Source organism: Anopheles stephensi, chromosome 2 (assembly GCF_013141755.1).
Source record: "Anopheles stephensi strain Indian chromosome 2, UCI_ANSTEP_V1.0, whole genome shotgun sequence".
In the NCBI taxonomy this organism is placed as follows: Eukaryota; Metazoa; Arthropoda; class Insecta; order Diptera; family Culicidae; genus Anopheles; species Anopheles stephensi.
This window is the reverse complement of record NC_050202.1, coordinates 85,413,911-85,558,089: the sequence shown is the minus strand read 5'-3', so window position 1 is coordinate 85,558,089 and position 144,179 is coordinate 85,413,911. Positions and strand designations below refer to the sequence as shown.

The following is a 144,179-nucleotide window of genomic DNA, read 5'->3' as shown; positions in this document are numbered from 1 at the left end:
TGTGTATACATTCAGAAAAATTAATAAAACTGAGACGATGACGAAAGAATTTTACAGAATGTCGTTTGAAGTAAATTTTAGTACAACATGTTTTAAAAGTGAACTCTTGAGAGCATTCGATCTGATGCTATAAACACAATTCTTGATCGGGTCCTGCTGTCAAACAGCGTCTACTAAGACTACCAGTTTAGTAACTTCTCCTGATTCCACGCTATACATCGCAAATAAATACTCCAAACAATCTCTATATATATATTCAAGAGCCCACATCAACGCGCTTAGTGTCATCCTGGCCTAATCGACCATAGAACGGTCTATTTCACCACAATCGCGTTTCAGGTGTGTATGAGCGAGCAATGAATAAAACATATGGGAGCATTATCACTAGCCACAGAAACACGCGCACCGATGTACTACCGTGGCAGGAGGGCTTAGGCTGTAGCAGTTGCGAACGAGATCGGAGAACGGAGAAGAAAATCCTTCAACCGGAGCGCCCGGCATCGGTTCGTGGCACACCAGAGCGTATCGATTGTAATTCAAATTTAAAACTAATCCTCTTTTTGTGGCGATCGTCCTTTACGGTTGACGCCTGCGGAAACGCGGAGAAGCCGGCACGCCTGCATTGCTTTCACTCCGACCGACCGCACCCGGAACCGACGCTTCGACGCACCAGGATTAACCAGGATGTTGGTTTATGAAGTGCAAAATAAATTGCAATACGCACACGGGGTATTGTAGCGAAATGAAAGCGAAATCCTGATGCTGAACGCTGGGAAAGCTTTCGGCAGTATGAGAAAGGGGTAAACGGCACCAATCGTGGGAAAACTGTTGCGAATGGAAAAGCGCAAGAAGTACCACCAGCTGCATTACGAAACCGGGGCAGTTCCGTTACATGCTGACGTAGGGATGCGCTAAGGAATCGCTCACTCGGTAAGAAATCCGTTGGTTGTTACGGGGTTGAACTTCTACCGGGCGCAGGTAGAAAGGACGAAGACGTTACGTCGTCCCAAGCGCACCCAAAACGAAAACTTTGTAATTATGTGCCGCGTTTTGTTTCCTTCCGTTTTTCTCGCACCTTTTTTTTCTGTTGGTTCAAGTAATGTCCCGCTGGCCGGGATGTTGTAAGGAACTCATCCTCCAGTATGGGCTATCGATGGTATCATGGCGTCATCATAATTCACTTCCTTTTGTGCTTCAATCTACGGTGCCGGAGTACCTGAAACATCCGACCTGTGGATCCATTTTTCATGGGAAAATTGTTAACCCTTCGACAGCGTGAAGATCAACCCTTCGAACGGCGGAAACGATGACGTATGTTTCTTCCAACGTCCTTACTGCCCTAACTGTCAGGAATTGTACTTCGAACACTCGAATTCGATGGTGAGCACCGATAGTACGATCCGATCGCAGTCTCCGATCAGTTCGAAGTGGATGTCCCGTTGCGGGGAGGACCTTGCACAATCAAAACCGGGCATCATCAAACACTTGATTCGATGTGTGATGCCTCAATTCGATGGGAAAGATGGGCTCGTTGGATTAACTGCCCGAAGTCAACAGGCACTCGGTGGATTCACACCGATATGCGATCCGTTGCGGTCTCGGCACCCCGGGAGATGGTGCTGACTGAAGGCCGATCGGGAAAACGGACCATCAAATTAATCTTTCACATGTCGATGATGGCAAGCACCCCTCGATCATGAGAACAATAAAAAGAAAAAAACTGGTCGAAAAAGCACGTTTTTTCCCTCGAAAAATAAATTCCCGTACGAAGCTCAATGGCTAATAAAAATAGCAAACAGCAAGACCGGATCGATGGTTTGGGTGCGAACAAAAAAAAGCGCACCAACTTAATCGGATGTTTTGTCTGCAGTTAGTGTAAATATTGTTGCGTTTGTAATTGCCTTCCACTTCAGTCCCTCGGGAGTTTTTTTTTGTTGGGTTAAATTTCCACAAGCATCGCCAGAAGATCGTTCGAAGTTTTTGTTGGCTGTCGAAAGTCGAACCCTAACACGAGTTGCGTTAGTGAAAGGAAAATTTAGGGTGAAAAGTAGATTTTTTCCACCAAAAACGATACGATTGTGTGATGTCGGTAACGGTTAATGAATGAGCCTGTTTCGAAAAGGGTGTCACTGTTTGACCTTTTATTGGGTAGAGTTCGCAACGGGTGAATGGGTGTAATGAGTTGTTCGGGTAGAATTTGTCACAGGATGCTGTTGTTTGGATGCTTTGGACGCGAGTAAGTCAAAGTAATTAATAGGAATTATCCATTGGTTTTAATATCTTTATTGTACAAACATCTCCACATGACTTGATCTACTCCAGGAGAGCTTCGAATATTTGAAAATATTTAAAAACAAAATTGAATGCCTTGAACACAATATCCTGAAGCTCTAGGTCCTCAAAGCCACATAATAATTTTACCTTTCCGTTAATAATACTCAGTACACGATGCGCCTGGATAAACAGCTCTCCGATTGGACCTCGCTAAATCCGCAGCAACAAACTTCAAAGCAAAGCTCTGCGCCTTCTAAACATTAGGCTTGCATCTTTTTCTACCGATATCACACATCACGATACGCGCGCGAAAGGGCAACTGATACTCGGCCCAATCCCCGGATATATTAGCCACAGTCCCGCAGCACCGGCTCGATCGGGTGAAGGAAACCGACCATGAACCATAGGATATTGGAAATTACGATTCTGCGCCACCGAAGCTGGCGGTGGTGGTGGCGGCGGCGGCAAGCCTCATCGATAGGGGGATCAATGGAGTTTTTCTCTCTCTCTTCTTGGCGGCGCTTGGGAATCACATTAACTGGCAGAACTGTGCCGTACCACACACGTTCAACGGAGCGGCGTTTTTTTTCTTCTACGCCGAGTCCGGTTTCAAGCATTACCTCGATGTGGGTTCCCTCGAGATGAAGAAAATAACAAACTACACGGGAAGATTCTGGTCGCGCAAAATCTCGACCAACCACTCGTCTGTGCCGTGCGAGGGTGGGAGAACCCTACAGAAGGACGCGGAAGTATGGCCGTTCTGAAGGTACGGGAAAAGCCGCCAGGAGAATGGAACGAAAATGAGAAAATAGAAGCAAGCAAAAGGAGATGATTCGCCAAGGATAATAAAAATAAATCCCACGTACTTATCTTTTGATATATATTTATACATTCACTGTCCATTCCGGGGACGCATCACGTCGCGCGGGCCTGTTCCGTCTTTTTTTTTTGTGCTGCTGTCTATGTGTGTGGAAGCTGGCAGTCTTCCGACGATGATTACGAGGGCGAATCTTTTGGCCGCGGAAAAGAAGCTAGGGCGACTGGACACGGAGCGAGTGGTACTGGCTGGACCCGAGCCAACGGGTGCAACGGGTGGGTAAATCCCAATGTTATAAGCAACATAAAAAGAGACCCGAATGCCAATTCCAATCAAACGAATATATCCTTTCGGTCGCTTCGGTACCCCGTGCGGGCGAGCGTGTGTGTCGGTGCTTCGAGCTGGCCGCAAGACGCTACCTATCGCTGGAAGGATATTGGCTTCCAATATACACACACACACACACACACACACACACACACACACACACACACACACACACACATGTCCTGCTCTTTTTAGTTGGCCCTGTTTGTGTCTGCGGTGACGACAGACTGTCCTAGGCAACGCAGGGAACTACAATTCCGATCCCCCAAAGTACGAGAAGAAAGGAAAAAAACGGGATGATACGAAATGAGGAAGGGACAGGGAGGAGGAGGAGGAGGAGGGAAGCGGGAATGGTTTTGGAGTCGTCGGCGGACATCCCTTGTGTCATTGGAAAATAGCGAACGAAAAACGAGTACAAAGCTTATAACGTTCTTAGAAGTTGCCATCGTTTCCTAAATCCCTTGCAAATCCTTGCTTTTCTCGACATTCTTGGTGCGGAGACCGGACCCGGAGACCAGGTGAGGTTGGTTGGTTGGTTGTCCTGGTTGCCGTTTGTTGCCGGCACACCACTACAAAACCCTCTCCAATGGCTACTGCGTCTTTCCGGGCGGTATGTATCGCCAGCTCGAAATTCCCAAACTCGTCTTCGCGCCGACTTCGATTAGCGATCGATGAAAACGTGTGCTCGACAATGTGGTCTTTCAACCTTATGAGCTGCTCCTCAAGCAGAGCATTGTTTATCTTGGATGGTTGGATGCTTGTCGCTAGTCGGTTTCGTGTGTGCATGGATGAGAATATCGCGTATCGTGTGGCCATTTTTGGTGTGCGAGTCCGGTCGGGTTAAAGGGGTTATTAGCTGGAGGATGCAAATGTGTAGCAAAACAAGGTAAGTGGTGAACCTGGCTGACAGAGCGATAGAGAGGGAGAATGTTGGTAGACTGGTGGCATTTTCTTTTATTAAGCTTCGTTTGTTTTTCTACTGTTTCGATCGTTTCAAGAAATCATATCTCACTGTAAAGAGATTATCTTTGCTACAAAAAGAGAACTCAAGGACATGGATACTCTTTTAATAACTGATGTATTCTAAATTATTCTGATATTATTTTGATTGTCTAGATTTTCTGAGAAATTCTCACAATTTCTGAACGTTTATCAACATTTTCTATAAGTCTAGTAAAACTCCTGCAAAATATATTCATTTACGCAAAATAAATCTTTCATCTTGTACTCACATCTCTAAAGAATTCATCTTCAACGGCCATTTCGTTTGCTCCAGTAAAAATGTGTTGTCCGCGGGATTGCAAACCCCCCGAAACATGGCCGTCAGGAACAACGGAAACATGGTAACAAGAAATACCATCATAAATAAAACTCATGAAAAGTTCTGAAATCATATTGCAGCTTCTCCTGGCCAACGGACGAAAAGGAACCGAACATCCCCCGACCTTACGAGTACCGCATGTCACCACATGTACCATGTATTTCCCCCGGGGACTCGTAAGCTATGCATAGAAACGTGTCCCGCGTACCATATTGGAGGCACCCGGGGAAGGGAAACGCGTAACCGCGCACGTGGGCCGGAATTGGAATTCGATTTGCTAGCCAATGGTGGTATCCCATCCCCACCGAGTCACCACCAGGTCCACACATGTATTTGCTTTTATGGACCCAGTTCGAGAGACAGAGAGAGAGAGAGAGAGAGAGAGAGAGAGAGAGAGAGAGCGAGCGAGAGAGGTCGATCCCGATCCCAAGATACCGTGGCAATTCGATTCGTTCGATCACTTCTTTGTCGCCGGTTTCGTTACGGTTTTATGACAAATCGAGCAGGGATTTGGGCAACCCGCTCAGCTCAACAGTCCCCTCGACCACGCGGAGCTTTGAAGAAGGAATACCCTTTTTTGTTGGTGCCCATTTGGGTCAGTTCAGTTTGCCCGGCTAATCCTTTGCACGCGCGTCACCAAGCAGTGTCCTTAGATTGAGATTTTTTTTGAGAGCAAACATCTCGAGTCGAATTGATGTGTGTGCACCAGTACGGACATGAGACTGGGTAATCCTGGAGGAAATTAAATTTCCTAAACCCCTTTCGGGACGTTGAGTGAGTCTCGTTTTATTTAGCGAACCGCAATGCAAATTTGGTCATCACCAAGGGCTTCCGACAGCGATCCGTACATCCCTTGAGCACACTGAGGTTGAAGATGAGGATATAGGCAATCTCCAAGCCGAAATACTCGTGTTGGGCAGATCTTTTGCCTTCCGTTTTTGCGTCACAAGCAATCAAATACGGAGAACCAACCCCGAAACATCAAGCGTCCGTTGTTGTTTGCCAATAGCTGGACGACTTCGTTGATAAATAACACCAATATGACACAAAATTATGATGACGATCAACCCTCTCGCTTAGCGGCAGGCAATTTTCAAGATGTGTTCCTCCCTAGTTTTTTTTATATTTCTTCTTCGGCCGAGATTGGAGCGAAAAGAGGGTTCGGCAGTTGTTCGCTCGAGGAATTTATGGAAATAAAAAAATCCTGAAACTCAATATTGACCATATGTGTCACCAATAGCGTTATGTGCCGTTTTCCCATACCGTTTATTGCAGTTTGTGGCTTGAAATGTTCTTTTTTCTCTCTACAGCTCTGTTGTGTGGTGTGTTGTAAAACTCCTTTTTCATGCTCTGAGAACCGCCATTATGATGTACAATGAGTCCGTTTTCCGTTCGCGGTCCTCCTGCTGTAACTGACCGTTGTAGGAAGGGTGTAACGAGGCTGGACGACAACCAACCAAAACGCGTCGCTGGTCGGCAACCACCACCCCGTTTGAAGGTGAAAAATAAATGGACGGGAAAAACTACCCTTCCCAATGGCCGGGTAAGGGTGGAAAACAAATGCTGCAGAAGGTTGAAATAAATACGAAACGCACCGGTCTGTTCGATATCGACAAACAATGCCACTGGGAAGCTGGCTGGATGAGTGCAGCGCGAATCGGGTCGGGTGTGGCCATTCGGCGCGTAAAATTTGTTGCCTTGGTGGAGGAGAGGTTTTTTTTCTGGTGTATTTTCCACCACATCCGAGTATCCGAGTAGAGTACCACATCCGTGTAAGGGTTTCGATACGTGGCTTTGTTGTTTGTTATCAAAATGGCCGACATCAATAGGATGATGATGTATGTTTGCTGATGCCATTGTAATGGGCCACATTATTACGAACGGATTGTGCGCGATTATGAAGCAACTGACGCTGTAAATAAAGTCAAGGAAGTCAGAAAAGGTAGGCCAAGGTTTCTTGGCACTTTCTGGCAAAGAATGAGAAGCAGAATCTCAATCTCATCTTCATCTCATCTCAAACAAAAATACTTACTCAGAAACTAATCTACTAGCTCTCGAGTGTGCCTCCCTAGAGATTTTATCTTAAAATCTGAAACAAGTCTAAATATCTTCTTCTTAATTGGCTGTACATCTTCAAGAGGTCTTGGCCTGCCATTTCTGGTTCTCCGTGACTTGGTTTTACCATTATCAGGATAATCAGTCCTGTGAACGATGAGGCGATCTGGATAGGATTTGATCCCGGATACAGCCGTGTGAAGAACGGTACCACCATTGCCTCGGCCATCGTACCGCCTGAATTTAATAATGATTTATTTATTAATGTGGTATTTGCATGGTAGTATATGTTTTTCTTAAAAGTATGCTTCAAACGATGCATCTCCATCCAGCTGTTCTTCAAAAGCTAGGAGATTGAAAATAAATGTTATTGATGAAAACTGTCTTTAATAAATTTGATGGGCTTATTATGCCAATTGAAGAACACATTTAATATTTAGCTTCTACTATAATACTAAAGAGACTTGACCTAAAGGCGAAAAATAATTATAAATAAGTTGAAATTACTTACAAATCTTTTTTACTTCAATTTATTCTCACCGCAGCAATACGGCCAGGCCGTTCTTCATGAATAAAAAAAAAAAAAAATTATTCTCACCGTTGAACAATTTGAAACTCACTGTTACTGAAGTACATCCGCTTCCTCCGGATGCCTTCAAAGAAATAGTTTGACTTTATTCCTCAAATCCTACTCCGGTCCTTATCGGCCTGGCGAGACCTCACATGCGTAATCCTTAATTTCGCACCACTTCAACCCTTTTTTTTTGGTTGCGTGAAACGCGTACGTGCAAAAGCTTGAATATCTATGCTCAAACATAAATCAATGCATTTGGGAGCCGGCTTTTAAACCCCTTCACTGTGGATGCGTCAAGGGAGGGAAAAAAAAAGATCTGAAATATCATCAAACTCAGGTATAAAATTTGCGAGGCAAAATGAACTGTTGTGAAAAAACACACGAATGGAAACAGGAGACAGAGAGAGAGAGAGAGAGAGAGAGAGAGAGAGAGAGAAAGAGAAGGACATTCATCCGGCAAAAGGATAAGTTTCAACAAATGTAACGTAACGGTTAGAATGGACTAATAAATAAAAATTTTACACTTCTCATATGCGCCCTGTTTGGCACGTAGGAATCGCTGCTTCGGTCATTCCGGAGCTACTGCAAATGTTGGGAAAGTATGGTCGAAAGAAAAAAAAAAACTCCCAACACAAAACAGACACATCAGGCCGAGAGTGGTGTACGGGAATCGATATACAATTCCTATCGAAATCGAAACACACCGTTACAAAACCATGACAAGTCATTTTTCCTGCCGAGCGGAGAGAGAGCGATCGACAAACCCCGGGTAAGCAACCCGGGGTGGAACCCGAGGGGTGTTTGAGTTTTAAAATCGTGACAATGTTTCGCAGCGACACTCCATAAAGGACACCCAACAACGAAACAAAACAAAAAAAAGGATCTGCAAGACAAGACTTTGGTAAAAACGGCGACTCAGTGGCGGGAAGGACGGAATCGCACGGATTACCTTACCGCGTGCACTCCGGTAGCTGGTCGTCGCCGGCCAGAGTTTAGCACCCCGGGGTGAACATATTAACCCCTTTCGCTGTCAATATTTCCAATCGAACTTGGTGGCCCCTCGACCCTTGCTCTACCCTTTACCCCTTCTCACAGTAAAACTTGTGACGCTGTAGTTTAGTTTTGCTCCCGTAGATCCCAGGCAGCCGTGTCTCAGTTTAAAGTTCACGGCTCATCCGCGCACACCAGAAGGCCACCGGGGACGTTGTTGCGTGCGAATGGGACGGAATTGACGCCGACGGTAGCAGTTCGATGCAGAGGCAACAACAGCAACCTTAAAAAAGGGTTCAATTATTGATTAATGTCATTCCGTGACAGGGAATAATCGAGCTTGCTGGTTGTGGCCGAATGGGCCGAAAAAAAAGACACAGTCACAGGAAGAAGACAGCAGTGAGAGAAAGGCAAAGCGAAGCACAGTTTCACAAACATAACGCACCACCGAAAAAGGGGGAAAAACAGGCGCAATTGGAAGAAAGATCGGTGGGAAAACCGGTGGGGTGTTTTATTTTGAATCGAGTTAGTATTTATGGCTTTTTCTTGAGCAGGATTTTCTTTTGTTGGTCGTTGCCGCTCGCAAGAAACTAGGAATAGGTAAAAATGGGAGTTTGTTTTGTGTGAGTTCTAAGTTCCCCCAAATTTTCTCTCCCGCTTTTGTACCGAGGCACTGTCCGAAGGCTTCGTGATCGAAACAATTTTCCACCGTCGGGCCCATATGTGTCCATCCGGATGGTGCTGGACTGGTCGGCAAGCTTTCCTCCGTCAGTAATTCATCCAATATTCGGCGAAGGAAGAATATGCTAATTTTATGTTCTTTCATAAATTCTCATGCATAACAATCGAAGGAAATTGAAACATATTCCAGCCTCCGGGCACATGTTAAGCGAAGGCGAGGATGGGCAGAAAAACCTTTGAGGTTGTGAGGGTGAGCAAGAAAAAAAAAATTTTCCCATTCAACGCCCCTTGCAAGAAAAAAAAAAATCCCGGAATGGACCGTACAGAATGGAAAGCGTCCATTCCATCGTCCAGACGATATGTTCCATGGTGGCGAATATGGGCTCCGATGGTCCCCATGTGTTGAAATCACGATGCAAATGGCTATTTCTACTCGCTCTCTCTCTCTTTCTCTCACGTCCTGTTCCTCGTTGGCCACTTGGAGCTTCTTGGCCCTAGCAGCTACAACAACAAACGAATTTTCCTTCCCCGTTCTTTCCCATTTCGGTGGTTTTTCCTTTCCCTTCGAAAGGCATGGGGCCTCGCACGGTGGCAAGAGAATAGAATTTGTGCTTTGTTATGTTTCCCCCCTCCGAACACGCTGGTTTTTCCGTTTGCACTGAGGGGGGGAGGAGTGTTGGTGGGCGGGAGGGATGGAGGAGTTTTGCGTTTAGTTTCGGGAAATTGGACACAGTTGTGTTTCTTCGTTCAGCCATTCGCCCCAGCGTCCAACCCACGCCATAGTTCCTTGTTGCTTGGGGAACACATTTGTCCTGCTCGTGTTCGGACCGTCCGTTTTTTGTTGTTGTTCGGTTCGGGTTGGGTTGGGGCGGACAGCCATGAAGCGTCTTACTGGGCGAGCAGTAAGACGACCGCACAAAAATAAACATACACACACACACACGCGAGGAAGGGGGGAAACTGGGGAGGTTTTCTGGGGGGATGGTATGCCATTATCATCATCCGTGAGTATGTTGCCTTTTTGTGCTCATCCTCATCGGACGGACGGACGTCCTTCGGCACACGGGGAGTTGGGGTTGGCCTGGGTCTTATCCAACCCACACGTAACACGGACGAGCGAACGTTGAGTTGCCCGAGCCGAACCGAAATCGTTATGTTTCGTTATTTATTCAGTAGTGAAACGAAAACATATGCGGTGAATTAAGGGAACACAACCCCTAGTGCGCACGTATGTGTGTGTGTGTGTGTGTGTGGTGAGGTCTTGTGTGCGAGCTGGCGTGCATAGGTATGGCCACATGTGTCCATCGTCAATTTTGCTCGTCGTGGGGGCGTTTGAAAGCTTTCGGTGGGTTCTCTCCAGTCCTCTTCACCGCTCAGGACGATGAGTCGCAAGCTTTGATGATTTCAAAACCTCCCGTAGAACAACTAGCTGACCGAGTAGAGGGAGACAGAGAGGGAGAGGGAAAGGTAGGAAAATGGGTGGAAAATCTAATTGTGACGAGCGTTCTACGGGTAGTAAATCATTTGAATTCGGCTGGAGTTGTTTGAATAATTCATGCAACCCGAAAATAAATGTTCCCAAAATGTTCTCGGTTTTCGCATCGACCGGTGGAACATTTTCACGCTGAGTATAGAAAATTGAGCTACAACAATATTGGGGAAAAGCTGTCCTACAGAAACTAGAATGATGATCAGCTGACAGCATTCAATCATATTTACGCCTGTCGGTTAGGCAATGCGCATTACACATTATCGATTTGCATGTACGATGCTCACGTGTTGTGACTAATTGAATAGAGAGGTTTAAAGTAAAAATAAAATTGAATTTTGTTTCTTGGACAAATTTCACTACTATCAACGGCAATCATTTCTTTTGTCGGATAAAACGTTTCTGCATTGGCCAGCCTCATAACTCATGTCACCAGCACGCCGATGACTCCAGCATCAACAACCCCTTCACGGCGCACGGTTGGGCTGATTGGGTGGATTGGCTGGCCCAAGCAATGTCCTCTGTCCCGGCGGTCCCGGTGAGTATAGGAACTTTTTGCATACTTTCTCATCCCAGCGCACAGTACCACTACCAGCAGCAGCAGCAGCAGCAGCAGCAATAAGCGAAATTTATGAGTACGGATGTTTGGTCCATTTACGACGAACAAACGCAGTTACATGCACCCGTACAGCAAGCAGCCCAGTGAGGGAAACTCGAAGCGAGCAACAACCAAGACGGAAAAACCTTTCGGACGGCCCGAATCGGACGGCCAATAAATAACAATAACCGTGCTGCCAATTTCACTCGTTGGCCAAGTTTTTCCAACGCTCGCGCTCGCCCCACGTGCAAACCCAATGAGCCATACTGCTTCGTGTTTTGTTTGGTGATGGAGCGGGTGTTTTTTCTTCGCACGGTGTCGTTGGCCCATAGTGAGTGGCCATTTTTACGATTCTGTTCGTACAGCCAGAGTCACTCATTGTGGAAGAGGACTATTTTTCCGCCCCTTCCGGGGGTATGGCGACCGAGCTCGACAACAAAAAGGAAAGGAAAAGTTTGTGACTGTGTGTGTTGGGAAAATTTGCCAATAACGAGACGAACGAGCGGTGCAAGCTAGAAAAACCATCGCATCACAGCCCAAATAATAAGCAATAGTTCAAAAAGGAACAACTTTCGTACGCCGTGATGGTCAGGGCGAGCTGGCGAAGAAGAATACTGGCGTGCGTCATTTTTTTCTGTATCCCTCCCGATCCGGGCGGCTCGATGGCTACCGGAAACCGTTTGCTGGTCTCCATTTTCGGTTATTTTTAGTTTATTTGTCGATTTCCGGACAATAAATAACCTTTCGCATTGGTTTTGGGTGCGCAGCAGGCAAACAAAAAAAAACTTTCCTTTTCGTACGTCCTTGTGCGTTGGTGGCACAAACATGTCGGCTGGCCGTCATTTCCGGAAAAGAAACTGCCATGGAAGTCATGGAAGGGAATTACTTTCTCGTGACCTCTTGCGTGTAGGGAGGTTCAGAATGTAAGAAAATACACTGGGAAAAGATCGTGTAAAGTTAAGAAACTGAATGCAGAGGGGAGAACGGTCCATTATTGGCAGTTTGGAGATGGACTACCAGGAGGTTCCAGAGTAGAAGACTGTCTGCTTTCACATATGTGTGACAACTTTTTTCATGTCGCTAATTTCCTGTTACAGCATGCGGAACCACAGGACCATGCAATTACTTCCGATCGAACGGCGTGGCGTACGGTCGAGCGACTTCATCTTCTATCGGAGGGTGTGTATGATGACGAGGGAGGAGTCCTAATAGAATAATAGAATATTACGTGGAAGGCGAAGACAAATTCACACAGCGGTTCCGAATTTGAAAGAGCAGCATTTTACTATTATTAGCGTAAAACTAAACGAAGATTTTAGCCGTTGTGGATAACAACCACTGTAAAGCGGGAAACCCTGTAAGTGAGTAACAACACTGACAGCATTTAACCGATTGAAAGCATGGGCAGATACTATTAGGAGTTCAAGCTGCTAGGTTGAATTCTTATCATATCAAAAAATAATAACCATACTGTCACACTATCAATTTTCTCTTATATTTTCTGTTTGTCTTTTAATACAAATTTTTCCTTACAAAGGGTCTAGTGGTCTAGAAAGGTCCTGCCATTCGTTGAGCAATTTTATACCGAATTTAACTCATAATCCTACCCGCAGACAGACGCAACCCTTTCCGGCGGGAAGCAGGAAAGACAAATATGTCTAGCGGAAGCGTCGACAATTACTGTATACGTGTGCAATTTCGTGCCTCTCGGACGTCCTTCCGACCGATACTGATGCGATCGACTTTTGTCTGATTTTGCAGCATTCGGTCGCTTTCCAATACACACCAAAGCCAAACCCATCAGCCGCTTCATTTACCCGTGACAATTTTTCCACAAAAAAAAAAACAGATACCCATTAAGCCCCCTTGTGTTCGGCGGAAAATTCGCCAGCAAGAGTGACTTCCTTTTTGTTGTAACCCTTTTGTGTGTTAAAGGGAAGATTTTGCTTCCTTTTTTTCGGGATAATAATTTGCCACATTGAAAACAGATACACACACACCGAGCAGGAGGAAGAGTTCCGTGATTTCGATGTTTGATGATGTAGTGGAAAATGGTCCTTCTGTCGATATATCCGAGATCTAGATTTTCGCGCCTGGGATGGGTTGGGATGGCGTTTTTTTTTTTGGTCGGCCATTCCAGACAGCGGCAGGGCTAACGAAGGGTCCCAAGCGCCTGGAACGCGACAGATAAAGAGAGGAAGGAATCGGGAAAATTATGTAATTTATAGCTTATCCATGTAAGCCAGCTCGACCGGCACACGGAAATGCATCGATCCTTTAAAAAACAGGGGTACGAAAAGGGACCTGCACGGAGACACGGATCAATGGTCGTCTGGCTATTGACACATGAGTTATGAAAGGGTTGCTTTGGCAGCGAGTCCAGCCAACTGACGGGACGACCGGCAGGCAGGAGCATTAGCCGAGATTGGCTCGTAGAAAACAAAGGGGAATTTAAGGTTTTAAAATAAAAGTTTTCGAAAAACGAGTACATCACAGATGAATTTCATTTCGGATCTCGGAAGGGATGTACACCAGCGGATTGGAAAAGTGCACCAGTACCGCAGAGCACTGGGCACGATTAATCTAGCTAAGAGCATAAAAAGTTCGCTTTTCTGCAGCCCTTAGACCGAGTCGTAAATCCTTCGACAGTTTAGAGAGACTGTCCAATGGTAAAAGTCGCCATGTGTGTGTGTGTGCGTGATTGCAAAGAGCATACGCATAAACCGAGCAGCAAAGATGTAAATTCATTCAATTTCAATTTATCAATTTCGATCCATTTGTACGGGGTACCAGCCCACACATATTCAATCAGCATGATGGAGTGTCCTGCGGACATGTGGGAACGTGGGAAGTGTAAAAATGTAAAACAGCACTAAAAAAAAGGAGTCGGCAAAGGATCAACTGTCTGCTGGTTCAGACCAAACGAGATAACGATGGTCACTGGATGCTTACCGAGCCTTGTTTGCGATGCCGACCAGCGGATGGACGAAGATCATCTTGGTCGGGAACGGCCAAAAACAGGGGGAGAAAAGTAAAAAGTATTGAGTTTCATTTTTAACATTGAACTTCTTCTCCGCATGCACAACGGTGTCTGGGGAATTGAAAACCATAAGTCTTACTGCGTTGAGAATCCTTGCTGCCTGTAGGGGTAAGTTTTGTTGTTGGGATGACGCTTGTGCCGGAGGACCGCGTTATCGTAGAGGAGATAGATTTTTGAGGTTATGTACAACAAATGAGAATGGTTTTCTTTTACTCCTTGTATAATGACTAAGAACTAGATTCTTATCAGCATGAAGGTCCTTAAAACTAGAGCGATTGTATCCTCCCAAGAAGAGAAGGACGCCCTTCTTAACGCTCCAAAGTTGAAGCCTTTCGGACATCAGTCCTCAGTCATTGATCCCAGCATCCCGGACATAAAAGTTGCTCCCATCCCTTACCCATCTCGAAGGAGCGGTCACAGCTGCCGTGGAGGAGATAAAATTCCACCATATAAAAACATCGTTCCCGGGCAAATGGGGTCGATAATGCTACCCAGGAGAGCAGTTTGACACTCGTTTTGCAGAATAAATGTACCACGTTGGACACGGTTCGTGTCCTTCTTCCGACGGCCGTAAAACTCCTTCGCCCAGCAACGGGTGGTTGTGGTGTGTGTGTGGACCTGCCCTTAAGAATAGCGAACTGGACTGGAGTGCGTGGCCGCACTCTTGGGCAGCAAGATGGTTGGCGATGTAGACATAAATTTTATATGAGCGCCACCACACTGGACACCGAAACCCTTTTCATTTGCCGCTGTCGTTTTCAATTTTCCCGCCACTGAAACACATCCCGAGGCTGAGGTCCATTAAAAATGCTCTCACCGGGAAGGAAGCACGCGCTTTTTGGGCCATTTCGAAGCGGCCGGATCAAGCGTTTGGTCCTTGCGAGAGTGCGAGAACGCGCAATTAAATCGGTTTCGAGCTTGACAGTTGGTTAAGGACGGCAATAGGCCGTCAGGCGAATGATTAATGGCTGGCCGCCCTCGGCGACCACAGACTGACTGACTGGCCGGAAAAATGTAGCGCAACAAAACCAAATGTCGATTGCTAATCGTGCCGTCCTAATTGCGTGGTCCGCCTCTATCGTGTGCGTCCATAAATCAAATCACAATTTGATGTAAAATTGCTCTAAATGTTGAACTCGCAAAATCAGGGCATTGGGATGATTGATATTGATGATAGGTCAGCAGCGAGGGAAGTGTTTCAAGAACTTGTGTGTGTTATTAATTTTTTTTGTTTTCAAAGTTCCTGGAGATTAGATTTTAGTGTAATTTAATCCTTTTTTCTTTGATGGGTAAGAGATGCACAGTTTGATGAGATTAGTTTTTCTGTGGCGATCGTCTGCATCGGATACACTTCCCAAATTTTATTGATAGTAGAGGGTAAATCGAATAAATTAGCAGTTTTTCAAGTGCGAGCGCCGTTGGTCCGTTGCCATAAATCATTCAAAATCAAGCTGATTCGGGCGAGATTTCCATTATGCAGAGCAAAGTTTTAGAAAGGAGACCCTGAGCGATTCTTATTAAATCGTAGTGCTCCGCAGCTAATCTCACAGAGTAGAACGACGCGCCTTGGACATGGACGGTTGAAGAAAGAAGCAAATATGACACAACACTCACACATGACACAGCTAAGACGACACACGCTGGTGATGGCTCAGCTGTGCTGGCGACGGTCGTCGTACGGACGGCTCGTATCCCCTGATAAGGATGATGTATGCCACCGTCATACAATAAACTTAATTTATTGAATATAATACGGACGAGCAGGACACTGGCACTGGATGCGCAAGGACGACGAGGACGCCGACGAGCACTTGCCGAGTGGCCACGGCCGAAAGAAGAAATCTGCTGCATAACCAAATGAGACACATACATAATGTGACTATTCTCCACATACACACACACACGGGCATACGAGAGGCAGATGACAGTGAAGAGCATAAAAAAACGAAGAGGCAAAATAATAAATAAAACCGGAGGCTCGAAGTCTGACAACTACACGACCGAATGGTCGCCATCGTCCAACGATTCGTTTGCAGCGAGCGAGAAGAAAAAAAAGACACCCATTTCCATTCTAGTTTTTCCTGAGGTTTCTTTTTTCCATGCTCTCTCTTTCTCCCCCCACCCACCCACACATACACACACATTGTGTCAGGAAAATGGATGGGAATTGAAATGGAAACTCGATGTTGCGAAGGCGAATTGGGGGAGAAGGAAAGGCCGGGAAAGAACGGAAGAAGGAAAAAGAAATCCAGATACGAAATGAAAAAAGATAACATTCGTTTCATCAAAATTCAAAACCATTTTCCATACATCATCGCCGGATGGGCCCACGCCGGCCGATGGCAACCAGCATTCGCGTGTGATGTGGTTCCGTTCGCACATAAATCCTCCCGGCTCCGGCGACTCATCTCCGTGCATGCCGGAACCACCAACGGTTTGGCTGTGTGGCCGCTGTCCTTTCTGGGTGAGTTTTATTTTTGGGGTTCCGTGTCCCCGGTGCCCCGGTGCGGTTTTTCTGTAACATGTCAGTGTCATCTTCTTTTGCGCTCGGTGTGGACATTGGGGATATGGGGAGACAGGGAGTAGCGAGGTAACAGTATTTACGATTTGTGTTTCCACTTTGGGGTCGAGAAAGGAGTTTTAGTTAGCCTTTCGCTGTGTGTGTGTGTGTGGAGTTCCGGAAACGCGCACCGGTGTTTTTGGACAAAGCCCACTAGATTGGAGGCCTCGGTATGGAGGTCCTTTTTTTCCTTTCGACCATTTTGTCTTGTATTTTTTTCTACTCTGTACGTAAAAATGGTTCACCATGGTAACATGACGCAGCATGCCTAGGTTCTTGGTTGGGAGTTGGAGTAACCGCAAATGCAAAACGATGACGGTCGCATATTCTGAGAATCGGGGCGTTCGCGTGGCCGCTACTAGGGCACGAGTTATCGATAGGCCTCATTCGCGTACCTACATACCAAGCAGAGAAAGGGTTTTTTTTGGAGATACTCTGAGCATAATACTATTTTATTTGCAGTATTTATAGTGTAAACTTCCCAGAAACAGGAATGCCTTCAGAAATTGAGCATACATCCCTCATGTGAATACTTCCCAAGTACAACGCCCTTCCAGTCCGGTCCGAAAATGGAAAAAGGACAAAAATACAAACGGATGAAGCTCGTTTCACTATTCATCCGTTTCCTTCCGCTAAATTAACGCATTCCTGTAAGCCGAAGATAATTCAGTGACTATTCATGTTTGCCCTACCACACCTACGTACGGCCGTTTACGTGCTCCCCATGCCGGATGGTCGCCTTTTAGACCATCCCTTTTCCCCCCGAATGGACCAATATGATTCGGGCACGGTTGTGTCCTGCACCGGGACAGATATTCGAATCCTTGCCTACCTCGTTCGATTTCCACCCTTCAGAGGACATTGATGCTTTGTGCACCGTCATCGTTATCGTTTTGAAGGGCCCTGTTTGTGTGTGTGTGTGAGTGTCTTTTTTTACTTCCTTAAGCCCTTCACAGTACATGGGTGAGGGCCAGTTCCGAGCTCCGGTTCCGTTCATGTGGAAAGTTTCCAAACATTTATTTTTAATAAACTGTGACAGCGAGCAATGACGCAGCAGAGGAATGTGACACGTTTCAGGCAAGGGACATAGGGCGTTATGTAAACCTGCTCCGTAATCTATATGTGAGGAGCGTTTTTTTTTTTTCAATTTTTAAACCAAATACAGTTTGTAAGTACATTTTTAGTAATTGTTTAGCACAAGTGGCCCGGCATAGACAAAATTGCGCAAGCGAAAGGTCCCCAAGTTCCGTGGAACTAACCGCAAAACTTTAACTCAATTTCATTGCGTCAACAAACTTTTTCACCAAAGATTTTCACCGATTTCCCGAAGGTCCATTTCGGCCAATCAATCGAAAGTATATCTCTGCACGCCAAAAGTTCTACAGCGGGGTGCACATAAACGTTCCCGGTGCCAGCATCCGGCTCCAGGACACTGATGATGTATCGAGGCGAGCGGATTAATTTTGCTGGAAGGAAAATTAATTGATTGAAAAACTCCCGACGGTCTTTGGGCAGGGAAGGTACCAATATATATTCACAACAGACCACCAAGAACAGAACGGGATTGAAATGGTCGGACGCGGACAAGGACTGTGGAGGACGCACGAAGGCGAGCCAAAGTTGGACTGCGAGTGATTTGGAAGGGAAATTTTGGTTGAGGAGGACGTCGTCGACGAAACAAAACAAACTTTTCACAATTTCCATCCGTTTGCTGACTCGGTTTGTTGGGTTTTGGGGGGGGCGTGCAGGTCTCTGAAGTATTGCCGATCCTTGAACCGCACTCCAGTACTAGTTTGCTGGAGGAGAAGGACAGTTCTTGGGTAAAAGTTGTGTCACCCATTTCCGGTCCTATCCTGGACCGAGAACCCCCGCTGCAGGCATCTTTGCAGCGAAGATCTTGCGCCACATCTCGAGCTGACCGAAGTGGACGGGAAGTTTTTGGGAAGTGGGTGCTGGAAAGAAAAAGATGAACCCTTTTTCGGCAAAGTAAATATCCTATACGGTACCGATGTTTGGCCGAGGGACATCCCATCTTGGGGCGGGTTATAGTTTTAAGAGGCGACGAAGTACGTCGTCCTAACGGTTGTGAATTTTTGTGAACTAATTTTTGGGTTCAGTTTTTGAGGCAGGATATTAAGGAAGGAAGTGGCGATGGGTATAAAAAAGGACACACTCTTATCCGCTGTTCGGCCGGAAAGAGTCGTCCTTTTTGCGGTGCCAAAAGCCCGGTCGTTATAACCAGATAGGGTGGCCCCTGCTTAATGTAAATGGGGATAGCATTGTCGTTTGCTTGTCTTGAAAAAACAAACAATCTATCGAGCATCGGGCGGGCCAGAAACGAGCGCACGCCACTTGCGCTGTATGCGGCGCCACCCAAGCGCCTGATGTGCTGTGGCGGATGATGGTCTGCACTTAAAAATTACTCGAAAATGAAAGACAACAGAGTGGCTGGTGGTGGTGATGGTGGACACGTTCAGCTGTGACCGTGGCACATATGCGACCCAGGCATTAGGCCTTTAGACGAGCTGGGGCCAGACCACCATAATCCTCGTCCATCGCAGGCAACAATGGTGGTTCCGGGCGCAGGACGACGGTCTCGGACCAATTTCATAATATAACCATTACACGGGTCGGCGGAACGTTGTCGTATCCGTGTCACACATGCCCGGATGGTCGTGTGAGTGTGTCTCTTCTGCAGCGATGGTTTTTTTTACCCATTGTGCTTCATATTTTTATTACACTCACCCTCTGTAAGGGTAGAAGAAGGAGAAGACTCAAGCAAGCAAAAAACACAACACAACACTCGTCCAGTAGCATGAAATACGGGGACAAGTTATCCGGTGTGCGGAAAAACCGATGAAAAACTCAAATACCGGCGAGGGTTGAGAGAAGTTTGTGAGGACATACAGGGAAGCAAAAAACAACAACAACAACACACACACCCAACAGTGTTCGGCGGCTGTGGGAAAGAGTGAACCAAACCAGCAACGGGAAGCACTCCAGCCATCCATCCATCTCGCTTTGGCCAGCTTTTTGTGAGGGTGAACCCAACCACTAGGAGGAGTGGAGAGTGAAAGAGAGTAGGAGTGGACACATTCCTACCGAGGGTGAGTTTATGTGCCTGTGTGTGTGCGTGAGTGTGTCCTTTTCTCTTATTCCACACCCCTTATGTGTGTGCTGTCCATTATGAATTTCCACAGCGCTCTACCTACGGAAGGACCTGGGTGTTTTTTTCTTCTTTCCGTTCCGTGTGTTCACTGTTTTTCCGCATTGTTACGGTTTGACCGGTGCGGGATGGCCTGTGGGTGGATGGACACGAGGAGGACCACGGTTTGTTGGTATGGGTGTGTCCATGGCTACGTACACTGGATTGGATGTAATGGCGGACACGTTTGGATTCCTGCCCAGTGTCCAGGGATTTGTCGGTGAAATGCGCCTGTGTGTGGTGAGTGAAATGGACGGCCTGTTTTTTCTCCGTGTGCTGGTCGTTCGATATCGATGCTCACACATACACAGGGAGGCTGAGTGTTTACGGCTGGGTGGAATCCGCTTCAGGACTTTTGCTCCGAGTTTATGGATGCATTTCCATAGGTGGATGAATTTAAATGTTAAAGAATTGAAATGTTTATATTCTTTCGCTTTAATTTTCACTTTCATTTAGTATGGTTGTTTTGTTATACAATATTAAAGTTTTTCTAATTATTTTAAATAATTATAAATCTATTTTTTTATCGAACCATTTTATGAATAAAAATTTGAATGTCTTTAGCTTCTGCGTCATTGTGTATTACTTCCCTCGTGTAAATAAATTAAATTAGTATCATTTTCTGTGTTTTCTTTTCCGTTTTCTCACGCTTGTTAAAATACGGACGACCGACTGACCGGCTGCTCATTTGGATCAACGAACCTCAACCAATATTGAACCGCAAGAAAGAAAAACAGGCACCCAAATACAGACAAAAAAAAAAAACCCCTAACCAACGTCCACCCGGATGCAAATCACCCCACAAAGTAATCGGTTGTGAAGATAACGTCCCAAAACTCCCTTATATTGAGGATAGAGGACACACACACGCACAGAAAAAAAACCCCTGGGGTAACTGACACAGCAACGAGAAAAAAAGGCGAAACACATTATCCAAAATTGACCGTCATGACGGCAGCTTTCGTTGACACCCACAGAAGTGTCACCGTGTCCCGCATGCAAAGCAGCCGCCAGCACGTGCCTATCGAATTGGTCTTCCTGCGCGGGGTGGTTAAGAGATAGCAGAACGTCGTTTTTTTTGCTTTCTCTCCGTTTGCTTCTTCTTTAACGCACTTTCACCCCACAGTGTTGAGGGAAGTAAGAAAAAAACTTTATTAAATTTAAAAGCCAGCAGCTCGATCAAAGGGCTTCGGCGTCAACCTGTTTTTTTTTGGCTGTTCTTGGTTGATTAGCGACCATATGCGATCAATCGAATGTGGCCATCAATCGTGTTGCTGCTAGGGTAGTGTAGATTGAGTTCATTTCGCTACTGAGAGTATTCGAGATTCATGTGAAATTGTTGTACTTGAAGAAGCAATTGATGCACTCCAGTTGTTTTATTTGACTCATACACCTTGTTTTGAAAATAACAAAGTCGTATTGATGTCTAAAAATAGAAACAAGCTGTAAGTGAAGATAAAAACCCTAGAAAAGACATACGCATTGCATACCTTTACGCTATGTGCTGTGCTTGGTCCATAAGCTGAGACAGGTACTAATGCTTGACTAACTATCAAACCCGTTTGTTAGAAGTATTGATTATTTCCTGTAGTATGTAGAGATATTGTTGGAACTTGGTAGTTGCCACAGCAATATTTCACCTGGGAGAAGTTTAAGGTCTTCTACTGGGACGCAAGTTCCATCCACACATCCTCAAACATGTACATATTGCTGTTTGATTTGGTTTTCACGTCCAAGAGATAGACGGAACACCTCCAAACCACGTCACGTACTCGCCGGTGCAAGGGTAGCAAGCTTCTCTACAGACCACTTGAAGATGATTCTTCTCCCTGCCAAGGATTTCCCCCGGCGGCGTGTGCGGCGACTACGGGCGACGGACGCGCTTGCTGAAGTACAATCCATCGTCCACTCAGGTTGTAAGTGAAGGTGAACGGCAGGAATCTCGGAAATCTCAGCAAGAACGGCACCATTCAGGATGAAGTTTTCCATTTTCCTGGTTGATTGTCGGCCGAGCGTGCGGGAGAGTGCTACGTTAGCAGGAAACCGATTCTTCCCTCGTTCCCCGTTTCGAGGCGGTCCGCAAAAGTGTAGCGAAGTGTGACCGGCAGTTGTGACTGGGTGGGACGAAAAAGGACCGGCAAATAAATTTGTAAGTCCATGCAAATAAAATTGGTCCGTCAGTGGTGAGGCCTGGCCTGGAAATAGTTCGCGATACTGGCGATGGCGTGCGTGAGTGCCGAGCGGGCTTGATTGTACGGTGCGACTCGATTGACTTGAAGCATGTCGTATTGGATTTTTATTACATCTACTGGTCTCGGAACTGGTGGCGGCACGATGGACGTATTCCGGTGGGCGTGAACGTCGTTCGATTGATCTTTCGGTCACTCGGTGCCGGCATCAACTTTCCAATCATTCAATTAAGGACCAACCTGACGCGTTCCCGCGGCAAGAGCACTCCCTGGGCTGGCACTGTGTGTATGCAGAAAATGGAAACGGAAAACACAACTCCATTATCGGTATCATTCAATACTTTGCAAATAATCCGCTCCTCCTTTTTGGTGGTGGTGTCCTGTGAAGCCAACGAGCACACGCACGTGCAACCCGCAACCACACCACAATCCACCAGCAAACCGGCACGACCCTGGTAGTATGGCATTTTCCATTAGACCAGTTTTTGCGATGGACTTTCAGCAGCATGGAGCAAAAAAAAAAAAAAAGAAACGAGAACCGGGAGGACACATTCCGGTAATGGAGGACGAACTGTTCGCGACATTCATCAAACAGTGTGCTTTCCGTAGTGGCTGGTGGAGTTTTTAGTTTTCGGCATTCGGCAACCCACTGTTTCCATTTTCCACGAAGGCTTGCCTCGACCGAATGTGCCAAATGTTCGACCATTCGCAGGCCCTCGGAACGGTCTCGTCGTTGGGCGGCGGCGGCGGCGGTCGGATGTTTGTTTACCTTTTGCCCTACGGTATGTGTCATGTAGATGGCAGAGTTGACAATGGACCAAAATGGCTACCGGGTTGGGGGGATGGGACAAAAAGAAAGCACACCGAGCAAAGCGGCACCGACGCATCAAATATTTGTACATTTTTCCGCTACTTTGCGGTCGGTTTCTCGTTCCCTGGTGTCGGTGAAATGGGGGAAAAGAAGTTGGGGGAGGAACTCGTTCGATTGTGTCCTGTAGTCCTTTGTCGGAGGGTATACGTGTATATTTTGATGCTACCCATTTTTGGCCCATGTTTGCGTCACATTTGCTTTCAATTCCAGGATCGGGAACCGGGCTGGACGAAATTTGATAATGCAAAAGAATGGAATTATTCACGTGTTTCCAGTAAAAACGGTTGTTTTGTTGGTGGGGTAGCGGGGAGTGGTGCCATGCGATAGACAGGATGGCCACCAGAATTCGGGCACGGCGTATGTTTATATTATGGATGTGTTGTAGGGCTTGCCGCTTACATGAGTTATGTGGCAAATGGGTTCTATTTCCGGGTTGTTCCAAGCGCAAAAAATGGGAAGTAAAAATGGCGTTTTAGGCAGGAACAGTAAGACCAAAAGAAGGTGATCCGGTTTTCCACGAAAATTACAAACATTCAAAGCAAAAAAATTAAAAGGAAGACGCTGTGGCCGCCTGCTTAAAATATCGTACAATCGAGGTGTAATGCGAGCTGCATATCTTTAGGCGCTTGTGGAGTAAGCAATTTCACACGAATTTAACTGATCGCCTTCTTCGTATTTAAATCGAAGAATTAATTTAGCAATCCACCCGAAATATTATTAAAAAATCCAGCCATCTTAAAGATTCGCACTTGACCTTCTTCTCAAGCGCCACCAATTAGATGCTTAATGTGCTAAAAATATTGATCGACAAAGAGGACCGGTTGGTCTTTAAAAACAAAAGCACAAAAAGCAAGGGAAAATAACCAAACCCCGCACAATCTACTTCCGCGAAACAAAAGCCAGCAAGCGTAAAAATTTAAGCATGTTTTAATTATTTCCCTTGCTTTAAAGACGTTGGAAATCAGGGGGAGTAAAACAGAAAAATGCCAACGGAACGGAATTGTCCCAGCACGAGCCAGCCGTGCGGGCAGGTCTGTCTCGCGTTGAAGTAGATAGAATAATGCGTTTTTTCCTTCTGCTGTCCTGCCCGTCATCCTCCATACTCCTTCTTCTGCCGCTGCTTTTTTGTTTCGTCGTGTACGGCGCAGTCCCAAAAAACACACCCCTCGGCACTGGCCCATTTTCGGAACCGGTGTCTGGCGTGGCGCGAGCGTATCGATTTTTATCCTCATTACCCTACACCGTCGGCGCTTTCACTCTGCGGCAGGAGAGCAAGACCGTCTCAACAGACGCACACAGCTTCTTCATTCACGGTTCGGCTCAAACAGTTGCTGCTGGTGGTGGTGTTTTTTTAAACTTCTCCATTCGCCGTTTTATAGGACGCGCGAAGGACGAAGCTGGAAAGCTCCCAGGAGACCGGGTGACAGGCAAAGCGAAAGAAAAACCAAGTGAAAAAGTTTTCCTCTAAAAAGAAAGAAAGAAAGATCGAAAAAAAAGACTGGCGCTGTCAAGTAAAGCGTTTCACTTTTATTTTTAAATTTGCCCGATGCGTCCCATTTTCTTCGGTCCTTCGGGCCGCACGGACGACCAGTGTCGGATGGTGCGAAAAATGGCGCGAAGTGAGAACAAAACATCCGACACGGTTACGCTCCGGTTCGCGGCCTCGCGCTGTACAACTTCATCAGCTGATGGCTGCTGCAATCATAAATTAAAATACATAAATACGTAGTAGTGTAAAAGGGAACGGCAAAAAGCCAGGCACGTCAGGCCCTCCCAGGCCCGCCCATCCCCATCGTGGCTCAATTTCTCGGAAGTGGAAACGATAAGGAAGGAAAAAGGTGAATAAAAAAAAATCGCGAAGCACGTCGTCGTCGTTCGCTTTCATCTCGCTGGTTTTTCCGCGGGTTTTTCTTGCTGCGTCGTCGCATTTTCACTTCCTGCTGTGGGACGGCTGGGCTGGGCTGGAAGGTCGGGTACTTTATGACCGGCACCAGTTCAAGGACGCACGGCGACGACGACGACGGGTCGCTGTGCTTTCACTCGCGGGCTTTTATGCATTGTTTACATCATTTGCATAGCGAAAGTGCGACTTGTGGTCGCACGACCGTCCGTGGCCGTGGTCCGTGGCGTGAAAAAAGAAAAGGACCAACCACCTCTCGGGAACGCGCCTGGAAGTTTGTTTTTTTTTTTCGTTGGGTTGCTTGTATCCGTTTGTAAAGTTTAGCTTTTTTGTTGTCGTTTGGTAGGTGGCGAAGAATTGCGCGCGACGAGAAGGTTTGGTCATAGTAAACCGTGGTGGGCAACGGCACACGGTGAGCAAAAAATCGTAAAATAAACGGTTTGCTTTGATGGCGAGTCGCGCTTGAAAGAGGACTTTAAAGCTCGCCGTCTTCGTTCATTGAGGCGATTTTTAGGGGATTTTTGGAGAAGGCTTACGGAGAGGAGGGAACGATATTTGCAAGGTGTTTGTTGAATTTAAATGTTCTCCTCATTTGTTGGTGGTGTTTTCCAAGGACAACTCGGATCGATATTAATTAATTACAGAGCAAAAATCGTTTGGTTTACATACTTTGCTAAATATACATCGTTAAAACTCACCCAATAGTTATCTAAAACATATCTCACATTCCAGGACGAAACTATCCGATTCATCCAAACGGCACTTTTCCACTACCCAACCACCGCACAACACACACACAACACAATCAACGCACACGCACTCCCTTCCAGTAACGTTGTCCCTTTGCGCTAACACGGTAGCGTTCGAGGGTTTGGGAAAATAAAATGAAGGATTTGTTCCCCTCTTCCAAAACGGACACTGGTGGCTGGCAGCAGGCAGCATAATTCTCATGTTCTCGGGTGGGGAAATTAGGGGAATTAGGATTTAGAGTTTTCTCCTTTGCTAATGGGCTAAATCCTATTGGAATCGTACGCGCGCCAAACGATATACGGTGTTGGGCATTGGTACTACCGAACAGGTTGGTTATTAGAAAATTAGAATTGGGATGAGAATTGGACAACAGGAATGGTGTGTTTTCCATTAAAATTTGGAGATAGTGGCTCTTAATTTGACTGTTAAATTAAGAATCGATTTGAAGTACAATTTGTAACGCCAGCTTCAGAGACTTATGAGAGGAAACAGTTATTTTTCTAAATAATTTAAATCTAAATAATTAATACTCTTGCATGTTGAATTATACTTTGCCCTACATAGTCGAATGTATTAAATGTGTGACAAGTAATGTTTGTTATAGAAATATTTATGTTTAGTACATAAATATGAGGCTGAGGTGATTGGGGCACCGGTCTTCACGACGCAGGATAGAGCGTCAAATCCCACCCAGACCTTCGCATTCCCGTTATCAGGACTATTTAACTATGGGTAAAATAAAGTCACAGGAAAGCCAGAAATGGTTGGCCGAGGCCTTTCGAGATTGTAGTACCAAAGGAAACGAAGAAAATATTTTTAAGTACGAAATACGAAGCTGCAAAATTAATGAAAGTCTTGAAATAAAATTTAAAATTAATTATGTGTTTTGTTATAATTGTTTTAGTTAAGTACACCTTACGCTGATTTGCTGTCATGCCATTAGAAGCAATGAAAGAAATTAAAATAAATAAAGGAAAAAAATAATTAATAGATTCCGCCTAAAGTTAGGCAAGCGATGCCATTTAAGGATTTGATCCCTCACGACGACTGCAAGCAGAAATTAGCATCGGTTAGTGTTAGTGTAAGATAGTAAAAGATGATTTAAAGTAAATTGGAAGAACTCTCCCACTTTTTTGACTCTACAACTACAAAAGATTGATTTTGGTCGCAGTCGGAGTCTTACATGGGAAGCGAAGATCCTGACAGGATTCGATACACGGACCTGTGAGAAAACTGTTATCACTTCCGCGGCCGCCAACCTGCTCCAAATTAAAAGTATAAGCGGCTTTACATTGGGCGTATTTTCGTATAAAACATATTTGTAAGTTTGATCTTAGCAATAGCCCTTTTTAAAGTTATTCAATGTGATCTCTTAACCTAAAAGGGAGTTAAAATTAAATAAATATGAATATTTTTTTACATTTTCGCATGCCCCGAACCGCTTTTCATTATTCACAATTGTATGTGTTCCGAAAAACTGCAAAACTACTTCACGAGTGCAATCTTCACGGTCCAATGCATCGCTAAGAACGTTCGCGCACGAAACCTCCCCCCTAAAGACAATGCACCAGAAGTTACAGCAAACAAAAGTACATTTGATCAAAAGTGTGTAATTTTGCTTTGATTTTTGCGCAGCCGAGTTTCGCTGGCGGAAGTTCAAACGCAAACGCAACCCGGTTCGCGGCAACTGATTGATGTTCCGCTGAGCGTGTTTTCGATTGATGTGCTCGAAAGTTTGAAAACGGTTGAAATTCTGTGTGTTTCCTCGCACAGTATTAAGCTCTTGAAACTATTGCTTCCGAACGCAACCACGCAGCCAGCGTGCTCATATGAGCGAGAACTGTTTAAAGGACTGTTTCCGTGCGTCCTGCTTGCCTTCCTGGCTGCAGGCTTCTCCCCTTTCGCCATCCGTGCAGTCTTTGTGAAGGGTTAATGTACATGATTTAAAGTCTCGTGATCAGGTGCTTTATTATGATTTTAATTTCACCTTACCCGAGCCTCCCTCGGCTGGAGCGCCAACATGCGCCACAAAACAATACCCCATGGTGAACATGCCGGCGAGATGGCCGGCCATAGTCGAGATTTCCGGCGCAGTCTCGCAGCGCAACCCGAAGCATAAATCATTTTTAATGTTCGGTCGCCACCCTTTCGGACTGTGGCGCCGACTCCCGGTACGAGCGGTGGTGGTGGCCAACAGTGCCAATGGCGTACGGATTTACCAATCCCTGCTGCTAGACAATGCCCGGCACCACAACCGCAAGGACTGTGCCACTTATCAAAAATGTCGTCCGGAAATGACATCCCCGAACCATGGGTGGGCATCACGATGGCGGACAGTCGCGTTGCTGTGGGGAGTGAGCGATTAGTTCGTGCCCGACTCCGGCTACGCGATATCGTTACGCGAGGATAGCGCCTTCTTCAAGATGTCGATGGCGAAGGAAATTGGCCAAGGCCAAGGGTACCGTGGACGACTACATGGCTCGCCGAAAGGATTTGTTTTGAATAAATTATGCTCTCGAGAGGGGAGAACGAGCGAGCAGGCCAAATTAATCCCCGAATTCTGGGAAGCGAAAAGAATGCACCTCACTCACCTTATCCAGGCGGGTGTTTGGAAAGGATTCGAATGTCCCGGTTGAAATCAAATAGCGGTCCTCCGAGTCTCGCCTAAACCCCCCCTCTGAACGGAACGTCAAGCGGCGCCATTCGCTTCCGGTTAGATTTGTTGTTTGTATTGTTTTAGATTCTCACTCCAGGCCCGGGGTTTCCCGTTTAATTCTTGCGAAGACCTTAACTCTGGAATGCATTCATCCCATGCGTTTTGCGTGTGAGTGTGTGAGGATGTTTTGTGTGAATGTTAGGGGAGTCCTTTTTTGCTCCCCCGTGAAGCCAATGTACAGTACAGCTCAAGACGGGCGAAGTGAAGTCTTCTGTCCGATGAATCCCTGTTCGTGAGCGGAATGGAAAGAGTTTAAGAGCTCCGTGTGTGTGTGTGGAAAGGGTATGTAATATATGAACCTGCTTTTGTTCGGAACATGGTCGTTAGAAGCGGAAAGGATCATGGAAAAGAATTTCCTGTATGGGTCCTGTGCGTTTGGTGGAGTTGTTTTAAAACTTACTCGTGTTCTTACGCGCAATGAGCATGAGATTAAAAATGATTCAGATATTAGAATTTTAAACTGTATGCATTTATAGTTGATAAGTATTTGTTTTACAGAGGATACATTGGAGCAATAATTTCTTTTAATAAACAATAACCTTGTTTCTACATAAATAAACAATTATGATAATCCAGTCAGATATGTCATGAATTACCATTAACTGAAGTATGAAGATCATTGTTTTCTTCTCATCGTTGGTACACTTACCACACGCTGCTACTCACCAGGTAATCCGATACACGAAGTACAGGTGAGTGAGCTATGCCCTCTTTGCTCTGTTGCTTTCTTGGAGTTAAAATACCTCCACCGGGCACAGTTCACTGTAGAACCTCGGTTGCATTCATGCCGAGTGGGACAATGTGAGCGAAACTATATTGGAAAATTTTTCCTCCTCATTCATACATTCATTCGTTTGTTCGGATGAAAAGAATGAGCCAATAATGGTAGTATTAAAAACGAGCTCCCCCACCTTCTCTATCGCTTTGTTCCGGTGATGCTTGAAAGATATTAAGTGAAGCTGAAGGTAGGTGAGATCTATGTACAGTGAAAGCATAAAGTTTATTGCGAGCTTCATATTTTGCGCTTGTTTAGAGCAATACAGGAATTTTAAAAACGGAGGTACAACGACATAGGAAACTTTAATATCTCTGAGGGGCTAAAGACCTCAAATCGTAAAACTATGCATTGCTAGAGGACTCAAATATTAAAAGGTCTCGGCCAGCCTCTTGTGGGTTTCCGTGTCTTAGTTTTACTCGTAGCAAGATAGTCAGCCTTGCACGTACGGCGAGCCAGTCTGGAAGGGATTTGAACCCAGGTTCTGACGTGTGAAGACCGGCACCGTTATTGCCTCCGTCATCGGACCTCCCCATATTCAATAGAAATTAAACGAGGGACTGTTTGAACAGTGAATTCTTTGCAAGAGTTCTGTTGAACTTTTTCACAAGGCATCTGGGACAAAAATCTATCTTCCGTCTCTCCCAACTAGGTGACATCAACGCAAACAATCCTAAAAGTAGGCAAAAGATTATTAGAGAACATCGGCTTTGTCTAATAATTTGAGTTCTGATCATTATCTTAATAAAATTAATTCGTGAAGAGTTCAAAGTTGTGTTAGTGTTTTATCAGCTGAGGTCACAATATGGAGCTAGACGGATTCTTTTTGAACTCACTGTACGCTAAAGAAGAAAAGAGCTTGTATTGTGCCGACAACAGAATAGTTTTCTGCTTCTTGAGGCTTATAACCTGATTTTTTTTAGTGTATGTTCAAGCGGTACAATAAGGAAGGAATTTCTTACATGTCTAATAGTTATGTCCAAAACTAAAGTTCACGTAGTGTTGCGTTCCAAATTTTTCCTCTCCCATAACGCCAATCACACAAGTTTTCCCGTGTTGCGACCTTCGGGACCACCGGCCAGACCCAGAGGCCATTGCGCCATAAATCAGCCGGTCCATTAAAAATCTGTCTACAAATTGAATTCGGTCCCATTCATCCGGTTGCCAGCCCGGAAGAGAGAAGCACACAAAATCATGCTCGGCATCTACCGATCGACTACTGCCCGAGGTCCTTTCGCACTGGTCAAAGCTACCTGCGGTCCGGTCAACCCTTGTTCCCTATGCACAACGATAGAACAAAAAAAACAAATCCCTACATCACACAGTCTCGACCAATCGCGTCCGGCGATGGTGAAAATATGCAAATTAGCTCCCGGCAAAGGGTCATCCAAAACTGTCTCAAATATTGTCGCTGGGAAGTTTTAATCTATTATTTATACGCGACAACCCAACGGCGGTGCCGGGCGCTCGCCCCGTTCACGGCCACCCGATGCCGGATGCCAGGACTGCTGCTGGCGGCCGTGCTTCATCATCAGGTACAGGAAAAGGCTCTTAGGCACGCTCGTACATTTTTGTGCGGAAATCCAAAACCCCTGCTCGGAACCGACCGTCGTTTTTGCCCCTTGGACGCGGAAGAGGTATGACGTAGCACACTTCCGACACACAAACATACCATACACAACCGTACCATACAACTAGCACACGCGAAAGGGGTCGAAGGGTTTAATTAAACCCCCTTTTCGGTCCATTTGCCGGTCAGTGTGTGTATGTATGTGTGTGTGTGTGTGGTGGCAACCCTTTCCCACCGGGTCGTTCGGTTCATGGTGCTGTGCGCCAGGGTTGTTTTGCTTTGGTCGGCACTCATTTTATTTCCATCCAGGAACGCTTCCGGTAGCGGGCAGTTTTAACCGTTCGCTGTCCACGCTGCCGAAGGACATTGAAGGCGCTGTACAAAATGTCGTCGCCGCACGGTACAGGGAGGCGGAAAACCGTTTTGTACATGCGCTTTAGTGCACACGTATGGCTCTCTCTGTGTGTGTATGTCGATATAACGGTAGGAGTGTATGGATTGCATGGTGTCGTCGTTGTCGTCCGGTCCGGTTTTGTGGCACGGTGTAATGCGAGAATGGTAGCCGTGCAGTGGGCTAAAATTGAATTTGAGTTTGATTGAAATTGCCAAAGGCGAGACCAATTAACACGGCCGACAGTCGTGCATAAGATGCATAGGAAGCGCGAGCCTTGTCCAAGGGGAAATTAGTGGAATAAGTTTCCCAAAGGAGGGGGGGATCGTAACACTTGGACGATTTTAATATGCTCATTGCTGCTAATCAAACAAAGAAATGAGAGGAATTTGGATTTTTTTTATGAATTTGTGATTTATTACGTTGGCCAACTGATAGTCGTAGCGTGTTTAATTGCATGCTAAATTAGTTAGCCGATAGGAAGGTCGTCATTACTTTCTTATTATTCTAAGTGATCATTCTCTCGAAGGTATAATACGCCTGCTAGTATGCAATTCTCATGTTCACTGTCAGAAAGGGAGATGAAGAAATTTAGTTTACATTGCATATCCTCAGGCGCAAACAGAGCAATTCCGTACTCGAGAATAATATTTGAAATAGACGGACTTTGCCTTAACTTTATCTAGTACAGTTACATGAAATTAGATAAGCTCCAAATGTAGTTCTTCTCTCCTTCCTCGCATTACATATATAGCCTCTACTTCGCCGTACATAATCCTTTCGCCACATATTTGCGCATCATTTTTCAACCCGCAGTACATTAACGCCATCTCACTTGACGCCCTCAAACATGCTGGCCGCAATCAAATCCGACCGACCAGTCCGACCATGGCCGCTTCCAGAGATCTAACGAATTTTCGGGTCCAAAATTTACTTCATAAAATATTGAAACTCAGTCTCGGATTGCCCGGCTCGCCCTGGTCACCGAACGCCTGGCTCACTAATTCTGCTCTAACCTCTTCGAGCAGCAAAACCCCTATTCCAGCAAGAAATAAGAAGAAAAGGATCGTCCGAGCAAGAATGGCCACCCCGTGCTTACCATTCGCACAGGGCGAAAAACCCATCCAACCGAATCGGACCGAAAACCATCGGGAGTCCATTTTGGGTGGTGGTTTGGTTACGTTCGGCAAGCTACCTTGCAATTCTAGCTCACTCCCCTCGACCTCCCGGCTAGAATGTGCTTCTTACACCACGGGAATGGATTGGAGGTAACCGGAGTCTCGAAGGCAAAACTTTTCATCTTGGTTTCGTCGGAAACCGCACCCAGCGGACAAGGTTTCCACTCGACGGCGCTTGGCTAGAAGTTTCTCCTTTCGTGTGCTGGTGCGTTTGCAGACGGGGTGTTCGCACGGAGCGCAGCAGAAAGAGTTACGATGGACCATGGACCACAGACCGATGGAATGGGGGCATGGGAAGGGTCCTTGGTCGGCAGCAGTTTTGTGAAAATATATAGTTTTAGTGTGCTACTTTTTGCTTAACTTTCTAATACAACCAACCTCCCCGTCGAACCGGAACCGGGAGGATTGGCACTGGTCGACAAGCGAAACGTTCGTATCCGGTTGCCGGGAACCGTGTATCTGGACGTGCCCGGACTGGCGAGCATAGAAGAAGTCACGTCAGCCAGTGGCCGCTCGTAGCCATCGATTCCTGGTACAATGTAAGGACTCAACATGTTTGCTTTTTAGGAGTTTCGGTGTTTTTAGTGTCATTCGGGAGATCGTTTATTGAAATCGTTTTCATTTGAGGTAGCCTGAATGCTTCTTATTTTTACACTAAAAAGAAGTTATTTGCTGCTGGTACATGAATGACTACGAGCGAGGCATTTCTTTCCCTGATGGGAAGTAATGTTCGAAGCCTCAACCTACCTCCGGTGTATGTGATGTTTATTTTATCTCCTGCTCGATGTGTAACCAACTCTGGAAAAAGGAGGGAACACTTCATCAGGAAAGTTTCATACCACCGGATGGTTTCTTGTTAAGTTTTTAGCCTCTTTTAAGGCAAAACCGGACCACACACACACACTCGCATGCCCACTACCCGTAGGAAGGAAGTCAGCCGAGTTCGGTATCAACTTTTGATGGTCGATGGGCGAAAGTTTGCGCGCAGAGGTTTGCCCCATCCGTAAAGGCCGTTCATTGTTCACAAATCAGGCAGTCCGCGGGTTGTAGCGTTTTGTAACATTACCACAATGTATGTGCAGCAGGGCAAACTTTTAACTTCTTGCAACGAACTACTCTCTGCTCTCCGTTGGTGGTATCGTCTTTTACAAGCAGCCGAAACAAGCCACGAGCCACGAGGTGCAGGCAAGGACCACCGTGATTGGCAAGCAAAACTTGTCCGGTAAAGCGGCACACATGCAGTAGAAGGAGCACAAAAACTAATAAACCGGATCTACAATGTCCAGTGTGTCATCGGGTGACCATCGCGTACACGGTGGAGGGTTATGACAGGCGAAACACGTTTCTTAAGCAGTTTATTAGCGTGTCCGGCAAGAAAGGAAGGATTAAGTCGAAGTTTTCTTTCGGGGATTTTTTACGGAACGTGAGGTGGAAATCGTCTAGGAGGGCCAAGGGTTAATGGAAGTGTCTGTACTTTGCGGTCTGTTTACAAGGAATTGTCCAGCGTGCGATGACAGTCGTGTGGAAAGCGGATGATATATGGCTAAAAATGGGTTATGGTGTGTGAGGAGAAGTTTTGGCATAAGCACACGTGTTCCGTTTACCCGAGTGACCTTACAGGGGCCACATGGGACACATGAAAAGAGTGTGAGTTGCCTTGAATATTTCATCGCAGTGTATATTTTGAGGTTGAGATCGATTTAAAAAGGGCACAGATATAGCAATGATCGAACATCATTTCTACTTCAGGTTCTATTCTAACTGGCAATTTCGTAGTACAGCTTGTTAGAGTAGGACAAATTGCCTACATTAAGGCGCAAACATACATCTGATCGTTTGGCAAGCGAAATTCTGGTTCATCACTTCACACTTTGAGGACTTGTGATAAGAAATTGACAAGACTCACAACAATCAACCAATGGCGAGGGCAGATTACCACCGACGAGAATTTAGAGGGCCTTACATTATCCTAAACTGCTGTAACTAGATTCCGACCTATTTGAAGTATTTGGAACTATATTGAAACGATCTCAATTTCTTATGAGCAATACTAGACAAATACTAGCCCAAAGCTAGTCCATTCCCAATTAGGCATTGAGGACCGATTGGACACACTAATTGGATTCGTTTGCCAGCCAGATTGCCAACCGGCGCTAGAGATGCAATGAAGCAAGTGGCTTTTGTGGCCAACAACGAACATAAAATTACGTCCAAATAAACCAAACAGATATGGATCGGAATAAATTGATGAGCAAGGGGCTGCAAACAAACAGAAAAAAACCTGCTCCGAAACGACAACCTAAAACCAGAATATTGAAGGAAGAAGCAAAAAAAAAAAGCGAGAAGCTCCATCCACCATTATTCGACGACAATGCTGACGAGTACGGACGACGACTCCGTGCAATAGCCCTAGACTCTGGCGGTTGCACAATGAGGCTACTAAATAACGGCTGAGTTCCTGCGAAAGGATCCCGAATGCATTCAACCACTGGATATCGACTGGATCCTGAGACTGAGACGAGAAGTTCCACCTTTTCCACCAGGGCTGGGCCGGCAACCGTACATTGTTGACTGAGAGGGGGGGTTTTGCACCGGTTACCGGATCTTGCAAAAGATTTTGCGACCTGGCTCGTGAAGACAGGTGGGGCCGGCGCTCTGGCGTTACCATTTATGTTGTTATTTTTGGTTCATTTTTCTCGCACAAATTCAGCAGTCGTTGCAACCGGTGGAATCCGCCACCGAATCACCTCGTTCGGGGCACTGGGAACGGAAACTGATTTGGATAGAAGCTCGGACGGAGGACGCTCGAGTAGCACGAGTCAGCAACAGTGGGTAACAACAATAACTAGCGCCAGTAAGGACAGAGATCCCGTGGCTACGAACCGTCGCACGGAAGAAGTTCCGAGCCAGCGTGAAGATGCCGGGTCGTCCTCGTCGACGTCGTCCAGCGAGACATTCTCCGGACGGAAACGGGTGTGTGGTGTGTAGAGTGAGTGTGTGTGTGCACATACAATGGTGAGGAAAAGTTCGGAAAAAGATGATGACTATGAGATGTCGTCAGCGCGTTTTCCAGCACCGGCATGTCGTGCCGCCATGCGCCTCGCCTCGTGTTCAATTGAAAAGAGCCTCCCGCTCCAAGTGATGGCGACAACAATGATGATGATAAGTTCGTCGACGGTTTTCCTTTTCCACACCGGGTGTCCTGGTCACGCGCCCGGTGTACATTCTCTCGCACTGTCTCCTTTTCCCACTCTCGCTCTCTCTCTCTCTCTCCCTTTTGCACGTGTGCCGAGTAGAGGGAAAGGTTTTACATTCCGGTCGAAAGGACAGCGCGCGTCCGCGGTACAAGTCGCGCTTCCAAACCAATCCAATCCCATTCCGATCTGATCCGTCGAACCACCGTAGTAGCTACACTGCCGAGATGCACACGGGGCATCTCCGGCATGTATTCGACGTTAATAATATGTTTTATTTGTAAATTTGTATACCTTCATTTGGTTGTAGTTTCGAGTTGGTGGAGGAGTTTCGTCTCGGAACGCAGGACGATGGGATAACCCCATTCGGTAGGAATTTGTTATTATAATAGAGCACCCGAGCCGAGGCCGAGGCGGTGCTCGAGTACTCGAGGGTTGCTCGAGTTCCTATTCGATCGAGAGCATATCATAAGTCGCAGAGTTGGACAGATTTTGTGCATACTTTGTGCAGTTTATTGCATTTTAAATTCACTAGTTCGGGTGAAGATGAGGAATGGGGGCGGAGATTGTGGTGAGGTGCGGTCAGTGCATAGGGAATCTTGTAACCTGCACTGCACTGGAGCTTTCAATTTAGAATTGCCCGTGAAGCAAAATGTCTGATTCTTTCAATGAGCCAAAGCCAGGAGTGTAGTCATTGCAGACCTTACGGGGGAGGCGGACTTGGCATGTGAACAATACATCCAGAATTTAAAAAGAAATGTCGCGCTATGAGGATGTCACTTGAAGTCACAAAAGAGGGCTTTTTTAAGTCAAAGTAAACAAGCAAGCTTTTGGATACTGTTTAGTACTGGGGATTGATTTCTTAATAATTATACTTAGCAATCTGACATTGTGAGTCTTAGTTTCACATCTAAGTAGGCCTAGTAACAGTCTCGATTGAGCCTACAAGTGAGGAGTATAAACAAGCTAAGTCTGTCTCTTCATCTGTCTTATTTGTTTGAGAAGAAAAATTATTTGAAAAAAGGTTGTAAAACCTACCGATCATAATGAACTTCAAAGGCTCTGATCCACATTAGAAAGTTGATTGTTCATTAAATTGATGCTTAACGAATCATTCACTTAAAAAATTATAAAACTTTTTTTTCAAACTCTCCTCTTCTCCAACTATAAATCCTACTCGACCGGCTAGCAGGAAGTTGTGGCTGAAGTGTATAAGCTTCCAGCATAAGTTTCCAAAGTATTCTTCCTCAAATCTTGCCCCAATCTTTTGCCCAAAACCGCATCGTTTCAGAGGCATCCTTCGGGTTCGGATGTGAATGTGAGGAAGCTGGGAAAGCTCCAGCCCTAACATGCTATGAAGCAAACCCGCCCCGCCGGAGGTCGGAAGCCGTTTCACAATTTCTAGAAGGATGATTGTTCGATTTCGCTTGAAAGACATTATCCAGCACAAATTGCTGTAAACATGTTCAACAGTGGTTCTTAATTAATTGGAAGCAGATGGTGACTGGGAACGCGCATGGCATGGACGGTGCCGACGGGATGGGTAATTCTGTGGCTGACGACGGTGAGGAGTTTCGAACGCCCGATCGTATGTACCATGTTCCTGAATTTGCATTAAATCTTCACCTCGTCAGCATATGTGTGAATCGGTGGCAAGTTTTCCCACTACCCAATCCCGGGCTTCCGTGACCTTCGGTAAGGTTTGTGTCGGTGAGGAGATTCATTTTGTATTCCAACCCGGCATCCTGGCAGCTTCTTTTGTATCTCATCCAATCGGGAGGAGATGAAAAGAACAGGCTTTGGGTTGGAACTCCCACACGCACACACACACACGCATACCAACTGGTGCTAAAGACTCCATTAGCCATAGACAATACGTCAGCCACGGCAGGTACACGCATCGGGTGCAACGGCGAAAAAAGCGCTCCATATCCACAGGTGAGTTTCATCCGTGAGATGAGATGCAATGAGCTCATGGTGCGCGTTTCTGTGAAGGCTTTCACCTAATGAATTAGTGTTTATATCCTTCCACGCCGAAAAAAAGCGGCCGCCATAAAACCAACCGAGCCAAAGGCCTTCAAAAGAAGGCTCTTCTTCGACGGTATGAAAAGACACTTCTTCCTGTCTCTGGCTCGGTTCGCTGCTTGCCTGCGCCACAGAATCCGTTGCCCATTTGTTGCATACGGTTATGGGTTTTTTTTTCATCTTCTCGCCACACCCAGGCTGCATCCGAAGCTGGTAGGAAAAAACTCATTTATTATGAGGCAAGTAACCGACCGGGGGTCCCTGGAGCCGTTCGGAACTGGGCATAGGCAGAGGCAAAACCACAAACGCGAAACCCGGCGATGAATAAAAAATGCCATACACATGTGACCCACGGTGCCCCCGTGTGCGGTTTGCTTTTATCATCGCACCAACGTTCATCATTGCTAATTAAAGTCAGCCGACCGACGTGCAGGGGAAAAAAGGGTGGCCCGAGGTGTGGCCACCGTACGGAAGGACCTATTTGAATGCGGCGCGCGCTTAAAAGAATTCTGCTCCTTCCATCAGCACCGCCATCGCGCATTGGCGCATTTTGCGGAGGTGAACCAATAACTTTCCTTCTGCGCGAAGTCCTGTGTAAGGGTCCAACAAAGGAGATGTGGCTAGGAAACTGCAGCCTACGTGCACAATAACCACACACACACACGGTTGCACGCACGCACGAGGAGTCCAAATGTTCAGGGGACCGTGAAGCATAAAACAAGAGCATCCTTGAGCATCGGGAAAACATTCATTAGCCAATAGGGAAAGTGCCTTTCTAGCAGGGATAAGCCAACCGCCAGTGCACAGGTACGGGGTCACCGGTGCGGGGGGACACATGGGGAGAGGCGACTGGGACTTTGACTGGGTTTTGGTGAGATTGACATGTGTGGAGGATATAGAAATATAGAGCTAGGAAAAAAAAGAGGGGCCCAGAAAAAGGAACGGCCTATTCAAAACTACGCTAACAATGGCACTCGGTGGAAAACAATGACCATTCATCATAAGTTTTAGAGGACGTCGCCGTTCGGTATTGTTTTTTTTTGCGAGTCTTTTCCATCCAGATCAAAGCCGGGCACGGAAATGGGTGGAAGATGATGGAAATTTTCCAAAAGTGTGGGTTAGTTAGGGATGGTTGCTGATAGATAGATGATGGAAAAATGAGATGAATTCTTTATTTAACTTAATTGTTTCTTATTTTATTTGTACATTATGGGGGAAATCTTTAGCTGAAGTAATTCTTTCCGAAGAAATCATATAAAATACATTGCAAATTAATCGAGGAAGATCTGGCTAGTACGGACTGTGCTAGAGAGTGAGTAAAGCAAAGTATTTTTCCATGTTCCCAATTAGTAAATTTAGTACTACTGATGAGTGTTGTTCCTTTGGGCTTTTTTGGAAATGCCTGATTTTTGGACGACAATCTTCCAATATTAGGTACATTATTCTTCTCAAGACAATCTCTAGAGGTCTTGACTTACCATTACTGGCTCCCTAGTGTTTAAAACGTCGCTTGAAAGACAGTCCTTCGAGGGGACAGTGAGACGATCCGGGTGGGATTTGATACTCGGTGCTGGCGTGTGAAGACCCTCAGAATGGTTAACATAATATGGTGTTAAGTGTTGTCTCAAGCTCGTAAGTGAATACATAACAATTAACGACTATTTCTGTCTTCGGTAGCGTATGAATGGCTCATTTACCTTTAAGGGATATGGACTTCTTGTTCTTCCTTGGCACTACAACCTTGAAAAGTATCGGCCTGCCATTTCTGGCTTTCTGTGACTTGATTTTACAAAGTAGTCAGCCCAGCATACGGCGTGGCGGTCTGGATGGAATTTGAACCCCGGTCCTGCCGTGTGAAGACTGGCACCGCTGTCGCTGGACACACCTAATAATATCCAAGCATTAAGGCAATGCGCTTAAAAAAGCTTTATTTGAACCAGCTGAACAAAGCCCTTCTTACCTTTACTGTAGTCATTAGAACGTAATTTTACCCATTAATACTTTATTCATGTATTCTTTCTCATTAAAAAAAACCTAGACCGGGTAAATCAAATGATGTAAAACCCGTTACCGGGAAATAGCTAAATAAAAGCTACTTACTCCCAAACATTACCATTCGAGGAAAACAGAACACGGTTCCACCGAGCAAGGGCTCCATGATGTTTGCCGGCATGACCTTCGCCATGTCGGGTTGCATGTTGCACAAATTGAGTACCGGGCGAAATGCTTAACATGCATGCAATTTGAATGTTCCGTTCGAAAATTTCTCCGAAATCCGCATTCGAACGACGTGTTCGATTTTGCGACAAAATGTGTCCGCTTCCGCAATGGCCCCTTCCGCGTTGCCCCCCTGGACGTTCCGATACGTCGATAATCGAAATTGTATGCCCCGGGCTGGGCGGTAGCTTTCATTACTGTCGGGTTGGGTTGGGAAAATTGAATCGTCAGCCCGGCACATGTAATTTTTAATTTCCTCCCGCATCCGGGCAGGTTTCCAGGTTTCCATGCCCCGGGTGCATGCAACTCCGATGCAATGGCGTTGCAGCGCGTGTCGCGCGTGGATGTGAGGTGAAGCGAGGAGCAATTAAAGCACGAACCGCACCTACCCAAAACCACGGCTGGAAATTGTGTGGAAATCGACATTTGCGAATGGTGCATCCCACGCCACGGCTCTGGCGTACGATGGAAAAGCGCAATTGGCGGTTCGTTCCGGTTTTGGGCTGGGCCACAGGGCCCCCGGGGAGTTGTTTCCTGGACAGTCCAGAGAGTAATTAAAATTCGCATGAGTCAGTCTATCGCAAATCCTTGTCAGTTAGTGTGAGCTAAGCAGTTGGAAAGGCTTTATAGGATTTATTTAAGAATAAAGAATTGTTTAAAATAATTTGAAATGAGTTTAATCACCGAGTTTTGGATGTTTCTATCAACGCTTCCTAATTACGACGCCCAATTGTCATATACTGGCGGCTGGTGGCCATCATCAAATCGCACTCAACCCCTTCAGACACATAAACACGCGCATAATACACACACCGTGCTGCATCCGTGCCAGACCACTCACGTCGCACCGAGTGTCGAGGCCTGTGAAAGCATAAATCAAAACACTCCGTCCTTAGTTAACCCCTTTTTGCGCTTACATTCGAAACGACGCCCAAAACGCGCCATTGTTCGTCCATGCGCGCGATCCAGCGCGACGGCTAATGGGTGGCGATTTTCGGTGTTCGGCCAGACCGGAGGCCCGACCGATTTGATTGTGCACAATCCACCCCATTTGCGAATCTGGCCAGACGCGACATTTTCCTGCCCGGTTTTTCGCAATTCCAGTTCCGGTGGGTGTGAAAGGAATTATGGCACGAATGGCGACAGCGGGTTGTGTGGAGTTTGTGTGTGTGTGTGTACGGGTAAATGTGAAAGGACATCGGGCAACTCGGCCCCTGTACGGTGGGTTGGAGGTTGAAGAATAGATTTCATACACAGTAGTGAGTGGTGGATAATGACAATTACTCCTTTTCATTGCTTTTAATAAAAGGAGGATCCAGTTCACTCATTCTTCTAGTTTTTCTCCAATTTTAGCTTGAAGTACTTTATACATTTCTAACATTATGAAAACAAATTTAATATTAAGTATTCGAGTATAATTTATTCAATACACTTCAATACATGTTCGCTTCTGCCATCCCAAAACTGTCATATCATCCGAGCCTTTTTTGGCCCTCGTTGGGCCAATTTATTTCCCTCGAAAAACGAAGGAAAATTCAGTTTCCCAACACACGTGCTACCACAGTTCGCATATCGTATATTTGCGGCACATGTGTGATGTTCGAGCTCTCCGATAACACACAACATTTCCGGATAGACAAAAGGTCAGAACCGGCGCGAGGGTCGATTAAATTTTTAACCTTCCCCGTTGTATTGATATGGGTTGTGGACAGTTTTACATCTCCGTAAGGTCGGGAGACCCTTTTTTTCGTTAGTGCTCGACCAACCGGCAAATGGATGGACGCACGGACGGACGGACCAGCGAGATTCCGATCAACCCGTATCCCATCTCACTTCTGGTGTCGTTTCGACACGGTCACGACGAAACTCATCACGATAAGGAGGGAACGCGCGCCACACACGCCATTGCTCCGTTTCGCCGACGTATGGCCGACCTTTCGATCGAAACCTTTCAGGGTTAGTGTATTTCCACGTGAGTGCTGGAAAACCATTTTGAGCCGTGTTGGAATCGAGTTTCGTTGACAGTGGTTGCTGTGGCCCGTATGCTTTTACAGTTAATTTATTGAAGTGTTGTGCCGCTGTGCGAAAATCAAGCGCTTTATTGCACTTGAAGAAAATTGCTGTCCGATTATCGGTTAGATTAGATGATTAAGGGCACTTCTTGTTGTTGTAAGTATTGCTGAAGTGTATTGTTGGGATAGAAAATTCATCTTAAACTAATTGATTGAACGACGATTGAACGAATTTTAAATTATTATCGTCACATTGCATGACTTTGTGCACGATAGTACTGCAAATTGCATACCTTCAGGCTAAATGATAATAGAGATGAAAGAGAAGCTTCTAGCAGTCTTATCGACAAACGTTGACCATATACACTGAAATATGGTCTTCCCTTATAGAAACAATCCAACTAGAATTCCCGATATCAATCTATCTTTCTATAATACCTTGTCTGTTCATATGTTAGAACCATTTTCAAACCCAACTAATAAGCGATCAAAAAATTCTGTCGTTCAAGCTGCATGATAAGCAATGCATGGTTGCATACCTTCCGGCTGAATAATGAATGAGATTGGAAATAAATAAATGTTGTAAGTATTTAGTAAAGTATTTTAGAGAGAGGAATGAGACGGAATCGAGAGAAAAATAAGAAAGAAAGAGATAAATGAGAAAAAATCGAGAGAGAATCTAGAGAGAAAAGGAAGAGAAATTAGAGAAAGTCGAGAGGAAAATGAGAAAATTTTTAAAAGAAATAAAAAGTGAGAAATTAGCAACAGAGAAATGAGAGAGAAACGATAAAAAAACGACCGCAAATTGAGTGAGAATCGAGATAGAAATGAGCGAGAATCGAGAGAAAAATAACAGACAATCTAGTCAAAATCTAGAAAGAAATGAGAAAGAATTGAGAGAAAAATGGCAGACAATCTAGTCAAAATCTAGAGAGAAATGAGAAAGAATTGAGAGAAAAATGGCAGATAATCAAGAGAGAAATGAGAGAGAATCGCGAGAAAAAATACAGACAATCAAGAGAGAAATAGAGCAATAAGACAGAATCAAGTGAGAATTGAGAAAAACAATAGAGAATAATAGAGAAAACTCTCTCTCATTTCTCTCTCGATTCTTTCTCGTTTCTCTCTTTTTTCACTTACGATTCTCTTTTCATTTCTTTCTCGATTATCTTAAAATTTTCTTCCATGTTTCTTTCATTTCTTTCATTTCTCTCTCGATTTTTTGTCATTTTTCTCTCGATTCTCTCTCATTTCTCTCTCGATTATTTCTCACTCATCGCTCGATACCCTCTTATTTCTCTCTCGATTATTTCTAACTTTTCTCTCTTTTTTCTCTCGATTTTATCTCATTTCTCCCTCAATTTTTTCTCAATTCCCTCTCGGTTTTTTGTTACTTTCTTTCGATTCTCTCTTATATCATTCTTGATTCTTTCTCGGTTTTCTGTAATTCTTTCTCATTTGCCTCTCGATTCTCTCTCATTTTTCTCTCATTTTTTTCTCATTTCTCTTTCAATCTGCTTTCAGTTTTTGGTCTCAACTTCTCTAATTTCTATCAAAACAGATAAAAATAATTAAACCTTTGTGAATTACAACGGTTTTTTGTTAAATTAAACTTACGTTCAGATCTAAGTCAAGCCAACCGGATTTTATCTTCGTTATGCTATTTAGAGATTCAGGATGCCAAATTACAGGCCCTTTACGACGGCTCTTGGGCAGAGTAAACTCTACAGTTACGGCACGACGCAATTTTATCACTTCCAAAAAGAGTATTAAAATATTTGTTCAGCGAATTTCAAAAATACTGTTTCATTTTAATACATTCGTTGATAATTTTCGGCTTTCAAAATAGCAAATTTTCCGAATTTTAAGGCAATTTTTAACTTTCTAACTGATATTTTATCCAAAGACTTAGAAGTTTGTGTATTTGTAGCCTTATAAATGTAATTACTCGTCCAGAACTTCCTTAGCACTAATACGACAATCAAAATTATGGGAATCGTACCGATCGTGACCATTTGCTTCGCAAACATTGTTCTCCCAAGAACTTTGTTGCTTCAAGTTGCTACCGCTCGAAACTTCGTCTTCGTTCTATTCTTTTACACAAACCCGGATCGTCCAATGGACACATTCTTCACACACACTCACACCCATACACATATAAGCGAGTGCGGCCATGTAAGTTCTGTTGGGCCATCCCCATCCCCAGTAGTCGGAGTTTGTGTTCCGTAAGAAAATATCTTAATGAGTTATTTTCCTCTCCGTTCAGCCCGATGGTCTGCACTGGTCCACCCTGCTGGGTGGGGTCTATGGGCCGGGTCTAATTCATATCCCCCCGAGAATCGCCCAACCATTCAACCGTACAGCCCAATTCGCCTACATCAAGCCGTAGAGTGAGCTTTTGCCGATGAAAAACCGCTCCACACCGGATGATCTTTGGCCGAGCATGGGGCCGATTCTTATCGGGAGCGGACGGTGGACGGGCAAAGGGGCTGTACAAAAACTAACCTCAATCTTTGCCGTTTTTGGTTCGTCCACGGCACGGCCACCACATGCACAGGGACTGGCCGGGTAGCCGGCATCCAATCGTCGCGTTCATGCGAACTAAAACTGCGCTCAACTCGAAAGGCAAACTTTTCTTCCCGGCCAGGGAAAAACGTGGAGCGCGCTTTTGCTAACTTTTCGCTCCCTGGTGGAGGTTGGGGCCGGGACGGGTGGCCACTGTGGCAGTTTCGGGGAATATCGAACGGAACTGTAACTTTTGCCGTGTCTCCCACACTTGCGATTCTGGCCGGTGCCTTTTGGCACCATTTTGAACGGTGTCCCTTTCGAAATGGTAGCGCGCTTGTCCGATCGCCCCCATGGTCGTGGTAGGGACAGTCCACCAAGATCCACCCATCAACCCAGCAAAGCAACCACCACCGTACGACCGGTTGGACGCTCGGAACGGACGCTTTTAAATATACATGAATATTACATCCCACCGTCCCAACCGGGCCCGGGCGTGTTTTGTGGGTTGGGAGGAATTCTTCTTTTCCCAGTTTACCCTCCCGTTTCAACCGGCGGTCCACCCACCCGGCCCGGCACCCGGTTGAAGTACATAAGCGGCAAGCGTCCAGAGCGGCGGGCCGGCCAGAAGAAAACTGAACCCTTTTTGTCTAAACCTTTCGACCCTTTTTCGCCCGCCGCATGCCCGATACTGGGACGCATTCTTCGGACGCCATTCCGCAGTTTCCAGCCAGGCAACGGTCAGGCTATCTGATTTCCCTATTGCCTTCCCATTTGCACAGGACGCTCGTTCGACTTTTGTCGTCCAGTGTGGTGTGGGGATGGGTTGCGGGGATGGGGTGCGGGGATGGGTTGGCCATCCTCACGGGAACCATTCCGGTGGTTTTTGTGTGTTTCCGTGGCCGGGTTTTTGTGTAGCAAACCGTGTATGGCGCAGCTGCCGAACCGTTCGCTTCGTACGGACACCTTCCTGTCCTACCACCGCCACCAACTATTCTCCTCTTGTCCGGGTCCATTTCTACCCGTCCGGTGAATAATCTGCAGATAAATATGGCGACCGAGCCCGTGCTGAGAAATGGTATCCTTTTTGGTGGCCTCTGCCAACTAATAGTGGTAGGGCTCGGCTGGTGCTCGGTGAGCATATCGAGATGGACGTGTGAGTGTGTGTATGTGTGTAGAATAAACACACACATACATGCTGCCGAGAACTACTGGGTGGCATTGAAGGATTCGCAGAAGGAAGTAAGGAGTTGGATGCTCTGGGTCGAGGGTAAAATTCTTCACAATCCTTCCTGCTGGTGGACCTACTGGAGGGTGGCCAGAATGTTTGCTGAATGTTTCATGATTTGAATGCTGTTAATGTTACTACTCCCCGTTTTTCGCATGTTGGGAAAAAGTAACACAAGAAGAATTTTAAAACCACCCGTCCAGCAGCCGTTGGTCACGCACTCATAAATAAGTGATGTGTGTAATTTAATTTATTTATTATTTTGCACGCTTTTTTTAGAGAAAATAGATTTTACGAAGACTGGGTGAAGAAATTTGTAAAGGTTAGAAAATAGTTTTATGTGCAAACTGGGTGAATGTGCTTAAAAACTGAGTAATTTATTGTTATTGTCACGGGTAATGTGAGTTTGAAAATAGCCTGTAGTGAGGATTGCATACTTTAAGGTAGCTTTCTGAACGCACGACAACAGGTATGCAATTTGCTGGACATCGCCTCCTTCGACCAACTAAGGTAAAGGATTTTATTAATATTTCAAACAACAAAATGGCCTCCATACACGCTTTTCACCTTCATAAATTCGTACATGTACAATATTCGAACATTCTACCCACTTTACTACTACTAAACGCACTTCTTCCATGCATCCAAGACTAAGTCCCTAATAGCGTTGCGATTCGTTCCGAATGGGCTTTGCTGCAATGGGACGGAAAAATCCCTGCATCCTTTTAAGCGGAAAACTGTCCCCCAGCGAGGGCTTCGGCAAAGCGGTGCAAATGCAAAATGGGAAAAAAGGGGGATGCATTGGCCAACGTCGTTGCACACCATCCATCGAGGAATAGGTCCTTCCCCCTGCTGGATGCATAATTCAAAGCCTCTCAACCACCTGCCTCACACACACACACACATTCACCCACCCACTGGGTCGGACGGTTGATGAGTGCCCGGTTTCGACAGGCGGTCTGCGACAGGGTTGACACAAAACCCGTACCACCACCGATGGGGAGCTGCAGCAAAAGGAAGAAGAAAAAAAGTAAAAAGAGAAGAGTTCCGCTTTTCGGACGTCTCGCGTTCGGAGATATGGTCCGCCTGCAGGACATGCGACACTTGATATGATGCTGGTGAAGGACCCTTGTACACGAGACCGTCGCTGGAAATGCAGGGGTGCCAAGCAGCCTTAAATTATGTGCATGTCCATTCGTGCTGGAAACTTAGACTGAACACACACACACACACACACACACACAAGCAACTAAAGATGACGATGGAGCTGGTGATGCTGAGGACAGCGGATCGAGATTGAAGCCATCGGTTGAACGCATTTTGTTTCAAAAATTCTTCAGACGAGCTTGCCTAGAATCGTGCTTGGGTATTAAATATAAAATAATTAAACTAAAATAATCTGTTAAATGTAAAGAAGAAGGACCTTTCAGGACCCGACGTGCTTGTCCAGTCCGGTTGTTATGTACATCCAGCTCGGCAAAGCCCTCAGAAGCAAGGCTTCACTAGAGGACAGCAAGTTGGAAGGTGCTTTTAAGAAAATTTACCCTTTCGCGAAGTCGACTGCATGTCCAATGGCACCGGAGCACCCGGCATGCTCGTCTGGCCAGAGATATATCTCGCCATGTACGTGTGTATGTGCCCGCCGTTCCATCGATGCGTGCCTTCTCGGAAGCAATTTGAACTGGTGCTGCAGAATTGTGCTTCGTTGCAGAAGTCCTTTCGATCCGGTTGCCCGTGACATCGTTGTGGCGAGAGTAAGGTTTAGCTCACACACACAGCCACCACTCGATTTCCCATCTCCCGACTGGCCACCCGAATGGCACCGGACTGGATGCACCGAGAGAAGCGCCATGATCGTCATGAGTGCAATCATAATTGAACAGATGGGGACGTCCAACAAATTGAATTCATTCGTTGCGTCCCGGTTTTTCTCGTCCGTCCGTCGACCGAATGTTAGCTTTGATCACCCGAGCGCACACTGTCCCCCACATATGTGTGACCGTTTGCGAACCAGGAGTGTGTGTGTGTGTGTCCTGTACGTCCTGTGGCTTTAGTCCGGAACGTCCGGGAGTATTCAGGTCGTTTCGCGTTTTCGAAAGCAGAAATTCGAAGCAAAATTGTGTGTTTCGGGAAGTCGGTTCGTCGTCCGAGTACCGTCTCTCGTGTTCATTATTTGACCCTGCTCGTCAAGCGACATCATTATCCAGGGTTGTGCTCGGTGCACGGTGCACATGATGCTAACGGCAGCATCGGATTTGATGCCGTTTGGTTGGAAAAAGCGAGCTCGGGGTTATTGCCGTCGGTGGAGTGGGTACCGTTCGGCAGTATGACCAACCCGGAACCGGAAGGGTCAAATTGGAGCACAAAATAGGGATCGGATGGTTGATTGGTGTGTTGAAAAAGAAATTCGTAGGAAATATAAGGATGGAAAAGGTATTATTTACGGAGACCAAACAAAAGGAGTTGCAATAGAAGTAGTGAAACATGAATTGCATACATTTCGGCGCTTGAACGCCTGCGGATTGCATATTCAAAATATGGTGGTAACGCTATAAAGAGGTCTCGCTTTGCAGTAGTGACCTGTATGAAATGAATCCATTGATATTATAATTATTTATTATCTGAATATATTTCCTGTTAAAATGAGAGTTTCTTGAAGAATTGACTATGCGGTCTTGCCCTGCCGCAAAAGTCCTAGGCATCGCTCACGGCCTCCAGGCACCCTTGCCTAACAATCCTTCTCTGTCCAAGTGGAAGCCCTATAGGACTTTACAGGCTGGACTCCACTACTGTCCTTCCACACTTACGGGGCCAACAACTTTTCTAAATACTTCCTCTCGACCACGGCTTAGAAGATGTCGTCAGTCACAAAATAAATGGATAACCAACTGTCATGAACTATGAACCACACTTGCTACCTTGTCACCTGAATGACTTCTGAACCATGACTGCCCCTGCAGCATCCAGTTAACGAATTCATCAACAAAAACTCGTTTCACCGGAAAATTCTCTCACGCTGACCTCCACTGACCGATCATCACCACTGACCAAGGGCCATAATCCCGTATCATCTCACTCCCATACTGACCTCGACCACGGCCAGCGGAAAACCGGATGCTGTTTTCCCAGTTGCATGAAACGTGTTCTTTTCCTCCCAAAACGGTAGTGGTCCGAGGTTCATCTCAATTTGCACATCATTAAAATCCTGTTTTTCCCCCGTGCGAACTGTGCGTTGGTAAGGCACAGAAAACACATCGCCGGATGTTACGAACTCCGGCACGACAATTTATCTGTCAAAATTAACACATACTTTTCATCGCTTGACAGGACAGGTCCCGTCGGAGCACGAGTGTGTGTGTGTGTGGCAGATCTGGACGAGTTAGTAGCAGTAGCGTTGGTATCCAATACTACCAGAGTACGAGCACTACCCTCTTTTGTGAAGTGATTCTCGAAGCGCTAACCCGTCACCGGTTGTTGTAAGTTAAATTAAAATGCGGCTTTTCACCCGTAATTCATCTTCCCGTGCGTCCTGGGGTAGTATCGCTGGTCCATCCAACATTGGTCCAACAACTGGCCCATCCTGGCCGGGAGACTGGTAGATGAGGATCACTTTATTTTCGCTCTAATTTATGCTCCGACAGCGCTGGCGGTTCCCCCCGGGTTCTGTTATATCAGACAGGCGGAACCGTAACCGAAACGAAGCAAATGGACCCCGTCCGACCACATTCTGCCTCCCACCAGTTTTCCCCGTTCTCCCGGCGTCACACAGCCCTCGCGTAACACTTTATCCATTTCATTTCCATATTGAGTTGCTTTTTCCGAACCAATCAATCTTCCTGTTGTTTCACGTCCTGCTCGACGGTCTCTCTCTCTCCCTTGCTAGCTCGTCTCCTATGGGGACTCTTGCCTGGTAGTTCGATTGCCCGTAGGGGTCTGCCGATTCGCTGGACGAACGGTTCAGCCGTGTACCGCCAGCACAGAGGGACAAGATGTCCTTTTAGCGTTGTTTGCGTTGATTCGTTCCGGTTTGGCGGATCGGTCTGATGGCGGACGGTGTACACCAGCTAACAAAACATTTGTCCCCGCTTCCTCCAAGCTCCTTGTTCCAATCCTTGGTACAACCTCACGCTATTTCTAGTTCCAAGTTGATTGGAAGGATTAATCGGATAGGCGAAAAGTGCTTGGCGGTTTTTTCTGAAGCCCTACACTTCCAGCTCGCTTCCGGATCGACCAATGGCACTCACTCACACACACACGCTGTCAACGGTAATCTCCCTTTGCTGCGAAGGTAAAACTTTAAGCCGACCAGCAAACAGGGCCCACCTCCACACGGGGCGACGGTGACATAAATGAGAAGAAGATAAATTAATTAATTAATGCTGTATGATATAACACTTCAACTTTTGGTCATCATCCGGCCACTCCACACGGCATCACATGGAAGCGGCAACCGTCACACACGGGGTAGATTGAGAACATTCCTTCCTTGGGACGGACCGATGGAAGGAGAAGAAGAAAAAAACATACTTCCCTTCATCTCGTCCCATACCTGAAGGAAGTCCCCTCGAGCTCGCGTCCGTGGCATCGGTCACGATGGGATGGGTGAACCTCATCTCAAATTCGAACCCCAAGGAAAGGGACCACGAACCACGGTCGTCTAATGATTCAAGACGGTGACGATGACATGGACGAAGGTGCTTGTAACGATGGATCGTCCTCAGCGCCGCTGTCGTCGTCTTCGCTGGGTGAAAAAAGGATTAAGGTGCTATCGAAAAACGGAAGGGAAACTCGCTCCTGTGTACGCCGCACAGATTGAGATTGGAAAGGACACAAACACAAACACACACACACTAACCGATTTGCAGACGGTTGAGGTGAGTCGTTTTTCCGGACGGTCCGAATTCAATAAGTGGAAATATCATTTGCCTCCCAGCCGGGTTTTGTTCGTGACACTCCCGCATCCCGTCGTAATCCCGTGTGGATGAAATATGGAGCGCATTAATTTGAATGATTTTCGGGAAGAGCGGCAAACTAATGCTGCGCTGGAGGGACATTCGATATTGGCGCTGGAGAATTTTTACTGCCGGCTTTCAAATTTGTACGAGGAAGATATTGTACTCTTATAATTTAATCTTAAAAATAAGTAAGATTAAAAATAAGACAAAAATCTAATACGATTCTAATTGCTCGCACAATCCAATGAATATTAATATGTTAGTACCAGTATCTGCCACTGTATACCGATTGGCGCTGCTGCTCTAATAGGCGGATGATTTGTTGCGCGACGCCTTTTTTCGCCGCTCAATTTGTTGCACGACTATGAGCTGTGTTACGTGAGTTGAAGCACTCTTGTTACTCCTTCCGTTTTCTTATTACATATCAAACATACTTCTTTGAAACACTCAACTCTTGGGATGTCCTTGCTTTCATGATTTTTCCTCTTTTCAGCCTATTTTCCCTGGACTGGACGTGGTTACGCGGTTCACATGAATGGGTGTGTGCCGTACGAAAGTAATTAAATCGGATGATTTTCCGATCCTACCGTATGACGTCGTTGCCGCGCTTCCTTTCGCACTATCCTTTTCCCTTTCGTGTCCCGCCGAGGCCGAGAATGCCCCCCACAAACAGGCTGTGTGCTTTCCGTACAGCATGCATGATGTGATGTTTTGTGGACAGTTAATCGAACGGTAGCGTCAGCCGCCCAGAAGCATCCATCTGATGGCCATCTGAAGGGGTTGTGATGGTGCCATGATGGACCAGCGCGCGCGGTAACACACGACGCGTATGCTAATGCGTGAACGTGAGTGACAAATGACGCCACCGCCATGGCAGAACATGCTCATTGTCATTAGCGATGTATTTGTCATTTGCGGACCCGGTTATAATTAATAGCACGCTTGTCAGATGGTTCCTGGTAGGTGGCCGCGCGATATAAATACATTCCGAAACAAAGCACTGAATGGTGCTGTAAGGGCGTAGAAAGCGTTTCAATATGTTACTTTCGCGCAGTGGATTTACTTCAAAATTATAGCTATAATTGGAGATGAAAGCCATTTAACCATCGTAAACCATTTTATGTACTTAAAATAGCCTTATTGTAATTGAAATGCGTTAAAGTCTTTTCAAAACCAAACAACATTGGATACAAACCCGCTGCGCTTTGCTTGAGTGCGAGTGTGAGGTCCGTACGTGTCATACGCATTGCATACCCATTCGGAGGTTTGAATTGCTTTCGCACACAGTATGCCCCTAAATGTATGTAATACGCTTCGCACGCAGAGACCCTACTGAGACTGCTTTGTTGAGGTTGTTGAAATATTTCTCTTCGATGATATTTTAGAACTTATTTTTTTAAATTAATTATTTACAGCGGCTTTGGGGTTCTGAGACCTCATTCGCCTGTAAACATATTTTAGAAAAAATCTTACCTTGTTCGATTTTCACTCTTTTCGGATAGTTTTGTGGACTGATGTAATTTAAATAATCACTCAATTTGCTTTCATTTTTGTAAACATTTATAGTTTTTATTTACCGTGGTTTGCGTTTTCCGTAAGTACGTTTTTCTTGCATCATCGTTATACAATATAAGTGATTTTTGTGTTTTATTAAGTTTTTCTTAATATTTCGTTTCCTTTTCTTCTTTCAGTTTTCCACTTCACTTTCGGTGTACGTACTGCACTGCGTTTATGTTTGTGTGTGTGTGTGTTTTCTCTTTTTTATAATTTACTCTATTTATATATAGTTTTCCACCTTCCGATATTCTTGTGCTTGTTTATTTCATTCTGTCCCTACGATACCGAGTATCGGATTCAAATGTTCCTATGCTGCTTCTCCCTTGCTTTATGCTACATTTCTATTAATTGCCACCTGGTTGTCTGGTTTCATTTTCTTGTTCTGCGCGCATCCTTCACTTCACTTTAATACACATATCAAGGAATGAGATGCCGTTTCCGCAGCATCGTTTAACATTTTTGATACGATTTGATTTTTATTATGTGTTTCTTTTTCCTTTCTCGCTTCGGTTTATATGTTTATTGTAATATTTCTTCGTTACAAAAAGGATTACAGCGAAACGGTACCTTGTTCCGGTGTAATTTACTCTTGCTCACGCGCCCGCGGTCCAATATCGGTCCCCGTACTGGTCAGCTCGATTGCCTCACAAACACTTAGCTCCAATTTGTACATTTATATAAATTCATAAAGTTTAATAGGAATCTTTCATTGTTTTTGTTTGTTTTTATTGAGAATGCCTTCCACAATGCTACTGTCCTTGCTGTCCGTCCATTTTGGTTTTTTTTCTGTATGTGTGTATTTTACTGGTTTCAAACTGTCCCATCACTCATTTAAAATAACTTCCCACCTACAATAAGGTGAAACGGGATGCCCGTGAGTCTCGCGAACCGCCCATACTATTACGTTCAAGGTGGAGAAAAGTCTTCATTTATCACGTGAGGAATGTACAAAAAAGGGGTTGCATTTGCAGCAAAACGGGGGAAAAAAGGAAATAAGAATTAACAACTACCTTTTCGCTAGAATTTCTTACACTTTGTCACATTCATCTTTATTCACTTCATCTGCATCCTCCTTGGGTTACATTCATCCTGCCTATGCCTGTCGCTGGTTTGTTTGTTTTGTCGTGGAAAGCAAAAGGTGTAAACAATTCAGTTCATCCTGTTTTCTTTTCGTCCAAAGAAGAGCGAAAGTGAGAGCGAATCTCCGTGTCTCTTAGCCTCGGAATGCAGGCAGAAAGGAATTGTTTAGCACTGATTAAACGGAAATAAATAGGTGCACATTCGCTCGGTTGTCGTTGGAAGAGCACAAACCTAGCAGCAAAGAATCGATTTTTAAAATAATAGTTAAAAAATGTACATACTTTTAAGAAGGCCAAAGGCAATTTATCGTTTCATAATCAGTCTTAACGTAAGTAGAAGGAAACTCATCGAACGGTGTTAAACGGTGTGAGGAGGTCCTTTTCCGCTTACAAGCTATATGGTACACTGTTCACTATCAGCTTTTCAGGGTGTGAAAGTTGTGAAAGAAAACCCACCAGAAAAGAGAGAATAGGAGGAAAAACAAAACAATCACAACACTTGTCAATAATAAAACTGAACAACAGAGATAGGGTGAAAACGATACAATTATCCTATGCAAAAAAAGGAGCGAAACGGGATCCATTTTCCGCTCAACAAAACAACATTTCTAAGAGGAAATAAACTGCACAAGAAGACAAAAAGGAAAAACGGCACGATCCAAGTGTGCTATGAATTACAACTGGCCAACATCCTTGCTCTGGTGAAGTCTCTCGCACCAAACAATTGTTCTAACTTCTCCTTCGCTTTCTCTCTCTCGCTCTCTCGCTCTCATTAATTGAATGATTTTTTTCTCCTGTGTGTTTTTATGTTTGTTTTTCTTGTTTTTCCTGTTTGAATTAACACTACTTAAACCACTAGTTTCCTTTAGTTCGCATTTCGCAATTTTATTTGTCACTTACTTTCTTTCGCTTAAAATACTGTACAACGCTCACAAGCGGCTGGCATCACGGTGTGTGTGGCCTTCGCGACCCCAAAACTAAGTATAATAATTTAAAAAGAAAACTTTAAACCTCGTACGTGTGCACATTATGTCTGTGTGCCAGCTCGCTTCAAAATAAAACAAAAAAAAAGGAATCTCCCTAGTATAAATGCCTTTACTGTTGCCATCTGTAAACGTCTTTTTCGTCTGTCCGGAATTTACAGCTAATATATACAAAACACACGCTCGAATGTGTAGTGTGTAAAGTGTGGAATTGTTTCTACTAACAAACCATCTTTAAATAAAAGGGGAAAAATAAAAACAAAATCAGAAAGAGATGAAACATCCGCTCTCTCTCTGTCTCTCAAACCTGTATCCCGGAGTGGCGTCCGTCGCCTCTTTTTAAGTAATGTAACTTTGGTATTAATGCCTCTGTAGAAACAAGAACAAATGAGGGAATGGTGGGGGGGGGGGGGGAGAACTTGACGATGGAGGATAAAATATGCTTGTATTTGTGTGTGTTTGTGTGTGCTTTTTACTGCTTACTGCTTATCGATCACGTTGTGCTTATATCATCATGTCCAGCTGCGCGTTGGCTTACCGCATCCGGGCAATGGACGAACGGACGGTCAGGGCATGTGCCGGCCGTCGGTTGCATGCCGTGACCGATCGTCCGCCGGCTGTCGAAGGCGGCTGGCGCCGGCGGCTAGTAGATGCGGGACATCATCCGACTGGGCGGCAGTTCGTAACCACTCCAGGGAGGATAAAGTCATGCCGTTGCCGCTTCCTCCTTGATCAGGGCGGCTGCAGCGGCTGCGGCGGCTGCTGCTGCTGCGGCGGCGGCTGACGACGAAGACGCCGAAGACCCGGACGGTGAGCAGGAGGAGACGCTATCGTCCGGCACTTGGACACCGGCAGCGGCGGCTGCTGCTGCGGCTACGGCGGCCGGTAACGGTGGCAACAGCAACCCGGGCGGTAGCTGAGGCGGCCCAACATGCGAAGGTGAGGCGGCTGCGGCGGCTGCTAGCATTGCTGGTGGTGGTGGGGGTGGTGGTGGCTGCTGCTGCTGTTGCTGGTGGTGATGATGGTCACGGTCCCGCTCGCGATCCCGCTCCCGATGGTGATCCCGATCCCGGTGGGCAGCGAGCGCCATCTGCTGGGCGGCTAACTGTTGCTGCTGGGCGGCTAGTTGCTGGTGGTGCTGCAGTTCTCGCTGCTGCTGCTGCTGAAGGTGCTGCAGTTCGCGCTGCTGCTGCTGCTGCAGTTTGCCCTGGTTGACGACACACTTGCGCATGTGCTTCTCGAGTGTGGACGGCACGCTGAACGGCATCTCGCAGAACCGGCACCGGTACACGTCCTTCCCGAGCCGGCCGTGCGTCTTCATGTGGCGCGTCAGCTTGGAGCTTTGGGCGCAGGCGTACGAACACAGCTCACACTTGTACGGCTTCTCGCCGGTGTGACTCCGCCGGTGGACCGTCAGGTTGGAGCAGTTCTTGAACACCTTGCCGCAGAACTCGCACGTGTCGTTGCGCAGCTTGCTCTCCTTCTTCATCATCGGTTGCAGTAGGCCGGCGGCACTGGAGCCTCGCCCAACGCTACCATCCCGACCCGGTTTCATCTCGTCGAACAGTGCGTCACCTCGATGCAGGCCTGGCAGACCCCACCAACTCTCGCTACCCTCGAGCTTCATTCGCTTGGACGCTTCGAACGGGTTTTCGAACGGATTGAACAGAGGAACCTGTGGCAGTTGGGCGTTGTGATGCTGCAGCATATTCTTGGCCAGTTCTTGCTTGATGCGCAGCGCCGTGGGCAATCCGTTTAGCTTCTCCGCCAGCCCAGGGATAGCCATGGCGCTGTTATTATTGTCCCGATCTTTGCTCGTTAGTTGCAGCTTGAGCGCATTGCCCGATTCCTGCAGCGCCTGCTTGTAAGCTTCCGAGTACTGGGCGATGTTGGACAGTCCGAACTTATCCATCAACTCCCCGACGAGCGACGTGGACATGGGCAACGATCCACCACTACTGTCCTTCTTCGATTGGCTCTGGGTACTGCTCATGCTGAGGTCCTCCGCTTCATCGTCCTCATCCTCATCCTCATCGTCATCATCATCGTCATCCTCCCCATTATCGTCATCCATATCCACACCGTCGTGTGTCATCCGCCGATCATCCCCATCCGCATCCAGATCATCCATCAGCTCATTGTCCGTATCGTCCGGATCGCTCTTGATCGAGTCCACATTGCTCGCACCCGAGTCCGGTTCCGAAACAGCCGCCGACGAACGTCGCCGTCCGTGCACCATCTTCATGTGCTGCTTCAGCTTCGAATCCTTCGCGCACGAAAACTCACAGCTTGTACACTTGAACGGCAACTCGCGGGTGTGCGTTCTCCGGTGGACGAGCAGGTTGCTTTGGAAGCGGAACTTCTTGCCGCAGAACTCACACGAGTACAGTGCATTGTCCGATGCCGACTGGATCGATTGCTTGTTGGGTGGTGTGGAGGCTGATCGAGGCGTATTGCTGATGCTGCCCGTGTCCATGCCGAGCAGTTCGGTGTGTTTCTCCGGCGGGGTTAGACTCTGCGGCCGGGAGTTGTTGGTGAGCGGTGTTGGAGGCAGCTGGGAAGGTGACGGGCTGGCAAAGTGGGATGGTGAGTGTTGCTGCTTGCGAGGACTCGGCGAATTGGAGGAGTTGGAGGTAAGGTTAGCGCCGGGGCTCGTTGTCCCTGCGAGCTGCCGTAGTCGCTGGGAGTAGTAGTCCATGTGCGGCTCGAGACCACCGCCAGGGGTGAGTGTGAGAGCGGCTCCACTCGCCGAAGGAGGACGCTCGGAGGCGGTCGCTCCGGTGGCTGGATTGAACTGCTGACTGTGGGACTTTAGCTGGTTGGCGGCTGCAACAGCCGCTGCGGCAAGGTTGAGTCCGTGGCTGCGGAACTGTTCCGACATAAGATGCTCCATGCGAAAATCGTGGTGCGCTCGGCCGAAGAGAGGGCTGTGCGGATGGTGCGGCGGCATCCGTAGCAATCCGAACGGGTTCGGATGCAGCTCCGGTGGTGGCAGTAGCGTGTGGTGAGCCCGTAGTGACGTTGGCGGAAGGCTTTGCGTCGATTCACTGCGTGCCGGTGTGGGCGTTGAGGTGACAACGCTGGCCGATGGTGGTGAGTGTTGCGGGTGGGACGGTGAAGGAGCGGCGGCGATGAACGAGGAGGCTGGAGGTTGCGGGGTGGTCGATTGCCGCAGGGGCAGTACCGTGGAGGAGGTAAGTGCCTGAGGACTTGTGAGTGCCAGGGCCACTTCCACAGTGTGGTTAACCGTACTTTGACTTCCGTTCGAGCTACTGCTGCCGCTGCTGCTGCTGCTTGTGTTGGTCAGTTTCGGTCGCTTCGTTCGCACCTCGATCTCTCCGTCGGACTCAGCGTCCACACCGTTCTCGACTGGCGCACTGTTGGCTGCCAGCTCCAACCCATTTCTGGGTGCATCCTTCGAAACTTTCAGCGCTGGAGACCTCTGGATATCCTGACGTTCTTCCTCTCGCTCCATGGACACTTCGTTGCGGCTTCGGCTTACAGATCGGGACCGTGGTGAGACTGTTTCCGCCTGCTCACTAGCAACGTCGGTCACCTTCTGCAACTCCGGAAGCGGCGTTACCGGTCCGTTTGCTTCCTCGGAAGCGGCCGCCGATTCTGGTGCATCGCATTCCTCTGTCGGCGCTGCGCCACCATCCTGGTTACCGGTGCTGGCTAACGATTCAACGTAAATCTTCACCCCGTGTGCGTGCTGAACGTGCTGCACCAGCCGCCAGGCCGAATGGTACTTGGTTTTGCACGTGGAACAGACGTAATTGCTGGGCTCTGTATCGGGCGAAAAAAACAAAGCGGAAAAAGGGGGAAAAGAAAAACAAGATTAAAAATAAATAACATTACCAGTACGTGGGAATGGCAGACCACACACACTCACACACAGTGCACAAAACTTCAACCATCCACCTGGGATCAAAGGATTCCCGGGAACGCTCGCCATGGAATCGGACACGAACCAACCGAAAACGCCGTTCGCCGAATGATATAAATATTTGCCACAAGAGCAAGAAAAACCGGGCCAATTTTCCGATGGAATTCCACTGCTCCCGAGGCAATCACAAGGGGCGTTTAATTCCACTACTTTTGCAATATGAAAACACACCCCAAAAAAAAAAAAAATGCTGCTGATGAAAGAGAAGCGAACGAGATTTGCATTGACATAATATTTACATGTGGCCGTTGTGCGTTGGCACATTTCGCAATGTCCTGTTTATAAAATTGCATCCGCACCGCACAGTTTCCGCTGCATCAAACGGCTGCAGCACGAATGATTTTAATTAAAAAATAGCTGCAATTTTTCACCGTTTTTCCCCTCCGTCCAGGCAGGCTGTGAGTGATCCGAGTGGAGGCATGTGTGTGTGAGTTTATAATCGGTGGGTTCAAAAGTTGGTCGCCGCGTCCGTTTGTTGAATTTAAGCGAAAAGGCTTTAAAAAACGAAAACACTCAAATTTAACGCCACCTCCACTGTCCATAATCCACATATGGTCCATCTTTGCAATTTTCCTTTCCGGGTGGTAAAAGTTTCGCCAAAGACTTCCCTTCTGGTGGGGGATTTTTTTTTCCCGGCTTGCTTGGACACATACGCGCAGTTCGTTGTGGGCATCATTTGAATACCAATGAGCGGACGCTACTTGCACGCCTCGAGATGGGAGTCTCCAGGCTCCAGGAAAAAGCTGCGAGGCTCCACAAGCAGCGCTTGTAGCCGGTGTCTAAATGGTGGTTCGCTTAGGACACGCAAGTAACAGATGGTCCTCGGAAAACGTTTTATTGCAGCATCTCACCACCACGTACGTAGATGCACATGGTCGGTCTAGTCCGATGGTACGTCCACAATACATCTCGTTGCCGCTCGGGGTTTTTTCCCCATTACGTCCCATTACTGGCCACTGCCACTGTGGTTGGTAGAAATTCCATTTACACCTATCGAAGTCCAAAAAAAAAGCAGGGAGGACTTCGTATATTGCCTTATGGAAATTTATAGTGTTTTATTAAAAAACAACAGCGGCAGCATAAAGGGACACAAGACAAACAGAAAAACCACCAAGAAGGGAAGAAAAGCTTGATAATGGTTTTTCGGTGTGTTTTACAGTGACAAAAGGACACCACCTAGCAAGGGTGGCACATCGTTACTGGCCATGTGTTAACACATAACCTTCAAAGCGAAATTCTTTAAAACTCGGTGGCTTTTTAGTCGCGGTGATTGAATAAAAAAAATCGACCGAATCCAATTGACCGTACGGCCGGAACGGCCAGACCCATCCGTAACTCCCATCCCGGCTATTGCTGTAACTCCGGTGACCATAATCACTTTCGCTACGAGGACATGATACATATCGAACGCCCAGGAAAAAAGGGGATTGTAAAACATTTATTTTATTGTCCTGACGCAAGACTTAATCAGGCGGAAGTCCGAGTTTCGATTTTTGACACATTTCCTTCGCAGCCTTCATTCCGGGCACGTACTTTTTACAGAAGGGAGTTGATAGATAACCACAGGGTTGTCGGGGACAACAGTTGGTAATGGTATTTATTAGATACTGGAAGGTGCATCATATGCTGTTCTGGGTTGTCTTTTTTTTTTGTTGGGAGGTGGGAAGCATTTCCAATTTCGATGAGCTTTATGATTGCTTTAAAGCGCAATTCGACACGATTTTCACTTCATTTATCATGGCTAATCATCGGCTGTGTTCCAAATTTTTTTTTCCTGCTTCAAGAGGAGCGTTACAAACTAGACGACGGCTTCGGTGTCAACGAACTGCAAGGAATGAGCATAATGTCGCAAACACCCCCGGAAAAGGACATCGCATTCACACTCCCAGTTTGTACTGTGGGAGGAATATAGTTAAGGAACAATGATGACATTGTTTTCCATCCGCCAACACATACACACACGCGCGCAGAATTGACCGTTCCACGCGTCCACACCTACCAAATGACAATTAATCATCGGAAGATCGACTGTGGAAGATCACTCCCTGAGCCACACGCCCCATTTACGACAAGAGGAAAGCGAACCCTGCAATTACTTGACGACTCGCAACGTGGCAATTTTCCGTGGGCATTGTTCTTCGAATTGTCCACCTCCCGACAGCGTTGGCTGTCATCACCCGTCGGAGTCTTTCTTTCTTTTGCGTCTCAATAATGTCTGCCCGCCGATCGTGTTCGATCCCAACCGGGATGGCATTCCATTGCGTCGTCCTCGACGCACACGCTGCACGATTGCAGCACGACCGAGGTTTTAAGGTGTGCCACGTGTGCCGTCGATGTTGTCGAGCGGTGAAGAGAGGAGAGAAAAAAAGATTGATGAACAAATAACGCCACGGTCGGTCGGTCGCGACGGAGACCTTTAGCCGGAGCGCCCACACAACACGGCACGGTGGACCGATCGGTGGAGCTTGGTGCATCTGGAGTGGATCCCGAGGCCCTTTGCCACAACGGATGGGATGCAGCTGAGTACACAAAGTCTCATCGAGCAGAGAAGTAAAAGCGGAAAAGGCCATTCAAAATTCTGAATGATTGGCTGGCTGGAGAAGGGGAAAAAACTCAACACCGTAGGAGTGCGTTTACCAGTAGCGAAACAAAAAAAGTTGACCCCTAGATCAGTCGTTTTTTGTGATCCTCGTGCTATTAAAACAAAAAAACCCCAAAGGAAAAAAAAGGGTTTAAAGAGCCGACCACATCAACGCCTTTCCGCCTTTCGCTTTCATTTGTGCTGCTTCCGCTTCCGACGGACAAAAAACAGAGAAGGATAAGACAAAGCGGCTAAAGAAGCATCCCCTTTTTATGGTAATATAGAGATGGAAACAAAAAACCCCAGAAGCGCGATCCTCCGGGTCGAAAGCGTGCACTTGAACGAGTTGTGTGCGCGTGCGTCGAATAAGCAGATACCTCGTGCCAAGAGTGAGGCCAGGTGAGCTTGCGTTCGTCGAAATAAAGTGAATGAAGGGGGTACGATGGATGAGAAAGGGTCCGAGAGCACCACCGAGTTGGAATGTAAATGATGCGCACCCGTGCTGCGTGTGCTAAGCACGAGCCGCCGACAGGATTCTTCGCTCCGTTCAACGCTTCCGTTTGCGTGTCCTCCAGAAGAAAAGGGGTCACAAAGCAACAAACGCACCCTTTTTTTTCGGTTCAGCTCGTACACCAGCTGGAGCCGATTGAAATCGAAAGCAACTGATCAAACGAACGCAATGTTAGGGAGACATTAAAAAGAGCGATAGGAGATTAGGAGAAAAAAAATCAGGATAAACCTCCCACAATAAGGGGTTGGTCCTTCTTTGGTTGTTGAGTAAACACAAAAAAAAGGGTTGGTAGATTATAAATCGATCGATTTTGGGTCACTCTTTTCCAGGGAGTCGCGATCGTGTTGAGAAGAAGAAAGATGAGCTGATAATGATCTTCTTGGAAGTTGGAAGATGTAAAGAGACGCCCCCGAAAACCCACTGTGACTCATTAATCAAAAATGGACGATCGAATCTGGGATCGAAACAGAGGACAAGAACAAAAAAAAAAAACAAGAGGTCCCAGAAGGACTCCTAGCTCTGCATCCTTTTTTTCCCTCGAAATGTAACGACCAAGTCTGACCATCTGATATTCAACAGGATTTATTGCCCAATCGAGTCGGACTAACCATATGTCCTTTTTTTTTGGGACTGAGCAAGCATCAGGGAAGTAGTTGATTGACCGTACAGAAAAGTAAAAGTGAGCGTAAAATACACTTACACTTGTCGATTCTTATTTAGAGAAATATTTTATTCACTCCAGATGACTTCAAATGATGGTGATGGGTAAAGGACTCTCACTGGACTATACCGAGAAGAAGGATAAGCTGCTTACCCTTGCGTGGCTTTTTTTTTTGCTCCTTTGGAGTTTGGATACCTGATGGGTTAAACACATAAATCACACATCGTAACCACAATCCGGTCACTCTTGCCAATCGCCCTTGGCCGGCGCCTCAAAAACAACCCCTTTTCGTCTTGAGTAGTCACGTACGCCTGGAACCCTTCTCAGTGGAGGGGTTTGTTTGATTTACATATCCCGGGCGTTTAGAGCTCCCAACGACCAAACTTAGGTGAAATCTGACCATTTGGACCTTTACCCTTCTTTCAGAGAAGGGAGGCCGAGTTTAATCTCGTACCGAAGGACGAAAAATTGTTATCACTTCCGGTAGGCCCCGAATCCGCACTTATCCTTATGGTCACCGGGGTTTCTTTTTTGTGGCTGCCGCTTCTTCTCAAATGGACACCGTGACGAACGTGGTGTCGAATTTTTATAACACCACCCATTTTTTTCCCTTTTCTCAAACGGGAAAAGAAGAATCCCATTATCAGCTTAGAAAGGTAGGTTTGAAGAAGCAAAAACCCACCCGAAAGGAAAGTAGATTTATGCTTTCCCCGCTTTTTTCGGACGATGAAGACCATCCTGTCCGACAGAGAATAAAAAAAAAAACCCCACCGGAAGTGGAGATTCATTTTCAACACCACACTTCCGACGCCTTTCGATGCCGATGCGTGGAGTTGTGTCCCTTCCGTCTTAGGGCGGATGTTTAATTGTCGTCAACCCATTTATCCGCGTACCAGCAGCGAAGCTCCCCGGATGGAACGATACCGGATGCTCGAAAGGAGTTGGAAAACAGGGCACGAGACTTTGAAGGAAAAAAAAAAGACGGACAGGATGAATTGGAAATCAGTGAGAAGCGAACAAGTAATAAAAAAAAACACACAGACAGCGCGTGAGCAGGTCTCGTGATGAGTCCTGTCTAACGCGTAAAACGTAACCGACGGCTCGTGCGATCCCCGTGGCACGAGCTTACGCAACGGTCTCTCCCCACGGTGTTCGCTTCCTATGATTGACCGGCATTTCGGCCGGTGGATGGGTTGTTCCGGGCGCGGATAGGATAATTAACATAAGTGCGCCGCGGCCGGTAACATGGCTTTAATATTTATGTCAACCGTGAAGCCAGCCTGGGTTGTTTGGCAGACGGTAAACCATTCGAGATCGAGTGCGTTGTGTTTTGTAGGAAGGGATTTTTTTTTGCCCATTTCATTTGTTTCTTCACTTTGTGCTAGGAAAATAGGAAGGTAGGTCGATGATTTTTTCTCTTGTTGCTATCCCTTCCGTATTGGATCACGTTCACTTTCGTTTATGATCCTTTAGCTCGTTTTCAACGAGAGGAAATTCAATAAAAAATTCTATAATGAAGCAGCTATTTCCCAGTTGTTCAATCTTTTTTTTTGTTAGTTGATCGTTTTCTTATTTTTTTGTTTTATTCGTTTTGAATATTTTGTTTTGTTTTATATAAAAATGTACAATTTCTCATATTTTTGTGTTATTTTCAAGAGCTTATACATTTGTTTTCTTTAATTTAATTTTAGGTGTATTTTTATCAAATTTGCATTTCTTTTCTCTTTTTGGTCAATTTTTTATTAACTTTAAGAATTTACTTTAGTTTTGGATTCGTTTTCTCCTATTTAGAGATAGTTCTGACTTTTTATTCTTTTTTTTGTCTGCTTGGTTCAGAATTAGATTTTTTTAACTAACCCACTTTCAATTTCAAAAGCAAGTTTTTCTACAGTTTTGAACTTTTTTCCTCTAACCGAAAACCACCCGGTGCGATCATCTGGTGTTACCGGAAAGCCTCAGCATTTCAACCTTTAACCCCTTTTTTCCACATCCCGTGGTAACTTTCAATGCAACGAAAATCTAACCGCTCGACAGATCAACGACGACAAATGAAGGTTAATAAATAGGTTATAGGGACTTTTTCCTGTGCACTCACACACACACGCACGCAGGCCTGTGCGTTTCTTTTGTTTGTAAAGTGAAATTCCACGCAGCCATCAGCAAGCAACCGTACCCGCTGTACCCGGTGGCCGTTGCAGTTTTTTGAATGCGCCCGGATAAAAGAGGGAACACACGCACACCGGTCTGCTGATGATGATGATGATCTCGGTGCGACCGATTATGGTGGCGTAACGGGTTACCCCGGTGCCTGGACTGGTGTTGCATCGTGTGCGCCGGGAGAGAATGTAGGAGAAAACGCCCGGGTGGGTTAAATTTATGCAGCCAGATGCTGCGTCATTTGCCCGAAAAAGAAAAACCCCTTTCGCACACTCCGGGCGTCAGGCGACATGCAGTGCGTGCCTTTGTGCTCTACGTTTAAGGTTTGGTAGTTTTGGTCTTCCCCCGAGTTCCGACCACAAACGGACGCGCGCGTGTGTTTGTGTGAGGAAACGATCGTAACGATGATGTGACCACTTGTGGCCAGAGTGAGCCACAAGCGTGTTGCGTAAGGAGTAACACAGTTATCCCCCCCGAGAAAGGATTGATTTCCGACTGGAAGTCTACTCCTTTGTCCATAATCCGTCCATTCTGTTCGGTAAGACGGACAGCCCAGCCGAAGGACTCGCAAGGCAAGAGGCGCAGTATTCGAGTGCGTGTATCAATTACGCCGCTCGCTTTTGTCAATCAGCAGCATCCATTTCCATCTCCGGCAGTGACTGGTGCCAGTGTAGAAAAACAAATATAACCGAAGAAAGAAAGGATTAGCTTCCGCTGGGAGGATTACGGTCGCCCAGGTTGCGCGACCCATATGGTTGGAAAGCAGCGCGAAGCTCGGTCCTCGAGAAGGAGCACTGTCAAATGCAGATGGCGAACGGGGTCGCGTCTTCTAGCCGAGCGTCCTGTTCGGTATGGCCGTCATCGCTACGACACTGCTGCCCGTGACACATGACGTCATCCGTCCGTCTGTCCGTTTCCGATAACGCGTTAGCCGGTCGGTGCGCTGCGATGGCGCGTCCCGGAGCGGGCCAATATTGACATTTTAATTTCCCCGTGCTCGAGTGTACCATCTGCGGTGGAACAGTCATCGCCGGTTCGATTCAAGAGACGCCGAACGCCTTCCAAGACTCCGAAAAGGATTGCGAAATTGAAGATGTTCCACATTTGAATGGAAGGCTATTGCGGCTTATCGGAAGCTTCTTACCCGATCCGATATCCATCATGCATCAGGATTGTGAAGAAAGGGAATTAGTGATCGGAATAGGATTTCACTACTTTGTGCTGATGGATGGCCGGTTCCCGCTTTTTACGAGGGCTAGCATTTTGAGTCACCAGTTGCGGGGCAGTTAAAGAACGCCTGTGGTGTAAAAGTTCCTCCCCGTTACCTACCACAGGCGACACCAGGAAAAAAACAACAAATCTTTCGACCCGATTTGCGAAACGGTTCACAGCTCTACAGAGCATGCAAATTCCCCATGCCCGATCCAGTCTTGGTACGATGCCAGCGGATATGGCAGCGAACGGATGAACCGCAAAACCGCAGGGCAATAACTGGGAACAAAGTGTCCACAGTCGACCGGAACTGGCTGGCTATGCATGGCGAGCATATTTTCAGCACTGGCATTCTGTTTGGTTCTTTTGGACTGAGGAGAACAATGCTCCAAACAAAAGTGGCTGCACGGGGCCACACGCGAGACTCCCTGCAGGGATTGCATGCAGTTAGAACCCTGGTGGAGAGGTCAAGCTAGACGACGCAACCGGCTACAAGATATTGCCCGCCGAGTGCAATAAAATAGAGCCATAAAGAATGGTGGTGGACAAACAAACTCAACGTCCAGGAATGGTTAGTTTCGGGGGACATCATTCGCAATATACGGCACAAAAAAAGAGAATAATAAAACGATACTTCCTTGTGTTGTTCGGGGAGCGACCCCATCGAGAGTGGTGGCGTTCTAAGAGGTTAAATCCGGACAGATTTTTTTTCCCCCTGTTCGTCCCAGTGAGACGAAGAAACGATAAACGTGGTCACAGTCAACTCTCTTGGTGGTCAACTTCCGACTGGTGGTCCGGATGGGTTGAGATGGTCGGCTTCCGGCCTTCTTGGCCACCGGCGTCTTGCTGAAGCCACTTCAACTCTGGCTTCACGTGCACAAGTCATTTGACTGCTTAACCCCTTCTTAGCGTAGTCCGTAGATGTATAACGCTCTTTGATGGTTCGACCGACTGAGAACGGAACTTACTGTCCTTCCGGTGGGCTTTCCGGGCGATGTCCGTCTTTGCGTCATTATCCCACCCAGTAGCCAGCAGCAGGGCGAGAGAGGCTGCATTTCAAATAAGCCGCACAACAAACAGTACCCACACGTCTCACGTGAATGAAGAGAACAAAACAGGAAAAAAAATGCCACCTACAACGGGTTCGGACATGACGGTCGGTATGGGTCGTCGGATTACTTCCGACCGAGTGTAGTGGACCAGGAAGGTTAAGACAGTGCGAACAATGCGAATGAGGACTAGATGCAAAAGTAGGCTCCCTCTCGTACGGAGGGCGTCCCATCATCATTGGGCACGTTCGTTTTTTTTTTCGGTGGAGTGGACACAAGAAGAATCGTGACACTTTCAATAGCCCACAAGGGTGCCGGCACACAATGAGGCTCAACGTTGGTGTTCCCTACGTGGACTACGAGAGCCGTGTGTGTGTGTGTGTGTTGGAATCGATTTTTAACTCAGGTCGCTTTTTAATCAAATGTAGAAGCAGCGGACGGGTTAATAGATGCAGACCAGAACGCATTAATGCCACTTTACTGTCCAGGGTTTAGGGTTGAAAGAATTTGCACAAGTGTTTTGCAGTGATTAGGTTCCTTCTACTGCTCCTCGCTCGGTTGCTACAAGAGCTGCGAGCGATACCGGGTTAGGTCATTTAGGGAATCAGGCACATTCTAGGCGCTTCAAAATCCTGCTCCTACAGATTGCATTCCACAAAGGGGTGATGTGATGAATAATTAATCAACCGTAATTGATATGACCGGACACAGTGAAGGCTTGCGTCCAGAGATTGAAGTGGTCAACCCTAGGGTTTTGCAAAAACTCAACAGAAAAAAAAAATCCTCTTTTGCATAAAGAATGAGTGTGAAGAGGATGCTTCGGAAAGATAGTGCCGGGCCAGCATGTGACAGCAGGAATCCTGCTGACCATCGGTCTCTCAACCCCATTCAGGTCAACATCAATGAGTGCAGTTTTTAATTGAAGTGGTCAGAGAAAGGGGTTTCTTGTTGTTGTTGTTGCCATGGTGATGCTGTACTTACCGCTGCTGGTGTTGTTGGGTTCGGGCGCATCGGACCCACCCTTCAGCCGGCCGTCGTGCGAACCGTTCCGGTGGGTGGTCTGTGATGGTTTCCGGCCGACGAACTCGTCCTCGCCGCACGACGACGGATCGATGTCCATGCGTTCCTGCTTGATGTCGGCCACTCGGACGGACGGTTTGTGGTTGTCGTGGTGGGTGCAACCGAGCGGACTGGCTCCCCGCGACGGGCAATGGGTGGATGCGTTTTCTGGTTCTATTTTTTTGGGGAAAAAAGAAGAGAAAATTTTATAAAAAAATAATAAAACACTCAGTCGAATGTAACGAAATGTTCAATGGTGAAGTATGTGTATGAATGGTACAAAAGTTGGCTAAGAAAACATCAAGCACGACTAGAAAGAAAACATGAAAAAAGCAACCCACAAAACTAAGTAAACAAACAGGAAAAAGATAGGAAATAAAAGAAGCTAACAGTGTACATCGAAACAGGACACGAATTGTTCTTCAAGTTGCTCGCTTGTCTTCGGCACACACGGCACAATATCAACATCGAACTGCTTAACAACTAGGCAATCATTTATTTATCTTGACATAACATCCTTAAGAACAAAAAGAGGGTAGCTTGTAGGTGGGGGATCGGGTGTATTAGGAAACAGATAGAGAGAAAGAGAGAGAGAGAGAGCATATAGAGAAAGAGAGAAAGAGAAGAAATAGAAACACTTCCTCGTTGTTTTCGTGTCATCGCTAGAAAAACCAAGAAGAGCGTTAGTTTGTTAACTCGGTTAGCGCAAATTGGATCAAACGGTGGGGCTTTTTTCGCGACTTTTCTTTGCTCGTAACCCCAAACTGTGCTGGGTGTGAAAAATCGTGTAGCTGAAAGCGAAACCCGGCAGGCAGGAGAGACACAGACACACACACGAGCGCGCGCGATAGAGCACAGAACGGGGCAAAAAGGACGCTAAAATGAGATACTTGATAAAAAGTTGGTGGATTTCTGGATGAAAAATACAAAATTATAAAAAGCAAAATAAGCCAGAAAATTTAAAGAAGTCAAAACAAAAGTAGAAAACAAAGTAAAAATGCTAATGAAAAGCAAAAACACAAAACCAAACACTAAATCGATGCAACGTAAAGTGAAAAACGAAGCAGTAAAGAAACAAAAAGACAAAAAAAAAGAGAACGGACAAAACTTAAACCGAACGGAAACGATACTCACCATCACCTATCTGTTTCGGTGTGCTGGATGCGCCGTCCCGTAGCAGTTCGGCCGGGCTGGTCGGTGGCGGTGTGTGGACACGATCGAACGCGGTGCTGGTGCTGAGGGGGGTGGCGTTGGCCGTGGTGATTTGCTTCACCCGGCAGGACACATTCGGCATGGAGGCACGTCGCGTCGTGATGCTGCTGGCGGTGCTGCTGGTGCTGGTCAACATGAGCCGACGGCCATCCGTGTCCGAGTCACGATCGGTACCACCGGCTGGATCATACAAAACGGGACCAGATCATGGGTGAGTATGGGGTGCGCCTTTTCTTGGGGGAGGTGGGCGGGCTAGAGTGCTTCTTACCTTGCGTGTAGCACTGGCCATAGTTTTCCTTGTTACACTGGAGCACCTTGTGCTGGATGAAGCGCACGATGTCGGACAGGGCGAACGTTTTCTGACACGACCCGCATGTTAGGATATCCTGCGTGCCGTCCGAATCTCCCGTTTCGGAATCTAGATGAAGAAGCGGAGGATGTGATGGCACGTGTGTGTGTGTGTCGGAGAGAGTTGTAAATTGTTGGGAAGGATTGAGCAGGAAAGAAGAGAAAGGGGGGGTTTTTTAAAGCAGGAATCACACAGAGAGTCAAGCAGTAGCATGAATAGTAGTCGATAAGGACACACAGAGAGAGAAAGAAAGAGAAAGCGTTTGTGGGAATGATGGAAAAAGCGCACAGGACACGGACAAGATGGTGGAAGGATTCAGAGTTTAAGGGAACAGATCAAAAAAAGGGGAGAGAGAGAGAGGGAATGGGAGGGAAGGGGGGGATAGAAGAAATAGGCGAAGAATTAAAAATTATTATCTCATCACAGCTAATTTAATGAATTTAATTAGATTTCTTTGGTTCGGTGGTTCGGTCGTTCGGTCGTTGCGTGAGGAAATCTGGAGTCGTGCCGCCACCGTTGCGTACATGCGAGCCCCGCATTTGCTGAAGATGGCGATGGGGGGAGGATAACGGGTTGCTTAGGCGTGGGGAGGGAGCATTTTAAAGAGTTTAGGAAGAAGTCTAAACCACCATCAAAAACTGATCCAGAAGTCGTCAGTCGTCTAGCAGACTTCCTCCTCTCCCCAGGTTGAGTCCATTCCTGGCGACGCATTCCAGCGAGCAAGCAGGAAGGACATCACCGTGTTGTTCTTTACGATTTTAATTAAAGCAACTGTGGACCGGGGTGAGCTTGCCGCCTTCTGAGGGCTACCGAAAATCTGACCAGCTATCCGATGTTCCAGAAGTTCGGCGTGACTTTGGCGAGAGATCGTGGTTAGTAGCGAGTGGCAAGTACCAGACCAGAGGGAACCAGGGTTCGGTTTTATTTTTATGAGCTACAAGAATAATAGCTACCACCTTTAAAACGCTCCATCTAGCTCCAGCAGCTACGGGTCTTCGCGCTGGGCCGTTAGTGTGACAAAACCGGAAGGCTTCGGGAGCGACATTCCAGCTTGACACTTTTATAAAGTACCCACTACTAGGGGGGGGAGGGTGGCATTCCACTCGGCCACCAGGCAACTTTCGCCGGCCAAAGACAAAGGACATACCGAAGGATAACAGTTTTAGTGAGTGATAAAAGTCGCTACCAATTTCCGACTCGCCCCTGTCTCTAACCCCAACAACTCAGCCCTTCCAACCCCATCCAGCCAGCCCTCTAGCTCACTTTATTTATATCGAGTGGTGTTATAAATTGCGCTATTTTCATTTTTCGGAATTAATATAATAAATTTCTCGCCATCTTCACCTAGCGACTAGCGTAGCGGGATAAATCCGGTTCGATTTTATATCTCCAGGAAACCAGCCACTATATCCTTCCACCAACCGATGGGAAGATGTGTAATTAATGTGTTTCTTGCTGGGAAAGGGAGTGCGTCCGACTGCCGAACGACTTAGGTGCAAACGACGCAATGGAACACAGATTCGAAGACGCCGAAGTGGCAAATAAAATTGCAAATAAAAATCTCAGAACCGAGACAGCAGACACTGCGACACGGGTCAGAAGTTAGGGTTCGGTCGTAAAGCAGGTTGGATTGCTTGACGGTCGGTGCCCATAAAGCTGCTGCGTGGCGGCTAATCTATGTGGACACTCCGCAACCTGGGCTTCCCGGTGGCCATTCCGATCAATCTTTGCGGCAGATGAAGCTGGTGTGACCCACTTGAACTGTCGGTTACCAACGGATACGCCGGCAGCACATTAAATGCAGCGTGGACGCAGCAAGCAAGCCGCGACAATTGACCGTAAAAGAGTGGAAACGAATTAATATGATAATTTTCGCATTAATAGAGCATTGGAGATACTTCTCGGAATCGATGAGAAACAAAGGCACACATACACGATTGTCACGCTTGTCTATTAATTAGTCCCACTTCTTTCACTTGCCTTCGCTAAATAGCCAATCGATAAATTATGATTGGCGTACAATGTGTGCACGATCGTAAAGTTGATGTCGCGGGCACTTTTTTATCGGCAAAATCTGCGCCATCTCAACGGTGGTGGTAATGTTTATGCATGGAATAAAGCAGGGCTAATTTTTATGCTGCAGTAAAGCAATGAAACAGCGCGGCATCAATCGCTTTAATTAAGCTTGAGGTTAAATCTGTGAGGTCGAATAGTCGTCGATAAGCATCGGCTGGTGGCACACAGCTTCCTCTCCGTGTGGCCAACCACAACTATCAATAATATGATAAATGAGTAGTCGACGTCCACAAAGAAAACCATTAGTTTGCTTTCCATATTTTCCCTTTCACCAGCGAAACAAGAGAAAACCGTGGACTTCCAATGGTTGGTCCAGTTAGCAGCAAAGAACAATCGATTGTGTATTGATGCACAAAAACAAAACCTTTCAAGCGCCCAAATCCCCCAACGGGTGATGAAAGACGCGAAAAACTCGCACCCGGGAAAATGACTAATGATCCAATAGATGTGGCCGCTTTTATCAATCCCCCGAAACGAGAGTGCATAATGCGAACGCACGAGATAAGCCAAACGGCAAACAGCGAGAAAAACAAGTGAAGGAAAAACAATGGCTTGCTGTGACGGAGACAGGCAGCACCGGGTTTTGAGTCTCCCAAAGTCCACCCGGAATCTGTCCACCTAATCGGGAGCAAATTGATGTGCAAACAGGATGGAAAGGAACGTACGGAACGGGAGGCGGAGAATAATGCTCCAGGCCATGACCCGGCTGTCATTGCGTCATTAAATTAATAAAACTACACCCGTACACAGTAGGCCCGTGAAAATCCACCGCACAGCAGGCCCGCTATCGATTGGAATGGATTGGATCAGGCTGGCAGGGCTGACTCGGATCAAAGCCGGTCTCGTTAGGGGGATGAGATTCACGCGCCCAGGGATTAACACCCTTCACGACTGGGCACTGGCACTTGTCGGCTCCTCGGGGGCCACTGCCGTAAATCAGGCTTATTTAATTACCCTTATTGAGAGTGGTCAATGGGTGTGCGTATAACCTGGGGGGAGGTTGGGTGGAAATAATCCCTTTTCCCCGAGGGGTTGTCCGGGGTTGTAGTATGCTGGACACAACCGAACCGACAACAACCACAAATCAAATGTAATGACCAATCTCGCTCTCTCTCTCTCTCTCGTATTGACCGTTGCCTATCGATGTCGAAAGAGGGATGATTGATTTTATTGTTATTGCATTTCTCCACACGCACTTCTTTCCTAATATCAACCCCAAAGAGAAACGGCCGTGAAGACACGAACAAGAAGATGAACCCTCTCGGCCCGTCCGACAGCGAGCGGTGGTGTGAGCGAGAGAATGATGAGTGGAAAAATGGGCGTCCACTTCGATTCACGCACCTTCAGACACACACACACACATACACGCACGCTGCTGACCAATGGACTGCGAAGAAAGGGGTTGCGTTACGCGTGTGTGTGCGCTTCCGCTGAGTGACCAATGGAGACCGTATGCGAGCGAGTGTGAACGAGAGAGCCAGCCGAACATGACAGTGGCCCACGTGTTTGTTGGGGATTGAAAAACCGGAAAGAAGCAGAAGAAAACATCTGCATCAAACTGCATTCGGGACACAGCAAAAAAGGATTAAAATGGGCTTCACTTTTCTCCCCCAAGGGTCTGTCTGTCTGTCTGTCTGTCTGTCACCCATTACTACTGGCACACCGATGACAGCTAAACCGTCAAAGTGGGTTGACATGTTGTGCGAAATGCGTACCAAAATGCATCAATTTCTTTTTCCATGACCATATTGATCCAGGCTCGCCGGAAAACCTGCGCCGCCATTATTTGTTGTCCTTTCGCCGAGCACGCACATTCGCACAAATCGAGGTCAAAAGCAAACTGAAGCAACCGACGACGACCGAAGATTAGAGGTTTTACATTTCAATTCGATCCATGAGCTGTGGCTGTGGCAGCCGCCTAGTCAGGACGACCCGGAGGAATCTCGGTCAGCAAAAAGTGCATGTGTGCCGGGGTACCGAAAAATCGGTCAATCATTGTCAACCATCATAATTTCCCTTCCAACTTCCCCGGAGCACACCGCCAGCTTGATCCCTTCAATCGCTATTCAAGCTATTCATCACATGTACTTCGGTGCTTGCTCTCGTTGCTCTCTGCTTGAAAGTGCAACTGCAGCAAACTGCATCCGATCACCGGGTGTGTGTGTGTAAGTGAGATTGCGGGGGGTGTTGCACAGCTGCACGGTCGAAACAAATTCATTGAATCCGATCTTGAGGGGTTTTGCAGTCTGTCGCTTGTCGAGGGGGGGCAAAATCTCGCGCGGCTACTTGGCGTTTGATCGCGCGCTCACACTCGAATCGACAGTTGTCGCCAGTTTGCATACTTCCACGCAGCACGCACAACGAGTCAGAATGCGTCGAATTATCGATTGCTGGTAGGGAAAAGAGCTTCTAGACGTCTTGTGAGCCGAGCGGCAAACTATTTGATGTTTAACCCTTGTTTAATGCGCGTTCTCGGGGAAAACAAATTCTTAAGACGCGTTCGAGCTAAATCACGTGATCCTTAAGGCGACGCAAAGAAAAACGGAATTCATAAACGAAACAGGAGCAACCGGGCCGTTTTTTCATGTTCATGCAAACGATTCTCTTCAGCCAGCATCCTTCAGCCTTCAGGAAGGACATCTCCGGCCCGATTCAACGCCCTTTGGTCCATCGCAATAATACATCCGCTGAGTCGCCGAGTTTCTTTCTTCCCCCTTTTTCTTTCTTTAGCAGTCCAAATGTCCTTCGATCCCAAAGCAACCAGAAGCTTCTACGAGGAATAGTTCGTAGTTTTAGGACACACAGTTCCAGGACGCCAAACAAACAAAAAAATGGACGTGTCGTAAGACGCAAAAACACGTGGAATGATAAATCATTCGTTGTTCGCGCAGCGAAATTGCGCTAGCGAGCTTTTTATCGGATGACTTTCCATCGACGAAACAGGTCACCGGCCATATCGGTGCGGTGGAATGCTATTTATTGTAAGCCGTACCATAAAAACCTAATCAAGCTAAACGCCGATACAGCAAAGAAGTGTAAGTGTCCGGAACACCGGAAGGAAAATTGCTTCCCCCGTATGAGTTTTTCCTGCCACAACAGTAGCAATATTTCCACCAAATGAGCTGATAGGTATCGCTACGGCGACGATTGTTCCGCACCGTCAGCAGAATCTTACCACGGGAAAATGTGAGACCCGACCGCGGGAAACAAAACAATCTCAACCGGACCGGGGCCAATATGTTGTTGTGTGTCCTGCCGAGTGTGGGAAGCGGAATCAATGATAATAACGCTTTTCGATCGACTATTTGATTGACTTTCGATGCATAAATTATTGGCACGCTGTCCAATCGTCCAGAAAAAAACTGTGACAAAACCGTCCCCGTCTCGTATGGTGAGGAACAACAACAATATTTTTATTTATTTATTCATATCGATTTTGATTGAAACCGAAACCGGGGGATCGTATTGATGAAGGGGAGGGAGGTGGAGGAGGGGGTATGTTCCGGTTCTGGGAAAGAAAAAGAAGAAGAAGGTCCTTGACAACCTTTCGCCAAACCGCAACCACCGGTCGCGCGCTCCGTCAGACGCCAGACGCGAATCGACGCGAGACGGACAAATTCGATTAGGAAGTTATAAATGATATTTCGGTTTCATCTCCCACGCCCCGGTGAGGGTGGAAGGGCCGTTTCTTTTTTGCTTTCGGGTGAACCCCCGAATTACATCCGTTACTGGTGAGGGTGGTGAGATGGAAAACAACAAAAAAAGAGCTAAGAACGGTGCAGACGCCTTGGGCTATTTCCGATGATTACGGACTTCCAAAGCAGAAGCAGAAGTATTCCCGCAACCAAAAATATGTCCAATTTGGGCCACACTCCCATTCCTCCCAGTAGACTGATTCTGACCACCTCCCTTTGGGGCAAATGTCAAATCATTGATTTGATGTCACTGGCCACCGAGAGCGAGGAAAACGGAAGGCCAAAAAAAACAAAGGACACTATCGAGGGATTAGGCGCAACTGGGACAGGCTCGGGGCGATTAAGGCGATGTCCGGGGCTGATTATTTGTGTCGCGGCTGTACGCGGAAGCAACGATTCTAACGTGATTAAAGAGTCACATGTGTGACATGTGCGGCCGGGTTGGCCGTGTGAGTCAGGAGAAAGTTGACCGGACTACAAACCATACCTTGAGATAAAGCTGATAAAGTTCTAGCCGACGAAGGCATCCACCCTGAAGAACTAGTCCACCGTACATTTAAATAATCACTGTACAAATGTTGATTGTTCGTACCGGTTCGCGGCGAGTGTCTTCGGTCAGTGGTTCGGTCCGCTGGTCGGGTGAGTAACGGTTGGATGGTTGTAACAAAAAAAGCGTCACCCAACACCGACGACACCCCGTTGGGGCACAACGTGTAACCCTCAGAGTCAGTCTCGCACAAGGTGATAGTGGAGTTACTGAAGTTTAACACACACACACGCAGGAGAAAAAAAAACACCCTTGTGTACATATATTTGCATTGTCGCGTGGGTGGTTGGGTGAACCGAGGGGGGGGGGGGGTGTTTCGAAGAGAGGGTGAAAGAGGGAGGGACCCGCAGCCCAGCAGTTACAACCTTCTGGTCATTGGAGCAATAATCGGTGGAGGCCACCAGAAGAACCAAACCCATATCCACTCACAGGGCCTTATCATCGTCGCCCTCGCTTTGTGGCGGTGCGACTTGACGCTTGGCCGCTTAAGCCGCCATCACCACCCGCAACCCCACTGCGTAACCTGAAACGTTTTCGGCCCCGATCGAGACCTGGACGCTTATCAGCGCGCGCGCGCGGGTGGTGGAATACACAATCCCAATATTTGCCAAAGCCCGTCCCGTAGGACCCGTAGGATCACAGACCGATACATCCGACACCCGCAAGAAAAACCGGACCAGTGGACCTTTTTTTTTAGCTTTTCGTTCCAACCGCTTATCAGTTGTTTGCGGTGTGCGAAGGTGGACGCGTCTGCACTGGTGAGACTTCCGGGGACGCGGACACACACACACACACGGGGTGTTGTTGGCCCGTTTGCAAGCCGCCGAGGGAAACAAACCGACACATTGTTGCTGCTCAGTATTTGTAGTTTGCTGATCTTTTACGTCTCGCTCTCTCACTCACACCTTCGTCTAGGTGGACTCCAGCTTTATCGTCTTTATTTTCCAATTTTATTACCCTCTCGCACCGTGGAGGAACCTGTGCTGGACTAATCGGAAGTTGGCCGCCGTGAATGTGCGGGTGGTGTCCATGGAATCCATACAGTTCGTTGGCTTAGGGCTGGCCCACTGTCAGCCAAAGGTAAGGGAAAGCATGCAAAGTAGATAAGCGGAGCCGGCAGGTCAGAGCGAGGTTGAGAGGCTCACCCACGCATCCACGGTTTGACAACCGTTGCGGTTGTTATCAAGTGTCAAACAAGGGCACAAAGGTGGTTGGAGTTGCAAGGCTGCAGCTGCATCAGTATCTCGCCCCCCCCAACACAGCGCCGTTTCGCGATCGATAACTGATGGACGTGGCGATTCCGCTTATCACACCAATTTGGTGTGGGGGAGTTCGCCAAACCCACCCCTCAATGTCGTGAACGAAAAGCCCGATCTCGCTTTAAACGACCGTTAGAACTTTAAATCGCCTTTAAAAGAAATGTCCGCTACTCCCTATTGCTAACCGAACGTTGGAAGTAATACGGGGCGTTAAGAAAACGGGGTGCAAATTACATGTTTCCTGAGGACCTCCGATTTCTTTGTTGCATTTCGCTTAGTAAGAGCACCAAAATCAGTGTGTAATGTGACTCCAGCACTCGCGACCCTTTTACCGCGTTCTGAAGCCTTCCTGGGAGAAGGCTACAATTACAGCCAGAACAGGAGGTGACCGAAAACTTCCCCGTACCAAAGAAAACTGGGGACGATTTTTTTGTGCTGTATGGGAGAAAACTCACGATCGCGATTGTGCGAGTAGAATCCGGCATCTTCGCTGGTGGACAGCATCTTGGGCGCTTGGCAGGCGGTAACTCCAGAACTACGCAGAACCAAACACTTTCTTCCGTCTTTCGTGCACGTCACACACGTCGAGAATCACAATTCCGGCACCTGGGACACAACTTTGCTTCTCATGCTTTGCTCTTGCACGCTAAAAATCAATACGTGTGTGTACTTAATTCACTTGCTGGTGGCACATACGAATCACTGCCACTGCTTATCACCATCACCGTTGGAAAAACATTACAAACAACATTAATACGTAGAAATCGGGCAGGATAAACGAAACACAAAGAAACCACCGTAACCGAGGAGGAAAGCCTTGTTCTTTAAAGTGTTGTGGGCACTCCGGGAAAAAAGCTCGCTTTAAAACTGGGAACTTTGGGGCGAAAAACAAAACCCACAAAACGACACTTAAAATCTCGAACACAAACGCACACTTTTCACGAGCTCACACAGGCACAGACACACTGTCTGTCACCGGGGGACACTTTTGGCGCGTTTCGTCATGGCTTTTTCGTGAGCCTTTTGCTTTGAATCGTTCGGAGTTTGGTGGAGTGTTGGGGCTGGACGATGGAGTTCCTTCTGAGACGTCCAGACGGTCAGTTGGACGCGAAAGGGTCAGATACGTGTACGCACGGTTCGTGGTTGGTGCTACTCCGGTACGGAATACGGTCCGTTCGCGACGACGATATTCCGGCGTGTGGTGGAGTTCTCCGTTCGGTTTGTCCTCGCCACGGTCGCCTCTCGTCTCGAGCCACACACACACTCACCCTGGTGGAAGACGTTGTCCACCACACGGACGCACCACCACCACGCACTCACTGCACGAAGGGTGGAAAGCATGCGTACTGCTCTCACACACGTACGCGCCCGGTGGGTCAGCTCGTTTGCTGTCTCGTTCACGCAACAACCCACCCGGAAAAGGAAAAAAGGACCAACGGACGGCACCCTTGTGTGAGTGAGTGCTTGTGTGTGATTGTTTTTTTTTTTGTTTGCATCGTGCTTGTTCCTGGGTGGTGTGTGAGAGAAAGAGATGGGGAGAGAGCGACAAGGAGAGCGAGTGTGAAGAGAAAAAACTCAACCCCTCATAACACACACCAGTGCGCGGAATCGCTCATCGGTAGAAGTGTTCTGTTTCGCTCACTCGTTTGATATTTTTCACCGAGCGAGAGAGTGTGAGCGAGAGAGCGCAACAAAAAGGTGAAGTATCCTTTTTTGGGTGACCCTAACAAGACGAGAAAAAAAAAAACGCTAGACCAACTGATGTGTGAGAGAGAGAGAGAAAAGAGAGAGAGAGAGCGCAACAAAAAGGTGAAGTATCCTTTTTTGGGTGACCCTAACAAGACGAGAAAAAAAAAACGCTAGACCAACTGATGTGTGAGAGAGAGAGAGAAAAGAGAGAGAGAGCGAGCGAGAAGGAGTACAAAAAAACAGCAGAGTAACTCTCACTGCGGACTCTCAACGTTCGCTCACTCACCCCTAACGCAGGATCTCACTCACCGCGTGACCAGGGTGAGAGTGAGTGAGAAAGCATGACACAAGCAGGCGAAAAGCTCACACTCAGGCTCTACGGCAGGGGTAACAGTTTTTTTACACCTCTTTCTACAGCACGCTGTGAGTGGTGAGAAGAGAGCGTGGCGGTGGTGTCCGTGAAGTTCGGAAGAAGCAAACAAAGCAAGCGGAACAAAACAAATTCACCACACAGGAAAAACTTCGGCCCGTACAGGACGACCTGGTCTGGTCAAGGGAAAGCGTTTACAGGGTGTTTCAGGGGCTTGCAACGTGCAGGAGCGAAACGAACATACCGCAAACGAAATCCCGAACATACATGCTCGGTGCGTGCTTCTGCTTCGCGTGTGGTGAAGTGGGCTGCCGGTGGAGAGGGTGGATTGCCCACCCTTTTTGCCGTCACCGAACGACACACACACACACGATTGGCCATCGGGGGAGGTGGCCCATCGTACAACTGGATGACCAGAAGGATAATGCTGTCCGTCCACTGGCATTGCAGTGGGACCTGCTACGTGAGTGAGTAGGATGACCGAACGAACGGCAAATCGAGTGTGGTAAGGACATATCGCTGAGGCAATCGATGCGCGTGTGTGATAAGCAACGATGCTCGAGATGATTGAGAGTTTTGTGTCCAGAGAGCGATTAGCAGAAAGGGGGGGGTTATTTGGGCCTTGTTCTTGGATGAGGTTGAGGCGAGGGTTTGGATGTTAAATTTGGAGAGATGATATCGTCTTGTGTATGTTATGCTGAGTAAGAAAATAGTTTGAAGAAGAAATCGGATATCCTCTACGGATGTGGAACGCGAAATAGAGATCCTTCTTTGGTAAGCTTCAACTCCCGCAGCGAATGTCTTTGTTCCTTAGAATCCGAACTATTTCTCATCACCCAAAACTGCATCATCTTGATTCTCACCCAATAAAAAAAAGATTCTGCGCGGATTTCGAAATAGTTTTCCAATGCAGCTCTGTGGGTCTTGAACGCCTCTCGCAACTATCTTGAAAAGCTTAAAAAAAAGGATACACACACCTCCTTCGAATAAAAAAACCCATTTCCGTCGAGTTGCATTCAAAGAGACGAAAATGATCCTTTCGCTGTGCGATCGAATCCCCGGCCCATGGTTACGAGGTTGCAGTCCATCCCCCGAACGCACAGCTGGCAATCGATTAACGGCAAACGCTGGGCATGTAAAGAAAATAATCATCTTACACACCATACGCCGCACATCCTTTCGGTATCGAAATCCCTTTTGCTCGGAGTCCGCGTGTGTGTTGTGGGCGCCGACCAAGAAGGCGGACCAATGCGCAAGCCAACACGGCACAGGCTTACATCCGGTCGGTTGCGTATTGTGCGGTGCGATTCGATCGACCGTGGAAAACGTTTTCCGGTAGTCGGAATCGAGCTTCCGTTAGTCGTTGGTGTGAAGATGTGAAAATTAATCAAGCGTTTTTTCTCTTTCTCTCTCTCTCACACGCAGCAACTTGGGTTCCTAAGAGTCTTTTGAGTAGTCCGTGATGGAAAACCACACAAAAACACACTTCTTATCATGGTCACGCAAGGATGCGTAAGAGATAGTGGAAACGTTTTTTTTCTGTTAAAGCTCTTAAGATTTTTTTCTTGTTGGTATCTTGAAGAAAGGAAGCGATCCTCACTCTCGCCCAGGATGACAGTACAAATGACATACGAGTGCATACCGATTTTTTTTTGTTGGTCTTCTACGAGTCCCGGACACACCGAATAACGGGGACCATACAAAAGAAGCTGTTATGTTAAGAAAAAAAAAACCCTCAGACACACACGCATCCTTCAAAACGGAATGGAAGTAGAAGAAAAAAACTGCCTCGGAACGTTCCGAGTTACGCACAGGATCAAATTCACCACATCCGTCGTCCTTTTGGTCGATCAACTTCCGTCCAACGGCTAGGCCTTCTTCTCTGCGGAATCAACACGCCGCGCGCGAAACAATGCAGTGAAAACGAGAAAGGACCACTACCATCAGAATTCCGGTAGTCCTCGTGGAACAGAGTGAGCAGCAAGACTCCGAATGAATGCTTAATTATATCTTTGATTTATATTAATAACAAAACCATTTCCGTGAACGCTGGCACCGGGAGGGAAAAAAACAACGGAAAATGAGAAACGCACTCACACACACACACACATAAAAAAGCGTTAGAATCCTGGATCCTGAAGAAATGATGACTGTTGAAAAAACAGGGAGAAAAAAAACAATCATCCATAAGCGAACCGTAAGAAAAAACGAGTCTTCGCCGATCCTTCGGTAAGAAATACCGTTACTCTCCGAGGGGTGGTTAGGCCGGCACGGTGGACCCCTAACGAAAAATGGAAGCCACCAGGCAGCTATAAAGCACGTGAATCCTTGTGAGGTTTTCTTTTCGTCTAGGGTCTTGGGTCTTCGCGCTGTTTTTTATCCGTGAAAGGACCTTTCTTTACAAAATCACCTTCACTCCCTGGCTACTTCAAGCGCATTAGAATATTGCGTATGTGAGTTGGAACATGCATGATTACATTTCCAACTCTCTCTCTCTCGCATTCTATCGCCCTTACAGCTTCTTCGCTCTTGGCCCTAGAAACCCTGGCGCAAGATGATCGTGCATCGAAATCTCAATTCCCCGGATTTTCTTGGCGATGACGGTGAAGAAAAACTAACCCATGGTTCAGGGTACGAAGGGACAACCGTCTTCAAACTGTGTGTGTGAGTAAAAATCTCGTCCGAAGGGTAGCAACATCAGTAAGCGTTAAAAAACAATTTATGCGCTGGGTCGACCAAAAACCCAATCCAACTCCGATCACTCGCCTAGCGATCGCCGAGGATAGACATGCTACCCCTAAGGTTTTTTTTCTCCTCTTTCCGTTTCTTCTGAAGACCTCGAAGAACGCACGGTCAAAGGACGAAGAATTGGCAGCGGTGCGTAAATGTCCTCGCGCGCCTCAAAGGTAGGGGATATGAGATTTGTTTCCCTCGGGGTTTTAATTCAGGGTCTCCAGGATTTTTTTCGTCTCTCTCTCTCTCTCTCTCTGTGGGTCTCTGGGTCTGTCGGTGTTCGTTTTTGCTGGCTCAAATCGATACCCGCACAGGGTAGATAAAAATATTCGCCTGTGACGCTAGACGGTTGGTTTTATTAATAAAAAAAGACGCCGGGAAGACGCTGTGATCATGGTGCGGAATGATCATTCGCCAAAATTTTCCCATTCTTCGGGATGCATTTTCTAGGCGCATCCTTTAGGAGATGGCAGTTACATTATTGGTGGGACAGTTAGCGACGCTGGGAAGCAAAAAAAGGATGTGTCCCATGCGCGTTGGACAGTGCGTGCTCGTGGTGTCTTCCCTCGGCGGTGGTAAGAGGATACCGTGACGTGATGTGTGCGTGTGAGATTCCAAGTCCGTGTGGACGCTGATGGACCGTGAGAATCGGGACGATATCCTCGAAACGCCAGCAAGAACAGATGTTTGGTGGAGGGATATTTGCAATCAATTTGACTTTTTTCTCTGCTCAGTAAAATCTTCAAGAAAGAGATGCAGCTGAGTTTAAGCTAAAATAATAGATAGAGGAGACCTCTGGACAGCTGATTGGCAGTGGGAAAACAAGGATGGGAAGTTTGGTTCGTTTTTCTTAGATGATCAAGCGCAAATGAAAAGAAAAGACGTTGACTATACTGAACTTTTGTACCTCATGCAACATAAGCTAGCACTAAAGAAAATCTTAAAAAAAAGCGTAACATAATGAAAGAAACAATTATCGTGCCTTTTAGAATTTTGAAGTTTTGAGACATTGAACAAGCGATTACTTACGGAGATGGAAATGAGCTACTACACTTCTAGGTTTTGTGGGTTGTATGTGTTGTTGAAGAGGAAATGTAACGCTGCTCCTTACCTGTTGTTGAAAGAGAGAGAGAGAGAGAGGAAGAGAATTCAATTAGTATGACGGTGGACGACATGGACATTATAGACAGACCACAAGACGACAGATGCCAATTTATTGTACTGCTTTCACCCATTTTCATCCGCTCGAAACTAATCCACTGTCACGGATTTGTCGGCAGGGTCATCCGACGGGGTCAGCCTGCAAAGAGCACCCATCATAATGCAACTCCAAGTTGCTACAAACTCTTTCCCAAAGGGCCCCAAGACCCACACGCTCGTCCGCGGTGATCTTTAGCGTGGTGCTCTGTTTTCTCAGCTCATATTCTCTATTGCATCAGCCATAAGCACACAAGCCCATTTGGAAGGCTTCCAGCACAAGGCGGCCCGAGTCCGGCCGAAGATCATGCAACAAGCGGGCACACCTCTTTAAGCCGTGGTGTGGTCGCGAAGGTGCAAAACGTGAGTAACCCCGGCTTGGGAGGGGGGCCACCGCCAACTGCCGTGGCAGCTTTTCTCGTTGGGCTGGTAGCAGCAACTGATTGCAAGATTTGCAAATGATAATGTGGTTACAGTGGGTCCGAGGGATGCTTTTCTACCACGAATTAGAGCCTGCGAATGCTAATCGATGTTTGTGCAACGCGGCTTAAACTAGATCGGAATGCTCTTCGCGTGTGTATGAGTGTGGAAAGAATTTGGAAAGAACTACCTTTTTCCCACACCGAAAACCGGGCTGAAGAATATTTTTCGCACTACTTTTGCTACTGCGAAAGCTAATCTCCTGCATGATAAACCCGCAGCAAACAAAAACCATACTTCAACTCACTTGTTCAGGAATCCACCCTCGAACACAAGGATTAGGCTACCGAAGGTGGACGATGGAAGGGAAAGAAAGCAGACAAAAAAGGAACGTCCGTTTGATTGAGGCTTTCAGTTGTCCCCCTTTTCGGCAAGCTACAATTATCGCATTGTGGTCTTTGTGTCCAGCTTGGCCGGGGTCGAAAATGAAAGAACCGTGAGTTGACCGATTAAAGGATGAACTTTCTCCGGGAAGAGGGACCCAAAAAAGGATCTACGGACGAACTGCCAACAAAAAAAGGTTGAATTTATTCCTGGCCCGAAATTGATTTGATTGATTCGTGCGTGGGAAACCTGAAATGGGCAGGTGCCTTGAAGAGGTTGATTGAGGAATTATGTTTCACGAAGGTCCCTGGAAATTATTATTTTTTTTTTTTGGGAATCGAAATTTTATCGGAACACCTACAGCGAATCGTTCTGAGCCGCTTCTATCTTCCACCAAAAATTCTTTACCTCCAGCTCACCTACAGGGTAGAGGTCGGTCGCTCGGTCAAGTATTGGCGGCAGCCCATCAGAACCGTTTTGTTGTTGTGTCCAGAAACAATTTACATATTATTTCTAGCATAAACAATCCACCCCCCGGAAAGGAGCGAAGCCGAAGCATCGTCCAGTAACGCCCTCAAAGTAGTTTGGTGAGGTACCGGGAAAAAAAATCCTCAGGTCCCTTTTTTGCATCCTTGGACTTCCCACAACAACGGTCCTAGACGAAAGCATGCGTAGTTTTATAGGCCCCAAAAAAGCACAATTAAGTTTGTACAAAAAATCCAAAAAATAAGCAACGCCATAAAAATGGTTCGCAACCATAAAATGCCAAAACAGCGAGAGAGAGAGAGTGTGTGTTTGAATGCCGAATTTATGGTTTTATGGTTTGTTTTGATTGTAGGCTAATTATTGAAACAAAGACCATTCGTCCACCCGGAAGGCACCACGACCACCAGTGTCAGCAGGTAGCGAAGGTAAAAAGGGCAGCACAAGGTGCCACCTACAATGGCTATTGATCTCCGGTAGCAAAGATCAGGCACACAAGTGCTCAGCAGCGTACGCTACACGGGTTAAGCGTCAAGGCAGGACCGAGGAAAAAAAAGAAACGAACCGGAGGGAAGATGTCCTTTCGATGTCCGTTTCGGTTCAATAAAGCGATAAAGAAATTCGTCCTCCGGCGGGTGTAGAAATGGTTGCTTTCTCCTCCCGTCGGGAGCGCATTGTTTTTCACACGGCGTTGCGATGCTGCTGTGTTTGGAAGATTTTGTCGAAAGGTTTTTATCTCCCGGTTACGGTCACACTGGCGAATGATTAACCGTTGTTGGACATGTACACACACAGAGTACACTTTTAGGGATATGCTTCTCTGAGGGGGGAGGTGAGACAGAAGCTTCGTGCTCTTTATTGGCATGCCGTCGTATTATCGGTCGGTTGTAAACAGCTCGTAAATTTAATCGGTAAGTGGGTTTTTGTTTTGGTGCTTTTGTGTTTCGCCTCGTTCTGCTTTTTTATATTTATATGATTGTCTTTCTTTTTTTGTTTTGTGCTTTTTGGCTGTGGAACAAATGTGGTCCAATGTAGATGCGTTTGTTTGTTTGCCTGGGATGTGTTTATAGACATGGAGAGGTTAAAGGCAGAAATGATGCTGTTGAATGTTTTTGTTTTGTGCCTGCGTGTTTGCTATAATTATGGCTGATAGTTGACGGGGTTATAGAATTATTATTTTGTGCTTTAGGTATCCAAATTCGGAGGCTTTTTTTGGGATCTTCAAAGTCACCAGATGTCCTGAGCCAAAACAAAAAATCAATCTTAAAGACAACAACATTCTAACGGTTACCAAACACACTTAAGGCTTCAGCGTACGGCATCACATTAGAGGAAAAAATTGTTATTTATCAAAAGCCGACCGGTGTTAACTTTCCCTGTGTTGATGTCAAAATAATAAAATCCATCAATAAACTCAAAAAACCCACTGTCCTTTCTCCCTTACAAACACTGGCGAGAAAAAATCTATTTGCGTATCGTTGGTCCTTGCGTGCGATTAGATATGGGCGTCGGTAAGAAAATCTGGAACCATCTGTTGACCAGAGAGCGCTCACCCAGAGAGTGCTGGACATTGCGGCGGCATGTCACTTTCGGTTTTTTATCCCCTGTTGTCCATTTTTTTCACATGCCACATAAAGAACAAACAACCGATGGCTTGGAAAGGTGGGGTGAATATCGGTTTTTTTTCTTCTGCCGTTGGCTCTGTGCCGTTCTGCTTGTTTGATGGAAAAGATGCAGAACCGCAGAAACCCGTAATGACATAATCCGTTTGCTGTGCCGTTAAGGTCGCTTCCAGGCTGGCTGGATGGATGGATGGATGGTAGAAAGAGCGTGGAATCAGATCGCTTTTCATGGATGGAGAGGAGTTTCGGAGGGAGAAGGGAACGGTCCAAGTCACGATCATACTCCTGCTGCTGCTGCGACGACCACTGTTGGGAGGATGCAAAACGATAGCTGACCACTTGAGACTGACAAAGACATACACCGAAACCACGAACCGCTTTTCGAACATGCTCAATTCATCTTCTGGTCAGGAACATTAGCACTAACCAAACTTTTCCGACCGAGCTACTCGCTCTTTGCACGCCTTTTCACGAACTAAGAAAAGGGACCAAAGTCAGTGTTGGATGGCATTTGAGACACTCGGACGGACAGTAACGGCAGTAGGGAGAGAAAAATCGTGGGATAACATGCAAACAGGTTCCGGGGCCGTTATGAAATATGTGTTGTTCGAGCATGCAAATCCAATAGTAGCGCTAGCGAGGAACAGACGCCAGAAAGTCCATTTCCAATCGAAGTCAAGTGACTGCTGCCTGTGAAGTCTATGAGAAAAGGACACACACACTGTAATAGGAGGCGACCGTAGAGTGGAAGGACCCAACGAAATGTCGAACCCGAGAATGTCCCGACCACATAACAAATTAAATTTGTCATGTTCGCCCTGAGCGCTGAGCGATTTTCGTGGAAAACAGTAAGAAGAGTGATAAGAGTGGTGTCAAGTTTTTAGTGTCCCTGCGTTGGGTCCGGGTGCGTTAGACGCCGAAGGTCCAACAACTAACGGGATGTATCGAAACTTCCAAAAACCGTTTTCTCAGGGACTGCTGGTCAGTTGCGAAGCGGTGGGCAAAGCAAAAAAGGCGAAAGTTTAATGAGGTTTTTTTCTGTGTGTGTGTGCGTCTCTTGTGGTGTCACGGTTTAGGAATTGCAGGACTACATATGGTCGTTGGGTGCTTCTTGTGTTCTTCTCACGAAGAATCTCGGGTGACGAGTGAAACATCGTATCACATGTGGACAGGTCTCTTGGGAACTCTTCAGAGGTGGAAGAGATGTGGACGAGAGTGGAAGGCAAAGTATTGAGCGGTCAGCATGTGGTTTGTGGTTGCATGAACACTTCGCAACATCTGCATTAACCGGACCCCAGCCTTTGTCAGTGCTTTATGAATGAATGGATCTTTAGTTTATACATCAATTCTTCTTACAAATATTACTGATATCTCAGAATTAAAGAGCTCTTCTGGAATCTATTAGGAACTCTGAAGTTTTGGTGCTCAGAACTACGCAATGAAGTTCCTTTTGCTATGCTCCAGAACTCCAGATGCGCCGTACCTAGACTTTATCGCTGTTCTAGATCCCACTCTTCTTAGAGCCAATGCTTTCCCACCGTTTTGAAGTGGCGTCGCCGTGTAGGAGGTCAATAAATCATAGAACCAACCATACCGCGCAAACAGTCGCGACCAGATCACGGCGTGTGTGTTTATTTGTGTTCTGTATTTATATGAAAACCGCCGCCAGCCAGAACCCTCCCCAGCAGAGAGCGAGCGACAACCGGGGGCAGGTTTTTTGCGGCCGAGCCCCGGGGCGACGACACATTTGCCAACCGATGCTACTCATATCCGCGTGATTTATGCGCACATGGAGACCATTAAATGCAACAATTTCATCATCGTCATCATCGTCGGCGGACCCCGCGGGGGATGGTAGCCGACTAACAAGAGTTCCGTGTGTTGTGGGGGTTGCGAGCCTCCCGACTCGTCAGGAGGTCCGACCGCCAGCCCAAGAACCCTTTGCTGATAGGTAGGAAGCCGAGGTGAAACAAATGCACAGTGGACACAATTTGTGACTCGCCGAAAAGCCAGCGCTTGGATGAGCTGCGGCGAGGAACGCTGAAGCACCAGGCAAGGTTCGGAGCGAGTTTCTCCGAGAGGTCATCCCGGATATTCACGATTTCGAATCGGCACAGTTCGCCGTGGTTGAGAATCGATTCTCAATCGAAAGCGATAGGTCAAGCGGGCCTCCTAGGGCTTACAGTCACAATTGCTCAACTCGCTTCGCTTTAACTCTTTAGTGCGATCTAGATATGTGTCTTAAGAATATTGACCAAGCAGTCTTGTTTGTCCGAAAGAAAGCCTCCACAATCCCGGAATTAGAAACTTTACGGAAGCAGATGGGAATTGTGGCAAAAAAAGCTGCACTTGGAATTAAATATTAGCCAGAAGTGCACACACACCCTGCATGCGACCCACTCCCGGAGGTCCCGTTCGAAGTTCCCACGTGTCTCCCACGCCACCGTCCCCGTGGTGGCGTGGCGGGTAAAGGTAAGGTCCCGTTTGTTTTCAATTCGGTTCGTGCAGACCATTCCCTGACCTATACCACACGCTACGCCGCAGAAACACACTCACATGGAATGCACTTTCTTGCACAAGACTTCCCCGTATGTGCAGCTCCAATCTCCCCCCCACTGGCCCTCGCTCATCTTCACGGTAGCTGACGACATGAGCATCCCATTCCATCACATACACACACATACACAGAGCCTGCTCTCGTTGCGCGGCTGGACGGTAAATTAATTGTAATGAGAAGATTCACACGATTGTATTCAATTTGAAGTGTCCATTTTCATAATTTACCGTGCGCAAGTGTTTGCGCCAGGGCGCACTCTCTAATCGGTTCGGTTGGGATCTCTCACCTTTTGCAGAAACCACGGTGCAGCCACGGGTGCATCATGCAGCAGTAGCCGACAAGACAAGGGAAGCGATTGGAAAGGGGCCAACGAGCGTGAGGAAAAAAAACACGAGCACAAAACGAAACTGGTGAAAGATTGCGAAAAAAAGGTTAACCAGGAAGGAAGCTCAGCAAAAACGTCCGCGACCGCTTCGAAGTACGCGCTGACGACCAACACTTGCTTGGTTGCTCGGTCGGTGCTAAAAGATCATAAGTGAAACATGTAATTTATGCCTAACGGGTCCGGGCAGCACCAGCTGCAGTTGATAGCGGGCGGCCCAAGTGTGAGCCATTGAATCGCTCCGCTACAAATGAAAGGGCAGTTTGGCAGTAATTTAAGGCATCATTTTGGAGCCTGACGCCCGGTGTCTGGTCATTTGTTGTGGGCTGTGGGATGGTCATGGCGTAAGCGGCTGGCAATAGAGTGGCACAGGGAAGAAGTAAATTATCATCAGTGCCAATCGCCGTGGCGGTACTTTGATGCACAAATGGACGGACTATCATGGGATGGTGTTTGATTGCAACCGATTTGTCGCTAAGCATCATTGTGGTGGATGTAATTGCTGAAATGGCTTTAATAGGTGCAGCTACGTACGGGGGATTATAAACATAATCGACAACTTTCCGCGTGGATGAGCTTTCGTGAAAGTCATTTGGCTTGCGAAAATATTGTTGACATCGAGATTTTTATCTGTATGAAGTTCTTAACCAAAGGAAAATCTCCTTTTATTTCTTACTGCAGTTTTCAAGGATAATTGTTTTGATGGAAGCAGCTTTGATTTATGAAAAAATAAATGACAACCCTTTGAAAAGACAGTATAAACAGAATGAAGTACGAATCTAGAATGAACTATAGCAGATGAATTGTAGGAATGAATTAGTAACATGGACGAATGAACCCAAGCAGTAAGTGTTGAGGAGCTTTTTAAGCATAAACGTTTTGCCTTCACAATCACAACACACAAGACACTGCCGTTTGTGTACCGTCGAAAGAACTCTTCAACTATTGAAAAAAAAAGCCAAGCTCATTCTCACCCTCCGTTTATCAATGAAACGCGAGAAAGCGCGCGCTAAAAATCACGCGCCAAACGGTGAATCTCACTCGCTTTTCTCGCGTGCACAAAAAAAAAATCAGTGCAAATGCACATAAACACGTACAAGCAATAGCCTCCTTCGACCACAAGAAGCGAGAAAGAGAGAGAGAGTGAGAGAGAAAGAAAAGCAAAACACCCGACGCAAATAAAACCGCGTGCAATTTGGCGGACTCGCGCGCGCGACTGTTGCTGCGTTGCCGGGCACGCGGTTCAAGATTGGAAAAATAAAAAAAAAACCGAAAAGAAATGCCTCCCTCCCAAGATTCCACCACCCCTCCCTCGCGAACGGGAAAACTCCCACGCTTTGTCGTCGTGAGCTTTCCGAAACGCGGTTCCACCTTATATTGCCGCCGGTTTGAGTTGAAAAATTAACGAGACAAGTCAACCAGAACCCGACCTGAGCTTGGGGGGGTGTGAAGGGAGAAAAAGGGAGGTGGGTGCAAGAAGGGCAAAAATTATGCTACGCGAAATTGCAACGCGCGCGCGTCGGCGGTGAAAAGCACACAAAAAAGGGCAACAAACGGATAATCCGTCGTCGCCGGGTAGGTTCCCTTGGACGCGTCGCCCGCGAAGACGCGAAACAAAGCGCGAAACACACACACAGACAGACCGGTGTGTGAGATGCGCTGCCGTGGTGAGATGACGATGAGCTGGTGGCGCGATGAGAGATGAGTGCGAGAAGGTGATTAATCTTCGTTTTCGGCCAGCCAGCCAGCCATCCAGCCAACTTTAAGGTAGGTCCGAACCGAGTTGTCGTTGGGATGCTTTGCGAAGTTTATTTGCTGATGCTGGGGATTCCATTCTCGGTCATTAGAAAAAAAAGGGCTCAGCTGATGGAGCTGACAACTTTCTGGTCGGTGCGTTTGTTGACACTTGAATGCACACAGCAATGGAACCAGATACACCACGAAACCGGAGGTGCGTGCCACGATTATACTTTCACCCACACGACGCACAGCAGTTGCTCGACTTCTGGACGCGGCTTATGAGGGTTATGATTTCGCAGATTCACACGCCCGCCCGGATACTAATCACGCAGCTTCACTGTCCCTTCGCGGGGGTTAAGGGAACCACCAAAGCTTGCCTCTCACGCTGCCTGCAGATTGTCTGCAAAGGGTCAAAAGACACGGGATCCATGGGTAGGTGGCGTTGCAATTAAAAATTAGCGTTAGAAGCATCACACAATTGTGTGTTGGTGAAGCGGCCCGGGACAGTCGGTGGTCCCGTTTCACAGCACACCGGAATGGGCGTAAAGGGCAGCTTTCAACGCGCCGCCCGAGCTTCCCTTCAATGGGCACAAATCATACACACGCTGCCGAGGCCGCTGGATGGATGCATTGGAGGAGAGAAAAAAAAGGGCAAAGTCACTTTCGTGACATCGTTTCAACACCAACGGGATCCAATTCGCTCGATCTGGATTCCAGAGCAAAGCAAAAAAAAAAAAACTCCGTTAAAACACCGAACGTATGTGGTGCATGATGACACTACACCACCTGGCACGCACCCCAGGCTTTTTCGCACAGGTTCACGTGCAGCAGAAGTCCACTGATAAGATCGACCAACGGGTGCATCTTCGGGCTTCGACTAATGAACTTCCGCCAACTTCCGCAAAACACAGAGTGCGAGTGAGCGCGGGTGAGCCCTTGCGTTTTTGCACACCCAACTCCCACGATCCCACGGTTTTCTCGAGCGTATGTGCGAGATGGTCGGAAGGGCGAAGCAACGGAGAAGGGTGAGAATATGGTCGCTTCCGTGACCGCTTCTAATCACCGTACCACACCGACCATCCGGTTTCTCGATCTGCAAGAGAATTGTCTTTGGTGTAGGAGTGCGGCTTGGGTACAGTTGTCTTACATGCTCGCCTTGTTAATCCTTCCCGGTATCGCGCACCGTGCCCAACAGCCAATGTCCAACAGAACTTTGGCCTCTCGTCCGCTAGAAGGGGTGAGAGCAACTTATACCACGTAGGCTAGCGTTTCCCTTTTTGCTTCCCGAGCCCATGATTTATGATGGCCAAAGTCGTGGACCACAAGCGCAACGGTCAAGCAAAAGGGGTTGGCATGACGTTCTCCACCGTTCCCACGACGTTGGCAGACGTTTGGTGGGCGAGCAAACCGAAACGTCGGTTCGAGTAATGATCGGGGTGGAAAAAAAGGGGTCCGTTTGTGGCTGGGTAAAATGCATTCGATGAGGAAAGTGAACACAGGTGCGAAGTATGATAAATTGAAAACTGTTACCAGCGGTCGATTTTTCACGGTCAGCTGGGGCAGGAGACAAGAATAGCATGATTCTGCACAAAGGCGCGGGTTTAATCGAGCTTCCTAGGAAGTTTCACAGATCATTGAATCGATCGGACGAACATGATTGAGTATTAACGATACGGAAGCGAGGAAGTCCCGATGGTCTAGCGGTGAGAGTGTATGTATTAGAACATGAACGTCCTGTGATCAAATCACACATCATACGAGCGTTTCTATCAACCAGGAAAACTTTTCTAGTAGCTTTTAAGAAGTTTGTCACCTTAATTATATTCATAAATAGTAACTCCACTCACCCTTCCTGATTGCTCATTTCCATCACCCCTCTTCTTATTCCTCATCCACAGCAAACAAACAGCACAATATAAGTATGTACATCGTGTAATTGCGCACCCACACGACGCGCCCGTCCGTCAGTATTTAAATTAGTTGTTTTCTTTCTCTAACTAAACCATTTTGCTCGTTTGCTGCATTTTGCCCTACTGCAGCAACAAATACTTTCACCGCCAGGCGACATTTAATCAAAATTCCTACACTAACTACCTTTCCTTGTTGGGTTGCGGCTGCCTGTGCCCCGAGGGGGGAGGGTGGTGATTTTAATTTGAACTTAATTTCCATTCCACGTACTCACACACACACTGTTTGGGGCTTTCAATCTGCCACAGCTGCCTGGCTGGCCGTTCCCAAAACGGGGAAGTTGCTTGCGAATTCAATTAATTTCGCTCGTTGTCGAAAATGCACCTCACCGGATCGATGCCTAATTAACTATGCTTCCTCGGTCGGCCGAGTAACGACGCATCGCGCGTGTCGCACGACGCATTGACATTCCCGAAAACGGCACCGAGCCCCCGGGGTAGGAGCGAGCCTTCCATTTAGGCATGTACATGTGTCCGTGCCCACCTTGTTTTGTGGCGAAAAGCGGTCGCGAAAAGGACAAAGTTATTTCATATTTGTCGCCAACAGTTACGCGTGTAGAGCATCGCAAACGGTCGTGTGTGTGTTTTTTGTGCGCGACCTTACCCAATGGGAAACTTCTTCGGATCGCAGGTTGTGTGTCGTTTTGCTGTTTCTTTTCCCCCACTCGGCTTTCTTCTCCACCACCGGCTTTACATACTGCGGGCGATCTTTTGTCATCCGCTTGAACGTAGTCCAGGAACGCTGTTTTGTTCGCTACGGAGCACCGGACCGGAGGAGTCACCCGCGGGACAGAGCTTACAAGCGGGCGGACCAGAGCGGGAAGGTTTTTCAATGGGTTTATTGAATTCGATCAACATATAGCGAACGTCCCTTTCGGGGGATGCTGTTCGAAACGGCCGCCTAATGGCCGCATCCTCGGTCGAGGCGATCGAGCGTGAGAAATTATATGCACAGACCATTCGGTGGTGCATTCGGTTGTGGACTTTGGTGTGCCTGTTGTTGATACGCTCGTCCCTTTTGGTGCGATTGTCCGGATTTCGGGTGCGCGCGGGTGGACTGCCGTGGTAAGCCTTTATGCTTTATGCATAAAGTGAGGCACACCAAAGCAACTTACCCACCCCCCTCCAAACGAAACGGAGAAAAGGCAGAAATCCAAGAAGAGCCAAGCAAGCCAAAATAAAAAGAAGGTAAGGAAAAGGGTTTTTGTCTTCGTTCGGTTCCCGGGGACGCTTTTGTCACTTGCAGAGAGACGATGATCGTTCTTTCTACACCTTCTCGTGCTCGGACCATCGGAATGGGAAGAATGGGACGAATGGGGGTGAGAATGGTTCGTTCTATGGAGCGTCACAGCTTCCAAAACGCCAAGCGGTCGACGACAACCACCGACCGACCGACCGGCCGACCGATTCAAAAGAGATCTGGCAAGCACATGGACCGCGGGTCCTCCTCATCCTGGTGCGCCCGTTTAAGAGCGCCCTTAGAGAAAGGATTTCCACCGTCACACCTCACCCAGGCCCGGTCACGGTTGACCGCGGCCGAGGGTGAAACTATAAATAATATTTACTATTATAAAAGTTGATTTATTGTGGGCAAAATTGAAAGCCTACCGAGCGCGCCCGTACGTACTGCTCGTGTATGTTTAGCTGTACGCTTCCGCGGCCCGAGCTTATTGGCCGGGGCTGCACCGTGCTTTTGGTCGTGACCGCCGCTTAAGAAGTCACGGCAATGCCCAATGCAAGCGCGCAGACAAGCAAAACAGAACAGGAAGGAGTTAATATTTAGAGTGACAAATTTTTATCCTGCAGCCGCCGGGCGTGTGTGGAGATGATTTAGCAGGCAATAAAGCGATAGAGAGAGAGAGAGAGAAAGAGAGAGAGCGAGGGAGAGAGACGGAGAAAAAAAAATGCCTGAAGTGAATTTTGTTTGCACTACGTCGGGTTGTGTCAGGATTCGGAACGATTATTTTTTTCGTTTGGGGTAAGTGATCTGATTTATTGTGGTGCGTCAGGACAATGGCGAGAGGAGTGATTTTTCGATGGTTTAAGAAGGTGTAAAGATGTCGCACGCATTGATGGGAAATAGTTGGGAAATTCCCATGCGCACATTGTGATGTTTGTTGGTTTAATCTCTCTTAATAGATGTTGTGTGAAATTATGTATCAATCAGGCTGCTTTTATGAGCTGAAGGTGTGAAATAGATATTAAATGCCTTTCAAATGGATTGATGGAACGATTTAAAGCTGTTGGAGTATTCAACTCGGCGTTCTAAACGCTTACTAGATTCTGCTCCATCTCTCAGTGGGCAGTGTGCTGTCAGTGCTGTCAGTTACTTATCCCATTTACTATTTGACTGTCGGATCAACAATTGAATTATTTTTCAAAGATTTGAGTCAAAAAATGTACAGTTGAATAAAAAGTGTGTTTATACGCTGCATCGCAGCTTCTCTTTCAACAGCAGCAGCTATCTCAGCTATTTCAAGTACACGATAGCCGATCAACGTGTAAGCATTTGTTGAACGATACGTTGATGGTTCGATAAAATGATTCAAACAAGTGATCGGAATGTTGTGCTACGACGAAAATAAAAATGGCAAAAACATACAAAACTACACCGTCGCCTGCAACTGGTTCGTTTCGATCCGCTCAATTTTATCACCGTACCGTAGGCACATTGGCACACAGTCAGCATTTCTGTGTGCGTGTGTGTGTAGCGGCCATTGCAATCGCAAAAGTGACACATGTATGGAAACATGTACGGCGAACAATGTGCTTGGACGTTGCCCTACATACGCGCTCAAGTTTCCCGACCTTCCACCCACCCAACCACCCTACCGGCCAAAGCATCGCGATAAGACCGTTTTATCAGTTCATTACGGTTCGACGCCGAGGGCCGATAAAATTGTTAAACAATGTTGCTGTTTTACAGGCAAACAGGTTTCCGGTTTCACGCATTCGCTGCACATTTCGTCGGCCCAGCCCCAGACGGACGGCCGGGGGCCAGAATCTTATCGGCCACCTTGTTCGCCGCTTGCAGATCGTTCAACTCTCCCTTTTTTGTTGTGGGGCATTGCCGGGAAAGAAATAAAAGGTACAAGGCAAATCGTTTCCGTTCGTTCCAATTACTGCCGCACGTTCGATTTGGAGGTAGCTTTAAGCTTCTTACGAGATCGCGTTTTTAAACAAAAGCAGAACAACAAGCTTTAAAATCATCGATTTTTTCCCTTCCTAAACGGCACAAGACATGCCCCAGAACGGTTTCCCTTTTGTTGGTCTTTTTTCCCCAAGCCGCGAACACGAAACGTGCCCAGTCGGCAGAAGGCACACTCGCAGACACAAGGAAAGGAAAAAAAGGGACGAGATGGTACGGAAAACAACAAACCGTTTCCGCGAGTGCAAATTTTTACCCGCGCGAACTTTTCCGCGAACATCATCACCGCCATCATCATCGCCATCGCGAGCCAAGGGTATGCAAAACTTTTCTTTTCACGCTTTACACCTCGCGTAGAGCGGAATATAAAAATAATCGTTCCTCCATGCTTTTCCGGGTTCGGCTCGGCTGGGTACGGCACGGGTGAGTCCTTGCTACTTCATCGCCATCCTCAGCTTTTATGTATTCTGCTCGCGAGTGAAATTGCACGCTGCTCGCCATTTTTCTTTTCCCTCTTCCGGTTGGCGTGGCACGTGGTGGCAAGTTCACCGAATGCTGTAAATTTAATTTTTGTCTCCTTCGTGGAGCATCGTGGAAAACGGGCACGATTCTACACTTTCTCATCGCGTAGCTCGTTCGCGATGCGTTTGGAATTTTTTCGCCCTGCTTCTTAAAGCTCGAGTCCTCCAACGCGATACGTCCTCGGATAAGAATCAGGCTCACTTTTGCTTTTCACCAGCATCAGAAGTTGTGCGTCGTTCGTTCGCGTCCGTGAGGTTTGAAAAGTAAAGTGAAAGTGCAGAATACTTGCCATCATCTGTTGCTCGCCGATCGGAACGCACTTTGTCGCTCGTCCGAAATGGGTCGTTTGTGCAATTGTTTATATACGCACACTTTGATCTGTTGGCGTAAACATCGGTTCGCCTAACATTTGCAAACATCCTGCTCGATAGCGAATAAATAAAGTCCCTTCAAAGTCCCCGACAATCGATCAAAGGCATGGTGACTCCACTGCGGGTGTGGAGTTTATTAGACGGAACGATTAAGAATCGGTGGCTTCGGAGCTTCGGCGTTGGTCTGTGGGCAAACATTCTCACGATTAATTTCACCCGATCGCCATTCGTTTTCCACCGCGATGTGGCCGACAGATGCATCCTTCTCGATACACAACCACCACGCGGAACATAAATTTAAATTAAATTCAATTGCACCGCATCGGAAGCGGGTCGCTTCTTCGCCTTGGACTTCTCCACCCGGTGCACGGTGTTCGATAACGATCGCTGCTGCTGACGGCCTGTTTAGCGGACGAACTAGCGTCGAGCTAGCGAGATGGACGACGGCGGTCGCATCTGATTCGAATTATAGCTGGATCCACTGGATCGAATCCGCATCGCCGTTGCATCGCCATATTCCCGCACCCGATCGGATCTAGATCTCGTCTAGTGCACCGGCTAGAAGCGGCAGAACAACGCTAAGGTACAAAATCAATTTACTTCTGTTTTATGGATTCGCCCGAGACAACGGAGATGCGGAAGGAAGATTGCACTGGCCCGTTATCAGTTGGGGTTGCACTGGAAAGGAAGAAAGGGGCCGTTTTTTGAGCCGTTGGAAAGGAAAGCAAACATAAATCGCATCGCGAATTGTGCGGCAACACACTTGGGAAGATCATAAATCTTGTGCGGCGAGGACATTACCGGGAGATGAATGTCCTCCTATCGGGAGAGCGCCTCCGAGTGATTGTGGTGGTGACAACGGTCGTGGGAAATAGATGTATGGAGGAAAAGGACCAATGAAGATCTTGTAAAATCTGGAGACTATTTCCTAAATGTGCGATGGCCTTCCACGCTACAAAAGGTCAATGCTCCTGTAGCTTCATCTTCGGGGGATAAACGGCGTCTTGCAAGTGAGGCTTTTTGTAGAAACTCCTTTTTGCAGAACAAAACTCATCCCAATGACCAATAGCACCAGACGGAAGCACTCGGCCTCCCGATAACAGATCTTTGGCCCGCTCGCCAAAGCCGCGATCTGCACAAATGCAAGCTCGGTAAAATGTTAACTTCGCGTACCGGAGAGATCGTAATCGCACAAATCGATTCACCGATGGGTTTTTGCCAATGCCGTTTTTGCTGTTGTTGTTTTATTTGCTCCGGGTCCACAAGGCGCAACAGCTTGACTTTTCCTTTCCCATGGCTGCACTGCACACAACATGACATCGGCCAGAAGCAAAAAGAGCCTACCAAAACGATTCACCTGATGGTCTCCCGCCCGGACTGGTTCGCCTCTTGATATACGCGCTGGAAATTGACGGTCGGGGGACGTGGAAATTATGCAGTTTAAAATATTCAAATCGAGCTGCTGGCAGAGTCCTGGTCTGACGAAAAAAACAAACAAGGCTAGAAAAAAGGGCGAGAGCCCTAGCAAAAAAAAAAAAAAAAAAACAAACCGAAGACCTTTGAGAGAAGCCCCGTTTTTTTCGGACCACAAGATCATTTAGAGCGCATTAAAGGATCACTAACTTATCGCGCCAGAGTTGCACTTTTGCCCATCCATTCCCTCGACGCTGAATATCTGTGTCCACAGTTGGTGGAATGATAAGAATCAGTTGAGTTGCTGATGCTGAGGTGGACAAAAAAAAACCGGACCAAGATGGAAAACATTTGTACGGCCGATCGTCCGGGAGCGAGTGGATTGACTATCCTTTCGGGACCCGGGGCGAACGATCGGTGAGATGCAAATTGAGATGCAGTACAGAAGGGAGTTGGACGTTCGGACGGAGCAAAAAAAACCACACGGACGCGTTCGCCTTCGCCGATCCCAGAGGCTATTGAACCGACCATCTAAAGTGCCCTTCCAATGAGATTTCTATCAATTTTCATATTTCGGACCAAGCGCGGGCACGCCTCGGGCGGTGATCCAGAATTTCGCGAAAGGCCAATGATCTTGACCTTCGGCAACGGCAACGCAAGCGAGAGGGAGAGAGAGAGAGAGAGAGAGCCCGCTTTTTGTTCCGCTGGCGAAGCTGACTTTGGAACTTAATTATCTTAATCTATCTTTATCCATCTCCAAAATGGATTCCGACTTTTGCCTACTCCCGACGACTACCCTCGGACGTGGATGTGGAGCTTCCAAGGGCCGTTCGGAAAACTGCTGCGGAATCGATCGCGGTAAACTGGTGCAAAAAAGTAAGACATAAATTTTCCATCCCTACTTGAAGTCTGTCACATTCATCTACATTTCAAACGACGGGTGCGACGACAACGACGACCACGATACGGTCGTATCGGACAGTTGCGCTAGCCGCGCCAGTGCTGTACGACGTACCCGGGCTGGCAGTTTATTTCTCTCTAATTGACCACGGAACGTCACATTCATCTCAATTTTACATGATAATCCTGGGCCAGCCCGGGAGAACGATTGAACGTTTCGGCGAGTTGGCAAAACGTGCCGCCCTGGGTCAGCAGCCAGCGAACGGTTGAACTGTCACCATGTGCTGCGGGCTCCACAAGCCTTGCCGATAACTGTGGCGCTTCTGTGGGAACTTCAGCTCAGCGCAAAGACTTCATTTCCTCGGCATCTTCAGTTGTCAATTTATGGACAGAACAGGAGGCGCACTTCAGGCAGTTTCTGGCACGCCGACACAGGCCACGAGAGAGAGAGAGAGAGAGAGAGAGAGAGAGAGAGAGAGAGGGTCACTTCCTGATGGATGGATGGATGAAAGGCATGATCATCAGCTGCGTCGTGGGATGACTCTTTCGGCCGAGAGGTGAGCGCGGTAGTCATAAAGTCTCGTGCAAGTGGCAGCGTTCCCAGATTCCTGGGAGTGGAGTTTGTGGGAACGAAGCGAAATTACGACATCTCACCAGCTCATTCCGTATGCAAACAATGTGCCACATGTGAGCGCATCTGCCCAACACTGCCCAAGTCATCACCGTGCCCCATGGCATGACCTTTGCGGATCACTCATGCCATCCATCCATCCCCGTGTTCGTGACTTTGGCGAGCTTATTAATTGCCAACCCCCGCGTGACTACTCCTGCAGGCCAAAGGCACATTCCCATTCGCTGCGCGAGTGCGTAAGGGAAAATCTGTCTAATCTAATTAACCGATCTATGCGCATTGCACACCGAAGGAAAGCGGTGCATTCTAACGGTGCTCGGGTGCTCACCTAACGGAAGGAACACGGTGTACGGGGTCATGCAAAGGGAAGCCAACAGCCGGATGCGTGCGCTCGAACACACGTTCGTTCCCACATGTTTATGTGTGTGTGTGAGCTGCCCTTCACCTTGCTGAATGGAGTGGAGCATCTGTAGTTCCGCACCTGTCCGAATGGGGGTCCGCCAGTTTGCCCCGTTCGTGCTCCGTTTTCGTTTCGGCCCAAATCGGGAATTGATGAAGTGCATTTTAATAATTATCTTCATCTTGATTGCATCTCTCGTGCTCGCACTTTGACACACACACACACGCGCGCGCGAGCGTGAAGCGGAAGCGCCACTCGATTTGGGCCTTTCGCAGTACATTGAAATAAGGGTGAAATGGTGGAGGCTGAAGCCTGTGCGATAGCAATCGTTTCCCCACGGAGAAAATGCACAATTTCGGATCGCATTCACCTGTGCGCGGTAGCGTGTGGAATGAAAGTTGTGATGATCTTTCGATTTGCTCGAACTTTCTGGAGTGTGGTTTGAAGGGTATGGGAAAGCTTGTCAATATTTTATAAATTTGAATGCAGTTTTTGGTAGATTTCGATAAATATAATAGTACGGAACAAGCATGAAACATTGGATAAGAAATGGACACCACTGACAGCTTTCTACTAACTGACAGATCGCACTGAGTTTGTGATTAGTGATATAAACAAATAGCAATTAAGAACTAATGATTTCTTCCCGCTACGACTTCTTGTAAAACGGTCGATTTAAACTTTCACAACGGCTTTTTCCGCCCTAAATCGTTTAACAACGCCACACTGTCGGTCCAAATTCTTCGCCAACAGTTTTAATTAAAAATCCCGCTCAAGTGCATTCGATGCACTCGATAACCCCCGGTAAACGTCCTATGTCAAGGATGCAATTTTCCGGGGGAAAAGCGCTATGCGAGGTCAAAAAGCAACACCCTTGCTTCACATCCTAACGACGAAGGCTTACCAAGATAGTTCATGCCCAACAACAAAAAAATACCCAAGAGCCATCCCATTGACCACCGGGGTTAAAGGGCTCGGATAGACAAAAAAAAACGGACGAGTTTGATCAAATCGCACTTTGGGATAGCAAAAACACCGAACCGATTCTTTTTTTGTTGTTACCCCCGAACCACCAATCGCCAGGAGTAAAAAGGCGCACTTTTCCTTTCCTGATTTGACAAAAGTGCACACACTTGAACGCATTCAACCCGCGGTGTTGATGATTATCCGCGTGTAGCGCACAATGTGTAACGGGTGAACGGGTTCTGTCGGTTGGACGTTTGGACGTGCAGATTTTATCCTCGCTCGTCGGTCGGTCGCGGTACCGTGTCAGCTCGAGTGGCTCTGTAACCCCGCTCGCAGTTTGTTGGTCAAATGGGTCGAGGCAAGGGAAAGGACAAAAGGGAGACCTTTCCAACCCCCGGAACGGAAATTTGTCGTTCGATGCGTTGTTGGTGTACGGTGGTTTGGTTCGACCAAATGCGACAATTCGTCCGCGGTGTCCTTCCGTGTCGATGAGGATTTTTTGTTTGCTGCTGCTGCAGTTCTGCTACCATGCCCCAGAACTCTACCGGGCATAGTCAACCCGTCGGACGACAAGCTTTCCGCTACGGTTGCGCTGAAGTGGGAGTTCTATTTTTGTCAATTTGCCCGCAAAACAACCGCAAACCCCGCGTATGTCACGGCTGCAGCAACATGGACATGGAAAATCCGTGCTGTTTTTCCCGACAACACACACACCAGTGATGGATGTGATGGAAACGGAGGACAATTGCTGGTTGTGGCTGGTGACATTTGGTTTGGTGGCAAAAAAAAATAAAATCGGCACACACCGGTAAGGTACGGCGAGCCAGGCGAAGGAGGATGATTATCAATTCGGCATCATCTGAAAATCGGTTCCACACTGGTCAATGGGCTGTCGGTACGGTACGGTGCAAGGACATCACCATGGTAGCTACGGTGCGGTTGGTTGGTAAGTGGGTGGGGGGGGGTGGATTTTGTTATGCGGTCGTCGCGAATTTCGGGTTCACCGAGGAGATAATGGGATTGTTTTCGCGAACCTTTCGGAACGGTCGGCCCATCCGTGCTTGCATAGGCGCATCACGCCGGTCGGTGACAATGGGAAGTTTGCAGGCAGCCAGTCAAACCAGCCAAATGAGCAAAAATATACGCAGTGGGTGTAGAAAAAAAAGCTGACGCCAGATATGCTCACGTACTGTACAAATATGTAACGTTATAACGAGCCCCAGGAGGGCGAATGTTCAGTTGGATCGTCATGGGATGAGCGGAAAAAATTGGATTGAGTAGTTTCGGTTGCTTTTAGCAAATAATGATTTGACAGCGAACGGGAAACGTTTCACTAATTAAACCATGTTCGAAGATATACTCACAAATCCTCGCTCAGTAGTAGGTTGAAAGAAGCGTACTCACCTGGAAATAGAAAATTAGAAAGAGAAAGATTAATGAAGGAATGCTTTACCTATAAAATCTAGAACAAATCAGTGAACGCAGCTCAAAACCAACTCAACTGCCGACTGTTGGCCAATTGCGGTGTAATCGATCGCCCGGGTTGCAGTGTCGTCGGTTACCTAACGCTTCGATTGCCCGCGGTGCGGTTTTGGCCGGGCCAGTGTCGCCAGACGGACTGCCAACTGCGGTTTTTTTCGTGAAACCGGGTCCAATCCGACCGAGATGCGCTACTCGCATTTCGATCGCTCCAATCCGAGCGATGGACAACGAAACGGGGGGCGACGGAGGACGGAGTCGCCACATTTGCGTAACCTTCTCGAAAGTGGCACGCGCACTTGGCTCGGCACCACACACTGCCCACACTCTGACGCTCTGAGAACACAGGTGCCGTATCGATTACTGGCGACACCAGATCGTGAGGTCCTTCGCGATCAATTTATCCTCGTCAAACCTGCTTTCATCTGAGTGCAAACTACTCGTTCCAAAATTGGTGCCTAAACACGGTGAACTGGATTTACGGTTTCTTGAGAAAGCAAACCAAAAACATCGAGCCATCAATCACACCCCGCCGGGGTTGGCCCGGTTCGCCTGGACCGATCCAATCGCACCACTAGACACTGCGTTGCGACTGCGCCGAGCCAATCAAAAGCGTTCATTTCGAGCTTGGTCGTGTTGACAAACACACATACACACATGCGTATACACGCCCGAAACAACCCCTAACGGCCCACCACCACCACCGGGGGGATGTTGTAGTTCTTTTTTGACCACCCGTGAACAACGGCGCGCAACGACGCGCTGAACGTATGCGACACGCAGCACATAAGGCGCTGAGCTTATTAAACGAACCGTCGGGCGAGAAAGAGCCAGCCGTACTCGAGAAGTGGCTCAGACCCCAGCAGGGCTTTCCTGCCGGAGGCCGAACTGAGTGACTTGTGCAGCCCACCATCATGACGAGTATTCAAATTAGTCAGCAGTGCTGTACGACTTGTTTCCACCCTGGTCTAAATACAAACCCATTGTTAGCACACCAACTGGTCCAAGAAAGAGAGTGAGCGAGAGAGCGAGAGAGGGAACTTGCAAGGACCTCAAACGAGGTAAGAGTCGCGTCCAGATTAGGGCAAGCAATTTGATTCGCGCCTTGGTACGCCTGTGTCCAATGCCGATGCTAACCAGCCCGAGCCGTAACTTTACATGACAAAGCCGATTGAGGTGTGACTTGGAATTAATTGGCCTCGGAGGGCATTTGATCGGACATTTTGTGTGATGTGATGTTGGAAAGCGAAGAGAGAGATAGCGAGATACTGGAGTGGACCCAATCAGGCAGTTACTGGAGTTGAAATCGGGGCGAGTTATCAGTGCGTTCAAACCCTTTGGAGCTGATAAGAATTGAAAAATAAGTGTTCCAATGCCTATAAGACCTCATCGCTTGATGTCCCACATGTACTCCAGACGCGTGTTCTCCTAGTCGTCCGTTTATTGAAATATCTTCAATATCCAATCTCGTCCAATATCCGCATCGTATCAGGGACAATCTTTCGCCACCGATTACCGCTATTATTAGTTCCGGCCTTTGGTGTACGTGAGTACGACCATTCTTCAGCCGCCGATGATGACGACAAATTCGCGACCACACGACGACGACGACGCATCTCGCCCAAAAACATCAAACAGTCGGTGGAGTTTGTCCCCAAAAAGTTGAAAAGGACCGCTCAACAAAGAAGCACAACTAGGACTAGGTGCTTCCACCCAACTTTTCCACAATGTTGTGATGATAGGTTAGGTTAGGCCCACCTGTCTTGTCTTCCGGATGCGACCGTGAGAAGTGACCGAGAAACGGTGCCGTCGATTCGGTCGCTAATAAGCCACGGTACCAGCGCGCAGCGAGCTGCATCAATAGGAAGCCAAATATGCGCGTTAAAGAAAACGGTTGCCACCGAATGGGCCGGTGACAGGAGCGATTCTGATGCGTACGATGCGAAAGGAGCAAAATTTACATAAAATTAAAAGCCTTTCGTTACCTTCTGGCGAACGAGAACATTGGGAAGCTGTCTTCCGTTGTTCGTTGTCTGTGGTCGGGAACAGAACGATGTCCTCGTACGGGTTGATTCAGTCTGATTAGGAATTCTTCGGTAAGGCTTGTCGGTGTTGTGCTGCATCGTATGATGCCTTATGCGCTTGTGACGTCAAAGAAGGATGATTGCAATGCAGGTTCGCGTTCTTGGTGCATCAGATTCTAATAACTACTTTATTTGATTTGCGCGAAGCTTTAAAAGGTGTATAAGAACTCTTGATTTAAAGTTCCCTCAAATATCGAACAGAAACTCTGGAGGTCAGTACGCCACGTACGCTACCCTGCGGGATTGTGATGTTGATGCAGACTACGGCAACGTCGCCGATATTTCTAATGAAGCGGAAAATATTCACAGTTATTATATCTGCTCGTGTAAGCCGCACCTGGCCAGTACCGCCGTACCGAAATAGTAGTTCGTATTGCGGTTACGTGCGCCATGGTGTAGCGTGGCATGTGCCGCCGGAAGCAGTCGAAGCGTGAAGAAACACACACACACACACACACAAAACCATGCCAACGGTAAGACGGTGTAAATGCGACTTGAAATCGAACGTGTTCCGGCCATGGTCACGAGAATAACAGAAACCCCTCTGAGCGAACGATGATGCGGCAGGTGAAGGATTCGGTGGTGGAAGGGAAGAAGAGGACGGTGAGGTGGCTAAGTAACCGGTGTTGGACCTGGCGCGCTTGGTCGATATTGTGTGGGGCCCATTTGGGCAGTGTTGGGCTGTCAACCGACTGGGGAAGAAGGGAAAATTGAATCTAACCGAGTCCAGACTGCAGAGTTTTTCCAGCAAAAAAAGTCTTCAAAAATTAGAAACTCGCTTTATAAAAATATTATTTAAAATAATGTTTTCTTATCACAATCATAAAGCGCTCGCTCTTAGCCACCGTGAAAATACCATAAACTAAAACAAAACCAAGACCCTCTCCGTTTTTGTCCATTATTTTTCACGCTTCATTTGACGCTGGCCTGGCCGAGCGAATGACCGGCAGAATAAATAGAGCACATCAAAGAATGGAACGAATTGTCTTCAATTCCAACCCCTTTTACTCCACACACACACACACACACACACACACACACACACACACACACATCACATTACGGTCACCGAACAGTTCCGTCCGAGGACGGAAGTAGCGACCGGCAGATTTACGGTGAATCGTAGCTCGCTTCACGATCGCGAGCCAACGACAGATGACGATCACAGATTTGCGGCACACCCCCCGTTTAACCGGTCTCCAGGTCCATTCCTTGTGGAAATTTATTACCCCAAACGGAGCAATTTTGACGACGAAACGAACTGAAAACTCACCCCCCTTCTCCCTTTGAGTGCGCAATTAGATTGGCCAGGTGATCGGAGTGGGCGACTTTGACATATACACATAGCGCAAATGGAACAATACGAATGATGATGATCCGATCGGGAGGGTTGGACCACTCCCGAGCGATACCGAAAAAGGGAACAATTCCTCAACCTTTATGCTGGGTCTTGGACCGCAAAGAATGACGCCCGTTGTTGTGTGCGGGCATACGTTGCCGTTGTATACCGATTGTGCGAATGAAATTAAACAACAGCGACAAGCGGACCGAGCTGGAGTCCAGAATGTTGGTGGGTGAAGCTTACGGCAAACGAGAACACAAACTGCGCCGCTTTCCTTTGGGGGTGTATGGGAGCGCCAACCGTTAAGCGATAAGCGCGCGTTCGTACGTAGAAAACAAGGCCGACTTCGACATCACCATCGGGCTGGCAAGTGGTCATAAACGGGCCCGGTCCGGAAGGGCAACGCGAGCAACACTGCACGGCACACAAACGAGGCCAGCGCGCTATTTTCTCCAGGCAGTTTCGGGGCCCTCTTCGCCACGTCAACGTGCGTCGGGTTTTTTTCGTTTGTTTTGTAATTAAACCAATATTTGCTCATTACCTGCGCCCTGCTTGGACCTGCGCGGCCCAAAACCAAAACTCGGGCGACACGGCGCAAGAACCCTAGGAACAGGTCCGTCAGTGCGAGGCGTTGTTCTAGCTGGTGGGCGATCGGCACTGGCCCCGGGGGTGTCCATGTTTTGACAGCTTGGCTAGTACGCACGAACACGGGATGACGCAAGTGATCGTCAACTTTCGGGGTGATCAAACATACGGAGCAGTTGGTCAAATTTTCATTGGCCTTTCGAGAAAAAGCGAGTTTCGTGTGCTGGCGCGTGTAGAATTCGTTCGCAGAGGACGCAACTCGGATGGTGACAAATGTTGGAGCGCGTTCGAGGGCCCGCACAAAAAAAAAAAAAAACGAGCCCAACTACTGACAACGAGGTCATCCAGGTGACGGCGACAACGGTGACGACGACGGGGTAAAGACGATTATGACAAAAGCACATTCACTGTTCGTACCCACACACACACACACACACACATTGGCTATAGTTAAGTAGGTCACAATTGCTTTTTTTTCTAACGATTTTTGCACGACGACTGTTGATGGCACTGACGGTGGCGAAGATACCATAGGGCCCCCCTTTCTATTTCGCTCGCGTGAAGCTCCAGACTCGGGAACATCGGTGACATCGGAACTCTGAGTCAGAAGTCAGATAATGCGGGTTTGTTGCCTCGTACGTTTATCGTCATCGATCGCGTCTTGTCAGCAGAATAAGAAGCAGCAAAGTCCCACCGAGCTGTGAGTCAATCGTAGCGCTAGAATTGTGGAATGCAATTCTAGCGAATCTGAACCGTTTTCAATCAAGCAAGGAACAGATCCAGAGCCGTGAGTAACTCCGGTGTATTTAATCTCTCGACCGTCCCTTGCCGTGAGTAATCAACCAGCCCACCCTCAACGACGGCTGGACATGATGACGATGAGATAATTTCGGTCAAATTGCACCGTGCACAAGGCAAAAAGGGTAAAGCGCAACCATGAGTTCACCGAGCGTGCAACCCCTGGTTAGCATCACACCCGCTGTATCCTGGGGCTCCATGCTCCGACGGTCGAACGGATTCTTCTGGTTCGCCCGAAAGCCTGTCTGTGTCTGTGACTTAATTATCGTTATTAGCCTTTCTGACGGTGCTTACCGCCGTAGGGCGCAAGCTCATGTGCTCGATGTGCGTTCAATTACGCGAAATGATTTCATCAATCACCGATCAATCGCTGCCCGAACCCGCGCGAGGGTGTGAAGGAATCCGGTCCGGTGGGGGAAACCGGTGGAGGGTTAGTGATTTGCATAGATTGTTGACGCACCCGTTGGGTTGCGGAATCGCGCAAAGTATCCCCAGTCGAAGTTAGAAGCTGGTAGTAGACAGATAATTGACAGGAGTTGGTAGGAGTTTATAGTAAACGGTTCGATCCTTCACACGGGATTGAGCAATAATGTCCAGACTTTTGGGACATAGTGAGACTCTTGAACAAGCCGGACCGGAATCCCAACCACTAGACGGCCGTTTCACGTCACACAAAAACCCATCCCTTAAAAGCAAAAGGTCAAAAAGTCAGTCCCCGAATCCGGAAAACATTTGCACCAAGAACCCGCGAACCGGCGATATGGCGCGATCAAAACATCCGTGAAGCATTGCCGTTTCGTTTCGTGTCCGTGCAGCCCAACGTGTCCATTGTCCTGGTTGTGCAAACAGATTGAATTACGAAACCGAAATTATACCGTCCGTGTAGAACTGGACCGCACTCCGCACCGTGTCCAATGCGAGAACCGAAATTTCGAAGGCAGCGAAAGGGAAAATGAAGCACAAAGCAAATGGGCGAACAAAAAAAAACATCCCCCTCGAAACCCTTCCTTACTCTAAAGCGCGTCTTAAAACTCGAATCCCGGACAGAGAGAGAGAGAGAGAGAGGAGAAAGAAAAGTCAAAGGAAACGTAAAGGTAAATCTTGACCTCAAATTAAGCAAAGGTCGCCTTCGGCTGACAGAAATCACTTCATTCATATGCGCAGCGAGCGAGTTCTTCCGCTTCTTCCGGTCTGGTCACGCATTGTCTCGATCGCCGTCTTGCAAGGGGGCATGTGTATGTATAATTATTTCATCACATCCCGCTTTTTTCTCCCGAAACCCGAACGAAAGTCCCGGGCCCCTCTTGTCAAACTTTGCTGCCAGGTCCGTCCTTGGGCCAGTTCTTCGCGTTCCTTCGACGGGGTCTTTTGTTTCGTTCCTTGGTCCCTTGGTCCACGCAGGGGCCAAACAATACAAACCCACCGAGTCGAGAATGGAAGGATTAACGATCAAACTGGACCTCTGCGCTCACACTCAGACGCGCGGGGATGATCGATGACGATTAAAAAAGGGTTTTTGTTTTCCGTCGGTGCCTTGGAAGAGCATAATTTTGCTTGGCCCAGCTCAAAACACAATTAGCATAGAGGCGAATTGAAGTTTTGCGAATTAAGGCAAATAATTGGAGCTCCCACGAGATAAGCGGCAAGGGGTCGCCATTCTTCTGTTGCCGAACACCAGCGAAAGGGGAAGTCATCATCCCTAGCAGCAAACGTCAATGGAACAACGCAAATTCTTTCCTTATCGCTCGCATCTCGGAACGGTGGAAGTGCGGGCATTGTTTTGCTTTTTGGTTGTTCGGGAAGTTCTAGCAGATGTGATTGTGAGAGATGGAAGGGGAAGAAAAAAACGCATCACAAGTGGTCAATTGAAGTTTGACCAACCGGAAGCTAGGGAAGTGCGTCTCGAGCACACTGCACCGTGAGTGTGATTTGAAGAAATTGATTGAATGAATGTGGGACTTCCGGCTGTAGGTTCGGAATGCATGCGTTGGAATGCAGCGCTGGAATTCCTGCGCGCTGGACATTGGTAAAACCGTGGGAAAAGAATTTCATTCTGAGATTTTGAAGTTTCATAATTTAAGGGTAAGCTTGTGAGAGTAAAACAAAACCCCTTTAAAAGTGTCCCGGGTTGCTAGCGAGCAGATACCGAACAAACAACCACACCACGAGGACCTTCGCTAGTGGACGATGACGACTGCGACGATGACTCCCGGGAGGACACGTCACCCACGCGACGCCCCGTTGTTGTTGATGGGTGTGCTGGTTTTTCCTGCTGGACCTGCTGCTCCCTCGCATTTCTTTCTTTCTATTTAATCGATACCAACAACCAACCAAACAAACCACCCAAACCAACGTTCGCCCTCGCTCAAATCCTCAAGCCTCACTCAAACCACGGACAGCGAGAGCGAGCTCCGAACGTGGAACAGCAAAAATGAGACACAAATAAAGGGGAACGATGACCGGACGATGAAGACGATACACTCCTTCCACAACATCGGGGTTGGGGTCACGATAAGGTGAGCTCGAGTGGCCATCACGAAATAGATGCTCCCGGCGAGTTCAGGACGAGGTAACGGGGACAAAACCCAAGGAAAGGCGAGCAACTGCGCACCAAAAGACACACCATTCGGACACAGAACGGTTGGAACCGACCATAGAAAAAAAAAAACCCGGTGACTCCCTGGCAGGAGTTTGGAAAATCTTCATCTAAATCTTTTCTACCACCTCCAGCAAGTTGGGCATTGGAATGGTCCAATCAGCCAGGGTTTTGGTTGTTGGGTAAAGTTTTCCTATACATGCTACCATGATGCTCGATGTGTCCTGTGAATGTGTGTCCTGACGGGACGCTTCCCAGGAGGGAATGCCAGGTGTGCCCGGGAGTCCTTGATTGGACGGTACAAATTGGACCGGAGCCCACCATACTGCCGATTGTCCACCGACACCAGGAACGTGACCGTAACATACCGCAGGAAGACCGAACCACGTGTGTGTGTGTGTGTGTGCGGACGCCTGTGTGTCCTTCTCGGTGGATAAATTGTATTACAAGAATCGATCAAACTTTGCCCTGACTCCCCTGGCTGGAAGCTCTCTTTCTGACCAAGTTGCTTCCAACTTCCAACGGTACCATGTCCATACGCTACTGTGAAGGGGTTTTTTTTTGGGGTAAGGAAACAGGACGCTCGACTCCTGAAGATGGCGTGCCAAGTGGGATTGACCCGAAGAACCGTTTGGGTCACGAACCACGGTTGGACGTGGTTGGACGCGAATCGATCGGCATAAATAATACCAAAACTAGCGAGAAGAAGGAAAAAAAGACTCAGGGAAAAGCTGTGACCGTAGTCACTTGTCGTTTGGCAATTTTTCCGCAGGCGCCAATGACGCTGCGGAGATCGTAAAACAGCGTGGAAAACGGTACCGTAGAACACACGAGAACACTTGAACTTTGGGTTACGCATCATGTACGTAAAACCAGAAACACGTACATCTCCGAAGGTGTGTGTGTGTCTGTTGTGTGGCGCGAAAAAAAAGGATACAAGCGCGCATCTTGGTTTTGGAGATGTCCTAAACTAGGGCGTTCAAGGGTTCAAGAGGACCATAAAACACAGACGTCTGTCTTAAACCTGTTCTGCGAGAGGTTAAAGAACTTCTTCCGGGTGGTCCTGTGTTTTGGGTGAGGTTGGGTGACCATCACAAGAATTGAGGTCTCGTCCGCAAACACTGGGTGGTCTCGCATGCAGTCGTCATCGATGGCTTATCTGCATCCTTTTGGAAGTTTTTTTTCTTTGCTTCTTCAGTTTTCCAATATTTTCCCCCCAAAAACAGCTTCCGATACCGAAGAAGAACACAATACATTTGTGTCAACACAAGCGGACCCGAGAGGCTTGGTGTCATCGGTACGTGTTCCAGCTTCCCGAGCTGCTGGAATGACGCGCGTACCGTGTCAAGCCTTTTGTTTGGCCAGTCCAGCCTGTCCTCGTGTGTCCCCGTTGAAGGTTAATGAAAAACCGAACCGTTTGTCGGGGCGAGGGAGGCCTGCACGGTGTACAAGTTGTACAAACATACACCGGTCGATTCGGTTTGGCCGGGCCGAAGCCTTCGACATCGCCGAATGATGTCTTGGAAAACTGTTTCGATCAAGTCATTGAGCCACCACCAGCTACCATTTTGTGTGATCTGTAGCACATGGGGGCACGTGCCGTGGTTTTGTTGCCGAAGGCTTCTGTCTCTGCGTTTTAGCTGTTCAAACTGTGATTTGCGTCAATGAGATTGTTTGTTAGCTGCGTGACGGCAGCAAGAATTTGTTGACAGTGTTCTAAGGATGCTTATGCGCGTAGTATATGCATCAGTAGTGTAGAATCGAGACTGAAAACAGCTTGATAAGCAGATACTAAACAAAAAAAACCAAAACAACGAACCCATTTCGCAGATGCATCGAGAGTCTTCTCTTAACTGTACAGGTGGTGAACGAGGAAATGGAGAAGAATGTCTTAATGTTCCAGAACCGACAGCAAGTGTCACTACGAGGTGGAAAGTAGTCCAAAGTGACTTCAAATTTACATAACTTTCGAAAATCTTAAGACTCGTTCACTCTGACAAAGAAGTGACCACTTGGACTCGTTTCTTGACAGCTTTGTCTCGACCTCAACAAGGGAAGACTTACGCCAAGAAACCAACAACCCTAACCAGAACATCTGGCATAAGGGAGAGAGATGTCAAAAAAGCACCTCAAAAAAGGGGTTATGGGTCATTGGACTGGACCTTTGTGGTCACGCGCGCTTATAGTTGATATGTCTTGCGCGAATAAAAAAAAACGCTCCCTATTGCCCACATGTCCATGTCATAATTCTGGCAGTGCAGAAAACCCTACAGGGGAACGAGTCTTCCTTGCTGAAGAACATTACAAAAACATGGGTAGGGTTTCTTGTATCGCCGGTTCCAACTGACCGACGGTCATTTCCGGTCGGGTACCTTCAGTGGAGGTTTTTTTTTTGTTGCCTTCCGAAGGCAGCTATTCTGAAGAAGGCGATTAAAAGAAAAGAAACCCTTTTATTGTCCATTGATGGGTTTTGTGCTCGTGCCACGAATTAACGGATAATGCAACGTGTTGTAAGTGCCGCTCGGTTATGCATGATCGAGCCTGTATAATGGTAATAATGGCTTTATTTTGCTGATGGGACTTTAACGAATAGGGGTGACTGAGGAGATTTAAATATTCCGTGAATGGGTTTGTGAATCGATTGCTAAATGGAAATAATTTTTAAGGATTCTTTAGAACTTATTCAAACTGCTTCGTATTGATCCCTTTTATCAACACACACTCACACCGTCTGAGAAGAAGCGACTAATAGAGCATAGCACATTGACACATCTCCGGAAAACTCCTCCTGGGGTGTTATCTTCCGATGAAGTGTCCTGCGGCACGAGCTAAATCCCAAAGTTCGACCATAACCCTACTACACCGCCTCGAGTCCTATTAATTACCCTTACCCACACACACACACACACACACGCACAAGGATTCTCATGGACGTGTAATCTCACACATGCTCGACGTTACTCGGGCCGAAAACTAGCCGAAAATCCGAAGGACAGCTTCGACATGTTCGTGAACCGTCCCAGAGCGGTTAGTTGTTTAAAATCTGGTCCATCCTGGCCCGCCGTGAAGAGCGCTGATCCCTGACCGAAGACTGCCGAAACGCTTACTAGACGACTAAATGACAGCGAAAAAAAAAAACACCTTGCATATAAATACCTTGTGCGATTCGAACTGCTGGCATTTTGATTCTCATTTTGGCGATTGATGATGCTTTTGTGCCGGTTTCCGCTTCGGGGTTTTTCTTCAACAATTAATACACACACGCACACCGTCTTCTCGACCTAGTTTGTTTTCTTTTCACCGTTTTGTCACAAAAAACTTTTCTTTCCTTCCTTTTTTTAAGTACCCACACATACACACCTCACACACTACGGGCACAAAAGCACACTGACCAGGTTGGGGAGTTTGGGGGGCCCAACATGAAAGCCCAGCTGATTTTGGGCTTCCCTTAGTTTTCCACTCGCAAAAAAACTTTCACACCGCGCCAAGCGTCACTTGGACATTTTTCAGTACTGTTTTACGATCAATTTCACCGGAGAGACACGGTCGCTGCATCGGAGGACTTTCGGGTGGTGAAAAGAAGATGATTTGAACAAAAATGCACGTTTAATCGTAAAATCACTCGCTCAGGAAAAAAAACAGCTGATCCTTTCACGTTTTCCGGCGTTCGTCTTTCACTCAGTTCGCGCCCGTCTTAATTAGCATTTGCAATAGGAAAGAAATTAACACCCCGTGTTTGAAAAAAAGAGAAGCTAGCACAGCCTCGTAATTCCCTCGGAATTTGTGGCAAATAAAAAAAAAAGGACACTGTCTCTCTACCGTCTTCCTGTTGTCACTTCAGACGGAGGCCGCAAGGATGAAAGTACGCTGGGCCCGCGAGAATAAAAGAAGTGGCGCGCACGGGCTTGAATTTCATTCACGAACTGCTTCTTCTCGCGCGGATCGCGCTTTCGCTTCCGGTGTTATCCTTGTACGTTTCGGGGTTGTATTCTCGCTGGGGATGCGTTCCGTAATTGCCGGGGAGGGTTTCCTTTTTTTTTGTATCTCCCGAAGTGTGATTTTATTTCACCGGCTTATTCACAACACTACCGCACGATAAACGGTCACTTTAAACACTGAGCTTTGATATACTTTTTTGTCAACTTATTTAAAATAGTAAAAATACAGTTCTGTGTTGCTCGACACACCATAAAACGAATGATTTAAATGCAGTAGTATTTTCTTGTTCACTTGTCTTGTTAACAGTCTCTTCAGCGTATTTCCAGCTAAATGCTTCACGGCTTAAAATTATGTTGATTTCCTTTTTGATTTGATGATTAATTTTATTGCACAATCTTCCCGAACGATCTCTCCTCTTTTCTTAATTTTCTTGTTTGTATTTCCTTTTCCGTTGCTTCTCGATTTGTTTATTTCGAACACAGGTGTCGTGTTTGTTTTTGCTTATTCCACACTGTCACACGATTGTTTACATCGTTTGTTTATGTTGTCATTCTCCTTCACTTCACAGCGCACAGTTTATAAACAGTGGTGTATCGGCTTCGTTTTAAACTATATCACTATCGCCCGTTTTGCACTTATTGCACTACCGAAGCTCACGGTGCAAAAATTATTCTACGCAAAACGATCAACCGCGGCTAAACGACGGTGACTAACACGGTGCTGCTGGACTTTGGTCATAGAGGCGTGCGCGCTCTCGAACGAGCGAACCGGCTCGCAAGGAACTGACTGACAGACTGACTCGCAGCGGCCACTACCAGCGTCGAGACTGGTCCCGCGCGAGCTGCGTGCGTGTGTGCGGCCCACCAGTCGGACGGCGAAGTCAATATGCACGGCGCGCGCACACACCACCTTCCAAAGAGACACGAGAATTTATTGTGCTGCTGCTGCTGCTTAGACGCACCGCAACGACCGACGTTTGGACATCCTCACTTCGCGACAGTCCGTTTGCATCTAATGTCTGGCAGTGCGCGGTCGTTATATCACCGCCCTTGCCTTTAATGCGCTCCGCAACACTAGCAACACACGCGGGGGTCGTCGCGCGACCGCTCAACCGACCGACCGACCGACCGACCAGCCGACCAACCCTTGTTCCAGAGGGTGAGGGTGGCCTGGGCTGGCGTGCGGGTGCTGGTGACGTGTGTCGGCGGAAGGGGAAGAAGCGGCGACAACGCTCTGAAGACGAACCACACACACACATAGAGCGAAACACGACGGGAAAAACACAAACGACGAAGCCGGCCAACAGTGTGGTGTCTTTTTCACCCTCACGCAGGCGAGCGCGCTCTTTCGCGCTACGACGCGACTCGTAGCAGCAAGGGCCCCCGTCGTAGCTGAAAAGTGCTTGGGCTGGTTGTTTTGCTTCCGCTGCCTGCCCGTGGGCTTTCCAGCGTACGGCCACTCGCAGCATCTCGCGGACGAGTGCGAAGGCGCGAGTCCCCGAGCGCCCGATGCAAATGAGAGTGAGTGCCGCGTGAGCGACCTGCTGCTGATGGTGTGTGCAATCGCAACGCAGCATCCGTCCGGCAGCGGCCGGTCCGAGGTTTTTCCCATCGTGAGTGGAAGAAAACTCTTTTCCTCATTTTCCTTTTCTCCCTCTCTTTCACGCTTTCGGAGGAGGATTCACACATGAGGTTGTGAGTGTGTATGTTAGTGGTGATGACCACACACATGCGTACACACACACACACGTTCAAATGTTTAGATTTTCCCGTTATCCTGTTGAAAAACACACACATACATCAGCAAAATACGAGCCACTAGAAATTTGCATCTGTGTGCGAGTGGTCTTCAACCGCCCTTTCCTTCCAATTCCATTCATCCCACCATTTTCCCCTTTTCGCGTTACACCCCTAACAGAAAGCCACCCCTTCGAATGAGGGATTGTGTTTACCCTTTTTTTGAATTCGCCGTCCTTGTGTACGTCCTGCCGTACGCGCGTTGCAACAAAACACAGCGACGCAACGCAACAACCACAACGGAAATCGCGAAGTCTCGGCGACTCGGCGGCGATGTAGCGGGAACTCAACCGCGTCGCGAATGTGTGGTCAGTGTAGCGCTGCTTCACCCTCTTCGCTATACACACACGCAAAAAAAGGCGCGCGTACACAACCTCGCTGGACCACGGTGGTGAGTTACCCAGACCCCGTAAGGGCTGCTATGGAGGGGATGTTCTCACCCCTTTCGCGGGTGGCACATGCGCACATCCCCAAAACCTGCTCCGTGTGGCGTTGGAATGCTCTCTCTCTCTCTCTTTCCTTCCTTTACGGCTCCCAACCGATGGCTCTCACCAGCCAAAGGCTCTTGGCTCGGCGCAGGGGAAAACTACAACCTACTCGCCCGCTTGGCTACACCGCAAGATCTTTGAATGAAACCCACCCGGGAGCGGGAGTTTGTTTTCATCTCCTCGCCCTTACAGTACCACCGGTGCTACCAAGGATCAGGAAGCGAGTACGGCGAGCTCGGAGGTTATCACACAGACGAGTCCTTGTGTTTTTGGAGGCCAAGTGTTGTGGAGCATTGGGACGGCCGGTGCATATTCATCGCAGACACAGGCTTCTTGATTTTCTTTCCTAATTTCTTTTAATCGTTAACAGCGTTTAACGATGCCCCTGCCCTCTGCAGCGTCCTCTTGCTGCTCTTCATCGCCAGAAGGGAGGACCGTTTTTATTCTTACGGGCGGATGAGTTTTGCGCGAATTCTTCTTTTATTTCCCACTTTTTTCCCTCTCTCTCTCTCTCTCTGTTCAGGTTTGTTGTTGCTTGTCTTCGGGGTTCGAAAAGTGTTTTTGGAGGATTTTTTTGCTGATGTTTTTTTTTTGCTTTGATGAATTTAATTCTTCCCACTACGCGGGCACGGTGTTCGGTACTCCGGAGCTTTCGCTACCAATCGAAACCACGTTCAGGAAGGTCAGTTTTATTGGTGAAACTTTTTAATGTTTTAAGCCGAGCAACATTTTGCTTCCTCTTGGTGAGGTGTTGTACTTTAACTTTGAACCTCACTGGATTGTTATGATTGCTTCTTCTAATAGTTCTAGCACATAGTTGTACAAACAAGGATACACCCAACACCCCGTTTCTTTCTTTACCCACCCGCGTAAATTAGCCTCATTGGTCCAAAAAACCATAATCCCATAAACCAAGAGATCGAGCCCGCGAAAGGCAATCGTTAAGCGTGCAGCGAGTGTGTGGGTGCACTTTGATTGGAAAGTCGTGCCGATGCAATTCGCCCGTACTGAACTGCAGCTTTCGAAGCGGCTCGAAGCAGTTTGAAGAAGGCCAGACCTGCCCTGGTGTTCGGTGATGGGCACGGGAAATATGTTTTGCGCTTTTAATCTAGAGCTGTTACGTGTAGCTCTGTAATTGTAGTTCTCTTTTCTTAAAGACCTTCATTTCTAGAATTTTATTTTAAACAAGGGTTTGATGCTCTCCTCGCAATCGCGGGCTTCTTTTTTCCCCATTGTCCACCGGTGTAATATATGTGCCGGCAAGAATTTCATTACAGCAGATGTAATGCTCCACAACTTCATCCGTGCGTTCTCCAATGCGAAAGTGACTGAGCTTTCACGCGAAGAACAAACGCACCTACTCATCCACCAGGAGAGAGCTCATATGCTGCTTGTTTGCATCATCGTCATCATCGTCAGCAGCAGTTGAGCATATAGCGCGGTCGGTAATAGAGCGATGCAATAAAAATTAAACTTCACGTTTATCACGTCCACAGGATTTATTTACCAATGCTGGCGATGCGATATTAAAAAAATGCGTCGAGTGGGATGGAAGTTGTGTTTGTCTCAAAGGTGCGTTTGAAGTGTTTTGAAGGCATCCTCTCTCACTAGACTTCACGGAGATTTTCTGAGCTGTTGTCGCAATTTTCAACCTCACCAAGCTTTTATATTAGCTTTTACGTTCCACCAAAGCAACGGTAAGGTCCAGATCTGTCTCATCGCTTTTACCAACGGCAGCGAACAAACAACACAAAAACACGGATCGACAACGTGCATTAGAAAGGCATGCCGAACCTCGTCAGCACGATCACGCTTCGGGGGAACATCTTCACGCCGGTGTGTTGTGATCGCGCGTTTAGATCGGCCAGTTCGTGAGTTCGCTTTGGATGTGGTCCGCCGAAGCTCGGTTGGCGCTCGCGCTTCATTCGCTCACGTTTAACAGGATCGCGGCTTATCGGCCGGTGATCTTAGCGGGAAGCGCGTGGAAGGGCAGGCAGATGGTTTGCTTTTATTTCTGCACCACCCAGAGTTGAAAGGGCGCAAACCGGGCGGCTGAAGAACAATAAAATTGCACACCAAATAGTGGACAGCCTGTGTGTGTGTGTGTGTTTGGGTCTGTGGAGGGATGGACACCCTCTTACTCGAGGAAAAAATTGGCCCAAAATGAAGGGTCGACGAGATTGTCCGGGGATGGACGAACAACTGAGACCGTGCAATGAGTCCAATCACCAACAACGATCCCCAAAGATGTCCCAAATCAAATTTCCCAATGACCTTTCCCAACGAATCTATCCCCCCCCCCTCCCCTCGCGCTTCCTTGGTTTCGTGACTAAATCTCGGCCAACGAAGAAAAAAAAAACCCATCGCGATCGCCTTGTCGCCGACCCGTACGACACGATACGAACGTTGGACTTTAATCCCGATCCTTAACGTACCACCCGCCCGGCCATGCGAATTAAACGTCCAAATTACAGCTGATCGATTGCTGATGGCTACCACCAATCTCGGCCCTTCTTCCTGCCGTGCCGAGCGGGCGCGCACGCGTGCTCGTTTGCCCGATTGATCAGTGGGACGTCGACGTTTCCAGAAGAACTTCCAGGCAAGCGTCCAGAGACACGCTCAACCAGTACGCTCGTGTGCGATCCTCGTGGTCTGATATTCAAATTATGTTCGTTACTTGCTCCCCCTTCTCATCGATGCTTGCCCTCTCTATGCCAATGTTCCGACTCGACAAGGTCCAGATGTCCCCAGGGAGAGTCGGGGAGCACTGAAGTTGGTCAAATCTGGACGAGCGTCAATATAGAGCGAGTGGCCGTGCCTTACAGTCCTTTGCGAGCCGTTTCCACCGCAGTCCACCCGCTCGGTTAATCTCTTAATTCGAATCTCGGCCCAGACTCATCGGACATGGTCGAACCGTTCGCCATGGTCGCCTGGTAAGTTCCCGGGAGCTTGGAGATGGAGATGAAAGATGTGTAATTATTTTTCGATGGCCTTTCGTGCCTGATTCGCTTCGTAAGCAGCTTTATCTAAGGCGAAGGAATTGATTGGAGTGTTTCGGTGATCGTCCAATGCCAGGGACACTCCCTGTTCACCGGTACGACACGGAACCGGTCAGTGGGTTCTCTTCCACCTTCAGCGAGTTGTACGACCTTCCGCGCCAGGAACGGACCTCGGCAGCGCGCGTCCGTGTTTCGGACATCTTGGAAAACCGAGGGCCTTCCCTAGCCCGGTACGCTTTCGTTTGTCATTATTACACGCCTGCAGAAATATCATTATTCAATAACGAGATGATTAATTGCCTCCATGATTCATTGTTGACTGAGCTTGGAGTTCCTTTGGCGCGATGGCAACCGCGGGTGCGGGTGGACGCGGTGCTGGAACACCTTTCACGTAAGAGACACGCAGTGTTCCGCCACGGGACACACGTACAACACACCCAGTCTGAGCAGGGAGCGGCCTCGCGGGACAGGTTTGGCGAAGGCTCTCGCAACACAACAGCACACAGTCCCAGTCGTCGAGAAGAGGCGGCAACGGTTTTCATTCATGTTTTGCCTGCCCGATCGATGCTCGCCTGCCCCGGATGGATCAGCGTCTTATGCTTCATTCATGCTTCGCTTTGCGCTGGGTTGCGTTTGCGCCCGAACCGACGGTCAGATATAATTGAAACATTATTTGATAACGCCTGATGAGTGGACGCCAACTTTGGAGCGTGAGGATGGAGAGATGCTAGAGACACTAATTCAATTATCCCCCTGAATAAGCGGACGAAGGTGATCCGGACACCTTACGGGACGTTGATCTGATTGATCGTTTTGTCTGCTTCTTCTTACGAGCTTCGCTTCATCTCGTCGTTCGTCGTCTCGAGCGCATTGGCCGGAAATTGGCCTCCGTTGACGGAGGGTGAGTTCACTCTTCCAGGAAGGCTCCGTTACGACCACATGGATTAAACCATATGCTTCTTGTCTTACGGGACTGGCCGAGAGCGATTCGAGATCCAGAACTGATTGCCACAGGAATCATATTCACCACCATTATAGACCAATTCCTTTTCCAGGAGTTTTTTGTCCGTTTGGAGCTTTATTGGACATTGCAAAAAAATGGAAACAGTCCTCTTCACCGCTTCTCGATCACACAGGAATCGATTAACGTACCATCGCCAGGGGGTCCTCACGAGGATCTCACAAACGATACAGACCCAATCTTTGAATTCATCAAGCTGACCATCCCAAATCGAGTATCGAATAAACCCAATTTCAAATCTTCAAACCCGTTCGGCCTCTCGAAGACCTCAGAGGTCAGCTTTCGTAGGATGATTAGAAAAAAAAGGGTCAAATGAGAAACATTCTTTGTGGCTTGTTTGCTTGTTACGACCAAACAAAAACACCACACTCCTCGCTTTTGATTGACGAGGGACTTGGCAACACAATGGGGGATTGGTGTTGGGTGCTGCCCCAAAACTTCGAAGAAGAACAGCTACGAGTCCGCTGGACAACTCCAGTTGTGGACCAACAACAGCTTTCAGTGTTTGGGATGACCTTTATCGGGATTGAAAAAAAAACTCAGGGTGTAGACGCGAAAGCTCGTTTGAGAAGGGTTTTGTTGGTCAAGGTTTTCTGGGAGGATGCATCACATATCGGTGCGGGACATGCTGTTAGGATCTTTGTTCTGGAAATTGAACTTCTTTCGAGGGTTTTTTTTTTGAAGGAGTGAAATTGAATGTGATGTAAAATTGAAAACGGTTTTGTACGTCTGACCGTGAAGTTGCAGTATGGACGATGGAGTTCCAATATTTTCCAATGCAAATTCCAAGCCACTTCCAAGAAGTTTCATTTGCATGGGGTCTCATTAATTTGTATGGGAATATTTCTGATCCAGTCAAGTCCAGTCTTAATTTCTGTTAAATTCTTGTCTGTCGTCTCCTGACGACAGTCGGCCGGCATCGCTGTCAGTGGAGCTGACAGGACAGGAATGGCCCCATCGAGCACCGGCCAGACGCGACACATCTGGACCACATGTGGCTTAAGTACAGGTCACAATACACACGCATCTTCCACTCTCGCGACTAGCTCCGACTTTTTTGTTGGTATTTTGTGGTTAGTTTTTTGTTTAAACTTTTACTCTCAACGGTCGAGATTCCGAATCCAATCTGGCACCCGAAAACCAGCACTCTCCGCTCCTTCCTTCCTTGTCACACTTCCCAACAATGTTTCATTTCGGTTGGCTCAGTAACACTCGTCGCTCCTCTGTGCTCTGTCGCCGAAATTATTCCAAAACGAAGAATTCAATGTCAACTGCCATGCACAGTGCGTCCGGGTAGAACCTGGCCCGCTCTCGCTAGGAGCCCATTGCTCGATCTGGTAAATCTCAAGCGTCGCCCGGCTGGTTGGCCTCCTGTAAGTTTTTCGGAGTTTTTCCCCGCGAAGAAAAACCCGCGTCCAACCGCAGACCACAAGGAAAAGAGGCATGCACCAGACCAGCCATCCCGAAGCGGGTTTTCTTATTCCGGAGCTGTGGTTTTCCTTAGCGGTACGGTGCACTGGTGTGGTTGATCTGAAGATAATTTATCGCCCGGGCTTGCATACGCGCAGCCCAACATGTGTTTCCCATTATTCAAGCGGTCACTGTCGTGTTTTTTTCCCTCTCTGGGTTGTTGTTCGCTGTACGCATAAGTGTCTTCTTCGCTACCGGTTGTGCATCAGTGAGACCGTGTCCTGCCGAGGGTGCGGTGAAAAGATGCAAGCGTGGAGCGTTTTTTTTTTTTGTGTTGGTCTCTCCTGCAAGTGTCGTCAGAATGCATATGGCGGTCGGTGCAACAATCTTGCAGGGGTTTCCATTCTTCAATGACGATTTATTTTAAATGTTTGAAGTAATATTTCCTACGTTATTTTAAAATTAAATGCCTTCAACAGAAAAGGCTAGTTACCTTGAAAAAATTATTTCAAAATATTAAACTTTGTTTACGCAAGTTCGGTAACGATACAGCAACCCTGCAATCGGCACCCAACGGTAGAGATGAGCCGGATGGGCACATCTTGGAAGGTGATTTTTTTGTGTGATCAGATCCGGACCTTTTATGCCAGAATGTTTCCCCCTTTTTTTTTTGGCTTTGGTAAGTCCAGTGCCCGACCGAAAATCTTCCGAGGGGTGCCAGTACAGCGGGACAGAAACGAACCGTCATAATCACGGATGCCATCACTTGAAATGCTTTTAGGAGTCTTCATCCGTTGTCAATTAACACGCCATCCTTTGTCACTGATGCAACAACGCTCAGCTGCGTTGGACGATCGGTGGTGCATTATGAGACTGTGTGTGTGTGACAAATACAAAAAATGCGGTTTCGTTAAGCCGATTCGCTGACTGACGGATTCCATACTGCCCATGGAGATGGAGCAGTAGTTGAGTAAAAAATATTCTAAAATAGCTATTATATTAGTACAACAATTATAAATATTTTATTATTGAAACCCCATTTTCAAAAGCAAAATAATAAAACTCTGTTACCATGGCAACGCCCCACGGAAAACTAGACCAAACGAGAAAAACACTGGCCTAAGACACTGCATTGACGGCGTTTCCACGCATCTCAATTACGCTGGCCGGGACCTAGATAAGGACGCGTCCTCTTCGAACCATCCACAACAAAACTCGACCGCCTGTCGGTTACGCTCTCGTTACGCGTTGCCCTTGCACTCGAAAATTATGGATTTGGCTCTATTTTTGGGCCTACCGGTGTCGTGCATCTTGCGCTGCGCCTGTGACGCTGACTTTGAGGTCTCGCAGTCGAACAGAACCTTGAAGACGCACCGAGCACCAACTGGGAGAGCGAGTCAACCAAGGGAGACCGCACCGAATCGTTGAGGGGTGCGCCGATCGCTGTACACATTGCGATCACCCGATCGAAGGGTCCTAAATTTAGAGCACCGAACATCCACCGACATCGGACACCACCTCCTCCTTCCCTTTCGCTCACTTTCATGGCGGTTGCTTAGTGATCGACTTTAAGGTTTGTTAATTGTCGCCTGGTCCCACCATGCCCTGGCAGGGGCCGTTTAAATCAAACCCCCTTTCGCCGTACGATGTGTGCGGTACCATAAACAGCCCGCCAAGATTTCAACGGATTATCCGCTTTGAAGTGATTTGGCATCAGGCGGCAGCCTCCAACACGGGCCACCTCGTCTGATGTTGCCGGCCTGCATTTTCGTCCACCATGCTGGGGTGCGACCAGATGCAGCAAACCTCCCGACACGTACACGCGCAAAAATCTTCCCTCCAGGAAAAAGTAAAACCTCGCCGAATCGCGCAATAAAGCCATCGGGCGACCCTTTCTGGCGGTTGTGTGTGTGTGCGTGTTTTTTTTGTGAATTTTATTGTCGCAGAAGGAAACAGCCCGCCATTGTCGTGTTGCGGTGGTTTTCTTAAGAATTTCGTCCAGCTACTTGAGGGAAGCGAGAAGCAAAAAAGCAACAAAAAAATGTCATTCGGTGCACCGAAAGTGCAAGTAACGGGCGGCATGCCACAACCACGATGGTCGCCATTTGTGTCGCGCGCATGGTCGAGTAATTTATGCAATTTTCCTGAAAGTGACATTTATGATGTTTTGCGCTTATTATGCGACTCGGTATTCGGCGCTCTTTGCATGTGCATCCGCCGCCGTCTGTGGCGGTTTTAATCGATTTAGAGCGGGTTCATAGATTGTACTGATTTTGTGCAGGATAGGGGAAAGTTTTTTTTTAATGATTTTTCCTTGTGGAGTGCATCAAATATATTGCTGGTGGGATCACTCCTTCATTGTTGACTGTAAAGCCATAGAAGAATAGACTTAAAGAATTTTATTCCATGTGTACTACCTTTTTTTACTTCTCCACTCTTAACACCTGTCGCGACGGACAAAGCAGGGATTACACAGAACATTTATAGTCCCAGTACTCCCATACATGCCTCTGAGACATGGACTCTGTCCAAAACTGACGAAGCCCTCTTAGCCGCGTTCGAGAGGAAGATGCTCAGATGGATTTTAGGCCCCGTATGTGTGGAAGGACAATGGAGGAGCCGCCACAATGACGAGCTCTACGAGCTGTACGATGGTCGTTCTGCGAATTAGACTCGCCAGGCTCCGGTGGGCTGGTCACGTCATGAGAATGACACCGGACGACCCAGTCTTAAGAACCGTCCTTTTAAGCCGTCCACACGGACAGAGGAGGCGTGGTAGTCCCAAATTGAGATGGAGTAATGGCGTTGATGCTTCCGCTAGAACGGCCGGGATAACGGATTGGCAGACGAAGGCGCAAAACAGTGAGCGGTATCGAGGATTGTTGCAGCAGGGCAAGACTACGGTCGGTTGTAGCGCTCATAAGTAAGTAAGTAGCCATGTCAGATATCTCCGCGATATCTCTTACGGTATGGCACTCTGGCCAGTAGTATAACATGGTTTTGTACTCCACAAACTCTCAGAGAAGCAAGTGACCCTTCCATATATCAATATCTGATCCTGATCCGACGTATAACACAACAGCAGTCGGTTGCTTACCTTAGCTTCGATTTCTCAGGAACATCCTCAATTTTGTCTGGACAAATGATGCGATCTATGTGGCTATTGGAGAAATCATCAATCAACTCTCAATCGGTAACCAGGATTATCTGTTGTTTCTTCCACCAGCTCAATCGACGATTCGTTAGAAGAAGTCACTGATACTTCCTTTCGGCCTTCTGTAAGTCTCCTTTGATATCTCTCCTCTAATATTAGATTTTTCAGTAAAATTGGATTTCTAGACAAGTTTCCTGATGGAACGTACCGGGACGGAAGGACTTTGACTTGTTATTTGAGTCTTTGGACCTTCCCTACATGGCTTTCATAGCTAGGATTTTACCCACCTGGGATAGATCTCAGGACCTACCGTGTTATAACCGTGGACGCTATTTCCTCCGCCATAGCAATTCTAATGTAATACTCCTGAGTAAACATAATCAAGTCTTGCTGTCTACTAAGTAAGTGGAAACATGTGTAGCTGGTAATCCAGTTGAGTAATTTTTCGTTTTTTGTTTGCCGAACTCTATAATTTAGATCAATTATTTATGAGTCACATACACAACGGAAACATTCCTCAACATACCTGTCACACTGCCAACGAAGCAGTCCTTGTACCATCGCCATTGTCATATTTAATTAAACTATCACCCATCGGTGAGTCACGCGACGTACAGCAATCGAAGCACTCCAATCGAACGCGCCATTCGTTTGCTTCCATCAGCATTCCACCGCCTAGAAGCGGTCACGAAAAGATGGCCCCCGTGATTCACACCGTGGCCGTGTTCAAGAATAGATTCCTGCACACGAGTAGACGCTTCTCGTTGCATTCCAAATCGCACGCCAGAGGCAAACAAAGAAAAAAAAAAGCTAATAGGAAAAAGGACAATGGGAACCGGCTCCGATTTCATCGACCCAAAAAGACGAAATCGGCAGCCGCCGTGCGTCCTCGAACCGATAGCCACGACACGGCAAGGAAAATGCCGTGCTACGGTCGGGAATCGTTCTTCTTCCGTTCTGATGACACTTCCTGCCTGTTCGCAGTTTCGAGTGCATCCGTGCGTTCCCATCGCCGTCGAGCTGTCGGTCTGTCCGGCCGGAGCCGCGAGTCGACAGGAGCGGCGACTGCCGTGGCGACCAGTGAAGCGATGAAATGCACATGTGCATCCCGTATGGTGCACGTATGCACGTCCCTGCATTCCACGGCTTGTGTCTCCGCGTCGTGTCCGATTGGGGAGGAAGGACCCGGTTCAGGAAAGCATCCCACAGATGGATGGACGATGCTGAAAATCACCCGGCATCAGTCAGCGTCTTGGCAGCGGGATGCACTTTTCTCCCCACTCCATCTCTCCCACTTCCCCCCCCCCCATCCTATTTCCCAAACTGTCCTTAGGAGGGGTTGATTTTTTCCCTTTTTCCCGTTTTTCTGTTCACTGCAAACACACTCGTCCAAGGCAGTTTTCCTTTCACGTACTCCCTTGGACCCCCATCCCCTCTCACACCCTCTCTCTCTCTCTCATGCATGCATTTGTTTTGTTTTCGGTGACAGTGTTCATGTGTGTGTGTGCGTTAAACGGACGTGGCAGTGTGGACCAAGCTTCATTATGGTTTAAAAATGGTAACAACCGAATGGGAAAATCAACAAAAACAGATCTCGCTCTCCCGTTCCGAACGCGCCTGGGTGATGATGCCGGGGGCCAACGGGCCAAATGCCACCTTGCACCACCGCCCTCTCCTTCCACCTCTTCTGCTAGTGACATTCGTGTGTGTGTGTGTGTCTGTGAGCGAGTGAAAACCCCGAGCAAAGAAGGAAGGAAAATGAAGGAAAACCGTACCGTTCGTGCGAGGCACCGAAGTGTGTAGATATTTTTATATCTTGTGTCCCTCGCCCAACCGACAGAAGCCACAAGAAACGCACAGAGTGCAATATGCACCGGTGCATAAGTGCATCGATGCACACACACACACACGCATACGCGCAACCACTCAGGCAGCCAGGCAAGAACGCTTCCACTGGACAGTATGCAAGTGCGTTGTCCTCCTGTGGGATGAGAAGCGCACGAGAGGCCGTGATGGAAAATGAGGCAGGGTGGAAAAAACATGAACCAAAGCCCTCGCCCTGTCTCTTTTGCCCTCCGGTTTCACTGCCACGGTGCGGTGTGTCGTCCTTCAGGCAGGGAAAGGAAGTCGCTACGTGGAAAAGAGGATGCACTCGATGCGAGGAAAAACTCCCCCACGCTGGCACGGCTAGGCTGGCGGTTGTGTCGGTAGGCGCATTAACATTGAATGATGTCCACATTCGGTCCATATCGGTCTCATGATTAAATGATGCACGGGTTTTCCTGCTTTTCTCGGTGGAGTTCTGCGCTCGGACACGTTCGTTAGGGTGTGGAGCGTAGCCAAGGTGCATCCTGGAGGATTATCGTACGACGGACGAGAATTGGGCTGGTATATTGCAACGCGAAAGCTTTCTGCTAGAGTTGGGAATTCATGGCATAGACGAGTAGGTTATATGCTTTATGAACTTTATATTAAAGTAGAATTTTAAGAACTCTTACCAAACTTTTTGGAGCATTGATTCCCCTTATTTTTGGCTCTACAGCCTCGACCGATTCTTGTCTGCCGATTCTGGCTTGTTTGACATGATTTTAGTCTGGATAGTCAGTTATGTGTATGAAAGAGTTGTGATTAGGATAGGAATAAGCTCAAATTTAGGTACTAAAAACTGTCCAGTTCAGTTCAGGAAGAACCAGTCCAGGACATTCCATAAACTGTGTAACTATGATGATTACTAACCTAAAGATGGTCCTGTTACGATATTCTTTGCTTTCAAGTTAATGGACGAGAAGCTGCCGGAAGCTGCAGCCATAGTCGAAAGTTATGGAGGATTATGTGACTGCCTGATTGAAGACTTGCTTATAAAAATCCTTCGCAGCATCTTCCAGGACGATAATTCTTGTTTCTAGGGGATATCTTTAGAAATGATTAACTGAGATGATGGTAGCCTAAAACTAGCTGACGAATGGAGATTCTTGTTACAATATTCCTACAAAACAAATCATAAATGCTCAATGATAGTCTTCCAATCTGATAGTTCTGATGCACTTCCATGAGAAGGATCGGATACAAACACTCTCTACTAGAAAACCCTCGGAAACTCCGGGGGAAGTACTCTGAGGTCCGTGTAATGAGTTGCGTGGTTGTATGAGTTGCTGTATTAGGTTTGTTCGCAATCATACGCTGGAGAACTCGGTTTCCATTTCACTCCCTGAACTCGGACTCGGCAAGGGGTCTCCATCCCTAACAAAAAAACCCCCCGGGTGGGATGATGCACACTCTTTTCCTGCTCAAATTTTGTTCAATTGCACCGCAGCAAAAGGTACTGCCGACGTACGATGCAATGCGAATGTGACGAGCCCGACCAGGAGGCTCACCGAGCGGCGAGTACACCGAGTGATATATGGCTAACAAACATGCGGAGTAGAATCTTTAGACATTGCGCAAGGAAAGCGAAAAATACAAAACGCCATGCATGCCCATTGCGTCCGTTGCGTTTGATGGAGGCCTCTCCTGCGACCGACGGATACCATTAGCAATAATCATTACCACCAACACACACACTTGTGCCGGCGTGTGTGCACGACGCTTCTCTAACGGAAAAAAAGGAAAACTCTGCACGAAAACAGCAAACAAGCGGGGCGGGGTGCGCGATCTCGGGGTGCATGTGAGCGCATCAAAATCCACTCCACAAAACAGTGGATTCACTTAGCCAAAGACGGGCGCGAAACGGGCGAAACGAACGACGCACGAGAGTCCCGTTCCGGTAATGATCATTTAGTGCGGTGGGACCGGTGAGCCCTGGCTGTGATCATGATCGGCTTGATGATCGTTATTATTTAGAAATTTATGACGATGGCGTAAATTAATCGGCACAAACGGTGTACCGCGATCGTAGGGCGATTTGGTGAGATTTTGTGTTTATATACGTGGTTTGCCTGGGTCAAAGCCTGGGTGACTGCGAGCCTACTTACAACTGGACTTGTTGCCCTGCTAGAAGGTCTGTCTTTGGTGAATGAAATATGCTAATGTTGCAAGTTCCGGCCATGAATGAACGCGTGCGGGATCAATGAGTGGTCGCGCCGTGAAATTGTTTATGCTTGGCGTGGAGAGCAAAATGTTTACAGAACACAGGAATTGTTGTTTTGTGGATAAAAACCGGAAATGGGAATTGAGGTTGGTTTGCAGGTCCGAATTGCGGCTTCGCAAAACCACAGACAGCTGGGCTAGGCTGTTTTAATGTTCACACATAGAGTCCACGATGATGATCTGCTTATGTTTATCGAAACATGGTCAAAAATAGCTGTTTTGTTTGAGATCAGGCAGACGATTCCAAAAAGGGCAAATCTTCAACTAACCCAGCGATTGTTGGAAGATTGGCTACACAAATAAAGAAGCCAGTTATGGGAGGACAAATTAAGCAATCGCCCCCAATCGAAACCATTCCCTCTCATAAATCGTTTCAGCTTACAGCTTAACGAGCTTACGCCATCGGAATGTCTGCCAGAGCCAAAGGTGCCCACTTTTAATCGATTGTTGCAATTGGATAAACAAAACCGTTTATGGGTACCGATCGGCCAGATTCATTTATCATCCTTCATCTCTGCAGATTTCCGTTGCGATTAGATAGAAATAAACGAAATCGAATCTTCATCGTGGCTTACAGCTGCGAGGATAAATGAGTCTAATGTACTTCAGCAGTTAAATATCGTTAGTTATTATAAAATATACCTAACAATAAGTAAACAATCTTCTTCAAACAATATTGCACCTCCCAACGAAATGACTTCATTCGCAATAGCACTAAATTGATGGGCTCATCTGTGCAAAGTGTCGCCAGAGGAAGCAAACAAGAAGCCTGTTCTGCGACGACAGGATCGTGGCTGATGATCGGCATCGTGATCTGTGAGTTGGCGAGTGGAGAGCACCGTACCGTGTCCCAAATCAGGGCCAGACATTGCCATTGCTACGATGATGATACGCTCGATCTAACTAGACCCGACGGCACACTGAATTTCGCGTTCGATTGCGCGGGAGGATGATCCGCCAAGAAGCATTGCATTCGACTGGGACGGTTTTTGTTCGTGACTTCTTCCCACCGTCCTGTCGGTCCTTCAGAAAAACACCAACAGCAGCAAAAAAATGCCCTCCCCAATCCGATCTGATCGTTTGATATTTTCCCTTCTGGTTCTGGTGTGTGTGTGTAAACGAAAAAGGTTATTATTGATGGTCTCGTGCAGATTCTGTCCCATTGGAATCGTCGACAGACGACACACACGGTACAGAACGCCTCGCAGAATGCTGTCATCGGCACTCGTCCAAGCGGGCCAAACCTGCTGCCGGATGGAACCCGCGGCCCAGGCCAGCAGCTCAAACGCACCACCGTGGCCACCGTGCCACCCGATTCTACGTAATAGATCATTACCCGACACCAAACTGCCTACAATTTGCGTGGTCAATTAAAAGCCGGTTTGCCAGCCGTGGGCCGCCAGCCACCGGGGACAATGACTCACCGACACGCCACGATGCCTCAGGTTGGTACGGTTCCATAGCGCACCTTAGGGTCTAGGCTAGCGGTAACTTTACGCAAGGCGCGCATCGTCTAAGGTGCCGCCGGGAAATTGACCGGAAAATCGGTGCCCGAGCTGTACGGGAAAAACGCGTCAAATGCTCAACCCCAAAAATGTAAAGCGCGCCATCCTTCCACGAGCCCTCAAAATCCGTTCGTCCAGAAATGAGCTACGATTAGGCTACCGGGGCCTTCGTGATTCCTTCGTGAAGTTTCTCCCAAAAAGCTAATGCGTTTGCGATGAATCTGCCAATGTGTGCCGGTTTGTTTGTTTTCGGTGCGCTTAGCTGTCACCTGTCAACGAGCGGGCTAGAAGTCGAACAAATCGCTCAAATCCAACGGCATCAGGACAGCAATCATCATCAGTGTTTTAGGTCGTCCAAAAGAAACCCGGCCCGGGGAAGAAGGTGCCGTCATCGCGATGTCATCGCGCCTGCCGTTCCCGCACTGGGTGAAGATATCAACGAAGAATAGTGAACGGAGAGCAGCAAGCGAAGAGGACAGCAACTCCAATCATCGGTAATTACAACGATTGAATTGCTCGGGTCTCACCTTTACCCATGCCCAAGGTGTTTTGGATGCGCTGTGCGAGCACGCGCGCACATCAATATGACATTCTGCTGGGTTTGTTTTGATTTGGGGCCAGCTCGGGGGTTGGGTTTCCCAGCACTGCAACGCCTGACGGCACATGGCGCGCGTGTGTGTATCGGCCAGCGACATCAACCCGTTCGCACCTGACTGACCCCGGCCCAGCGAAAGCTCACGAAAGATCAAGACCACTTTGCTCCTCTTCCTTGCCTTCGTACTTCGGTGGCTTCGGAATGGTTTGGGACCAGGGAAACGGGGCGGACAACGTGACAGTTGTCGTGCGGTTATTTTCCACTTAATTTCCCAAAGCACGGCTAGAGAAAAGCAACGGAACTATAGGCCATGGAAGAGTTGTTTGCCGGTACTGTACGGGTAGGAAAATGGCCAGAATATGAACACAAAACTAGGTAAACATTATCCTAACTGTTTACTTAGTTGCTGTCAGAATTGATTTGCGCGCTCGCTCCTTAATCGCTTGGAAGACAAATTAGTCTTGCGGTGACGTTAACAAATTTCCAATGGTTACTACGATCCACTTGCTGTCACCTGAAGCTGTGGGATATATTTTTGACCAACTCTCTGCCTTTTCCACTGTCCAGCAGGCGTTTCTCGCTGCCGGACAACTTCTTGCGAGACAAGTACAATTTGTCCATTCACTTCCCGCTGGTATGGCCACTCGGTGAACCCTCAAGCGTAAGTCGTTTGCGGCCCGTCTTAAGCGTCCCGTTTTCCGTTTCCGTTCCTCATCATAATTGGTCCGTGTTCCGGCTTTGTGGTCACGCTAAGTGTGCCCAACCATAGCGCACCGGCAGCGAGCGCGCTTTGGCGACACGCCAGCCGACCGATTGTCATCGGAACTCGAGTCCAGACCGGGACTCTGTAGCTCCGGGGGCTCCGTGCCCGTGGACACTGGGAAAAGAGCTTTTCTATTCCACTTGCCGGCGTTCATAGTCAGTGGTTTTATCTGAAGCGCGAACAAACACACCGCAAGCAGCCAAGAAGGAAAAAATGCCAACTCTCTTTGCGGTGACGGACATAATTATGATGACAATACGGATCGCGTTCCGGTGCGCTACCGGGCGTTGATCGTCCGCTGATGCGACTGTTCGCCAAGATTCAGCGGACATTAGGCGCAAAAAAAAACCGAGCGCGTGTTGGTAGGTAAATCTTCTGCTGTACAAGCTCGCGTATTAGCTGTCGGGCTTAGTAGTACCACCGCAGGTAATTGGACGCAGACGAATGCAGACGACCTACGGCAAAACCTCACTGTTTGCTGAAGCCTGAAATTGACTACGCTTCTCCGGGTGACCTTTTCCCTCTGACTTGGCGCGGGGACGGGCACGACATTCCGAACAAGCCCACGGAGAACGTCCCGAGCGCGACATTTTATTGGAATTGAATTCGACATGTCGCAAAAACCGAAAGCCGAAGAATATCCCAAAGTCCCAATCGCGCAATGAAACAAATGGTTATGACATTGCGTTTGAGTTCTGCTCTCGAGCATCACTCTTCAGTTCCTGTACAATCTATTTCTTGTCTACCAGATCATGTGTAAGAGGACTCGGCTGATAACTGATGTCATCCCCTTTCTGGCAGCTCGGTGAATTAGAAAGGTTTTGGGGGATGGAACTGTGCCCTTTCGCGATGCGGACGTGACCGAGCGGGGCTTGAAGGAACGAAACCAAACAAGCCCAAATGTAGAAATGGCAATCAGTGCAAGGTGCAACCCCTGTAGGCCATTGCAACCACCCGAGAATCACATATCTGGCATATCTTACCGCTCGAGACAGTGTCAAGGAGGGTCAATCCCAATCCCGAGGCTCCAGTCCAGCCCGTAGACCGTACGGAAAGTTCTCGACTTCGACCTACGGCACGTCAGCCAGCCCAGTCCGTTACATCATCGATCGCACGAGCTGTGCGCCTCACCGATGTCATCGTGAACGTCATCTTCCACCGATCCGCACCCGGGATGACAGCTGCAGGCGTCTTGAGGCCGCGAACATCGACAATATTCGAGCAAACGAAGGAAAAAAAGCTCACCCTCGCCCTCCGAACGGCGTGCAGAAGCTGCCCATACTTTCGCGAACTACAAATTGTTGGCTGGCCGTGTCGAGCGGGAACGAAACCCGTGGTCGCGGTCGTGTTTGTTCCCGCCATCGATTTTTCGGTAAAGGTCGCCTTCACGCGGGTGCGCATCTTCAGCTGGTACGCGCACGAACTGACGATCGGTGGCGATGGGCCGAAGGTGACAGAACGACGACGAGTTTGACGCTTTTCCAGTCGGTCGTGAGATTATCGCCACCAACCTGGAGACAGACGCTACACGTGCGCGAGCATGCGTTGCTGATGCATTCAAATGCAACACGCCTCTGCAGTTGCACACGCAGATTGCGCACCTTGACGGTGAAAGGCAAATGTGTGCAAGGAATTTGCAACGGTATGCCCGTTCGATCGTTCCTTTTGCCTACCGTACATTCCTATTCGACACCAACTGGCAACTCGATCTTTTGTTCGCCGCTGCTGCTGTCACTCAACACCCCTGGAGGATGACGCGGACACGTTCAATGCGTCTGGGATGTCTTCAGGCTGCTTCAATCCCTATGGCATCCGTTTTTTAGGCAAAAAACGAACTCCAGCGATCGACCGGGTAGCTGGGTGCGATAAAATCGACCGGGCCAAGGTTACGATTGATCTTCGTTATTCGATACACCGTGTATAGCGAGCGCTGGCAGGACAGTTTTGACAGGTCGCGTCTAGATCGGACGGTTGCAGATAATTACTACGCTGGAGAGGCGGGCGGATAGCACTCACTTGCACAGGGAACAGTCGTTTGACAGAATGTGACAAATTGGATCAATAAACGTGACGTTGCACAATGGATTGATTTCTTTGGCTCGGAAGCTGCAACGGTTGTGTGTGGAAGGTGTTAAGAACAGCTGGCAGTGTGTTTGATCGGTTTTCGTAGATTATTTCGCATTTTTTAAGCAATGCAAGACAAAACGTCGCTTTGCAGGGTAAAATCGCTTAGGTTTATTTTGAAGCTTTACAAATTGGTCGGCACAGATACATAATCATTTCATAAATTTTTATCCATTCAAAAGTGAAGGAAGAACGCTTTTCATTAAACAATCTTTCTCTTCACTGAAGCAACTTCAAGTGACCACATTCACGCATTGATGAAGCATTCAATCTACCCACATCTTTATCGGAATGTTGTGTTTCTTCTTTTGCTTCAATCATATTTAAATCACTTTTCTAGCATTTACCATCCTTCCTGGTGCGGTAAAGCGGACGGAGCGCGCTCAAATCTATTATCCCACATTTCACTTAAACTGCATCGCGGTCAGTCATCGTCTTAAAGCTGCCGGCCACAACACTGCCACTGGCCCATAAGATCGATAGTTTATAGTTCGGTTGATTTATTTACCATTTCTCCCGAACCATCCAATGTGGCCGGGCGTCCCCCGGTGACGACCACTAAGCTGCATCATTTTCCGGCATCCCCAACACAGCCCGAAACGGTTGCAGTATGCCTGGTAGCATTGAGTCTTTCACCACCCGGGCACCGACCGACGCTGGGGTGCCCGATTATGGTAATCCCGGGCAGCCACCAGGCACCACCACAAAGTGTTCAATTTAGCATAATAACTCATTACTGTCTGCCCGCGAGTCCAGCACGAAGTCTTCGGCAAACGCAGCCAAAGCCACAAAAACTCGCCCCGTCCGTCCGTCATCGGCGAGCCACCGATTGAACCGCCGTGTGTTTGGTGAAGCGTACCGAAGAACGGAACCTCCACCTGAAGGTAATGGCGATAAAGCTGTTTGCCGTAACAGCTCCGGCGGTACCGGTGATGATAGCAATTGATCCCAGCCGGGGTTGGAAAAAGTTGGGAAAATGGTTGTTGGCGATCAAGTTCCTGGCCGGGCCGGGATTGGTTCGAACCGAAAACGACGTACCGTGACGTGGAATCGATCCCGTCGTCGGGCGTTTTTCGGCGTTTGATTAATGAAAGTCGGCGATTGCGTAAAGAAGCTGGATTGAATAAATATTTTCACTCAACCGATTCGGATGCTGCTGCCGGTACCGTTGCTTGCAACATTCTACCGTTCACCTTTTGTAGATCCTGGTGCTAGATCCAGGCAAGGGAAACGGGCGAAATTGGATGCCGTACGAAAAACTATCCTGCAAGTCATCGGTACCGATCGAATATCCTTGAACAGGGACCTCGACGGGTATCCTGACGTTCCTCAGTACGGTCCGAAATAGCTGCTTCTGGTCGTTAAATACACCCGCAAAAACCGATCGGCATCGATGATCGTCCAGACCCGGGTCCAGACGGACTGGACTGCGTAAGGTTCCAGCACCAACGCTTTTTCCATTAATTTCTGTTAGTTCCACACGGTTATGAAGAGGAATCGGGTGAAATTTCCACCACGTCATCGTCGAGATTGTTTGTGGAGCGAAAAGTTTGGCCGTCGCTTGTTCCTTTGTTGTCCGAGCGACAATTGCGTCCAATGTCTCTGGTCAGCTTCGGTTGTCAAAAACTGCGCACGGTGCGAAACAATAATTCACATGATTGATGATCAATCTGGTGGTACAATCGGAGCGTCGTTCGGAGCAACTGCTCAATCATTTTCGCCCATCATCGGCACAGCGTCCACCGGTGTGTCACGCAAAAAGGTCGGAGACCACCGGCCAGTCACAACACACACGGCCGTCTCCAGCTCTCGGGCCACAGATATCGGGCCATCTAACACGGACAGGATAATCCTTATTATCGTTGTCCTTATTAGCCGGCATAATGACACTCTCCTGCGAAAACAAACGTTCCACGAACGGACGAAGCTCGTGTGAAAGGTGGATACGATCCGAGCTCCGTTCACATCCATCTAAGGAGTAAATAATTGTCCCAAGCTTAACCTTCGCAGATTTTTTCTTCCTTCTCCGATGGATGGATGTGAAATCGGAGAAACATGCTCTTTGTCACCAAAATTGTCCAATCAAGGTACAAACGCGCTCAGGAACGTTCGTAATCCACTAATGCCATGTACTGGGCCTAAAGCAAAAAAAAAGAGGAAAACAAGAAAAACACACGCTGGAGTTCCCAAAGCATCGATAAGCATCAGTTGCAAGAGGTCCTTTACGGCGGTAGGCATGGGCCGGTCGGTAGGAAGAAAAGGCAGACGAAAATTACGCTTATTAGTCGAGAAAAGTGGCACTCGACGTGGCCGACGCAACCAACAAAGGAATGTCGCCGTGCAATGGTTTCTCGTTTTCTATTGCAACAAGCAACTCCTACAATGGAACGCTTCTTGGACGATCCTTGTCATAGGACGGTGAGGTTCGCCGTGCCGCTTACCTGAGCGATTGCCCCGCATGAGCTGCAATGTATGGAGCGAATGTAAATGAATGTGTACGCCTCGCTAGGAAACCCGGGCTGCCTGGGGAAAAAAAAGAAGTTCGATGAGTTTAGTGACAGCGGGTGGATGATGAGCGTGATGATGGATCGATGATTGCTTTTCAAAGCCGGGCACGTTTGCAGTTCGGTGCAGCAACATTATGCCACCAAGATGTACGCCGTGAGATGTTCCCAAGCTGATAGACACTCGCAGTTCCTTGTTCTCTTGGATGCTGGCGGGCGGGCGGGCGGGCGTCCCAAACTGTGGTCCCAATGTTTGCAAACAACTCGGTGACACGGCGATGAGCTGATAGCGAGGGATTTCTGACCATTGTTTGTCTTCTAATCTGGAGCTGGATTAGAAAGTGGGAGTTGGCATAAGCTCATCTCCATCCTAGATCGCTATCAAAGTGAATTCCTCGTGAGATATTTGAGAAGTCCCAAGGCCACGGATCTCTCCTAGAAGTAACCTTCTTTAATGTCACAACCGGACTGCCGTTCATTCATTGAGATCTCACAGCGCATCTTGCTGCTGATTCTCGATTAAGTTTGCGTTTGAACATTCTGCAGTTCCTTCCAGTTCCAGCGCAGATCCAGCCGAGCAGCAGGAATCACAACGACGTGAAAGCAAAACAAAGTGTATCCAAATGGCGTCGAACACACCCATTGAAGTCAAGTGAAGTGCCCATTCATCTTGGATACCACAGGGACGGACATGATGTTCCGATGTCTTGTTCGCCAGGCTCTCAGCCCGGGTCTCAGCTTCCACTGCCACCTTCTCCATCCATCCAAACATTATTCTTGAACCTCCACCAAAGTTCCTCGAAGCCCATTGAACGCCTACGCGCTTGCTTACGAAAGTTCTAACCGTCGCTCGTTTCCACCGATCGCTTTTGTTTCCACTCGGTGCCCTCTGACCTCTCCCGTTGCTCCGTCGAAACCTCCCACCCACCCACGTAAATCGGAACCGGGGGGGGGGGGGGGGGGGGGGGGTTTGGGTTGGCCCATCGTCGTCGATTATGTTGTGTTTGCGAGCCGGACCTTGGACAGACAGACCCGGTACGATATGGATTGGCTTTGCTCGGGCACGGTTCCGAGCGCAATCTCAGCTCAACAATGTTCCCCCAGTTGCGAGCAGGGGACCTGGGACTTGGGTGAGGTCTGGATGTCTGGGTGTAGAGTTCGCTTCGGTCCACTCCCTTCAATTTCTGGTCGCGTTCGGGCACGGGCACCGATCATCATCATCGTCTTCATCATCTTCAACATCACCGTCCCGGTGCGCGACTCATGCGCGACACCGCGACACCAATGCCTCCTCCCGCCCTCCACCCTTCCTCCCCTCCTAACCCTGCGTGGATCACAGGTTGCCCGGCTCTTTAATCACATTATTTTACATACAATGGACATCTGACTTCATTGTGTCATTTCCTATAAAACCGTCTATTTTTCTCCAACGCTTGCCTCTCACTCACTCCGCTATCTTATTCGCTCGCCTTACTTTTTTTCTTTCCTTCAAGCTTCAGGCCTGGGGTCGCACTGGGACTTGTTATTATTATTGCCTTTCATGTAGATACGCGTACATGTTGTTTTCGACTTTTTCTCCCCATTTTTTGTGTCTGTTGTGCGTTCGGATTGTGCTTTTTTTCCTTGGGAAGCAACACGGCCACCCCCGGTGTGCCGGAGGGTGTGTGTGTGTGTGTGTGTGTGTGTGTGTGTGTGTGTGTGGAGTCGGTCGGATGGGTGGTTGTGAATGAAATTGGACGGACCTCGGTACACATGGGCCGAAAGAGTCGGCGAGGCCACGCGTCAAACAATGATTGCCCACTTTCTTCCCGGCCGCGGCCCGTGGGTCTTTTGCTCGTTTTGCTCGTCCCTGTGTTTTACAACACGCAATAGGTTGTTTCGCGTTTTTTTATTGCAAAGAGGCATATGAAAGGGATTGACCGAACTGCCGACTGTGGATGTATATTTAAGCCAAAAAATATTGAGGATTTTTTTCGACAAGCCTGAGGTTTTATGTGCCTTGGCTGGGTCTCAAAAATTAAAAAGCTTTTCTCTTGTCTTTGGACCCAGAAATCCTGAATATTCATCCCTTTTTAAGTTAAAAGGCCATTTTGTTGCAAAAGGTTCTCTTAAAGGATATGTAACAATAGCCTGCTAAGTTAAATTTACCGTAAAAACATCCGCTTATCTTCTGCAAATGAAAACGACGTCCAACACATTTGCACAGAGCTCACCGCTTTTTACCAGAAGAAATTGACAGCATTGACAGCATTCGATTGCCTGACAGGAGCTTACAGTATTTCTACCGTAGTTTAAACAGGTGGGTCCAATTCTTAATGCTGACTTAGTGTAACGAAAATAAACTGACAGCATGCAATCGTTTGACAGAAATTTAAATTTTGTAAGCAGTCAGACCTTGCAACTCCCAACAAAAAGCCTTGAAATAGCTTTTCGTAGATATTGCAATGAGAGCGATTCTAATGGGTTTTCACACCCGATCATCTCCAATTACGATAGGTATCTCACCATTCAACTCTTATCCTTCCTAGATCCCTAAGATCACCTGCCGTTCGTTCGCAGGACCTGGCCGGGGACTCACTATCGGGGAAACAAAACGGTCGCGAAAACGAGCATGAGCGGCCAGTAAATCACCATCCATTCCGGGACGACCCAGCCACGACCGTTAAAATTAGTGAAACCGTTAGCCTATATCGGTAATAACAATAATAATAATGGTACCAACAACAGCAACAACAACAACGAGAGTGCCTGCTCAAAATGGCAGCTCGATGGATGATACTCGAGTGCAAAGTGACCGAGCCCGAACACTTTAAGCACGCTTGATCCAACCATCAGCCCCCATCAAGACACGCATCCACCGACCGTCCGACCGATGATGATGACGAAGTGTATTTGTGGTCCCCAGCCGTTCGCAGCATCCCGGCAAACGGTGACTTGAACTGCAACGCTCACACACACTGACCGTGTCGCCCGAAAAGGGGAGACCCCGAGGTCGGGGCAATCAATTCGATTATCTTCTTTTCGCCCGGTGCTGCATCCAACTGCAACCGTCGGTATCTGCGGTCACGCTATGTTTCGCCCGCTATCGGATCGGATCGGTGTTGGCCGCTTCTGGATCGCAGATACTTGCCAGCCAACCGGGCGTCAATTATGGGGTTTTTTTTTTTCTTGCCGATACAAACCACGGACGCAAAACGTTTAGTGTGCAGCTTGGGAGAGATCCCACCGGGGGGGAGACTCAAGACCGGGCGGCTGGATGGGTGGCTGGGTGAACGGTGGGGAGGAACTATAAATTTAATGTGATAATGATGGGCTTTCCGGGCGAACAGCTGTGAAGGTGTGCAATATTTAACACTTGCGATAAAAATCTACCATAATTCAGCACAGCACAGCCCTGGCTAGGCGTTATTGAAAATGCATCCAGAGCATCCAGCGGTAGGACGTTGGCCCTAGCCCGGTCGGTTTAGACGCTGCTACTTTGTTCCCGGGCCGGATCGGACGGAATTTATCAATTTGCAGCGCCAATCCTTTAGGGCGTTCGCGTCTCAGGCGATATGACCCGCTACTCCTGCTACTACCGCGCTGATGCTGGTCGTTTGATCTTTCCACTGAACAGCTCCAAGGAACGGTGCACAATGGGTTTTCTTGTATGCACCTGACCGGTGCACAGCATCGTCATGGAGCATTCTGGACATTGGATGCAAGAACCAAGAGCGGTTTGCTAGAGCAGCATAAAATTAGAAGCAACGGTATCAAGAAGCCGTTACAGTTATGAATTATAAATTCGATACCTTACTTAAGCTTGAACGCTTATAGAAAGTATTATTTTGAAAAGCAATTCCTCGCAAGATATTTAAAACAATTTTGGAAACATCTCAAGTGCAGAGTAACAGCTTGATCATGAGGTGAGTTCCAGGCGAGAAGCAGCGAGTTGTAAATTAATTTAAAATAACTAGAGTCAGAACAGCAATTACGAGCACATTATCGCAGCGCTATCAATGGTGTGATAAACGAGGTAGCAAATGGTCAGGTGAAAGGTGTAATAATGCATGAAATTGATAATCATCCCTTGGTAATTGATGGGAGCAACTTCGGATAGGAAACGCTTATTTATTGGACCGACTTCAAAAGCTCATGTGTGAAAGGGGTGTTGTCTAAGGTAGGTGTCCTCCTTTCTTCTCGCTGGGACTGCAACTCTTGGTTCTTCAATGTAGACATTAGTGCGATGATCGTTTAATTACCGTAAAATGGAGTCATTACTTCAGAAGGACATTTTAATTAAACAAAGCCGTTTCTTCTATCTCCCACAGACACCACAAGGCAAATGAAAGCGAACTCCGTCTCAATATGATCGCCGTATGCCCTAAAATAATGCTTGGAACTCAATAATCACTCAACCTCGAGGAAATCCTCCAGGACGGACAGAAACCTCTCACAACAAAAACTCGTCCCACAGTCGTGCCGGGGCCATTTGAAGCTCCGAAGAAGGTAAATAAAATTAGCCACACACACTCACACTGCAGCTGTTTGGTGTGGGGTTGCATATGTAATCACCTGCAGCCCAGACATTGGATGCACCGCACAGAACGACAGACCCCGAACCGCTTGGCCGTGCATTGGCTTTTCCGCGGCTAGAGTTCGTGCTCGTGTTGAACTTTTCCCGCGCGAAAACTGGCACTACTTTCGCGTGAGCTTGGGGCGTGCGGATTCCTGGCAGGTTTCGCTCGCAGTCCGACGTCCATTATTGCCAGCCAGAACCGGCCAGTCTGCACTGGCCGGGCTGGGAGCATCACCGGCAAAAAGGGCATCACCATCCCTGACCAGCGCATCGGTTTCTACATTTTTGCCACCGATTTGGGGCTGCATTTTCCACGGGGTAATTCTCACGGGAGGGCGAGTGTATGGTGCATTGAATTTTGTGTTTACTTTTATTATTAGCTTAAATTTCATACTGCATCACGATTTTTTCACCTTTCGGCGGCCAGCAGCAGTGGTGTGCATTCCCACCCGGCCGTTGTTGTTTGTTCGCTTTCATTTAGCGAGCAGCAGCACCAGCAGCCATCGCCGAAGAAGATATTGACTTTTGATAAGCGCTACTACCTGAACAATGTGTCAGCTCCGACCGGTGAGGCTGGAATTAGACTCACGAACGCCAAAGACGGAAAACCAGTTCGGAAAATGGCATTCGGTAACGCTCCCGTTGCAAAACGAGCTTTGAAAACAAAAGTTAAAGCTCGCTGCAGCAGTCGCGGCGACGTCCAAATAGGCAAGACGGCGTAAGAAATAGGGCAAAATGCAGTGAGGGTGATGCGCTGGTGGGCCATTCGGTGGGCCTAGCCGGGCTGTGGGTTTAGAAAATATGAAACAATTGCCCAGACCGACGACGACGACGACGGTTAGTCGCTAATCCGTGATTTCGGGAATGGTTCTACGGGCTGACTCATACTGCCGCTTTTCGTCGACATTTCGATTCAGTCTACCTCACACTCCCTCCCGGCAGCCCGGTCTTGGAGGCTGTGGTTTCGGTTTCGACCGCGCTTAATTGGACTGGACATAATGAGATGGTCGGGTCGGGATTGGTGCCGAAGGAAAAAAGGTCATGACTTTGGACTTTACGGAGGCGTGGGATAGTTTTTTGGATTTCCACCGGTACTAGGGAGGTTACATTCGGGGTGGAAAATGAGAAAATGCTACTGCAAATGTGAGCACATAAGTGTGCTTGGTGTATTTCGTTTGGCGAATGACAATAGAACTGCTGAGCAGGAAGTTGATATCGACTGGAGATGGTAACAATGAGGTTAGGTTTGATTGTCTAATTGGATCTGAAGATGGGTGCATGATGATTGATAAAAAAAGACCCTCCAATCATTCATAAAGCGTTAACTCTAATTTTGCTACTTATAATGCTTATATCTGCGCTATTATCCCTGGCGATGTATGAGAGATTTTTTTTTTTTTTTTTATTCATAAAGAACGGCCTGGCCGTATTGCTAATGTATGAGAGATTAAAAATCAGTAAATAGAGGCTCTTTTCATCCTGGATTATCCTGAAATATTTCTATTACTTTCAACCTATTGACAAGTTTGCAAAAAGAAAGACTTCAGAGTATCGGAACCCTGCATCACATCAATGCTAGAGGTTCTATTATTATAAAGGATCTCTCAGGGAATCTTCTTTATCGTGAGATGAATAAAATATGGTGGATATCACAGGTTCTCTTATTCTATCTTTAGGTGCGATCGGAGACAACATGGACAATTTGGCCTCGAGGTCTTCCAGATATTACTCAGTGCTGCGCAGATTGGTAACGTGAACTTCGTGGTAGTATCTTCCGGACATATCGCCCCTTCAACATATTTTTAAAATATCAGCAAGCAATACTTTGAGTTTACTTGAAATTACCATTTGGATATCGTCATGACCTGCCTTGATGATTCCCTCATTAAAAATCATAAGCTCCACATCTGAATCGTTTAGACAAATAGCATTTTACGATTGTCTTTCGCTATTCACAAATGTCCCACCACGAAGAAAATATTCCTAAGTCACCTTTTGCAATATTATCTGCAAATGCTTCTCACCTTACTGCACACTTCAGCTAATGCTGTCTACCGCCTGCCATCAACGCGCAATTTTCTACGGCTTCAAAAACTGATCCCACTCGTCATGGGATCGTCTTCGATCTATCCATTTCCACACTGTCTCATTTCCACTGTTCTATCATCGATCATGGACAGCAATTATTGCGATAGGTCCCGCACGGTACCGAAACCACACCGCACAGTGGTTTCCCATTCCTTTTCCCCATTAATTGGCTTCCTGCACCCTGCCGATCTCCGGGCACACGCGGGGTCCCAATTAAAGCTACCGTCTCAGCGTCCTATAGACTTCATCTTCCAAAGTCTCGGTGAGGGTGCCGATTCGATACGGTACGTCTTCTTCAGTGGCTCGGATTCGACCCCATCCGAAGGGTGTCAACCTAGGGGTTGTCACATCCCACAGCGTCACGTTATGCGCTGCTGCTGCCCACTCGCAATCACCGACACCCACGACAGCGAGTGTGACGACGGCACAGTATGCAGTCCGCGCGGACGCCCGTTCTCCCAGAACTTGGCCCCCTTGGTCTTCTCGAAAGACGCTGCCGAGTGTTGAGCAAACTTTGGCAAGTATTGCACCGCCATCGGTGGACGCGAATCCCTTTCACTAGCGTGCCCAAGATTAATGATTTCATGCTGGCGAAGGGCGCAAATGCTGCCCCCGGTCGCGTTGCATGACCAGCTGGGAAAAGTATGCTTATCGGTTCGGCCTATTTGCATCAGTTGGCTTATCGCACCCTCGGCCTCGGTGAACTGAGCGCGAACAGGTTCACAAAATTTATTTGGAAGCAAAGATTAGTTACTCCTGGTGGCTGTGGCGCTTCAGGTACTGACTTTGAAGTGAGCCGACAGAAGACGCAGATCTTGCAGCCGAACAAAGGCATATGCAATTGAAAACCATAACGCTCACTGAACGCTACCCGCCTGCCGATACTAAAAACCCCGTCGGAAAGAATTCAAACTTGTTCCACGGTAGTCCGCCGACCGGGATTCTCCCTACTCTACTAATTCCACAGAAACATAAGGGTTGGCGCTGCTCATCATACTCAAACGGACCGGGTGTTACGGAAGAGTTGAGCGTTGGCTGATCGGTCCGCCGATAAGTGTCCTGTCCTGTGGCTGATAAAAAAGGACATCGCGTACAGGCTTTTTGATCCCGGGAGTAAGAACTTTCTTCGAATAAATCTTTTGTGTAGTTAACGTGCCTCACCTGTCCCAGTTTTTCTTCAAGAATGCTCTTAAAAGAAAGTTTTTTAGTGTCATGTCCAGATGTGAAATTAGGACGGGTAATGCTGGTGAATGAGTTGGCGAGAGTTTGAGGACAGTTTGGGGAAATCTTTCGCTGTATCGGTCGTTCACATCAGTGGTGGTGCTTTAATTAAAGTTAAGTAGACCAAAGGGAAAAAGTTGTCCTTCTGCAGTGAGGTGTGTTTTCGGCCATTACATGTTGAGGGACTGTTGTTTGAATGGATGGAAATGGATGGAATATTATTCGTACTGTTGCTTGAAGCAATTATTTGCAAATATATTTAATAATTCATTTACTTCTCATAAAATTTAAACCCATGTGATAACTATCTAGCCTTTAATAACACCCTCTAAGAGCTTCACAATCGATACGACTTCAAGCCCATAACACTTTGGAATACTATCCCCACCTATTATCGTTCCCTAACGCAGTGCTTTAAGGGCAGCTCATCGAAGAAGATATCCCCGCGAAGGTAAGCAGTCCGATTGCATCGATCATCTCTCTCTGTGCGCATCGCTCGATCGAGTAGGTGGCATGGGCAAACCCTCTCCATCGCGATCGTTCGCTTCGTCGTTTTTTTTTTTGCAACCTTTCCCGTACGATCGCTCGTTGAAGTCTTTTGTACCGTTTCGTTATGTTCGTCACATTCGCAGCATTGTGCAGTCGGCGGGTATCTAATCGACTTGCATGCATGCGCCCACGTGCAACGCTTCCCAGCAAAAAAAAAAAAACCGACCACATATCATGTGCACGCGTGCATGTGTGTGTGTGTGTGGTAAGGAGAACAATCCTACATTATTATTGTTGCACACCAAGGCAGCGGGCGAAAT

The 144,179-nt window shown here is 47.7% G+C and overlaps 1 protein-coding gene across 3 annotated transcripts; it reads right to left on the bottom strand.

Annotated features, from left to right (window-relative positions):
- Nucleotides 1–52,189: 52,189 nt before the first annotated feature.
- On the bottom strand, nucleotides 52,190–114,082 carry LOC118506210 (B-cell lymphoma/leukemia 11B). Of its 3 annotated transcripts, none has more exons than XM_036043028.1 (5): nucleotides 112,276–114,082; nucleotides 68,683–68,832; nucleotides 68,337–68,594; nucleotides 67,125–67,376; nucleotides 52,190–57,812 (listed from the first exon to the last, which is right to left on the bottom strand). In XM_036043028.1, exons 1-5 carry the CDS (start codon nucleotides 112,310–112,312, stop codon nucleotides 54,733–54,735), a joined length of 3,777 nt encoding a protein of 1,258 aa, XP_035898921.1. In that variant the 5' UTR covers nucleotides 112,313–114,082; the 3' UTR covers nucleotides 52,190–54,732. The 3 variants fall into 3 exon arrangements, with proteins under 3 accessions (XP_035898921.1, XP_035898920.1, XP_035898922.1); XM_036043027.1 differs by lacking the exon at nucleotides 112,276–114,082 and adding an exon at nucleotides 76,796–77,784; XM_036043029.1 differs by lacking the exons at nucleotides 68,337–68,594; nucleotides 68,683–68,832.
- Nucleotides 114,083–144,179: the final 30,097 nt, after the last annotated feature.

Coding starts and splice junctions, on each gene's coding strand:
- LOC118506210 (XM_036043027.1), bottom strand. CDS start 76,844: ATGCTGTCCACCAGCGAAGATGCCGGATTCTACTCGCACAATCGCGAT. Junction 67,377..68,336: donor ACCGAAACAGATAGGTGATG/GTGAGTATCGTT, acceptor CCAAAAAAATAG/AACCAGAAAACGCATCCACC. Junction 57,813..67,124: donor ACCCAACAACACCAGCAGCG/GTAAGTACAGCA, acceptor CGCCCGATACAG/AGCCCAGCAATTACGTCTGT.